Genomic DNA, 144179 nt, shown 5'->3' on the forward strand with positions numbered 1-144179 from the left:
TCTACTCTCTTTTGATATATCTATTTACTTGGATGTTGATTCTAATATCTCCTGACTTGATGTCAGGGTGTAAATAGATATATATATATATATATATATATATATATATATATTTTCCTTTTTGGATGTTTAATTTTGAAATACATATGAAGAACTTATTTATTCGTAGTTCATTGCTAGTAATAAATAATTTTAAATTGTATTTAAGATGTTAATAATTAATGAATAGGTCTGGAAAACCAATATTGGAGTACACTTGGATGAAAGAGATGAGCATGCAAATTGATGATGTATATAAATTACCAAGTATTACTTCCCTGGAAGACAAGACGCTATCTTTGGGAGTGTGAAGCAAAAGATCATAAATGAGCTAGTAACTACCTGCCACGTGTTGGTGAGATGGAGGTAGTCACCAACTACCAAAATGAGTGGTAGTTGGGTAAGGGTTTTTACTTTGGTCTTGTTGTTAGGCAGAACTCATGCAGGCTTAGAGAGTTGGTGAGGAGCAAGTGAAAGGGACAAAATAATAAATAAATTGCATGCATGTGATTAAGGATGGGAGGAGTTGAGTACTCTAATATTAATTTTCTAGACAATTATTTCAAGTCGGTGTCCTTACCTAGTTTCTTTCTCAGAAAAGTAAAAGAAATAGTTGTGTTTATGTTTATAAATTTTCTAGACAATTATTTCAAATCGATGTCCTTAGCTCGTTTCTTTCTCAAAAAAGTAAATAAATAGTTGTGTTTATGCTTATACTTTTGTGTAATTTATTTTAAAGATGGAATGTTAGAAATTATGATGGAAAGAGTAGTTTAAAATAATTGTTCTTCATTTTGTTAATGCCAAAGGACTATGAAAAAATAGAAGAAGAGAAATCAATAAAATGGAAATGAATTTGTTTACATTTGCAATACAAATTAGGTTATTATGTAATGTTGGTAGAAGTACCAAGACTATAAATTAAATAGAAATAAAGGAACTCAATTATAAAATGTGTCCTTTCTTTTGTAATTAAAGAAAGGACCTTGAAGTAAGTAGGAGCCTCTATAAATATTCAAATAACTATATACTATAAATTGAGTTCCAATTATGTAAATCGTTTTTTTTGTCGTTTTTATCTGTAAAGACAAAAAAAAAAAAAAGTAATAGTAGAGTATTGCATCTTTAATTCTTATATTAACAGACTAATTGAAATGGTATATATATATATATATATATAACACGCAGAAATATTATTGTTTGTACACAATATCAAAATTCAAGGAAAATAAATTACATATCAAGGATAATCATTTCAAGGCAAATTATTTCAAACTTTGAAGGAATGATTACATCTAGAAATTCTAAATAAATTTCGTGAAGTATTGAACCTTTAGATAGAACATACATAAAATATGATAGAGAACAATACAACTTAAAAGTTTGACATATAAACATTGTTCATATTTGTTGTTAAAGAAAAATAAATATCCATAGTAACAATGTAGGTCAACATGACCTTATCAAATTACAAAATTGATAGAATTCATGGGTTGAAATAACTCATAATTAAGTACAATAATAGGTTGATAAGCCTAACAATAAGAACCTTCCAGAAAGGAAGATAAACTTTAACAACTACAACATATATATATAACACGGAGGATAAGAAATCTTGGTGATTTGTCTCGATGTTCCATTCACAAACATGTAGAGAAAATTAGTCCAGGGTTTTGAGATCCTCCAACCTAGAATGACGAGTTCTACAAGCCTTCATGAGAAAAAAAGAAACATTGTGGTAGCACTCTGAAGGGAAAAGTTTCGAAATTCCATTTAAGAAATGCTTTGATACCTAAGACAGCAGAGGAAGCCCTAAGTTATTATTATTCACACTTCAAAATGTATAAATGAATTAAATCAGAATTAACTAAAAGAGACTGTATGCAACAAAGGGTATTTTACCTGGGAAGAGTTTCCTAAAAGATTATCAAACCTAGAAACTTGCTCATAACATGAAGATTATATTAGGATGTAATTGTAAATATGAACACAAATATAAACTGACATAACCAAACATAATATAGAGTGACAAAGTCGAAATTAATAGAGTGTTGTTGGATGTCTAGGCTTAGAGGAAAAACCCTACCCCCATAACACACCTTAACACAACATAAAAGTAAAAGATAAACCCTAACGTAGCATAAAATACTGAAAAAAAAAATATTCAATCCTTGAGATCAAAAGGACCAATTTGACCAGGGTGAAACCTTAGAAATATATTTAGAGAAAAAAATAACTATGGAATTTGGAATGTAAGTAAAAACGGGGTCAGAACATAAATTCATATAGGAGGGTTAGGGTTCCATATTCAACCCTAATTAAAATAAGGGAAGCAAATGTAACCTGAGATAAGAATTTTAAAGGAAAGAGGACAGGGATATATCTAAGAAATTACCAAAAAGTAAACAAAGATCATTTATATAGCAAAAAGGGTTCCAAAATAAACTTTAAACGTCAATTCCAGTTGCAAAAACCCGAGTTATAGACTTCAGGAACTCTGTAATAAAAGCCCATAAAGAAAAATAAATTGTCAGAGTTATCAAGGAAAATCCATTTCTAAGAAGGTATTAGGTGGAAGAAGAAAACTAAGAATTTACTTGTACCTGGAAAATAGGGATGAGACTCCTGAAGCACTCTCACATATGAAACGAAGGTCGATGGCTCTATTTGTTAAACTAATCTCGAAGAGTAATACCAAGAAAACCCTGGTCATATTCTCAAATTGCAATAACAAAAATGAGTAAGTGGTGTTCAAAAAGGAAGCATTTGAGTGTTGTAGGATCATAAAAAGAAAATAAAAATGATAGGATCAAAAAGGAATGTGTTATCTTCAACGAACCTAATTTACATTACAAAGACAAACAATTAAAGAAGAGATTAAAATTTTCATTGTGCACAGTCGACGAACCTAATTTACAAGACAAAGACAAACAATTTGAGGGTAAAGGAATACAATTGCATAGAAACGGAGCTCTGTTTGTAACAGTTCAAGGAATGAGGAAATATCCATTTTAAATGTCCATAGGAAAACCCTAATTCATTATCATCATAGATATTTAGCTATTTAATCTCCACGGTCGAGATTAAGTCTATGTGTCAATACTATATGAACACACATAAAATAAAAATGACATGTTCCATTGTATGGAAGACTCTACAATATAAAATCAAATGTTATACCACATGGAGTAGGAAAGCAAAGTTTAAATCATATAATAGCACATGTGAAGTACTCCTAAAGCATAACATGAAATAGTTGTATGACAAACAATATTAAACATTAAAGAATTGTGATGGTATGATGTATGGTATTATAAGCTTAGTAAGAGGAAGAGAGGGAAATTAATTATATATAAACCTAAGTTTGTTAGGAAGTGAAAACACACTTTTAGTTAATATTACTATTAATATAATAACACATTAAACTAATAAAATATGTATTAGAAGAATTCATATAACACATTAAACTAATAAAATATGTATTAGAAGAATTTATGGATTGACATTCAAACAAAATATATACAAGGTTTAGAGAATATAAGTAAAATATAACGGTAATATATAATATAATTAAAATATAATGGTAATATATCAAACAAGATGGTTTAGAGAATATAATTAAAATATAATGGTAATATATCAAACAAGAACAAGGGTTTAGAGAATATAAGTAAAATATAATGGTAATATATCAAACAAGAACAAGGTTAATAGTGCAAGGAGAAGATAGTGGGTTTAGAGAATATAGTAAAATATAATGGTAAAATAAGGTACACAAAAGGAGAACCAGAGAATATAGTAAAATATAAGGTGACAAGTTAATAGTGCAAGAACCAGAGAATATAGTAAAATATAAGGTGACAAGTTAATAGTGCAAACAAGGTTAATAGTGCAAGGAGAAGATAGTGGGTTTAGAGAATATAGTAAAATATAATGGTAAAATAAGGTACACAAAAGGAGAACCAGAAAATATAGTAAAATATAAGGTGACAAGTTAATAGTGCAAGAACCAGAGAATATAGTAAAATATAAGGTGACAAGTTAATAGTGCAAGGAGAAGATAGTATGTGACAAGTTAATAGTGCAAGGAGAAGATAGTATGTGACAAGTTAATAGTGCAAGGAGAAGATAGTATGTGACAAGTTAATAGTGCAAGGAGAAGAAAAAAAAATGTGTTAGAGGAGGTTCATGACAAGTGCAAGGAGAAGATAGTATGAACACGTGAACAGATAGTGCAAAACTTGTAGTACTTATCATGAGAAGAGAAATTATATAGTTTATCAAAGATAGTATGAACAGGTGACAAGTTAATAGTGCAAAACTTGTAGTAGAATAAGTAGAAGTGAATTATGTCTTCTAAAAAGTTAGTTATGTTAAAAAAAATCTGTTAGAGGAGGTTCATGACAAGTGGTATCAGAGTTGTAGGTTATAGCATTAGGCCTTTTATGGGTCTTAAACTCAAAGAGTCATTTTTTCTTTATTTGTGACATGATCAAATAATCAAAGCACTGTTAGGAACAGTTTGAAGTATGGCTATAGAATATAATGGGTAGACTTCCATGGGATCACCTAGAGATGGTGAAAAACTTGATATTGAAATAGGAATGATGGGAGGAGGAATTGGTAATACATAAAATCAAGACTCTGAAATTTTGCAAGTAACACATAGCTTGAAAGTAAATCTAGATAATATAAAGGAAAATCAAGAAAAAATGTCTAAAGCTAAGAAAGAATAGGAGAATATTAATGGCTATTTACTAAGGAAGCTTGAAGAAGATAGATCCAACAATAAAACAGGAGAAACTCATAAGAAGAGAACTAGGAGTGAATCAACTAATACAATTGATTCCATAACTTCTAGTGAAAGTAAGAACCATGAATTTGATGAAGGAGAGGAACAGAAATTTGAAAGTTGTATTTCTATGTCCAAAAATAAAAGGACCACATACCAATTGCAAGGATAGTTCAAAAAGATTAGGCCTCTAAATTTTGATGGAGAAACTGGAGAAGGATTAGAGGCATGGCTTCTAAATATGTAAAAGTATTTTGAGGTCTTCAACTATCCAAGTAATTTGAAGGATAGGTTGGCAACATACCAATTACTGGTAAAGCAACCTTATGGTGGGAGGAAAACAAAGCCATAAAAAGAATTAGAAGTAAAAATATGACCTGGAAACTTTATATATATATATATATATAATTGAAAGGTATTTTGATGAGAAGGCCAGAGAATTCCATGAGTTAAGATTGGGACAGTCCACCATGGATGAATTTGTAAATAATTTTGTGAGTTTGTTGAGATATGTACCATATTTGGAGGAAAAGTTAAAATACAAAGGTTCATTAGTTATTTGTATTTTTCATATACGGAGAGGATTGAGTTTGACAAACCAAAGACCATGGATGAGACTATAAGGAAGGAAAAATTATGTTTTAATCAAAACCAAAAGAAAGGTGACAATTCTAAGGGTTGGATAGCCAAGAAACATGAGAAGCTCGGTACTAATAAAAGAGGGTTTAAGAAACTTTTTTCCAAACAACTTTAATAGTAATCAAAGAGGGAATCATAGAAGAAGTTTGTACCAGCATAAAAATTTAAGACAGAAAGGTGCACAAGGGGTTGGAGCAGGAAATAGGAATCATGGGGAAACAGACAAATCACCAATCAAATGTTGGGGTTGTTGTAAGAACCATTTGTGGAGAGGCTATCCACAAAACCTAGTAAATAAAAGGACAACAATAAATAACTTGCAAGAATCCTCTACAGTCAATGATATTGTCTACATTATTCTAAGGATCAGTGCAACATTGGACAAAAGACAAGCAGACCATCATTCCATTATGGTGGAAGTCCAAGGTAAAATTTCTGAGAAAAATGTTTATGTATTAATAGAACCTAGATCTACTTTAAGCTATGTTTCCCCTGTTGCAATTGAAAAGTGTGGTTTTAAAAAAGAAAAACAGGGTAGGCCCTGGTTAGTACAACTAACCATAAGAGAGAAAAGGAAAGTTATAGAAATAAGAAAAGACTCTTTATTAAACTTGAATGGAATAGCCACTCATTTAAGTCTGAATGTTTTACCTTTGGGTCCATATGATGTTCTTATTGGGATGGATTCGTTAGAATCTCATAGAGTAATTATGAACAGACTGGAAAATAATTTCACTTGTGTTAATAATGAGGGAGAAGACTGTATAGTTAAAGGAGTGCTAAGAGTTATTTTTGTGAGGCATATTTCTTCCTTACAAGTAAATAAATTTGCTTGTAAAGGCTACCAAATATTTTTAGGTCGGGTTGAAGACCTATCTAAGAGAAACAAAAGTTATTTCTAAGGACTACCCCATTTTGAAGCAATATAAATATGTCTTTCCTAAAGAGATATTAGGACATCTATGAAGAAGAGATATAGACTTCACTATTGATCTCATTCTTGAGGAATTTTTGGTATCCAAAGCTCCATATAGAATGAGTATTCCTAACCTAATGGAGTTAAAAAATTATTTGTAAGAGATGCTAGATAAGAAAGTACATAAGGCCTAGTGTGTTTCCTTGGTGTGCACCCATTTTATTCGTTAAGAAGAAATATGGGACTCTTAGGCTTTGTATCAACTATAGACATCTCAACAAGTCCAAGGAAATTCCATCTTTTCACAAATTGATATAAGGTATATATATCATCACATTAGGATCAAGGATGGGGATATACATAAAACAACATTCAAAACAAGATGTGGACACTATCAGTCTGTGGTGTTTCCAATTGGACTCACTAATGTTCCAACAACCTTCATGTGCTTGATGAATAGTGTGTTGAGTCATTTTATTGACAAATTTTCATAGTATTCATAGATGATATCTTGGTTTACTCAAAAAATAAAGAAGAACATGATCAACACTTGCATATTGTTCTTTAAACACCTAGACAGAATGAGATATATGCTAAGTTTAACAAATGCTCATTTTACCATGAGCAGATCCAATATTGGGGACATGTAATCCAGAAAATATTTGAGCTATTAATAAATCGCCAATACCTAAAGATGTAGTTGATATTGGGTAATTTATGGGAATTACATATCATTAAAGCATGTTCATAAAAATTTTCCCTAAGTTGGTATATCCTATTACTTCCTTGCAAAAGAAGGGGACAAAATTTGAAGAGATTCATAACTGTCAGGATAGTTTTGAGAAACTAAAGCAACTATTAACCATTGTTCCAACCTTGAAACTAGTTGATCCCAATAAATATATTTTTTTATGCACATATGCTTATAAAGAGGGACTAGGAGGTATTTTAATGCAAGAGGCCATGTAATCAACTATGAGTCTAAGAAACAAAAGGATCATGAAACAAAGTATGCCACATGTGACCTAGAACTAATAGTTATCATACACACTCTAAAAATCTGGAGACGTTGTCTAATAGGAAGAAAAATTCAGTGAAAGACAAACAATGTGTTGACGGTGTTGGACCCGCCAACATTCAGGGTATCACCCCGGTATGAAGTCCCAACTAGACCTCACATCATTTGGTGTGGGAGTCCCATCCGGTATGATGGCCTTGTTTCCATTATCTTAAATATTTGCCTCAACTCTTGCTTGTCAACATAGGAGAGTGATCTGCTTTGTCTTCGAGAAGTGAGGTTCGCGTGCCTGGTGATTACTAGTGTCACTTGTGTTAATGGTTCTTTCACTGTAGAGAGAGAGGGGGGGAGTGAGTCCCAAGTCGGTTGGGAGGATGGCCCAACTCTGTTAAGAACACTCAACACAGCAGGACATGCACAGCTTCTGGAACAACCATCCACATGGATGCGGCAGTCACAACACACAAGGGAAGATAACACATACAACACTCAACGGATGAGTCCACGCGAGTGTAACAGTTGTTATCGCAAGTTTTATGTGAAAATTATGTTTGATGTCCAAGGAGGTAACCAACACGGGCAGGATAGCATTAACAACATATACAACACATTTTCATTAATAGATATGTATTACAACAAGTGAATGAGTTCAAGTGTTAAACACGGGTTAAAGAAACATGCATTTCAATTGTTCAAGATTAGTCTTACAACAATTACAATACATGTGTGAAAACATGTTGGCTTGTTAGCAGGCTTCTGAATTAAACAAAATTTCCAAGACACGTTGTTACACCATACATCACTCACCTCGTGGGTGAGGCATTGGAGCCACTACTTACTCCTCAAAGAAAATATTACAAACTATCAAGGCTATGTGGGAGGAGCTGAGGTGAAAATTACTTTCATGTACAAATGAAGGGGTATTTATAACCAAGGATGAAACTGACCCTTGGGGCTCTTCAACTATCCTCATGATTGTTTGAATTCCATGACTTTTTGACTTTACATGACTCTTCATACAACAAGTGGGTCTCTTAGACTTCCACGTTACATTACACTGATTGAAAGTATGACCCACAGTAGATATGTGGACAACATGATTCATGACAAGACTCAACATGACAGTGCTAGTGCATTCGTGATGTTGTTGGTGTGCATGTCGAGTTGCAGTGTTGTTGGGTGATGGATGTTCTCATGGTGTGTCACAGCTTCACCTCCACATGGCAACATGCACAGAGTCTTCGATGATCGTTGGGTTCATTTAATGTTGCATTCGCACGTTGCTCCTTGCTTGTATGTTGGTAACCTTGACAGGTTCATCCATTCGCGAAAAGTGCATGTTCGTTCATCCATCCATCTGTGAACACATCTTTCATGTTTTCTCGTTCGTCCGTCTGTGAACACATCTTTGCATGATCATCCTTTCGTGAGCACATCTCTTTGCATGCATCGTTCGTTCATAGCAAGCATTTCCTTCTGCATGTGCTCCCTTTTCTCATCCCATTCGTCATCGCGCCATGTTTTGTTTGTGTACCTGTATCTACATTCACTCATGACGAGATGACAGCAAAACCATAAACCTCCTAGTCTACCATGATTCATGATCATTTAGGATGCAGGTGACTAGGAGAGGAGACAAGGTTGTGGGCTAGGATGGAGGCTTTGGGCACTGCTAGTGAAAACTTCGCAGTAGTCACTAGCTGATGGAGATGGGCAATCCAGTTCGACAGTGACTTTCCGCGAGGTCTACCTCGGCTGGAGGACAAAAATGCGCAGTTTTTAGAGGAACAGTCTGGGCTGCAGGAAGGCTAGGCAGGGAAATTCTGCGCAATTTTCGAAAGGACCGAGCACTGGGAGCTTGGCAGCCAAAACTGCGCAATTCCTGGAGGGAACTAGCAACTGGTTGTTGGGTCATTGGCAACAAAAAATGTGCAATTCTTGAGGGGAACTGGCAGTCAACTACTGGGAGATGGGCAGCAAAAACTACGTAATTCCTGAACTAACAGTCAATTATTGGTGCTTGGCAGCAAAAATTGCGCAATTCCTGGGGGGAACTGGCAGTCGGCTGCTCGGAGCAGTTGGCAGGAAAAACTGCGCTGATGCTAGGAGGCTAGCCTGCTGATCACCTCTGCATAGTTTCTTAACTGAGCAAACTGCTGGGAAGTAGAAGGCTTACTCATGAAAACTGCACAGTTTTCTGGGTAAGTAGTTAGCCGACTGACTGGAGGGATGACTGGAAACACTGCGCAATTTTTTGAGGGAGACAAGGATGGGCACTAGATGTCTATCTAGCCTGTCTGCATAATTTTCTCAGTCAGCAAAACGGGCAAGGTTTGCAGCCTCTGCGCATTTTTTTAGGGGAGTCAATCCTGGGGTGGTTGTCTGGTCAAACTCTCCGGTTGACCAGCATGAAAGCTAATTGATCTTCTTGCGGGAAGTGAAACTTGAAATGGATTTCTTGGTTCTTATGCATTGTTCTAGGTGACAGTCGATCGAGTCGATGGTGGGGTGATGGTTCGGCTGTCAGAAGGGAATCTGGTCATCAGAACTTCAACAAAGCAACGAAGTGTGTGAACAAGTGAAAGATGCATACGTGATCTTACGAACACATGCTTACATGACTAAATGACGAGACGACTCAAACCATCCAGACACACATGCTCAACATGACTGACTGACGGTGTGAGTGACAAGCACGACACTTGTGATTGATCGTTGGTCGACCGTGACGATGCTTGCACGACAGTGTATGTGACTCTGTGTGTGAGTGTGACAGATGATTACATAGCGAACACAACATGTACACATGAAGCGAGGACCTTGAGTATGACCAGAACATGGTCGCAAGCATGACAGTGACATCAACATGCAAAAGCTTGGGTGGAATGATCAAGCAAGGTGGGTGTGAGGACTCACACAAGCTCACGGAGTGAACCCAAGTGCGTGCAATCATCAAGTAAAGTTCTCAAAGGAGGATCCGAAATTGGATGCAGGTCAAAATTTAGAGGGTGGTTGTAGCCGCTGCAACACAATGTTAGCCTCAAATACATTCCTGACCAACCAATTTTAAATGCTAGGAAAGTTAGACGATTATAATTCTTTAGTGAATATGATTTTGAAATCGTGCACATCAAAGGAAAATAAAATAAAAGTGTTGATGCTTTAGCAAAAAATTAGACCATATTTGCACAATTTCGACAATTAGTTGACAAACAAATTTGATAGAAAAGATTAAAAAATGAAAACATATTTTGATGAGGACTATAGGAAAATCAAAAGAAAAATGCATAAAATTGAATTGTTAGGTGAAGAGGAAACTTTTTTAATTAATAAATAGGAATTTTTATTATTCAAAGGCATAATTTACTTTCCTCATGATCCAGAATTGAAAACATTGGTTTTAGATGAAATGCATAAGAAACCAATAGTTGTCCATCTTGGGTATCAAAACTAATAACTATATCGAGAAATTATTTTTATTGGCCTAACATGAAAAAATGATAGCAGAATATATGGCTAAGTGCTTAGAGTGCCAACAAGTGAAGGCTTCCCGTCAACACCTAGCAGGATTGTTGCAACCCTTGTCCATTCCTGAATGGAAATGGGAAACCATATCCCGGGATTTCATTACTGGATTACCAAGGACTAGGAGGCAACAGGACTCTATCATGGTAGTGATGGATAAGCTTAGTAAAGTTCCACATTTTATTCCTGCTAAATATGCCTTTAAGGCTATTAATATAGCATAAATCTTCATGAAGGAGATATTTAGACTCCATGGTATGCCAAAAACTATGATTTCAAACCGGGATGCCAAATTCACATCAAAATTTTCGAAGGGATTATTTAAAGGTATGGGAACAAAGGTAAAATTGAGGACAACCTATCATCCTCAAACCAATGGTCAAATAGAAAGAAATAATCATATCTTAGAAGATATGTTAAGAATGTATGTATGGATAGACTAACTAAGTGGGAAGATTATCTTCACTTAGTTGAATTTTATTATAATAATGGGTACCAAACTTCTTTGAAGATGAGTCCTCTTGAGGTATTGTATGGTAGAAGGTGAAAATTACCTCTAAGTTGGGACCATCTTGAAGATCGATTAGTTTTTGTACTAGATATGTTAAAGGGTATGGAGGAAGTGGTTAAAAGGGTTAAGTAGCATTTAAAGACAACCCAAGATTGATAGAAGAGTTATGCAGATTTGAAAAGAGTTCAAAATGTATTCAATGTGGGAGATCGTGTATACTTAAAAGTGAAACCAAAGAAAATGACACTTAGACTTGGAGATTGTGCCAAGTTATCACCCAGATATTGTGGATCTTTCGAAGTTTTAGCTAGAATTGGATCAATAGCTTATTAGTTCACCCTTCCAACAAACATAAAAGTTCACAACATATTTCATGTATCTCTTTTGAAAAAATGTGTACATGACCCAACTCATATAATTAATTGGAATACATGTGGAACCAAAAGGAGAGTTCCTAGCAGAACCGCTACACATTCTAGACTGGAGGGTAGTCAAGCTCCGAAATAGAGGCATAGCTCAAGTAAAAGTTCAATGGAAACATTTCCATTTAGAATATGAAACTTGGGTGTTGGAGGATGCGTTTAAAGAAGCATATGCATCCCTGTTCAATACGTTAGAATGAATTCCAAAAAGTGAGATTAGACACCAAGATGTGTCAAATTCAAGCATGGGAGGATATGATATCTCCTGAATTGAAGTTTATGTATAGATCAATTGTATATATTTGTTTCTTTTTTAGATGTTTAATTTTGAAAGACATGAAGAACTTATTTATCATTATTTTGTTATTGATAATGAATTATTTCACTAGGGAATATGAGGCAAGTAGAGAACACAAACGCTTGCTTACCATACCTTGCAAGATACAAGAAAATGTTGTCATATCTATTAATTATCTTCTCCCTTAATTGTGTAGTAGTTTGGTGTCTTTTGACTTATATTTTTGTCTTACTTCTAGTTATGAACCTAAATGTACAAAGGTGGCAATAGTTGTTCTAGAAGGACATTATTTTGGACTAGAACAATGCTCCCCATTTCAAGATTTCCTTGTGAGGGTCATTTAGAAATGGGTCAATGTGTGTTATTTCAAATTGGCCAAATCAACTTATTTCAAATTGGTCTGATGATGTTGCTTTTAGATGGTCTGATGCAAGAATATATTGATGTTGTATGTATTATTTGACCCATGTAACAAATAACCATTGAAGAAGAATTAAGTACCTAATCTCCAAGTATTTAAGCTAGTGAAAATGGTAAATTTAGTGGATGAACTATTGGAGATTGTAGAAAATCAATTTTAAGGATAATTTTTAAAAATGGGGTTGCTACCTACCCCTTGGTCCCCATAGCATCACTTATGATGATTCATGAATTCTATGAAAAAAACATGGATTTCATATTTAAAAACATCAAAAAAATGGTTTACGATTCAATGATCATGGCGAGTAGATTCAAAAATATGAATAGAATTGATAGGATGGTGCTTTTATTATCATTATTGTCTAATAAAAGTATTCATATGCATGGTGCTTGAAGTCCAATATCAATATTAATGTTGCATTAACATGGGAAAACCATCAATCTCATAGGTTTACCTAGTGAAGTAATCCAATTATACCTTATTCCATTGAAAAATGGTCAACCGAATCTAGCTATGGCCTCACCACCATAATTTGGGTTTATGAGCTAAAGTAGAATGAAACTATAATTGAATATGAAAAATGGTAACTATTTTAATAACTAATCTCATTCCTACTAGGAGAAAATAAGAACTAATTTACATGAAATGTGATGAGAAATTTAAATAGTAGGGGGATAGTCCATGATTTATGCCTTTCACAAACTCTGATGTGGTTATAAGGAATCAAGTTTTGCCTCCAACCCTTTGAGAGAGAATTTACTTTATATGAATTTGATATCAACACAAAAGACAAGTAAGCATAAGTGTTGCTAGCACAAGAAATGTTTAGATCATTAGAGAAATTTTGAGGTCGAAAATGGACCTCCTAAGGAATATTATAAAATAATAGTGGAAATAATAAAATAAGGTTACATTACATCATCAAATATTAGAGGGAAAAAAAGGAAAAAAAAATATTTTTCAACTTGTATTTTTAACTTATCTTGCTACAATTTCACTCAAATTCCAAGTGGGAGCACTCATTGGATGCATAATTTAATTCCTCATCCAAGGAGTACCTGTGTTGCATACTTTCGATGGATCTTGCTACATGAGAAATGAGAAATACATGAAAAAATGTTATTGTAACCACGTTTTTCATGTATTTCTCATTTTTCTATGTAACAGGTCCATCAAAAGTATGTAACATGGAAACTCCTTAGATGAGGAATAAATTATGCATCCAACAAGTGCTCTTGCTTGAAATGTGAGTAAAACCTTAGGGAGATAAGTTGAAAATAGGAGTTTAAAAATAGTTTTTTTATTTTTTATTTTTTTAATCTTTTTAATTTTTTACTCCAAAAATGGTGAATCATCCCCCATGGTTGACATCATCATCTTGAATCATATTGGTTCTTCTAAAGTTGATTTTGGTTGTACATTTTTTTTTAGAGCCATTTTAGACCTTAAAATTTTTCTAATGATTACAACAACCATTTTTAAGGGCTTCCAAAAAAATATGAAAAGGAAGAATACTCTACAACCAAATTAAAAAATATCTAAATTAACATATCAATATATCTTCCAATGCAAACACATAACCTATTGCATAATTGCAATTATTATACTCATAAGACTTGTAAATGACTCTTCATCTTCTAGTTCATGACTCTTCACATTCTAATTTTGAAACTCTTTGCCTTCGCATCATGTATAGTTTTCTTATCTCAAATATCTTGCATCTCTTAGATAATCCATTGAATGATATAAGCCCCAAGGGTTAGCTAAGTTGGTCAAAAACCGTGCCTCGCCATCGGGAGGTCACAAGGTCGAATCCACTCGAAGCCCTTGGGGTCAGGTCTTGCCAGTAGACCGAGGGGCGATTTAGCCTAGCTATCGCCCAAATTTTTCCGTGGACGTAGCGATCACTCACTGACCAGGGTGCTTGTGAACCACATGCAAAAAAAAAAAATCCATTGAATGATATCATCCATTGTGAGTTTTAGGTGGCTCTACAAAATCAAGCATATAGTAGATGACAATGTTGAAAAGTTGAAAACAAGGTTTGTGGTAAGAGGGTTTTTCCAGATAGAGGAACTGGACCATGATGAAACATTTTTTGTAGTTTCCAAGTACACTTCAATTAGAGTTTTTATGTCAATTTCACACCAAAGAGCTTATCATTTCTTTATATTTCATGATCTAGTACAAAAAATGATGTAAAATAACACAATATTTACAAACTCAAAAATCATTTGTTTATATATTCACTAACCATATAGATATTGCATCTGTTTATTTACTCGTCACCAATAAAAATTACCTAAATCATTACAAGTTGTGGGAAACATAGTAGATTAATAGGTTGTTCTATAATGAAACAACCATGCCATGAGAGACCCAACAACAATCACAACAATAATGCATTCACTCAGTGGGGACCTATATCTATTTTCGTGAATGGCTTTTGTTGGAAAATATGGTGATACCAAATCATCTTTCACACCTCCACCTATAGTTGACATTGCTTCATACACTAGATCATTGAACATACTTTAAATCTTCGACAACTAATTTATGCTAAAAATTCATAATTAAGAAGCAATGTTTCTTCCTTCTCTATGAAGAGGTTTTAGATTGTTTTTTTGAACTTGATAAATTTCTTTGAATTAGTTAAATATCAATTTTGGGTTGGTAAAAACCATAATGTCATTAGCTACATATATTTTTGTTTTTTTATCCCTTCAACGAAGGCAATATAATATGCTTCATTGTTGGTAGTTCTTTCATGAACTTTTTTCTTTTTTTGAAGAACTTGATTTAGTGACCTATTATGAAGAATACATTTGATAACTACTCAACCTATGTTTGGATAGAAATACATTTCAATGCATAGAGTCCACTTTTTTACCATCTTTATCTTTATTCTTGAAGGGTTTGAAGAACAAGAAAATAACAATTTTTATTAAAAAATAGACATTTATAATACCTAGCCTCGTATTTGAGTATCAATGTGATCATGTTCAGCTAAAAATAAAAGGAAAACAATGGAATTGAAAGAAGGGTAAGGGTGGAGAGACAAACTTACTAGATAAAAGGTAGAGTTTTTGCTACTTGAATAACTGTGTAAATTAAAATTTGGTCTTAATTTCTTTTGTGACTGGAAATATCTAGAGGTTGAAAATATGAGGAAAATAGTAATGAGCTTAGAGCCTATGTATAAGATTAATTATCACTTGATAGTCTGCGAGAAGTGGAGCATCACATGATAAACTCTAAGTAGAATTAGTATAAATTTATTTCCCAATAGAGCATCAGTTTCCATTAGGAGATAATTATAGAACCTATTTGAGAAGAATGGTGGATCCCTTCTAGACTATTGAGGAAGCATCATCAAGATTATCCCCTCATACATCCTCAACAATTGAGCATTTACAGAAGCAATGTTTAGGGACATTTATTTGTATGTAACATTGGTTGAATTGGGTATTACATAAATCTACCATATTAAATATCAAGAAAACAAAACATTGATTGAATTTGGTAATTTCAAGTACAAAACTCCTAGTCTTCAATAGATTCTAGATTTTGCTCCTCACAGGTTGCTAATCCATATATTTATTAAGTACCAAAAAAGTTCCACAATGTTGATCCATTTTTAATATATCCTATGTTTTTCTTTTCATCTTGTAATAATAGTTCATCCATATGAATGAGTCTAAATATTTCATCTTTTTTATTTTTAAGCAATTTATTTCTGGCATTGGGTTATATAATTGTTTGCATTGTTTGAGCAACCATCATTGTTATCTCAGTATAGACTTGTTGGTGAAATTCCAATTTTTTGTTACTTAAATTGCATTTTTGAAAATATAAATGGATTAGGAACCCTGAAAAAACCTAGGACACTCAAATTATACAATCTCGAGTATTGAACTCTATAATTCCAACAATTTCTACACAGATTTATGGCTTCACAATTGATGGTGAAATCACAACATTTCATTATTTAAATTTCATTTTTAATTTACAAATGAATTCTTAGCTCTTAGAAATCCTAGAACACTCATAGTATACCATTTCAATAACTTAAATTTACAATTAGAACAATCTTGGACCAATTTTTTATCTAAATGATTCAAAAAAATATACGAAAAGCAATCCAAAAATAAAAATTGTTAAACTACGACACTCATCAAAACATTGTTCTAGTGCACTTGAAGTAGCCATTGCTATAGAGGTGGCACAGAATTCTACATGGGTGCCTATCTTCACAAGAGCTTAGTTGCTTTGAAATAATAATCAATAAAACCATAAACCAAATGTAGCCTGGAAGGTAATTTATTCCCAAAATCTAATGAGGTGTGAATCTTGAAGATGATGCATCTATGACTATTGACTAAGACATTTTGTTAGCAACAACACATCGTTGAGTTGCTGCAACAATGGCATCAAGTTATATAACTATTTGCATTGTTCCAACAATCATCATTGGAATCTAGCTATAGAATTGTTGGTAAATCTTAATCTTTTGTTACTTAAATTTCATATTTGAATATAGAAATTGATTCAAAACCCTGAAACAAAAAAAAAAAAAAAAAAAACAAACAAACAAACAAAACAGAACAAAAACAAAAAACAAAAAACAAAAAACAAAAACAAAAAACAAAACAAAAAAAAGGTAAAATCACAATTTTGTTATATGAATTGCACTTTTGAACTTACAAGTGAATTTCTGGCTTTTAAAAAAACTCAGAACACTTATATTGTACCATCTCAATAACTGAAATTTGCAATTTAAACAAATTTTAGAAAAATGATTAAAAAAATATATCAAAAGCATTCCAAAAAATAAATGTTGTTAAAATACTACACCCAAAAAAGCATGGCCGTAGTGAGTTTAAAGTAGCCATTGCTACCAAGGTGGCATAGCATTCTTCATGGGTTCACATATTTGAAAAGATTAATGACCTTGAAATAATAATCAATAAAACTACAAACTAAAAGCACTAGCCTTGAAGGAAATTTATTACCAAATCCAATTAGATGTGCATCTGGGTGATGCTAAATCTATAACTAATGGCCGAGAAATTGTGTCAGCAACAACACATCAATGAGTAGTTGCAATAATGAACCAACTAGTTGATGCAACAATGACCCCGCGAGTTGATACAATGGTGAACCTATGTAACAATGACCCAACAAATTGCCACAAAGGTAATCCAACGAGTGGCCAAAAGGATGACCCAGCAAGTTGGTGCAATGGGTGGGCCTACAAAAAATTACTAGTGAATAATTATGAGGTTGGATTTATGTTAAACTTGTATGAAATGTTTTCATCAAAACTAAAGTGAAGAATATAAGAGAGCTGCAGGATTTGGATTTAGGTTCAATTTCTATTTCTATGAAATGCTTGACTTCAAAAATAAGTCCAGAATTCAAAATAACTACAAAATTTGGATTTATGTTCAACTTCTATGACATGTTTTGGTAAATGTAGGTTGAAAATTGTGAATAGAATATTTGAGGAACAAATCTGTTGAAATAGAAGATGAAAGATATTCATGTAAATTTGTTGTAAAATGCTTTTACCAAACTTAAATGTGAAATGTAAGTAGCAGGTTGGTGTGAAACTGAGCCACAGAAAGGAAAGGAAAGGAAAGTGTTTACAGAAGGAGAAAGTAAAGCGGGATATTTTCTCTCTACTCAAATTATCTGGCAATCACATTCACATTTACAGTCACAAACAATTCAAAAAACAAAACTTGTGGTTGCTCGCAGCTGTGTTGGCGTCTACTCCTCATGTCTGGTTGTAGGATAGGATAGGATAGGATAGGATAGGAGTTGGAGTTGTGTGCATTCATTATTAATGAGGGAATAAGTTGAGGAGGAAAATGGAGAATGTGAAGAGTAGTCCGTCCCATCACAATGAGACGGAGATGGAGATAAGGGCAGAGGCAGTGGGAGCTGGAAGATGGTCATCGCCAAAGGGAGGGCGGGCTCAAAAAACAAGGTCAAAATAATTTTATAATTAATTTTTTATTAATATGTTAGAAATTAATTTCTTTTATATAAAATATTATTAAATAAAACTTAAACAAATTGGTTAATTATGAAGAAATATCTATATGTCTCATAATAATGGATGTAAAAAATAATTGATGTCTAAATTTCTGGAAATCCATAATTTATTTTGACATTAATAGAGTTTATGTTAAAAAGGAGTGGTTTTGAAATTAACGATAATGTGGGATGAGAAGAAAGGATGTTGAAATTAATGGTAAGGTATATTAAAAGAAATGATATTGATGATTTGATATAAATTTAATGTTGATGATATTATTTGTTTTTTTAATTTGTATTATTGAAAATTATGTTTAATTTATTAAATTAAATTTATATATATATATATATATATCTATATATATATATAATTTTGTTTTAGTCATGTCGAAGATAATGAGTGTAGGAGGGTGTAGTATTAGAGTTGATTTGGTGATTATAGCTAAATTTCGTGCAGTGAGTGGAACAATCTGATTTTTGAGTCGATAAATGATGTCGATTTAGGAGGAGCGGAGCGAAGCCACCGCCTGCATCGTGTCGTTCTCATGAATCATACAGATTCCATGCGTCCCCGCCAACCAATACCGATCTGCGACGAGTAATCTTTCCTCAGCGCCATCTTTTGTTCGTCTTCGCGAGAGCCAGACACGTAATAGGATCATGCGGTAAGTGGGAGAAAGGCTACACAAGCTTATAATCCCATTTTTTGCCTGTGTTATGCTTTTGGGCTGGTTTTTCGCTCTTCGCTCTTGTTGTTTGCTCATGGTCTGAGCTGTGAGCCCAGTAATTCTCGCCACCTTTTCCTTGCGATAGCCAGCCGTTAATCCTGCTATCTTTCCCCTCCTCCTGCAATATTGGTTCCCCAGCACTCGCTGTGCCTTTCATCGCCTCCATTTCCTGATCAGAAAGCTTCTATTATCCTTTGTTTGGCCGGTTGGATGATGGAAGTATGGTTTTTATGGAGTGAATGTGCTGGGCATTGTGGCTTCGACTCCAGGTTAGTATATTTACAGCCTCAGCTCAACTCTGTTGTTTTTTAATGCCAAGCACGTATCTTCTTCTTAGCAGCATATTCTGGTTTCTGGAATTCAAGGATGTATGTTTATATTATCAGCTTTGAAGTTTTAATCTATTATTAAAATCAATGGATTCCGAATAGAGTAGCAAATGCCACTGCTTTAGCATGTCCTGTTCACATGTCCAAATTATAGTGTCCTCAGGATGATAAAATATTTTTTTCACAAACTCAAGAATATAATTGTCATTTACAAACCTTGCAATGATGTAAGGTTTAAGATAGGTTACTTGTGGTGCATTGTTAAAGTTTACTGTTGTTGTCTGCTATGTGATGAACCTTCTGCACAACCCTAGAGTCTTCCTCAGAGGTCCTGATTTCAAATTCCGGTAAGTTCGGGGTTTCCGTTCTCTGGCCTGAGTTACGACATATTCCGATTGTTCAAATTTCATCAGGCATTAACGAGGATGTGAAATTGGCCTAAATTTCGGTACGTGTCCTTACATCCAGTTCCTAGAACATATCTGTTTTGGGATTTTGGTAGGTATGGATGCTGCCATTTAAGCTCTTTTGCAGAAGCTTCTATCATAATTTGTACTTGCTTCGTCGTCCTTCGTCCTTTATCCTATCCTCATATGCTTTGACCATTTATATCCTAGCAGATATCCCTGATATGATTGATCTCGATTTCTACTTCCTATGTCCTTTGTTATCTCTTCATATGCTTTCCATTTATATCCCATAGGGTGATCAGTAAAGGTGGTAGGTCAAGTTAGATATTTGGACCGTATCTGTGTCTTGGATCTTTCTGGAATTCTATCTTTTCTCGAGATCTCCTTCTTTGGCGGTGCATGGAAGGGGTCTACGACTCCATTGCATCAGAAGACCTTGTCAGCACTGTCGTGGATGCTGAACATGCTTGGTCAGCTGCCACCCTGGCCACACTGGAGGATTTGGTAATCAAACCATCCACGTCAAAGGACGGCTCCACCAAAATGGATAAGGACCATAAATATAACAAACAGCATAAGCCGGCCAAAATATCCCACCCTCCTCAGGCATTAAGAATTGACATTGCACAACTTGATGAAAGAATAGACAGTCTTCAGCACAAGGCTCTTATCGGGAAATGGCATTTCCCATAAATTTCTGATAGCGACATGAGGAAATGGTTAGCTAACTTTTGGAAACCAGTTATTGGTTATGTTCTGGTAATCTCCAGCCTCATGAAAGACTGGTACTGCTTCAATTTCTTAGACGCCGCAGATGCAGAAGCCATCCAGAGTCAACCTTGGGTATTCAAGAGGAGTTTTCTTGCCCTGTATAGATGGTACATAGGCTTCAACCCGCTGAAAAACACTCCAGTAAACAATCTAATTTGGGTGAAATGCCCAAATCTGCCCTTGGAACTTTGGTCTAATGAATCTTTGGAGATGATTGGTAGTGCTATTGGTCGTTTTGTCTACGTTGATCACTGGTGTCTGGGTGAAAGAGACAAACGAATAGCTTGGATTCTTATCCAAAGGCCTTTCAGGGGAGGTTATCCTGACCATATTGAAATCAGCTGGAAGAATCAGATCATTAACCAAAGGCTGCATTTTTGGGGTATACCTTTTAGGTGTGCTGCTTGCAGGAGAACTGGTCATCTGGTTAAAAATTGTCCTAGTGCAAAATTATTTGCAAACAGACGGCTAATCAAAAAATCATTCATCAATGGCAGTCAATCCTCTCCAATATCGTCGTCTTTACCGCTCCACAGTCCTCGTAGTCCAGGGCCACGTCAAGATCATCGTATCCACATGGATGACCCTTCTGAGCGCTTGCAATCAGTCCCTGGTCGCCCATTATCCACCAATAGCCCTATCTCCTACATGAAGTCTGGGCTCCATAGCTCTCCCTTTACAGAGCCCAGGGAGGACAGCCCTGTTCCACCCCTGCCTCCCATGCAACAAGAGGATTTCATTCCGGACTCTCTTCCTGGGCCGTCGAAGGGGGCAAACTTTTCTGTGGGTTCTATTCCCATATCCATTTCCTCCTCATCTCCGGAACATGCTGGTCGGCTCGATCATAAGGGGAAAAATAAATGCGGAGGCCCGACTCCTTTAAATTCCCCGACATCGTCTCCTGTAAATCTATTTGATAGTGACTTGGACCATATGCTAAACATGGATTCTCTTGAATTAGAACCGCTCACGATCCATAAACCTGATCCTAGCTTCATGCCAATCATAAGCCCGGACTCGACTAGAAACATTACGGTCCGGAAGAAATGTAATGGTGGAAGCAGACATTTTAGAGGTAGACCTTTAGTTTCAAATGAAGGTATTAGAAACTTGTCTCTGGTCGAGGTACCTATCCTCGAAGTCTCTGAATCACAACCCCTTAGAGCGAGCTTGGCTGCTGAATCATCCAAATGATCCCAATCATTTCATTCAATATTCGGGGTCTTGGCGTTGACCCCAAATACATAGCGCTAAAAGACTTCTTTTTTCATTCCACGGCTGCTATCATCCTTATTTAGGAAACAATGCACAAGAAGGAGGACACATTATCATATTTCAGGAAAATGCTTCCCAATTGGTTCATGGTCGCCACAGAGGCAAATGGATTGTCTGGCGGTATGGCTACCCTATGGGATCCTTCTCGAGTAAAATCAAAGGCATATAAATGCTATGCTGGGATAATAATTTCGGCTTCAATCAGAGGGTGTGACATTCCAGTTAATGTTCTTAATCTTTATGCTCCATACAAATTCCGCATATCATTCTGGAATAGATTATTTGATTCAGAGCTGCTTGATATCAATAATCTCCTTATTGCTGGTGATATGAACGTGGTCTTGAAATCAAATGAGGTATGGGGACAGGAGAAGATAAACAAAGGCCTCGCAGATTTCATTAACTCTGAGGTGCTCAATAGGAACATGATCGACATAATCCTAGTTGTTATGAAATCGACATGGTAAAATGGCAGGGTGGGCGAGGCTTACATAGCTAAAAGACTTGATCGGGTTTTTGTTCATTTTGGCCTCATCAATAAGATTGGTATGCCTTGGCTATCTGTGGAAAATGTCTTGATTTCAAATCATAATCCTATTCTCCTATCCTAGCCTCCTAAGCTCTTTAGAAGAGGTTATTCCTTCAAGTTTGACCGAGGCCTCCTTCAGGATTCTGCCTTCAATGAATATATTCAGAATGCATGGAACAGGATAAAAGACAGAGATAAAGATTTTATTTTCTCCTCCTTCAGAGATAAATTGGTAGAGATAAGGGGTCTGGTGAAAAAATGGCAATTTCAAAAACATCAAAAGGAAAAAAAAGACCTTCAAAGGATCCAACAGGAATTGGACCGGGCACTGGCATCTACAGACTACTCCACATGCTCTTTTGAGATGAAATGTCACATTAGGAATCTGGAAAAGGAGAAATATTGTTTGTTGAAACAGGAGGAAGCCAAATGGAGGCTCAAAAGCAGAGCACTATGGATGAAGGATGGAGATAAAAACACGAAATTTTTCATAAATATGCAAATGCAAGGAGAGCAAGGAACTTCATATGGAAAATAAAGGACGACCAGGGCAATTTAGCTGTCTCACAGGAGGATATTACTAAGCAGGCAGTGGGCTTCTTCAAAAAACAGTACGGCAGGAATGGTGAGATTGCCTTCAGCGACATAAGATGGGGCATAGATTTGATGCCAGAGATGTTTGACCAAGCGAAAAATGAAGCCCTGTTCTGCCCAGTTTCTGAAAAGGAACTCCTTGATGTTATGAAATCATTTAAGAAGGATAAATGCCCTGGCCCTGACAGATGGTTAATTGACTTCTTTATTCATTTCTTTGACCTATTCAAAAAGGACCTGCTCAGCATGGTGGAAGCATCCAGACTCTCGGGCAGCATTTATCCGCACACCTCATCCACTTACATCGCTCTTATTCCTAAGAAGGAAGAGCCTGAATCTTTTCTGGACTTTAGGCCCATATCCCTTTGCAACATAACTTTCAAGATCATTTCTAAGATTATTGCAGAGAGAATTAAAGGGACTCTGGCATCTTCTCTCTCTCCTAACCAACATGCTTTTTTAAAGGGCCGTAATATTCTTGATGCAGTTGCCAACACGCAAGAATGTATACATTCTATGTCTGTGCACAAAACAAATGCAGCTATCATGAAAATTGACCTTCAGGAAGCATTCGATGTTCTGGACTAGGGATATCTGCAAAGTCTCCTTACAAAAATCGGCTTGGAGCAGGGCCCGATTCGATGGATTATGGCTTGTTTTGAAAATGTTAACTATGCTGTTTTGGTTAACGGTTTTCCCTCTCCTTTCTTTCGGGCGGAAAGGGGCCTGCGACAGGGGTGCCCATTGTCGCCTCTTCTTTTCATTTTGGCCATCAATCCTCTGAGCTTGCATATCAACCGCGCAGTGGAGGCAAAAGATTATGTTCCGGTCAGAATCTGCAAGCATATACATATATCTCATAATCTCTTCGTAGACGACGTTCTGCTATTTGTCATGCTTTCAAAAGTCTCTTGGATATGCATCAAGTCTATTCTTGACCGGTTTCAAAAGGCCTCTGGGCTTGCCATCAACAAGTCAAAATCGGTCCTCTTCCACAATGATACAGATGAGGTCTTCATAAATTGGATTTCCCAGCTCTTTGGGATTATCTCCAGGCCGTTGTCTGATGGAATCAAGTATCTGGGTTTTCGCCTTAAACCTAAGGCATATTCAAAGGATGATTGGAGGTGGCTTATTGAACGTTTTCATAGCAAGATATCGTTATGGGAATTCAGATCCTTATCTCTGGTTGGAAGGGTAGTTCTTGCCCAAGCAGTATTGATGCAGCTGTCGGTCTACTGGGCCCACCTCTTTCTTCTTCCGGCTAGCATTATTCAGGCCATGAACAGAATCTCTGCCAATTTTATCTGGGGGGCAAAAGCGGAAAGAGGCAAAATCCATCTTTCAAAATTGGACTTCTTATCTCTGCCAAAAAAATTGGGTGGTTGGGGTCTGAAGGATATAAGGATTTTTGGAAAAGCCCTTGTCTGCAAATCCTTATGGAGGGGCATTTTTGACACAAATCCATGGAGTGAAATTATCCGCCATAAATATCAAAAAGGAAGGAGCTTGGAGTTCTGGTTCAGGTTTGGCTCTATTGGTATCAAACAGGGGTCTGCTATTTGGCTTAGTTTCAGGAGAATTGAGCATTACTTTCTTGACAATCTTAAATGGAGAATTTTTTCTGGTAGGAAGATCTTCATTGGTCTCGACTCTTTTGCTGGTTTCAAAGGAAATCTACAGGTTCCAGATCCTCTTCTTTTTCATCTCCACAGGTCTGGTATTTTCACTTGGAACAGGATTATTGATAAATGGAGAGGACCCTATCCTCTGCTTAAGAATGCTGTTGATCTTGGTATCCCTCAGGCATTGTCTTTCCTCTGGGATAACCTCAAATTATCCATTGATCAAGCAGGTCTGAAGCGGGCCGGGATTGATGACCATATGGTATGGTCGTTATCTCTCTCAAACTCACAAGCAACTGTCAAGGACATCTACTTGGATCTCATTTCCAAGAAAATTAAGCCGGCTAGAAAGATTTTCCCAGTGTTATGGTGGAAGCTCACTTGCCCCCTCAAAGTGATCATTTTCTCTTGGCTTGTTTTTTACAACAAGAATTTAACTTGGGAAAACTTGAGGAAGTGATCTTGGCATGGTCCCAGCAGATGTGTGTTTTGCAAAATGGAGGAGGAAACGAACTTCCATATGTTCTTCAATTGCATGGCCTCCCAACAAATCTGGTATGATCTTGCTTCGTATTTTTCTTTTCAGCACCCTAACTTCACTTCTGTTGATGCAGCTTTTGCCTGGTGGGGAAGACAAGATGCTATCAAACGTCCAATCCTCCCCACAACAATCTGGTGCCTCTGGAAATGGAGGAATTTAAAAAATTTTGAGGATTCAAACATTTCCTTCAGATATGTGTTGTCTTCTGTCACAGCACTCTATCCTCCTATCTCATGACTGCAGCACGTCCCTTGGAGGGTATAGAGCTTATATTTTTGATCCTGAAGGTTGTAATCAGAAATGTTGTGGGTTTCTTTTCCCATTCCTGAAGTACAGTGAGTCAATGGTGGTGATGACTTTTTTATCAAGTTTTCATTATGTTCCTATGTGATGCTACAACTCTTACTTTTCTAGATGCTATGTTGTTTTCTCCTAAAATATTTGACCTCAGTAGGCGGTCTTGTTTCATGAGACCCATCAAACTTATGATGTATATATTGTCTTAATATAAATATAATGCTTTTAGTAATAATTGATTTTTTTTTTTTTTTAATTTATATTTTATAATTAAAAAAATGTTTTGAGTGGATAGGTGTTCTAATTTAATAATATTTAAAAAAAAAAATTTAGTAAAAATAAAATAAAATAGAAAACTTAAAATTAATTATTATATTGGTAATTATAACTATAATTGATAATTAAATTAATTTAGATTTATTAATTTTATTTTTGGATCTAACAAAGGTCGAAATTTTTGAGATACAATTTTTTTTAGCTTAAAAAGTATTTGATCTCTCTTGATGCATGGTAGCTGTAATATATACATCTATTACATATTGTATATATCAAAAAGGGAACTCAACATAGATATAAAGTTGTAAATTTATGCAATCATATAGAGTAGTTTTCCCACTTATACTTAAAAGTATAAATTAATTAATTTATCTATTATTTATAATAATTTTATATTTTATTAATTTACAAATGGTTTACAAATCATTTTTTTATTCTTAATAATTTTATTTCAAATTTAACTAGATTATTTTTTAAATATTATAAAATTTATAATAAATTACTTCAAAGCGATTATTGAAATTATGTTTTTTATCTTTTTATTTAAATTTTTCACAAAACAATGATAATTACAAAATATATATATATATATATTTACAAGTTTTAGAGCCAAACTTCCTATGCTTGTAAAAAAATGAATATTATAACAAAGTAGAAAACAAAACACATTAACATTGTTTAAGAAAGGTTAGTTTTCAAAGGTGGATTTCAACATTAACATTGTTTAAGAATGGTTTTTCAAAGGTGGAGTTCAAATCCATATTGACAAAGATAGGGGGAGTTTCCCCTCTTTGAGTGGTGTTTGATTGATCTTCATTGCACTTTCTCATCCCTTTTTTGGCTTTTCACTTCCAAACTTAGACCACCATATGCCATTGATTAAATTTTCATATTTCTAATATTGCTAGTCTAGTATGTTGGATATTTTTGTGTCCTATGTCTCTTTTATTTTCACAATCAAAGCAATCAAACACTTAACACAATAATATGAATAAATTGTCGTTAGAGATTTAAACTTTTTTTTTCTTGAAAATCTTGTGTTTGGAATCTATGTAATCAATTCTCTAGCAATTTTGTCATTGGACATTTGGCCTCTTTTCTCTTGTACAATGTCTACAATTTCCTCCAATCCCCTCCAATTTCGTCCTCCTTTCGTAGAGATCCTACTATCATATGTTTTGGTTACTACAACCGTAGAGAGTATCTTAGGCATATCCCTCATGCATCATATGTCAGGGTTTAAAGTTTCCCTACATTTCCTTTATCTACTCCTACACAACCCTTGGCTAGTTTTCTCGCCCAAAACTCTTAGTTACATATCATCCTAGGATGCCCTACTAACAAATAGAAAATGTGTGGGCCAGAACACAATGTTGACTACTTTATACCAAAATTGACCCCATTTCTTACTAGAAAAATTACTATGAAACAAAAAGAAAGCCTTCATTTCAAATAGCCATAGCCTTATTAAGTTAATGAAACCTACCTCAATCTTTAAGTGCTCATTTTAAAAAATACCGGCGATAATTACTTTCATATAAAATCTCATACCCCATATTGAGTTAGTTTTATGCTCATCCTTTGATGGGATGACAAAATTCTAAGTTATAGAGGAAAGGCCAAGCTATGATAGGAAAATCTTGGAGTAAGAAAATTAATTCATATGGATTAAATAGTTCCATTTACTTCTATCTCATAAGTTTATTTCATCTTCCTTGTAACAAGTGCCCCCTTTTGGAAAAGCTCGGATAAATATGAAAGTAAAAGTGCAGATAACTTTATAAATTTTTAAACAAAAAAATGGATATACTTTATTACTTTAAATTGAAATTTTTTATTATCGGTGGTTACACTAATCAACTAAGCTAGGATTGGCCTTATGCCAAATTCGAAAGTTAATAAATTAGAATTAATTATTTAATCACTTATAAGAAAAATCCATCCATATCATTCACTTAAATTTAAATTTGTAAATTATAACATAATGTTGAATACTTTAACAATAGACTAAAATTGATCCATTTCCTGTTTAAGAGAATTACTATCAAACAAATACAAATCCTTCATTTCAAATACCGTACCTTTTTTAAGTTGATGAAACCTACCTCCTCCTTTAAATGCTGATTTAAAAGAAAAAAAAAAAAACTGTCATAATTACTTCCCTATCAAATCTCCTACACCCATATTAATTAGTTTGATTCTCGTCTTTTGATGCTATGACAAAATCCTAGGTTATAAAAAAATCCAAGTTATGATAGAAAAATTCCAGACTACGTAAATTAATCTATATGGATAAAATAATTCCAATTACTTAACCTTATTTCATCTTCGTAACAAGTGCCCCCTTTGGAAAAAAATAAGATAAAGATGAGAATAGAAATGCAAAAAAATATTATAAATATGTTAAACAAGAAAATGGATGTACTTCATTACTTTAATTTCGAATTCTTAATCGTGGGTTGTTATACTAATCCACTAAGGCCGGCCTTGATACCAGATTTGTAAGATAGTAAGTTTGGAATTAAATATTTAATCGCTTATAAGAAAAGTGCGTGCATATTAGTTTGGATTTAAGTTCATAGTAGCATTCATAATTTCTCTCTCGTTGGGAGCATATGTCCTTAGCTATAATAAATGCCCCTTCTGAAGAAGTTGTTTGGGATTAAATATTCAAAGATTTGTAATATTCAAGTAACACATAATTTTATCTAAATAATATGTAAATATATTGTATTAATTTCTAATGGATATATGGATATGCATTTTTTATTAATATTATTGTGATATACCATGAGTATAAGTTACGATGATATTCTCCAGAAATGTTAATTATTTCAAAAATTAATATAAAGTTCTAAGGTGAGTTGTGGAAGAGCACCAGAGAATTTATGAAGTTACAAGAAGATTAAGAAGAAATGGGATTGAAAGGGCTAACAAATACTTTTAATTTTTCGAAATTGTCTAACTCTCTTAAGTTTCAACTTTTAACCATGTATTTTTTTTAAAACTCTAACCATTAATCATTAAACTGTAGGTGATTGTTGGTGGGGATGCCCATCTTCCATAGTAATGAGAAAATAGAGGTTGAGCTTGATTCTAGAGGAGGGTAACAAAGTCCATCTCATTAGAAATATAAACCATCCCTTTTCTTATGCAGTCTATAATGTATGCAATTAAAATGGACCATTCTATTGATCTCATTTTGTTCATCTCAACATCCATTTGGTTGATGTGTTCTCATGCTAGAAGTCGTACTTCAAACATGTGAATTTGACCAGGAAGAGCTATGAAGAGAAAATTGTGAACTTGAGAAATAAGAGACATGGAAAGTTGCAAAGCAGCATAGAGGTTGAACTATAGGAATTATTTCAAATCCTTATATATTGATGCGCATCCATTCATGAGTGCTCAAGATTTAAGAGATGACTCTATTGGGTTGATCTTGAATTAGGAAAACATCATATTGGACTCCTCATGAGCACCTCGAGAATAATAAAAAGTGAATGGGTTTCCTAAGGCACTATTGAGAATAGAAAGGAAATGTCTTCTAGTAGACCTCAAGGGTTGTTTAGAATAGAAAAGGTATGTTCTCAATATATTCTAGGGCAATGGAATGGAGTTTCATGACTATGATAGCTAGAACGTTTCCTAAAGTGTTATGTATTAAATATTTTATGTTAATCCTAAAAGCAATTAGGTGGGGTGAGTGTCTTGATCATGTTGAGCCTATTGCCCTTACCTAAATGGCCTCATAGCCTAGCTTGTGGGTGGAATCAAAAGGATTGTTTATGGTTTGGTGGACAATGGCTTGCCAATAACAAGTATCCTTGGACTAGCTTGGTAATAGATAAGTGTTTCATCTTGATGATGAATTCATGTGAATAATTTTATTATTAAGTTCTATTTTTTTTTATGTATGAATTGTGCAATGGCATTCATAGATGTATGATGTTTTGCATGTTGAAAGTTGCATGTTTACACTACATGCTTTTGTAATTTGAAATGGCTTACAATTTAGTTGCTTGAAATTTGCTTCATGCATTCAACAACATGGATTTATTAACATGAGTGGAAATGGCCATAATTTTCTAGAATTATCCTTGTAGGTTGGCATGGCCATATGCCAAATGACAACTTAACATTGGGTGGGAGTTATGTGGATCTTACATCTTGATATGCCCTTTGTCAAAGTCAATGTGATAGCGTTGGCATCCAATATCACCTTTACTTATTTTGTATTTCAAAGGGTTCCCTCAAAATAGGATGATCATCCCCTATTTGGTTCGAAGTGTTCTTTGAATGGACCAAAAGGCGCTTTCTCTATGAACTAGATAAATTGACCTCTTATTGCAAAGAATCCTAATGGCCTTATATTTTGAATCAAGCACATAATTGAAAGAGGCTCGATGGCCTATCAAGTTTATTTTTTTAAGTGCTTAATAGCATCTTTTGAAACATGGTCGATGGCTAATCAATCCCATCTTTTAAAATTTCCTGACGAATTAGCCCTTTTGTTTAAATTTTAAGTGTTACCTTTGAATGTGACATTTGGAATTTTCTTTGATGTTTTTTAGAGTCAAGATGAATTTTGGGAAATGCCAAATGGTGTTTTCCTGGATTGTCCCACTATTTCTAGAGAGTCTTTCCCATATATTTTCGCACTAATATGTGAAGCTTATCAACTTACTTGCCCCTAATGTCCTAGACACATGCACTTAGCAAAATAAAAAGAGATGAGAGTAGGGACACACCTTATCCCTAAAGATTGGTCCTAGCTTGTCTTACCATGATAAGTTTGTAGACATATTTTTATATCATCTACTTCTAGAAATTAATCATAATGAAAAATTATTAAATGTTATTATAGATTTTATTTTTATTTTATTTTTCATTTTGGGTTGCCTTTAGATCTGGTCTAGAGCTAGCCCCAATGTTAAATGGAAGAATGATCATCCCAACTCTAAGATGTTGCTACCAAGATTAGACCTCACTTGATCAAGCCTAAATGTTCTATGGGATAATTTTAATCCTCCCGGATTGACTCCCACACTCAGCGCCTCTCCAAAAAATTTAAACCAAAAACATAATAAAGACCAAACTCCACACAAAATAACTAATATACACCTCATCAAATTACTTGTTATATGAGTTTGAAATTAAACTACGTTACATAAAAATACCAAAAACGATCATTTTAAGACCATGTCTTAGTAACTATAGAAAAGTGGAAAAGTTAACGAGGCATTTTTTTAGATTACCCACGAATTATAGTTTGAGCAAGTTTATGTTCTTCGTAGGTTAATATTCATCACTTTCCTATTAGCTTATTTTATGAATTCGATTGTGAAATGTGTTTTTTTATAAAGGTGAAAAAACTTTTGTGACATATATGGGAGAATATGGTAGAATTTAAGTGCCTTTGCTCATAAAATTACTCTAATTTTATTTTCTATTTATTTATTTCAAAATTAAGAACTTATATTTTATCAATTAATTTGAATCTATATCTATATTTATATCTATATATAATATTATTTTTTAAGTCAATTTCAATTTATTTTAAATTTAAATTTATTATTTTTTAAGATATAAATTTTTGAATGGTTTATTTAAATTTTATTAAAAATTAAATAATCAATTTATTTTTTAAGAAGTAAGTGTTTTTATCATTTAGTTCCCTATTATATATATTTTTTTCATATTAAATAATAAAAATCACACTTTAATAAATTTAATTTCTCTCATTCAAATTTAAGATAGATTTAAGTTAATTTAAGTTTTTTAATGGTTTAAGATCGATCTCTATATACTTGTTTGTTTGTTTGTTTGTTTATATGTGTGTGTATATATGTATGTATGGTTTCCAAAAATTTAATTTGATTATCAAAAATTATTAGGAGAATGGTAGAGATTTAATCTCCATGCAATATTCATGTTGATAGATATCTCTGTTTTGGAGTTGAGTTTCCAAGATTTTAATTTGGTTATCAATAATTGTTACATAAGTGTAAGTTCAAGCGTAACATCTAAACTTCATTTCTATTATAAACTTCAGGAAAAACCATAAAAATAAAATTAAAAAAAAATTATTATGGCATGTAACTATGGACTCGCAACTATTAAACGATATATACAATGTCAATAAAGGAGATTGTATCCACGACAATGTACAATACCATGATACAATGTACAAAACTTAAATGTGTTTAAATGTTAAATTTATTTGACAGGTAGGGAGATCTGATCGGGGATCCTCTTGGTTAACTAAGCACACAAATCCATGGTTTTCTCTGTTGTATGGGCCCTCATCCGTAGCTCCACATGGCAGCCATCTATGTTGTGGGTTGTTCACTCCATCTGACCTTGCCATCTATCGTGGTTGTCTATCGTTGATTCTCCATTGGCCATTAGACGATAGAGATGAGCAAGGGTTTAACCTAACTAACTCTTGGTGCAAAAACCCTAAGGTCTCATTATTGTCACTCCTCTACGTCGCGCTGCTCTAGCCTTTGTTCTTTGTGAGAGGTGATGACAGAGGAGGTCGATACACTCATCAGAGCAGGTATACCTTTCAGCTCTGCAACCTGAAACTTTTATTGCTAGGGTTGGAAATCTGTTATGAGTTTAGGTATATGCTTTACGCCCGTCCTAAAGCTGTCTCGTCATTATTCAGGGGAGACTTATACAGTTCTGGACATGGAGGAAGACAGAATGAGTACAGGGCCATCAACAACAGGTATTTTAACATCATAAGGCAAATTTTCTTGTTGCAAGTCTGAACCCAGTCATGCTTCAAGAGGGTTTACCATTCTAGCTTGGTCTTATATTTAAATTGGCTATGATGTTGAATGTTCGTCCTACCTTTACAGGTTGGTGACTTGCCAAGGCAACGTTCTTAAATCAGGTAAGAACCCATTTCGATTTCAGTTGAGTCTATGTGTGTAATAGCAAATTTATTACCTCTGCCAGTAGTGACTAATTCATTTTCTTTGAACATAGGTATGCCATCTGCCAGAGGGTTTATTATTCAGGACCGTGACCCTTGAATTCGTAAATTAATCTATATGGATAAAATACAAGAGTAACTACGTAAATTAATCTATATGGATAAAATACAAGACTACGTAAATTCCAGACTACGTAAATTAATCTATATGGATAAAATACAAGAGTAACTATATAATTGACCATCAAGGACAAAAGAATTCTTTTCTTTGACTGAAAACGACACTTGCGACACTTTCAAATCAAATTTAGACGACAGTTCGACTATGCTACTACTTCGTAAAAGAGAACTGAAAATGACGGAAAATACATAAAAACATTCACAGTTCTTTGCAAAATGGAGGTAGAATGATGGAAAGGAAGGGGGTTTCCACAGTGGTATACTGATCACAGACAGCAAAAATCCATAATAGAGCTAAAAGAGTGAAGAAAAACCAAAACCTGGAGGCAAACTTAGCCTTTTCTGATCATCGCACATGTAACACAGGGAAACAGGGATTCATCCCCCCTACTGCACACGGGAAGTGTGATGCATCTAGATTTCCTTGAAGAGAGGGTGCGACGGTACTAGGACAAGACTTTACTTGGCTCTTGGTCACAGTTTGTAGCTCAGTTCAGGGATTTAGGCTGAGCAAATGATGTACAGTAAATAGAAATCACAGGGGCTGATCTAATGAGGTTACTAGAGCCACCACCAAGGCAATTAGAAGGTTTGAAAATCAATTGTTCAGTTTATAAACAAAACCCGGAGATAGATTGAAGCGGCATTGATCTACTTTGCACTTGCATATAAAATGTAGTTCGAAGGCTAGCTGGCTTGACTTCAGGCTTCGTCTGTAAGTTTATAAAACAAACAAATATAGACAAACAAACAATCTATTTGCTCCCCAGTGGAGTCGCCATTTTGTTATCGGGAAATCTAGTGTCCACTCAGATCTGCTAGTCCCACTAAGACTGGTAGCTATCTTAGAAACAAACAAACTAAAACCACTTTCGTTTTCCTTTATGAAAAGTAGATAAGAGTGGAATGAAGGACACCAACCTCAGTCTTGCACTTGGTTCCTTGCTTGATTCCTCTCCTTTCTGACAGATCCTTGCCGCTTCTCCTTCGTCTACCCAGCTTCAAAGAGTACTTGTGGAATCAAAGCAGCATAATACTATTGAAGAACAGAGATATACAATCATAAACAATATAGGACCAGATATATATTGTCACACAAATGCATATATCATCAAACATACAAGAATGTGGAGGAAAACTTGAATAGCTTTATTAATAATCAAGAATAGAAAAGAGGATTACAACCAATTGTTCTAACCCAGCGTCATCCTCCAGCATGAAAGCCCTTCTTTCACCTCATGAAAAGCTTAGATCACCCAACACTATGATATTCCAACAAGAAACCAACAGCACTTCCTTATCTTAGCGCTTGAAATTTCACCTCAGGCTGAGAAAGGTAAACCTCAAGGCAACATCAAACCACTTAGCCTCGTAGCTAGCCCTACGGGGCAGGAGGGGGCTCTCTCCGGTCTATCTCGATAAAGGTCTTCAATGGGCGAGATAACCAATAGGGTAACAATGATTTTAGGCTAGTAAACTGATCAAAAGGGTTGATTTGGGATTTTTAGGGTTTTTGGTGGAAAATTGGGGAAATGGCAATTTTAGGTGCGGGGATTGGACACAGTTTTTGCAGGGGGCTCTTTGGGGCGAGGTAGGAAACAGTATTGATGCCTTTAATAGAGATGGATGGATGAGAATGACCGGTGAGGAGTTAAAGAGAGCAAGCAATAACCTTGAATTCCCTTTAAACAGTCGAAAACATTGATATTAAGCAAACTTAAAAGCAGAGCATGACAGTCATGAGTTCTACTTTAACACTTCATTTGCCTAATGTGCAGAAGGAAAAGTAAGGAAATGATTCACATAACACACTTACAAGTACAAAGAGAAACACACCATCAATACATGTGACCACAAGAATCCCAAAAAGAACTGCAAAACCCTGGTCTTCCTTTGCCAAAAATTGCAGAGATACAGTGAGTAATACAATAAGAGCTTCTCCCTCAAGAGTCCAACCATGAAAATGAGCAAGAGAGTACATAATATAGATCATCTAACATCTTTCCCTGCCTCTAGGGGTCGAGCTCACTATCCTAGGAGCTGTTTCAACCAATTCTAAACTAAGCACTGAAAAACTAGGCAGTCAAAACAACTTGCCTCTATAAACTAGGAAACCAATTCATTCATTTAATTTTCACCTATCTCATGAATGAATCTTCCAGAAGAGATACATAAGTGTAAAAGTATCATAAATTTACATCATTTACAACAAGAAGGATAAAAATCAACTCCAAAAAGTCAAACACAGTCAAAACTGCGTTTTGCTGAGTTGTAGGCTGAAATCCTGAGCAATTTGCCTGACGGGTCGCGTGCCTTTGAGAGCACTTTTGGGGCACTTTCAGGTGTCCAAATGAGGCAAGAGTAGGCTTGTTGGAAAGGTCTGTGAGTCTACTTTCCAACCCAACTGGAATTTCTGAATTTGGTTGTCATTTGCCCCTCCAAAATTGCAATCTCCCAAGACTGCTTTCTGTGTGTCAAAAATGTGGCAGAAAGTCATTTTTTGCTTGTTTTTTGACTTTCAGGAGGCCCAAAACTTCATAAAATCTCTTGGAAATGGGTGAGCATGTGTAACTTTTCATGCCAAATCCAGAAATTCTGAGTTTTTTGAAAATAGAGTTGCCAAGTGAAAGGGTCGCGCGGGGGGTGAGACCCGTCAAGCGGAAAAACCTGTTTTTTGCCTTAAAAACCAAAAATCACCCAAAATGCTCAAAATTTCTTGGAATTTGTGCTGGGGCTGAGATATTTAGTTCCATGCTCCTTCAAGGAAGCCTCGGCCAAGATGTGGAGGGGATCGGGCCTTTTTCTCCGTTTTTGTGCTTTGACCAACCGCCTTTGGAGCACCTTCATCTTTGCCTTGCACACGTGCATCTGTGCCCAATAATGATTCTTCATGTTTCTCAGCAATTTCTTATCTTGGTTGGCCTTAGCCAACAGCCTCTCTAAATGAGCATTGAGCCGGATAAGCATAGCCTCTCGCTCAACTGGCACTAAATCACCGGGTCTTCTTCGATTCAAGTTGCGGTCACTACGAATCCTCCACAACTCATCAAGAGTTTGCTCATCCTCCAACTGCTTGTTGCGTTGTTCTAGATATGAGATTGTCCATTGTGCCCCTTCTAATCTCTTCTGTAATGCATCATTTTCAGCTCTAAGGTGCTGAATGATCTCCTTTGACTCTAGGCTAGGAGAACTGACATCAAGATCAACAAGCTCTATATCTGGAACACCTGATGGCCCCTCATCAATCCTGGGCTGTTTGCCCCTCTCTGATACCTATGCTGCTGTCGGAGACGAGGCCCCTTCCACTTGGTGTGGAGATAACACTCGTGGTGCTGATGAAGAAGGCGAGACCCCTTCCACCTGGTGTGGAGAAAATACTCGCCTAACTGCTACAAATAAGGCCCTGTGGCCTCTCTGATAAGTGACCAATGGAGAAGAGCTGACATGGCTAGTCCCAGGGATATCATGCTGCTGTGATGGTCCTCCCTCCTCATGAACAATCTCCGGATGTGGTGGTGGTGCTGTAAAGAACTCACGAGAGATGAACTCCTCCCATGTGATGCCCTGCTGAGCCAACTGATGTCTGACCACAAGCTGAATCAACCATAATGATAGAGGCTCCTATACTGCTGTGCTGGGCTCTTCCTCTACATCAAGGGCACCATCCTCTCAATGTTCTAGCACATGAAAACAGGGATGTTCATCATCCGTACCCGTGTGAAATGCATCATCAGGCGAATATGGTACGAATATATCTGTGAAAATCTGCCCTCACAGGTGAAAAAGAGCATGATAAGCCTCATCATGGGAGCATACTCACTCCTCAAAAATCTAAAGGGAAATACACCCGTCAAATGTCTCATGAATTCAGGTCTAATGAAAGGCTCAAACTGAACACTGTCCAACATCCTGCGCTTGTTCCACACCTCTCCGGCATTAGGTATCCCTGTGGCTTGAGCAATCATCTCGGGTGTCAATGTAAAATCCACCCCGGCAAGGTTCACATGTCCATCATGCAAATGCAAAACAAATAAGCGAGCCAACTCCCTGTGATGCTGAATCCGAGAGATCCTCTCGCAAAACTCATAGCAAGACATATAACAAAAGCATGATACTGCCATTGGACAAGCCTGCAAATCTGTCAAAGAGGTGGGCTCCTCTCTCCTATGATGACTGCCCTTTCCACCCTTGTGAGGCCTCCTCTGTACCTCAAACTCTGAAGCTGACGCATGGTCATCACTTTGCGCATAATTGGTTTCGGTTTCTGACATTGTTTTAGGAGCAAAGTGGCTGAAATATACTGTTGTTTCTGCTTTGTAAACTGTTGATTAGAATGCTTGCAAAATTTGGCAATTTGTGGTTCCTTGGCAAGTTTGCTGGCGATTTTGGCAGACAGAGTGCTGATGGGTCGCGCGCCTCACCCAACGGGTCACGCGCCTTCAACGGGTCGCGCGCGTTATAACTTAACACTGGCACAGGGCGCCTGACGGGTCGCGCGCCTGGTTCAACGGGTCGCGCGCCTTCCCAACTCACACAATTCGCTCAAACTCTCTTGGAAACAATTGCTCTATCACTTGAATGCACAATGAGGCTTGATGGAGGGAGATTAGGGATTTTATAGCCTTGTTTGAATTAATTTCATGTCATAACCCACTTTATAATGTTTTTCCATGACACTTTATAAACTTGACTTTTTTGGTTTCCTTTTGTCCTGAAATTAATTAATTTGATGCTTTTCTTTGATAATTTTTGCAAGGATAGCATCTGAGGGATCTTGACAAGGGAGCCAGGGTTACATGTTGTCCTTTGAATCATTTTGAATTTTTACAATTTTTACAAAATTTTGAGAAATGACCTTGGCTTTAAAAACAGGGTTTTTAAATCCAAGGTGAAAATTAGCTACACAAGATAGAATCTTTCGAAGAAACACTTTGAAAATAATCCCTCTAGCTTGTTGGGCACTTATTGACCTTCAGAGACATGACCTTGAAGACAAATTTGACCTAAACCCTAGACCTAGAAATTTTGACCTCAAGACAAGACAAGTAACCTTGAAAAAGTTTAATGACTGAAACAACTTGATCCAGCAGTTCCAAGAGGGGAATAAAGACACCAGCTCCTCCATCAGGGTTATGGCATGCCTAGTGGAATGCAATAAGATGACACTGATGAGACACCTACTTATGCAAATGCAAAGAGCTTTGATCGCTGATGGAGGGCTACTAGACCGACTCTAACACCTTACAAGATACAAAATTCCAGCCTCTGGATCTCTGGGATGAGGGATCCATATATAGATGATTGCAAGGGGGTAAGATTCTGTGATTCTGATTAGTGTCCTCTCTCTGATAGTTCTTGATTCCACTTGGATATTGATGATCTCTTACTCATCCCTGGGCGAATTCAGAGAGGCAAGTGTCACAGGAGAAGTTTCTGGAAGATTCCATGATCATCCACCTCACAAACTACCTCTGCCATTTGTCCACTCTCGCCCATCGCACCCCATAGAAGGGATTTCCAGTATGCATCGCACCTCCCGTGTGCATTAGGTGGGATGCATCGCAATTTGACCATGGAGAAGGTGAGATGGTCCAGTTTTGACCAATTCTGAGCAGTTTTTCATGGAGAACTTCTGGGAGATGATGTAATCAGCTGACCTTGTTCCTTTACGGTATGGAACAACACTTTTAGGGACTTAGGAGCCCTTGGTTTATGGACATGTTTGATTGGGGTTGCAGTGCCCAAAAATGTCTATAACACCTCCATCTCCAACTGTAAATATACTAATTGTTGGACAGTTTCTTTTCTATATATGGTGAAGGTGTTGGGAGGTGTTTTGACCCACTCTTTCAGAGCTACTTTGGTTGCTTTTATATTTTGCTCCCAAACATAACTAGGTGACCCAGTGACCATGGTAGACCAAGCCTTATCAACGACTTCCATGAACCCTTCCTGCTCTATCCACAAGGGGCTGAAGCGAAACGATATGGGCCCTAGGTTTTCTTCCTCGTCCAGTTGTAAGAGGATGGGTTTATGGTCCGAGGTGAGCTTTGGTAGGATTCTCGTTGATATTATTCTCTTATCCATCAAAAGAGTGCTCTGCACTAGGAATATATCAAGGCTGGCTAAGATGTGAGTTGCTCCTATTCTGTTGTTGGTCCAAGTGTATCTCCCCTTTTTGGGTTTAAGATCCAAAAGATCAGATTGCTAAATTATGTCCTCCATGAGGGGTAGCAATGGATCTCTGCTATTGTTACCCCCTCTTTTTTATTTTGGGTCGAGAACGATGTTTACATCTCCTGCTATTACAATGTTCATGGGAGAATAGCATTCTACAAATTCGATAATTGTTTGTCAACACTCTTTTTTCTCAAGGTAAAGCACAAGAACATAAAGATTAAACAGGGCGAGAGTGAGCTTACTTGTTTTATGTCTTATTTTGGTGTAAATCTAATGTTGAGTCTCGAAGGAATTCTCCAGCTGGAACAGATCCTCCATCCAGACTGTGGCTAGTCCTCTGGAGGTTCCCCTTGCGCTTACTGCCATCCCAGCTTTGGTCGTCTAGATCGTTCTGCTTAACTCAAGAAGGGCTTCCCCTTCTATTTTTGTCTCTTGGAGCATGAGGATCTCTGAGGTTTCTATTTTCATGAGATCTTTAATAGTTGCAGCCTTCATGTGGTTCCCCAAGCCTCTACAGTTCCAAGAGACTATAGGAATTATTTATTTGGGGTGATGGAGGAGAGGCCTCCCTTTGGTGGCCATGCTGTGGTGTTTCGACTTATGGAAATTTATAGAGTGGCCTGACTTCCTTGCATTTTTTGCCTCTCTGCTTCTTCTTCTCTTTCTTCCTTGAGGGATTTTCTCCCTGCCCGCTTCGAGGGTCTTTCAATTGTCTCCTCTTCTGATGAGCCTGTTAGTTCCAAAGGCTTCTTTCTTATCATGTCTGCATAGGAGGATGGCAGGGATCCTCTTTCTGGGGAGTCATTTTGGGTCAGGGAGGCCCCTGCATTTCCTTCCTCAGTTAATGAGGGGTTTGCCAGTTGTTCTGCATCGCTTTCCGTAGCAGGGGTTTCTTCCTGTGTGTTGAGAGCTGCGAAGCAATTTGAGAGGAGATCTGTTCTTAGGGGTGTTTCCCCTTCTGGCTGTAGTTCTGTGGATGGCACACTATTTCCCACTTGTGCCCCTTTTCCTCTCTGTTTGTTTTGTTGTTTTGATGAGGATGTTTTCTGCACCGTTGTCCATTGGTCTCCTTTCATTTTCTCTGCTTCTTCTTCAGTTTTCTTTTTACAGTTTCTTGCAAAGTGCCCGTATCCGTGGCAGTGCCTGCACTTGAAGGGTAGTTGTTCATAATCCATTTCTTGCACATGTGACCATTCTGCCACTGTTAGTTTTATAGCTTCTGTAACCCCAAATTCCAGATCTACCTCGACACAGATTTTGGCACAAGAGTATTGTCCCTTCCTGTCTGCTCTATCAATGTATTTTCCAAGGGTGTTTCCAATGGTTTCTAAAGTCTTCGAGCTCCAACAATGCAAAGGCAAATGGGGGAGGCGCACCCAGACAGGAACAGCCGAGGGCACATCTTGGGTTGGATCAAAGTCCGTAGTCCATTTGTTCAGGTACAGGCCTTGGAATCCCATGAAGTATGGCCCGTTTCTAAAAATGAGGTTCCTATCTTCAGTGCAATCAAAGATGAAAACGAAGTAACCCTTACCGACGAAATGACATTTTATTCCTTCTTAGACCAGCGGTCTCCAGTTGCACTGCACCCACGATTCGATGGCTCTTGGTGATGGCCATAACCTAGTGAACTGGCCGATGAGTCCTCTTTCTGCAATATTCAGGGCAGCACGACAGGGCTCTTCTGCTGGGAGAGCGCCGGTCGGGATTGTTTCCATCTTCTTGACAAACTTCTGTTGGGAGGCTAAAATTGGGCACTTGCTTCATTCGCCCACCAGCTGCTTGAAGGCCAGGAGCTCGGGGGGAGGGAGGAAGGAGGCTTAGAGCCTCCCTCTAGAGCCATGGCTAAGAGGAGGGTTTGCAGGGGGACGCTCGCAGAGGAATTAATCAAAATCCTTTAAGTGTTAATAAACTACTTAAAAAAAATTCACAAAACATATAAAAATTCACTCTTAATTGCATGAATTTGGTAGTATTTTTCTTTTAAAGAAAGAATCAAACATAAATGAGAATGTAAATAATTCAAGCCTAAAAGAAAAATCAATTCAAATACTATTTTTTTTTTCCTTTTTTCAAATCAAATATTTTATGGAAAGAAATATGAAAGATATTTTCACAAAACACTCAAAAAATAGATCTTTGATATAATAACTTAATTTGTAGAAAGAAAATGATCAATATCTGAATATTCAATGCTTGAAATTACAAACTTTTCAATCAACAAATACAAAAGTAACTAGATCAAAGTGACAAAAAAGGAGATTTTCACACAAACTCAACAAATTTGAAAAACACACAAAAGGATTAAATCTGAAAAATTCAATCGTTAAATAGGAAGTAAACAAACTCAAACATTCAAACAAAAACAAATCCAAAATAAATTCAGGCAAACCCTAAGAAAATCTTGGATTTCAAACAGTGTTACAAGTTATAGATCAAAACAATGCGACATACATGGAATGTCATGGCTTTAGAAAGTAAAAAAGGGTGACAATATTGCATTATATCCCAAATTCAAGGTGCGATATGTGCAAAACTCCAAATAAAATAAAATAAAAAAATCCAAAGGTCATGAAAGATCTACGATTTAAAAGTTGAATTTATTTTTCCCAGTGAGTTAGAAAGCAATATATCTTTAAAAAGGAAAGGATTCAATAAAAAACAGAAACCGAAGAACAAACCCAAAGATCATTTCCCGGTATGGTCACCAATTTTGTTAACAGATGAATCCCTCTTACAGACAATAGTGATCTCCCTAGATCTAGAAACCAGATCTAAAACAAAACGTTCAAAATAATACAAATTTCTTCGGATTTAATTATCATTGAACCATAAATATAAAGTGAAAGATGGATAGACCTTACCTTGTTTACTGAAGTTTGTCCTTGTTGTTTCTTGTTGCCTTTGATCTTATCCTCAATGTTCCGACAAAAGGATCTGCAAGTGAAACAAATAGACAAAACATCAAGTATATCATACTAATATGATTAAATTAAAGCTATATGAATGATCAAGGAAACTCATAACAAATAAGATGTAAATTTGAACAAAGGGATGTAAGAAGGAATATATGCAATTGTATTCAAAAATAGGAAGTGAGTTACAACCAAAGCCTTGATGTTCTAACCTCCTTCCAACTGCCTTTGTTCCAAAAACCTTTCCTTCAAAAGAATATAGACCATATGTTGAAAACGTTGAGCAATGAGAGTATAAAATCTTATGAGTATTTATAAATCAAAAATACAACCCCTTCCTCATGAAAAACCATTGTATTTATAGGCCAAGGAAGGGTGAGTTGACAATAAGAAATGGGAGTTAAGATTCATTAAGGTGGGGATGAGATCCATTAAAGTAGGAATGAGATCCAAGGTAGGAGGGATGCAAGCCAAATCCCCACTGTTTGGAGTAAATACCATTACAAGGCTTGTAGAATGGAAGCTTCTTATGATTTTATAACTTTTTACCCACTTTAAAACAGTGACACGCCCTATAATGGAGAAAAGGGAGATAATATAGCATGTTATTAGTTGTGCAAAATGCAATATTGATATTTATTGTAGGGTATCTATAGTTGAACATGTGACATCCTTCAAAAATAGGTTTTAAGGTATTCAAGCAAGATTTGTATCTTTCACATAAAAAAAAATCTTCCATCCTCTTTAGTGATTGACAGAAATAATGCTTTGGATAGTAAAGGATAGGGGTATGACATCATTTTTCATGACTGCGACAAAATAATGTGTAACAATAACTCTCTAGGAAACCTTCTAGCTATACTAGCCATGGAACTCCATTCCACCACCCCACAAAATATTGGGATTATACCCTTTCTATTCTAAACAAATCTTGAGGTGTACTAGAAGGCATTTCCTTTCTCTTATCAATAGTTCCTTAGGAGACAAAATCGCTATTTAATGATCTCAAAGTGTGCATGAGGAGTCCAATATGATGTTTCCCTAGTTTAGGATCAACCCAATAGATTCATATCTTGACTCTCGAGCACTCGTGGAGAATAGGAATCAATTTATAAGAATTTGAAATCATTTCCATTAACTAACCTCTATGTTTATTTGCATTTGTCCATGTCTCTTATTTCTCAACCTCACAATTTTCTCTTTCATAGCCCTACCTAGTCACATTACATGTTTGAATTACAATCTCTAACATGAGAACACACCAACCGAATGGAATGGTATGAATAAAATGAAATAAATAGAATGGTCCATTTTAATTGTATGAAGAGAGTGCATGAAAAAACAGATGGCTTAAATTCCTATTTAGACAAAGTTTGTTACCCTCCGCCATAATTGTACTCAACATCCATTTTCTCATAATTATGGAAGATGGACTTCCCCACCAACTGTCGCCTACATTTTGATGATAGATTGTGAAAGGATGAAGCTTAGGAGAATTAGGAAATTTAGAGAACTTAGGATTATTTGTTGGCACTTTGGATCTCATTTCCTCTTACCCTCTAGTGTACTGATAACATGTCTAGTGCTCTTCCACAACCCACCATAGACCTTTATATTAACTTTTGAAATAATTAGATTTCTGAGAATATTATGGTAATTTTATCTCATGGTATATTTGAAATATTATTTATCAAAAATGCATGCCTAGACATTCATTACTTATGCCTTGATTTCAACATTCATTACTTATGCCTTGACCTTGAAATCAATGCTAGAAATTAATACACAATATTTAAGTCATGTGCACACAAGAAATTTATACACGATATTTAAGTCATGTGCACACAAGATTATCTATATTACTTGACTCTCATCATTATATTTACTTATTTCATTTATTTCAAAAGACCAAAAAAATGATTACAACAATCAATTTGAAATAAATATTTATTTTATTCATTGTAGAAAATAAAAAAACATATGAAACCCAATTCACTACCAACAACCTCTTCAAAAGGGACATTTAGTGTAGCTAACGGCATAATATCTAATAAATTAGGAATGTTAGTATGAAATTAAATCCAAATTCAAGTGAGTAATATGAATGAACTTATAAGTGATTAAATATTCAACTCCAAAATTATTATCTTTCAAATTTTCCATCGAGGTTCGGCATGGTTGATTAGTGTAACACCATTGATTAAGAGCTCCAAATTAAAGTAATGAAGCATTTCCATTTTTGTGTTTAACATATTTATGCAGTTTTTTTGCATTCTTTTTTTCATATTTATCCTAGATTTTCCAAAGGGTGCACTTTTTAGAAGGAAGATAACATAAGGTTATGAGATAGAAGCAATTGGAATTACTTTATCCATGTGAGTTAATTTACTTATTTCAGTATTTTTCTATCATATCTTGGCATTGTTATTATAAGAAAATGGTACACTCATTTATACACAGCATAAAACACTTGGAGTTAGTGAACAGTGTCTACATTGGATACATTTTCAGCTAGAAGCATTATGGAAGGAAAAAATCAAAAGACTTTCCTAAGGTTGAATTAAAAAATCAACCCTCGCGGGTGCTCCAAAGACAAAAATTCACTACATTGTGGTTTTTCCTTCGATAGTCATGAAGGTCACTAGAAGCACAGTCAGCACCTCAGGACATGAACTCTATTTGAAAAACACTCAATCCCTTGACATGATGGGTCGATAATTTGAGCCTTGATACCCAAGAAGATTTAATGGCAAGAGGATGGTAGCTCTCCTCTCATTTATGAGGCAAACAACCTCATTCATGAGCCAAAGGAATGAAGGAGTGTTCAAAATTTCTATAAATGCAAGAGCATGGAAAGCCAAAAACAAGAATAAGTTGTACATTGTTATGCTTCCAAAATTGCTCCAAAGAAATATAGCATACCATTGTAAGATAATTCTATCATTAGAAAGAGTTTTATTTGCTTCTTTGAGAGAGAAAGAGCTTGCAAAAGAGATTGAGAAGGGTAAATCCTTGTTGAGAATTATTGAGAACCATTGCTCAAACAAATCTACTCAAGTGTCTTTGATATTCATTTGTAACTCTTCCACTACCAGAAATAAATAAGGAGGATCCTTTTCCTACTCCTTTGTTGATTTGTTTTGCTTCACAAGCTTGTTTTATGTTGGTTTAGTTTAGTTTAGTTTAGTTTGTTCATTCAATGTTTCCATTCAATCCAATGCTTTGTTAGTCCATGTTTAATCACTAACACCACTCATGGTTTGTATATTTCCTTGTAGGAAGCACCAGCTACAAGGAAGGTGGATTTGGGACTCATATGCAACCAAACACACCATACAAAATCGTGACTCCACGTGCTTGCCTTTTTTGATCTACTTGGTTGTTTTGCAGGTATTTACTCACTGTGTTTACATTTGGTTTTCATCAGATTATTTTTCCTAACCTTTGCATGTCTCCATTGGACCTGTTTGCGGCCTGAAAGTATCCATTTTTATTATTTTGGGTCGGCCTCACAATTGGAGAGACAATCGATCAACTCTCAGGATTGTGCAGAGCATAATCTGCGAGACACACATAGAACCAAAAATTTCATTGTAATTTCCTTTTCCTGAGTGTTGTGGCAACGTTTAGTGACCTGTCTCCACTCCTAAAATCTTTTTACAGTTAAGATAAGCTTTAAATTTGATTTGCTAACCATTATAAGTATAGTAATTGTTTATCTTTTAATTTTAAATTTTGCATGTTGGGACTAGGTATTGTGTGATTAAGAACGTGAGTATGCCCTCCCTCCCTTGTAGCCTTCTATCGAACCTATGGGGGAATCCGAAATGTTTCTAAAATCCTACCTATCATCTCTCTTTTAATTAGAACATTACACACGTAGCTTAACTAGGAATGAAGTAAGGTGCCCTAGTCCACACACATTTTACTTGTTTTGCTCAAATCAACTCATATCACATAGCTTAACTAAGAGAGAAGTAAGTGGCCATACTCCACATCTTTTTTACTTGTTTAAAGAAAATCATTATTTCATTTATTTTGGGACTAGGAGTTGGTGTTAATAAATAGAGTAGGTCCTCCCTCCCTTGCACCCTTGTGGTGAATTTGTGGTGGGATCTGAAATGTTTCTCAAAGTACTAATTTTCCATCTCCCTATATGCTCACATAGCATAATTATGAAAGAGTAAGTGGCCCATTATCCACACGTCTTTTCTTTTTATTGCAAGGAACAACACAATATTGTGTAATTAATGGGATTGTACAAGATCATTGCATATCCACATCATTGCAATTCACACTTCGTATGTTCACTGTTTCACTTGCACACACCATCACCCCACACTAAATTCACTTAAACTTTGTGCTAAGGGTATCCTCTTTTGAAATCTTTATACTTAGTTTATTTTTAATTTACATTTTGGCACACCCTTTAGTTTATTTTTAATTTACATTTTGGCACACCCTAAGCAAAGTCAACGCTCTCTAAAAACAACCTTAACTTGAACACACTAAATTTCCCACAAGGGCCCCAAAATAATTTATAGTTTAGGTTAGGCCCATGGGGGTAGGAAACACATAAGTTTTCGTGGTTGTTTTTCATATTGATACATAGAATTTTCCTTTTAGGGACTTAAAATCCTATATCATCTAGTGCCAAAACCAATAATGAGTTGAAACCCGTCAAGGGGAAAGACTTAGACAACAAATTATCATGAACCTTCGTGTTGTCTCCCGACACTTGGTAGGGGTTCTGGGTTCAAAGTTGACAACCAGAAATTGAGATTCACTCATTCCCACTGGATGTAGGTAACTTAGTGGCCAAATCATTGGGCCTCTTTCGATATAGCTAGCAGGTGCGGGAGCACTCCACATGAGGTGATTTTGATCAAGCTACTAGAATCATTTCCAACTCTTTGGGTACATAGCCCTAGTATCCCCCACTATAATCGTCTCCATACCTTGGTTGGTTTTTTGCTACTGGAAGTGTCGCCAATACTTTTGGGATGTGGCCCCAACACCCTACTGTAAAATATTCTCAAGGTCCAACTACTATTTGACTGGAAGGGCGTTAGGTGTTTTTAGTATTTTTATCATACACAAAACCTTTTTTAATGATTGTTCCAAAAATTAAAAAGTTAAAGGGAAAATTAACTATTTATTTTTCATTATCTTATACATGTGATTCATTTGGTTTTCTAAAAAAACCCCTCACAGTATCTTTCCACACACTTACTAGTGCACCATAGGGAACCCAAGGGTTACCCGTCACTCTCTACACCTTCAATACCTCACCCCATTACTGGGAGGTGTGTCTGGTCTCTCATCATTTCGACGTAGGAGACAACATCCATCTACCTTGATTTTCACAACCATTCTCGGTGCAATATTGTTAGATTCTACTCCCCCTCAAAGTAATCCTTTCACCACCCCTCAAGGGAGCCCAAACACTACCCAACTTAATACCCCTACCCACACTTCCCTGCAAGTGACCCCTTTTAACACCCTATTTCAAGGTCATTCTAACATGGAAAATACCAATAGAATCGCATGTGTAGCTTCCTTAAATATCTCATATCTTACGAAGCTTACAAATGATAATCCCATCACACATAATCAATAATGACCCCCTATGCCCACAAAGTTAACTTCAGATATACCTAAATTTGAAGAAAAATAAGGGGAATATACATCCAACCATATTATGACCTTCCATTTATGGTGTTCCTCCAATAGTATCATTCAGGACTCAGTTCATCTGAGACTATTTCCATGCACCCTCATCGGTCCTGTTGTGAAATGGTATGTAAGTGAAACCGCAGGTTCCCATAGAAACTTTGAGTGTTTTGCATGATCCTTCCTCACATTTTTCTAGCTCCTAGTTCACCATGACACAGGGTTGGAATTGTTAACTCACTTTCGAAAAACTACCTCGACCCACATTTCAGACCATGTTCATGAATGGAAAAAGCATTGTATTTTATCTAAAGTGAACATAACAAAACCCCTTTGTCTCAACTTCTTATAGAAATATTTTTTTCCTACGATTGCTAAAGACGTTTCCATAGTTATGTCACGAACAGAAGAAGAGGTCATCAGTAAAGATCAACAATTTTAGCTCATCTAGACACAATCAAGGTACCTATACCCTGTAATCCCAAATTTTCTTCACTTATAGTCTTTTGTTCAAGATAAATCAGAAGCATCAAATGTTGCGGACAGATGGATTGGGAACATCATCCAAAATAAACTAAGGAATACTTCCAATATCCCATAAATATGTATGGTACACAACCTCATTTTCAACAATTTGGTGGGCCACCTATAACACCAACACCATCCAATGCTAGATACTACCCCACCAACTTGTACCTCCTCAGAACCCTCCCCTATAGGGTTATCAATGCCCATCACACGCCTCGGAGACAGTTTCAACCTCCCAATCCAACTACACAAACCCTAGTCAAGGAAATCCTTATTTTTCATTTCCTAGTACCAAAGCAAAATAACCCTCCACCTCAGTGTAATGCAAGGGTTAATTTTGTTCAACCTTCATTCCCTTAGAAACAATAGTCATTTAAACAACTCAACACTGTGAACCCACCAAATGCTAACAGAAAGAAAGGGAATAATAAACCAAAAGGAGACCATGGACAGGGGTAAACCAACAACAACTGAGGGTGTTGACTAGGGGAAATCCCCCTAATCAAAACCCAAACCAAAATCACGATACAAATAAACCCCAAAAGAAAAACAAGAATGTTGGTCTCCGAACAAACCATTACTGCGTTATTTTTGAAGAGTATGGACACTACACCCATCACTACCTTCAAATCCTAGAGTTGAAATGCATGAGAGAGGATAGGGAATGGGGGGTGGGGGAGGGAATTAGTAGCCTACAATAATGAAAAATCTATTTTGCCATCAAGGAGAAATAGCTACTTAGCACAAGGTTGGCCCTCGCCCAATATCAAAACTAAAAAAAGGGTAGTTCTAATGACACCACAAGTCATGACATCTATATGCGAGGAACAAATGTTGTACTCCAAACCTGTATTCATGATTATGGTATCCCTCCGGGACATATTCCTACAACAATACCCATCACCAATATAATTATGCCACCTTTGAGTATACAACTACCTCCCATTGAACTCATCCCCAAGACGGTCAAGGGACCATTACGTCATACATCCCATAGTTCAAAAGAAGCTTATAGCTATAGTATCATTAATGACCTTATGTATTCACCATCATCCATGTCGGAATTAGAGGTGCTACATACATGTTCAACTCAACAGAAAGAACTACTTTCCTCGCTAGGTGCAATCGACCCTTCTGATTCACGATTGATCACCTTTGATTTAGACAACTCAGAACCACGTCTACCATCTATAGTCACCTTTCATATATCAACTACCATTTGAAATTTCACTATTCATAGGTGCATTATTGATGAGGGGGCATCCACCTATATTATCTCAAATTTCGTTTGGAAAAAAATCGGATCCCCTGAGTTCACTACTTCCTCCATTACTCTAAGGGCCTACGATGTGTGCCCATCTTCACCAATTGGACTTTTCAAAAATATTCATGTTGAACTCACAAGAAAGACAGTCCTCATAGACATCAAATTCCTTGATGCCCCCTTAGATTACAACATTTTATTTGGATGAAGTTACATGTATGTCATGAAGGCAGTGGCACCATCTGTATTCAATACCATGATGTTCCCCCATAATGGGAAAATCATCACCATCTACCAGAACTTAACATGCTATGAAACAAGGACATCTTCCTCACCAAATAGTGTGTTACCATTTGATGGGTCCCAAAATAAATTGGTCCCTTCCTTGACTGATCAGGTGATCAAATTTTAGCTAAAAAATGAAAGTGCCCAGAAATTCTTGAAATTGACGACAATTCGAAGTGCTCGTCAGTTTGAATCCAATGAAATTTGTTTCACCTCAATTCGACACCGTATGCTCAAGTTATTGTGTTCTGGTCATTTGGCCCAACTGTTGGAAATAATGCTGAGAGGGGGGGGTGAATCAGTATTAGCAAATCAATAAATTTTTCATTTTCATAATCAGATTCATATACGCTACTTCAGTTAAGGGAAACCGCATGTACATGCAACTGTGTTTAATGCAACTAGCATATATCCAGTAAACTTATGATTCAGTTAATTCATCATATGTTGATCTTTAATCAGTGCATCAGAACTTCATTAACCATATAAATAGTAACTAGGTGCAATAAAACAGAATAGATCATCACACATAAGAAACACACATGAACACCATGGACCAATACCACGGATCAAAATACCTTGGACCAAAACTTAGTTTTCCAAGATATACGCGCTTTTCATTCTGTGAAAGTACGTGTACGATATACACCCCTTTTGGTTTGTTAACCCGCGTGTATACGCTACTCTGTCATGGTGAACCTGCATATACCTCTCTTTCTTCATTCTCTGTAGTCTAATCTGTAATTCTTTGCTACTGCACTGAGAACTGTCATTTGAGTGAGTTTCCATCAAGGACAACACCTGTATCATAATGCCAACAATCTCCCCTTTTGACTTGATGGCAACAACCACACCAAGTCACTCTCCCCCTTTGACATCAAGGGAAAAGGGCGGACCAAGATATTCTCTCCCTTTAATATACATTATGTTGTCCATACTCCACCTGAGTACATGTTGAACTCTCTGATTGAGCTCCCCCTTTGTACATGCTAAGATGCACTAATCCATCCATGCTCCCCCTGAGCACATGTTGAATTCTCTGATCGAACTCCCCCTTTGTACATGCTAAGATGTACCAATCATCCTTTCTCCCCCTGAGCACATGCAAAGTCTACAAGAATAACATGACTCTACAACTCAAATAAGTGAGTTTGACCTTCCTATCACCAATGACTCATACATACATCAATCTCCCAACCAAGTGGGGATACACCATTTTTTACTCATCCACCCAACCAGGTGGGGATATACCAAATGTTTATACATGACTGAAATAGACATTATTACATCATCCTTCCCATGCAAAGTGCGGTTACAAATTAGGTCTTTTCATGACCTTTACATCAAATTATATACATGACTTTTATAACAAGGACCAGCAATCTAAACAAGACCATGATAGTCATCAGCAACTATCATACACCATATATGATTTGCACCATAGGCATCTGTCAGCAACATCAGCAACCTGTAACCTGCAACACCATTCTCTTGACCAACCAACAATAAGTAGCAAGATGTATCATTTAGCCACTTAAGCATCATCACCAAAGACTTCTAACCATAATGCCAACAATGCATTATTTGAAGCATATGCTCCCCTTGAACCTGTTCCATCTGTTCACTATCAGATCTGATCATGCATATATCAGCAAGAATTATCAAGGCATCATCATCAATCATATATACATCAAGTTAGGATCACAATTACTTCTAAACAGCATCTTATGAATACCAAGCCATTTCCACACATCATCAGTCTGTTCCACTGCTTTTCCTCAACCCATCATATACGCGACTGTGTAGCTTCGAACTCGCGTATAAATGCGACTTGTCTTCATGAAACCTGCGTATGAGATTTAGAACACTAAAGTTTCACACTTTCAGCTCCTTCTGAGTCTGTCATGTCTGTATACTCTGCTATGCCACATCTTTCTAACTGTACTTCCTTCTTCTTCCATATCTTCGACTGTGATGATGTTTTCTCCTTTTGGTATGGTGCCTGTACTTTGTTCCTACATTCCTTTGCTATATGTCCAAACTTGTTACATGCACAACATCTTACATGTTTCATATTCCTTCTGTAGCAGTCAATGGCTGTGTGACCAAACATATTGCAAGCAAAACAATATCCCTTAAAGTACCTGGAACATGATGATATTTCTGTGTGATGGTCTTGCATCATTCTACTTCTACATCTCGTTGCAACATGTCCAAGATTATGACATACATAACACTCAACATTATTCATCTGATAAAATAACCGACTATCACTTCCATAGTTTGGAGTAAAATATTTTCTTTGATGGATTTCTTTCCTTGGTTGTTGATGTGGTTGACCTCTTATCTCCTTGTTGAGCATTTCAGGTTTTGCATTAGAGTTCCTTGCCTCACCCTGAGAGCTAGATTCACCTTCAACAGATTCATGAAAACCAAGAACAGTTTTGGTAGCAGGGGATCTTTGACTACTAAGAATATCATCCAAAATCTTAGTACTATCTTGAAATCGTAATAGTTTATCGTTTTCTTCTAATTTACCTTTTAAGATATTTAGTATTTACCTCAACCTGATGTTGCTCTTCCTTTTCCAGATGTTGTTTCTTCAAGATTTCTACAGCCTTTCTTCCTTCTTTCACTTGTTGCCTTAATTTGAGAATCTCGTTTTCTTGTTCTTTATCTGCTCGAGGTAGTTCTTCATTCTACTTATTTTTCAATGATATCACTTCATCTTGCAGCATTTGACGTACTTTGAAGGCACACTCCAGCTGAGATTTTAATCTGGAAACTTCTTCTTGGAGGGCACTCTCTCTTTTGTTAAATAGATCTTGTTGATCTGATGCTACATTTGCTTGTTCATCTTCAATCTGAGGTGATTCAGAATCTGAATACTTACTTCCACCTGACGGCAAGTTGTCGCTATTCCTTTTAGCTGTCTTTTTCTTCTAACGAGCTTTCTTTCCCATTTTTCTACGGATCTCCTTCAAGCGATCAAGCTTCTACCAAAGGACCTGCTCTGATACCAATTGTTGGAAATAATACTGAGGGGGGGGGGGGGGTGAATCAGTATTAGCAAATCAATAACTTTTTCATTTTCATAATCAGATTCATATACGCTACTTCAGTTAAGGGAACCCGCGTGTACACGCAACTGTGTTTAATGCAACTAGCGTCTATCCAATAAACTTATGATTCAGTTAATTCATCATATGTTGATATTTAATCAATGCATCAGAACTTCATTAACCATATAAACAGTAACCAGGTGCAGTAAAACAGAACCGATCATCACATATAAGAAACACACATGAACACCATGGACCAATACCATGGATCAAAATACCATGGACCAAATACCTTGGACCAAAACTTAGTTTTCCAAGATATACGCGCTTTTCATTCTGTGAAAGTGCGTGTGTACGATATACGCCCCTTTTGGTCTGTTAACCCGCATGTATACGCTACTCTATCATGGTGAACCTACGTATACCTCTATTTCTTGATTCTCTATAGTCTGATCTGTAATTCTTTGCTATTGTACTGAGAACTGTCATCTGAGTGAGTTGCCATCAAGGACAACACCTGTATCATAATTCCAACACCAACAGCTAAAAAAGGAGCAGGTATGGTGACTAGACAGCTGACTGGGTGACTGTACAGTTGAGTCAGCAGGGTGACCATGCAAGTACAGACCAACTGGGTGCTGACACTTGGCAAGTTATGGTTCGTCAATTTTTTGTTGTTTGTGATTGATTTTTGAAGTGAACCAATAGGATGGTGCCACGTGGCCTATTCACAGGCTACCACGTGGCACCTCCAGGGCGTATTAAAATTTTAGCAACAGTCGGACAGAGATCTGGGCGGATCAAACCCCCGACCTCTAACTTAGCAATACAATTCCTTACAATTAGGCTCGTGGTGGTTCTTATTATACATAAAATAAAAACTATTATTTAAAGTTTCATTTGGTGTTATTTGGGAGAAGGGGTCAGGCTGCCAGCCCCGACCCCTGGTCACTCGATCTCCACAAGACCATAGGCCCCGACTGGAAGACGCTAGTGTGGAGGGTGCATGTTAAGCCCCGGACCAAGGTCATATGCCACCACAATGTGACCATAGCGCATGGAGTTAAGGGGCCTAGCGGGAAGGGTGGCCAACCATTTAACCATATCTCGAAATTTTAGGGGCTAGGCTGGCGGGGGCAGGCATTAAGGCCCATCCTACGGCCTTATGGGCCAATGTGGCCTGATTTTTCACCCTTAAGGGTTATTGGGAAATTTAATTTTCCAACAAATTGCACTAGCGAAGGGTGGATTTGTCACCTCATTAGCAAAAAACATGGTAGAGTTGTAGGAAGGTTAGTCTATTGGTCCGATTTGTAGGACAATTAACAACAAAACTCAAGGGAGAGCTTGGGGAGCCATATCTTTTGGAGTTTTCAGTGTTTTGGAGCTCAATAAGAGTCTACCTAGGGGTTTTTGGACATTCTGGATCTCATGACGACCTTTATTTTCTAATTTGAGCACATCTAAGGAGACTTTTTGCAGGGTCAATCCCAAGGGTGTATGGATCAATCAGGTTTTTGGAGCAGTTCTTGAAGGTGTTTGAGCATGGAGAATACCTTGTAGGGGTTTTCTTACCTTCAGAAGTATATTGCAATAGTTGTTACTTGCAGGGTTCAACTCATGTTTACTTTTCTCACTATGTCATGTTAAGGAAGGCTTTGTTTTTTCTCTTCAATGTGGAATTTAAGTGCTCATATGCTCATGTAAGCTCATTTCAGTTGCAGTATAGGGTGTTTGTAGGAGATGCCTTGTTTTGTTGTTTTATGTGAGAGTTATTTGCAGGAGAACATTTTCTTGAAGGGGAAATAACTACATGTTTTCATCAGCAAAATTTTATGTACTCCTTATTACACTAAATATATGGAGCGGTCTAGCTATGTTGGCAGGCATGGAGATGTAGCCCAAGAGGGGTGAACTCCGTCAACAAATCCTTTGTTCTACTCTTCATGTATGCATGTATGAGTTATGTGATGTTTTGTTTCTTATGCTTAAGTTTACATGTGAATACTAACTCATAACTTGAAGATAAATTTGGAAAACTTGTTTTATGTTAAGACCCATTTTTCCTTGCAAAGCATCGGAATGGTCCTTGTTTGAATTTTTTAGAAGAGGAAATTGGCTACCTCCTCCATTTTCAGATCAATTGGTATCAGAGCCTCATCTGACCAAGTTGCAAGAATGGGAAAGAAGAGTCTCCAAGAGCTAGAGGAGTTGAATTTGGCTCTTCATATGGAGAACATTGAGTTGAGAAGAATGCTAGAGATCGTTGAAGAGGAGAAGAGGCATATGCGCCTTCATTTGCAGCATGTGCTTGAAGAACAAGTTGTTGAAAGTCCCACTCCTGTGACAGCAAAATAAACTACCATAATGAAACCAATATGTGGTCATGGTTCAAACAGTGGTTATGGACCATATGAGGAAGATGATGCATGTGCATTTTGCAAGAATCTCCAAGATTCTCACCATATGCCAGTTGGTAAGAGTGGGTGGCTAGATTCATCTGCAATATCATCATCATCATCAGAAGTTGAAAAGATGAATGGCAAGTTTAAGAAGGTAATAAGAATTTCAAGTACAATTTCTTCGATTTATGTGCATAACACCTCTTTTGCAGCATTTGAGCAACATACCAAATGCATTGGTATGAAGTTGTTTTCTAAAATGGATTATGAAGGAGGAGGCCTAAGCATCAATGGCTAAGGGATTACCAATCTAATCATGGTTGAGGAGAGACCAAAGTATCATGGATTGGGATATGGTCAAAGGGAGTTTGGAGAATGCTCTAAACGGTTTGAGGCACATCAACCATCTGAGGATGAGATGTCACACCAAGATGGTGGTGACAATGTTCATTTTTCTCCCAAGCAAGATGAATGCTTGAAGGGACCTTTCATGTCATCATCCACTCCACTTCGTCAAAGATGCAGCCCAAGAGACAGGTATAAATCTCATGGGTGTTTTCCAATGCATGGTAATTTTGACTACTTGTGGAATATGTACCCTTGTACTTTCTATGATGCATTTGACCATTGTGTGGTTGTCTGTGAGCAATGCATGGTAATGGTTAAAAGAATGGATCAGATTATAGGCAGCAAGCATAATGGATCTCATTCGCATGAGAGGACTTATTTGTCAATAAGCAAGAGAAAGTTCTTTTGTACCCATTTCAAGATGCATGGGCATGGCAATGAACGATGTTGGAAATTATAGCCAAAGCTTCGTTCAAAGAAGGGAAAATAGATTGTGCAACCTAATGTAATGGAAGCAAGAGGTGGCAAAGAGGACTCGCACCAAATCCTAAATCAACATTCAAGGAAAAGTTGATGTAAAAGAAAACCCATAAGCCTAGGAGAAGCGAAGATTGGGTACACTGTTGGTAAAGTTACTTTGAAAAATTGTAATTACTACTTGTTATTTATTGGTTTGGGTACTTTTGTAAAGTGAACAATAATATTCATTATGTGCAACAAGTATGTGCTTTTCATTGATGTCATGTATTGACTTGTTTATAAGTCCACATGTTCAAGGACTTTTGGAATGTACAAGTTTGTCATTCAAGTTTGTCTACAAGTTTGTCATGTACTCATTGATGCAAGTATTCGATATGAAACATGTCATGAATAGAATCTTTTATTTTAAGATTGTACAAGATGACTATGATTTTGTAGGAAAAACCAATTATATCATTGAAATTTTGTAGTAGTGTACTTTTGTGTACAAGCTCAATTTGAGGACAGTGAAGCAAGTTTTATGTTGCTTCTAATTTCAAAGATGGAATCAAGTTTGTCTTCAACAGTCGAACTTCAAGATGAAGTTGTTTTGAACCATGCAAGATGAGATTAAAGAGAATGTTTAGATTCCACTCATCAGTTTTTTTTCCTGCATCGGCAATAAGAATTTTTGGCTCAATTATTAACAGGACAGTAGGTCTTCACGAAGAAGATAGGTGAAGTGCCTTGATTAGGGCTTGAAGGACACCAATTAAAAGTAAGCATTTTGGATTGGTTTTTTGGGTTATTTTGAGTTTCAACCTAATTTTATTTACTAGGAGAAGTAAACTTTTGGAGTCTAAAAGTTCCTAGTGGGGAGGTGTGATCAGGTGATCAAATTTTAGCTCAAAAATGAAAGTGCCCAGAAAGTCTTGAAATTGGCGTCAAGTTGAAGTGCTCATCATTCTGAATCCAACAATGTTCATTTCACCTCAATCTGACACCGTATGCTCAATTTATTATGTTTTGATTGTTTGGCCCAACAGCTAAAAAAGGAGCAGGTCTGCTGACTGGGTGACCATACAATTGAGTCAACAGGGTGACTGTGTAGGTATGGACCAACTGGGTTCTGACACTTGTCAGGTTCTGGTTCATCGATTTTTTGTTGTTTGTGATAAATTTTTGAAGTGGACCAATAAGATGGTGCCACGTGGCCAAATCATGCGCTGCCACGTGGCACCTCCAAGGTGTATTAAATTTTTGGCAATGGTCAGACAGAGGTTCGGGCGGATCGAACCCCCAACCTCTGACTTAGAAATACAATTCCTTACCAATGGGCTCACGGCGGTTCTTATTATACATAGAACAAAAAATATTATTTAAAGTTTCATTTGGCGCTATTTGGGAGGAAGGGTCCCCAGTGATGGCACCATTATATGACCCTCGACACATAAGGTATAAGGCCTAGGGCCTAGCCCCTGCCCTTGGTCACCCGATCACTAGGGGAATTTTGAGGTCTAAAATGGGTCTCCTAAGGAAATTATAAAATAATAGTGGAAATAATAAAATAAGATTAGACTACGTCATCAAATTTTGAAGGAAAAAATAAATAAATAATAAAATAAAATAAAACAATTAAAAATAAAAATAAAAATAATATATATATATATATTCAACTCGTATTTTCAATTTATCTCCCAATGGGTTTACTCAAATTTCAAGCAGAAACACTCGTTGGATGCAAAATTTGATTCATCGTCCAAGAAGTATCCGTGTTGCATACTTTCGATGGACCCTACTACATGAAAAACGTGATTGCAATCACGTTTTTTCATGTATTTCTCATTTTTTGTGTAGCAGGGTCCATCAAAAGTATGCAACATGGGTACTCCTTGGATGAGGAATTAAATTTTACATCCAACGAGTACTCCCGCTCGAAATTTGAGTAAAACCTTAGGGAGATAAGTTGAAAATACGAGTTGAAAAAGTAGTTTTATTATTTTATTATTTTTTAATCTTTTTACTTTTTTTACTCCAAAAATGTTGAATCATCCCCCATGGTTGACATCATCATCTTGAATCCTGTTGGTTCTTATAGAGTTTATTTGGTTGTACATTTTTCTTAGGAGGCCCATTTTAGACCTCAAAATTCCCCTGATGCTCCATGAGACCATAGGCTCCAATGGGAAGACGCTAGTGTGGAGGGTGCATGTTAAGCCTCGGCCCAAGGCCATATGCCACCACAATTTGACCACAGCACATGGAGTTAAGGGCCCAGCTTGCTGCTAGGTTGGCTGGGGCGAGCGTTAAGGCCCATCGCGTGGCCTTATGGGCCCATGTACCCTGATTTTTCACCCTTAAGGGTTATTGGGAAATTTAATTGTCCACAAATTGCACCAATAGAGGGTGGATTTGTTGCCTTGTTAGCGAAAAACAGGGCGAAATTGTAGGACAGTTAGTTTGTTGGTCTGATTTATATGACAGTTAAAAGAAAAACTCAACGGAGAGCTTGGGGAGCCATACCTTTTGGAGTTTCCATTGTTTTGGAGCTCAAGAAGAGTATACCTAGGGGTTTTTGGACATTCTGGATCCAATGGTGACCTCTATTTTTTTATTCAATCACATCTAAGGAGACTTTTGCAGGTTCAATTCCAAGGGTGTATGGATCAATCAGGTTTTGGGAGCAATTCTTGAAGGTGTTTAAGCATGGAGAAGGCCTTGTAGGGGTTTTCTTACCTTCATAAGTCTACTATAGCAGTTGTTGCTTGCAGGATTCAACTCGGTTTACTTTTCTCACTATGTCGTGTTGAGGAAGGCTTTGTTTTTTCTCTTCAATGTGGAATTGAAGTGTTCATATGCTCATGTAAGCTCATTTCAGTTGGAGTATAGGGTCTTTGTAGGAGATGCATTGTGTTGTTGTTTTATGTGAGAGTTCTTTGTAGGAGAAAATTTCTTGAAGGGGAAAAAGACACATGTTTTCATCAGAAAACTTTTATGTGCTCCTTATTCCACTGAATATATGGAGCGATTTAGCTATGTTCGCAGGCCCGGAGATGTAGCCCAGGAGGGGTGAACTCTGTTAGCAAATCCTTTGTTCTACTCTTCATGTATGTATGAGTTATGTGATGTTGTGTTTCTTATGCTTAAGTTTACATGTGAAGAATAACTCATATCTTGTAGAGAACTTTTGGAAAACTTGTTTTATGTTAAGACCCATTTTTCCTTGCAAAGCATCGAAACGGTCCGTGTTTTTTTTGGAGAAGAGGAAATTGGCTACCTCCTCCATTTTCATATCATTGACCAACGTTAGTTCGGGCATGTTTAAAACTTATTCTCTCCTTGGTACGTACACAGGAAGCTGCTATTTATCCCACCAATATCCATATCCCCCATATGTATGATGACCACGTTAGATGGTAATCAAACTCAAGCCTCTCAAACACCTAGCTCAGAAACACCTAACGTTGGGACAATTGATACTCCCTTCCTACCTTACGTCATCACTTTGACCTCTTTTCTATACCCTCCACTTGGTTTCATTTCGCACCAAGTCATGGAAACCCTTACGTTTCCTAATATGGCTCTCGTGATACCTGTATGGCATTTGGCTCCACAAGCCAAATCCATAATCTCTAATCTCACTTATACTGGAGTGATTCCCTTGAACCCCCTTCAAGAATCCATACCTCCAGTAATCACACCTGCATCGACACCAGCAAGTGCCACCAAGAAGAATAATAAGAAAGGAAAGAAGAACGATACCCTAGATACCTCTTCTCATAGGGTACCTCCGCCATGTGCATTATGTAATGTATCAAAGGCACCCTACCATCCAATGCCCAACATTAGAAGAGTCGAAAGTCCTTCTTCATGCCCCAAAGGCACCAATGCCTTCACCCCCCCCCCTCTAGGAGAAAATGATACCTCATTTTGCAATAAGGGATTATGCACTAACCACCCATGCGCTATTTACACATAGCATGGTCATTACACTCATCATTTCCCTAATCTCCCTAGGTATCAGGACACATTGGTGGCCCTGCATCAAGCCAGTACTATTGCACCATCACTTCTCGCTACTCTAATAGCAGATAATTCATCTCATACCATACACTATGTATTTGACGAAGAAGCCCCATGAGCAGTTCACCCATGTGATTTTTACCATCATACCTCCCATCCACATAAGTCTCCACCAGGTAAAAAAAACAAAAAAATGAAAATGAAACCAAATCCTCCAAAACAATCCCCTTCATGCGCTTTATGCAATGAATCTTCACATTTGATCAATCATTGTCTAGATTTGAAATAGCTTAGGAGTTTCTTCCATTCTTCTATTCTGGCCCCTCGACTTACTCACAAAGGTAATTCTAGGTGCAATCATAATAATTGTCACATCTTCACACAAGGGTACCACACACGGCATTACCCAAGTCTCCCTAGATTTAGAGAACTATGGACCACCTTATGACAAACTAACGTTGGGCCCTCAGTTTTTCTCCCTATTGTTTCTAAAGCTAAGATTGATGGGTGGCATGCACCCACTACAAGCACGCCACCCCAGGATATTACTCCCAACTCATTGTGGGGAACTATGAGAGACGCTAGCATATAGAATATCTACTACATATCCTTAGAAGCTGCACTAGGTGCTTTTTATCCATGTGATATCTACACCAACACTTCGCACGTCTCATCCACATGTCCACTTCTATAGATGTTTGGATAGCTTAGTGTAGTGTGGCATCCCCTGCATGAAAATAAAGAAAATCTTCCTCTCAAAGAAGAAAACTCTTTGGCTCCGAGGACGTTTGCACCTTCCCAGAAACCCTCTCCCATTCACCATTAGGAAACCATCAGAGAGATACTCCCACCCCCTGGTGCTAATGACACATAACATCACATCCAATCCATTTCTTCCTCTGTAGGAACAATGATTAAATTTGTCTTTTCATCATTCCATGGTGTCGAGATCGCTTTGCACATAGTGAATATTGCACCACTGACAACTACATGGACCCATCCTGTCTATGTGTTGTCAACAATACTTGGTTCTACAGTAGCAACAACATAATTGTTTCCTTGCTTTTCAACCAGCACTTCCAGATTCCAATCCTGGCCTCATGACCCCTTATCACCTCCATCACCATTTGAAAAACCTCTTTCATTATGATGAGGATATTTTGGAGGCCATGAAGGAACGTGAATGTCCATGGGACGCCATGCATCATCACTCTTTCTTCCTACCAGAAAAAACGTTTACAGCTACCGACGCACCAAGTAGCACCATTTATGCAATAGATACAAAGGATTTTCTACCAGCGTGTCACGTAGATTGGTTCAAAAACCCCATTCCAGTGTTTGATGTGTTTGAGAAGGGAAATATGTCCAACATCTCACTTGCAATCAAGGTAGAAATCTCCACCAAGTCGGGCACCGTATAAGAAAGCTCGTTGGGGAAATCTTGTTCTCTTGAAGAAGTTGCCTCCTACAAAGCATTATTCCGAGAGTTTAAGGACATCTTTGCATGGTCATTTTCTAGAATGTCTGGCATTAGCCATAATTGCATAGAATCATATTGACACATGGCCTTATGCCTGCCTTTTTAGGCAAAAGAAACACTAAAACCACTGATCCAAGGTAGTGGCGATTAGACAGTAGATCGACAAGCTTCATAAAGCTAGTTTCATCTACCCTATTGCCTACACACTGTGAGTTTCCAACCCTGTACCCATCATGAAAAAACAAGGCACTATAAAGGTTTGTACTAATGAAAAAGCATGCCCTAAGGACAATTATCCCGCACCCTTCATCAATCAAGTTATTGACACTTGCGCAGGGCATGAAGCTTTGTCCTTCATGGACGGCTTCTCAGGGTACAATTAGATTTAGATCCACATTACGAATCAGTACAAAATATGGGTAATTTCACCTACCGTATTATTCCCTTTGGCCTTAAAAATGCTCGCCACTTTCCAGCAAGCCATGAACTACATCTTTTGTGATTTATCTCATCTTATCCTCACCTATTTGGATGACCTTACAGTCCAATCCAAAAAGAGCCCAGATCATTTAGAGAATCTTCACCTTAGATTTCAACGATGTCAACATTATAACCTACAGTTGAACCCTATCAAGTGTGTCTTCTATGTAAATGCAAGAAGGTTGTGGGGGTTCATAGTCTCCCATCAAGGTATCCAAGTCGACCTATTGAAATTCCAAGCCATTCGCGAGATACCACCACTTAAGACATTGAAGCAGTTACAAAGCTTGCAAGGTAAGGCCAACTTCTTACGACGCTTTATTTCCAATTACGACACTTATGTGCATGGTTTTCTATGCCTTCTCCATCAAGACGTCCCATTTCATTTGGATGAGAAAGCCCAATAATCATTTGAGGATTTGAAAGACACACTATCACAAGAAGCATTGATAGTCCAAGAAGGTACTTGCCCTCTACCTCTCATCTTCAAAAGTAGCCATCGTACATGTGTTAGTCCAAGAAGGTACTAATAATAGAGAGCATGTCATCTATTATATCAACAAAAAACTTTTAGGACTTGCTTTAAATTATGACCTCGAATAAAAAATTGCCTTAGCCCTCGTACACTCCATAGAGAAGCTTTGACATTACATCATCCTACATAACACCATTGTCATCACAAGTATAAACCCTATGTGATACTTTCTTACGTGTTGCATGATGAACCAAAAATATGCCCAATGGGTCGTTATTTTGAAAGAATTTGATCTCAAATTTTCTTCCCCAAAAAGTAAAAAATATCTCATTTTGGCAGAATTCATTGTAGATCTCCCCTCAAAATCCCAAGGATCCCTTGCCAATGATTATTTCCCTAACGAAACACCTATTTGTCATATATATAGATCACCCCTCGTACGGTGACATTCTCCTCTATCTACGAACTCAGAAGTTCAACCCTCATCTCACTTGCGATGATCGACAACATATTCACCACCAAGTGCATCGTTATCTCCTTATAAGAGACGTTCTCTATCATCGTAGTACAAAACTGATTCTACACTAATGCCTTGCACATGATGAAGTTGAGCAAGTCATAAATCCATGACCCAAAAGATCCTTTGTGCCGGTTATTTTTTTCCAACTCTCTTTCATGACCCTATTGTAGTAGTCAAACGTTGTAAACGTTGCCATCAATATGCTCACAAAGCTAATGCACCTCTAACTCCTTTACACCTGGTCAATACCACTAGTCCCTTCTACAAGTGGGGCATTGATTTCATGACTTGCAACCCACAATCCCAGAATGGCCATAAGTACATAGTAGTCATCATTGACTACTTTACCAAGTGGGTTGAAGCTATGCCCACATTCAATATTATTACCGATACCGCTACTCAATTTTTCTTCAACCATGTCATTACACAATTCGATGTTCCCAAGGAATTAATCTTAGACCAGGAAAACATTTGAGAATGAGATTTTCCAATAATTATATCAGCGCCTTGGATTTTCCCACGAGTTTGATTCTCCATACTACCCCCAGCCCAATGGTAAAGTAGAAGTTATAAACAAGGTACTCAAAACCATGTTGCAGTGTATGGTGAACAAACACAAAACAAACTAGCACCACATGTTTTTCTCAGCCATGTGGGCGTATTGTACCTCAGTCAAAGCATCCATAGGCTTTACGCCTTTTCACCTAGTTTATGTGGTCAAGGTTGTACTCCATATCAAGTGTGAGACCCCTACCATTGGCAAGGCCATCAAGCTTCTCCCAGACACTTCACTTTTAGAGAAAAGGCTCATCCAATTGGAACACATTGACGAAAGTCAACGAGAATCCCTCCAGCATAACGAAGCCCATAAAAAGCGGACCAAAGTGTCATCTGATCGCCATGTTACCCCTTGCTCATTTAACGAGGATCTAGTACTCCAGTTCGACATCGCCAAGGAAGCACTAGGACTTAGCAAGTTCAAAACCCTATGGAAATGACCCTACATTTTTAAACATTACCTTTTTCAAGTTTTCTAGTGATTGCCAGCCGATGTACATAGAACTCTAATTTTTGATGATATATATATGATATATACCATTTTTTGTGGTTCTTATGATGTTTCTTTATATATATGATGTGTGTATACATGTGATGTATTTGCATTTTATTAATGTGATGGTTCATTTCTATGTGCTTGATATGTCTCGTGATGACTTTTATGTAATGCTTGCCAGTCTAGGATTTAATTAGCTACAGTCAACAACATGATTTTGACTTCTTGGTATATGCGAAAATGTGATATGATCAAAACCATGTGCTAACTTCTATGCATGCAGGTATTTCTGAAATAGACAAGGGTCACAAAAATTGAAAGTTCTATTCAACTGTGATATGAAAAGTTGGGAATCAACGAACACATGCAGATGACTAATACCTAACCAGGAGGCATCAACCAAAAGGCCTATGTGTCATATTTAGCTTGATTGCTAATTGCTAACCCAATACAGATGTCATTCTGATGGAGAATCGTCTAATCGAGAGAGTATATGGCCCAGGTTGTCGCAACAAGATTTTGCAACCATCGAGAAGCATCATAAGTGAACCCATGGTGGTAAGCTATCGGATGATCCATCTGTGACACTGGATGAGAGTATAGTTTAGAGTACATTGATGATGAGGTGATCATAAAAATAAATCATGGTACATAGCTACATCATAAGGCCAAACATATGGTTATGGATGGAATTTTTTGAGATATAGCTCGTTGACGAGGTCTTTGGGACACCATCAGGCTCTGCTAACATGTAGGTGCCTTTCTCAGTTTATCCCTTAAGTGATTTTAGATCCGTATTTGATGGATCTTGTAGTCTCCTTAAAAATCTTATAGATCCTCATTTTGTGGATTTGGTCTTCTTGGATTGTTGAGTCGATTCTCAAATGGAGAATTATTAAAACTCCTTATGTGAGAGCTTTTGGAGAGCTTTTTGGACTGGATATGAATTATTGTAATGTTGTTAAAGAGTGTGATATAAACTCTTTGAATAAGGAGGAGTAAAAAGGCCTTACTTATAGCCCTTTTGGTGTTGGAAAACGGCCACTTATGTGAGAGCCTTAAGTCTTTTGTAGATGAAAAGGTCGCCCTTTTGGGACCATGAGCCACATGTTGTGAGAAGGTTTCAACCCTTATAAAGGAGAGTGCCTCTTTTAAAAGAGAGATAATAAAGTGATTATTACATTACGTGAATCCAAAGATGCGCACGGGGAGGTTTTGTGAACTCCATTATCAGGATGAGTTTGTAAATTGTCTTCATGTGATTGTTTTTCTTCACTTTGTTTTCTTGAAGTGGAACTATGTTATCAAATTGCATGATTAACACTGTGAATTTGTAGACTATATAAAATATCTTTGAGTAATGACAAACTGAGCAATTTTATAATAGTGTAATTTCATAATCATTAGTTCATCATCTAGCTCTTGATTTTTTCATATCCTTTTGCCAAAATTGTGCGATACAACATAAGATTATTTATTTCCATACATAACCTTTTGTCTTCACAATAAATTTTACTATTTTACTTGCGGATATTTTTAATTAAAAAAATTCAAATCATATATTGATATCTAATAAATTGTGAGGTGGAGTTTAATGGTAAGGATTGCTTAAAAAAAAAATATTAGGTGTGAGATAATACAATTACATTTTGGTATCAAGTCCATTACGTTGGAGGGTATTGGTTTCGAATGATCAACGGCTAGACTTTAATACGGGTGAAATGGTGCTCAAGCTTTAAAACCAATGTATGAGTCTGATAAAACAAAGGGTTAATATAAACCTTAATGTACGATGCTTATTGATATCGTGTTAGAAACTTGCATGCATTAACCTTTTTCTTTGACCCAATGGGATTTGCATTGAGGGTGTGTTTTATGAAGTGGACTTTTCATGTGCATTTAAATAATATTTATAAAGTATGATTTTTAAACTTTATGGAATACATGTTTTTTCAATAAAACAAAATCATGTATATTGGAAAGTGAAGAGTGAGAAAATTGATTTTGAAAATGTCATCCGATGGGATCCAACGGCGAGAGATGATTAAGATCAACAATATATCTTTACATTAGGTAAAAAACTTATTTCTGTTTTAACCTTTGTTTTGACCCAATATGATTTAAATTGCACTCATACCTAATATCGGGCTAGGGATAAAGGTAAGTTAATAATTTTACATGATTTGATCTATGTTTATTTTTGTAAAACTATGTTTTTATCTGTAACATATGATATAAAGAATATTATGTTATTAAAAGTAACTCATTAAAAAAACATGTGCAACCTGAAGTTTATAAAACGTATTTATTTAATAAATATCCCTTTTAAATAAATTCTAGAGTAAATTATAATTTTTGAATTCTTTAGTATGGATTATAAAATAAATGAAATTAATGTTAGCCTAATTTGAATTTGATTATAATCTATAGTGTATGTAATTATTATGAATAAAATAATAATAACACTATAAAACTTTATGTTTTAATTAAGAATTTATGCTATATGCGAATACACCTAAAGTTGTGTGTATAAGAATGAAGTTAATAAGGTTAAATGTTAGAACCTTAAAATAATCAAATTCTTATATGATAAAAACTCACTTTGTAAAATTGATATAATAAAAGACTAAAGTTTATGTTTGACAGGATGTGATTCTGATTAGACTAAAAATGATTGAGGTATGGGTCAACTATGACAATTAGCATGGTGAAGATGTGTTATAAAAAAAAAAATAAGACTAGCACTTACAAGATGAGGGTTCACATGAGCTAGAATTTGTAGAGATAGCCCAATTTAAAGAGGGTCAAATTAGGCTACAATAGAGTTCATTTAAGAAATTAAAATATAAGAATTGTTTGACATATGTGCATTCAGAAGATATGTACATTTTTTTTCCAGAAAAGAAAGATCATCATTTTCATTAAGTAAAAAAGGGTACAGTTGCTGCAAAGGCTCAAAGTATATACCAGGCACACAGATTGTAACCAAAAAGTTACATAATTTACATGGATAGGCAAAGCTAGAAAGCAGTAAACATGAGAATTACATAAGGATCTGACATTGACAAAGCTACAGGAAGTAAATATATCTACATAACAAGAAGAACAAAGTGATAGTTGTCCAAAAAGTCATTCCGAAATAATCAGCAAGCAACAACCAAAGACTACCAAGCATGAAGAGACAACAAAAAGCAATATTGTACTCAAAGAAACTGAATGTGCAGAAGTTGTTGACCAGAGGGAAGTTGTAGTCTCCCACTTCTCAGAAGTTGTGCACCCTGTCATTTTTCAAAGAAAATGAAACCTTCCTCCACTTTAAGCCCTCTCTTTGAAAGTGTATCCGCTCAGTTCCCTGTAAATACGCCGAAAGGAAAGTGTTCGGAAGTGGTCCTATAATGCAATAATTCTATCCATCCAACACTATAAGATAAGTGCTTGAAGGTGATGTTTACCAATCAATAACACACTTCGAGTCCCCATAGACCTGCAAGGAGGCAATATTAATTAATATTGCAACATAGAGAAGGGCCCAACATGCGATGATCTCAACTTTCGTATTGGTACCAGCCCCGAGATTCATCCAAATATGGAAAGAGATGTTTCCAGGAAGGCGAATAAGAGTTCCACCTCTGCATATGCCATCTTGTTAAGCCCCATCAAAGAAACCAACATTTTCCAACTGGGGAACCAATGGGTATGTAATGCTACAAAACTTCCTAGACTTCAAAGGACAAATGTAATCATAGAAAAAACCCAGCATCTGTGGCAGAATCCAAGGGATATTAATAGGAAAGCCCTCAAAAATAAGCTTGTTATGGACCTTCCAAATGCCCCAAGCAACGAAAATGGGCAGAGCTTTAAACTTCCCCATCTTAAGATCCCACCAATAAATACAAGATTCCAGAAAGTTGGTTGGACCACCATCCAGAATATTGAGGGCAAATAGAACATCCTGCCGCAGAGCTTTGAAAAAATCACAAATGAAGAAAAGATGGTCAATCGATTCCAGGCCTCACAAGTAGAGAGCACAAACATTGGGACCAATGAAACCATGACGATTTACAAGCTATACCTATCTATCTAGACTTGGAAATTCTAGATAGACTATAGCCTTCAACCTTTTTTCTTGTATTATAATTCCAACTGGACTGGCCAGAATCATTTCTAATGCAAATTTACCCATTATTGTTAAAATAAAAAAAAGATAAGATTCCATGTTCTTTGCGCCTGCAAAAAATGTGTTCATGTATACAAGCTATATCTATCTATTTTCATCGCAATTTATTTGGGAGAGAACTAAAGCACCGGAACCCTTGATATAAGTTAAGGCTATGTAATTTAAAGCATTAACAAAGATGATGCTGAATAGTTTTATGCCTGTAAGCTGTATTCAGAATAGGCACTGCTGAGCCAACTAACCATCAAATTTCAAGCATTCCAAATATAAGTTTAAAAGTAGCCCTTTGTATGGAAGATTCAAGTGTCAAGAATTTTGAAAGGATACTCTTTCTAGAGATGAATGCTCGAAGTGTCTTTCATGCATAAGACAAAATCTCATCTTCTAAAATTAAATTTCATCTATCAATGTGTAATCCAATTGCAAACATAAATGACTTGAACTCAGAAGCAACAAGAATCATGTAATATAAGCATCATATCTTGTAGAGATAATCTAGTATGTGAAGTTGCAATACGCTCACCAGCTTAAAACCAAATTGAAAAAGGAAAATAGTTTAATGAATGGCAAGAGTGCTCGTGCTCCGATTGAGACATTAACTTGAACAGCTATATTGTAATTCCATTTTGCATTGCATATTTCACGAAAATCACATTCTATATCCCATATCCAACTCCTAAAGATGAAATGCATATTTCATGACGATCATACTATATAACCCACATCCAACATATTTCACGAAAATCACATTCTATATCCCATATCCAACTCCTAAGATGAAATGCATATTTCATGACAATCACACTATATATCCCACATCCAACTCTTAACACAGAGTGTATTTCATGACAAACATATTTTATATCACATGTCCAACTCAGACAAATTTTGCATTTATTAAGATATGTATCATCTACTTTACTCCCTTAAATCTTATATGCTTGTTCCCTGAATTTCATATTGCCATGTCCCTATATACTTTCAGTTCCATTTGCCATGTTTTTTTCACAAACATGTTTCCACTCAGTTCCACTGGTAAATGGCTTGGAATCAACACACAAGGAAAATCTGGAGCTCTATTGACATTGCTAATAGGGGGGGCTAGTTGTTACTTCTGGCTGTCATATGTGCCCACAATTTAAGAGTGAAATGTTTACCTCTGACATCACTTGTTTATATGGTATTGCGGAAGAGATCAGTTCCAAGAACATATTTGATACTCCCACTGTGTTATTGATAAATGGAACTTAAAAATGTACATGAACCTTTTACACATCAGAATTATCTGAAGATTGCAAGAATGTAATATACAAGACAATATAGACAATTTCATATTGCCATGTCCCTATATACTTTCAGTTCCATTTGCCATGTTTTTTAAACAAACATGTTTCCACTCAGTTCCCCTGGTAAATGGCTTGGAACCAACACACAAGGAAAATCTGGAGCTCTATTGACATTACTAATAGGGGGATAATTGTTATTTCTGGCTGTCATATGCGCCCACAATTTAAGAGTGAAATGTTCACCTCCGACATCACTTGTTTATATGGTATTGCGGAAGAGATCAGTTCCAAGAATATAATTGATACTCCCACCGTGTTATTGATAAATAGAACTTAGAAATATACATGAACTTCTTACGCATCAGAATTATCTGAAGATTGCAAGAATGTAATATATAAGACAATATAGGCAAATAGTACAATCCATCTGTAGAAAAAAGTCTATATTCAGAACCAAAATTATGAAACCACAATCAACTGGCTTAGCTCGGATAAAAAAACCACTCGTTCAAATAATATTACCCAAAAATGTGCTTGGATGAGTCGTCAATAGACAATATTCAAAATTTCCATGGCAACAGACAAATGTTAGCTGCCAATCGAGACCTCAAAGTCCCTGCAGGGCACCCAAGGTGGGAATTAAAAAGACCTTGACTCAAGAAACATAAGCAAATTTGTCGTTGCCCCATAACACTATTTGGAGGCTACAATAACTTGAAGGCATGTCTATATATTAAATATCTGCACAGGCCATACCCTAACCTGATCACCAGCACCAACTGCCATAGTCTCAACTGATATGTCAATACTGCGATGTCTGAAGCTCCGTGCAATACTAAGACGACCTTTTATACCATAAGCGGGTGAGGATGCTGTACCTATCTCCTGCATGGAGCTGCTTACCTTGGTAGAAGTACACGATGACAGAGCAATTGGCTCTTTGAAAGTAAGAAGTGTCTGTGCCCAATGTGTTTTGGGGTTATAAGGAGATGTTGAGAGCACAGTAGGCATCTCCTTGCAAAACCTGCTTGTAAAACCCGTTTCAAACCATAAAACAAGTCCATGACACCAATGAATGCTAGATAAAGATATATCTTCAAAATCATTGCAGATTGCTGTTTGTATGCATTCTTCTTTAAGCACCTCTTCTTGTGAGTCAGACATCGCATTTTCTCTCCCAAGCTTTGGTTTCAATTCAAATGTCGTTGTAAAATCCATGTCCTCTGATTTTACTGTCATAATATCTAATGTCTGAAACATATCAACATTCAACATTATATTCAACATTATTCACAATTTTGGCTTAAGAAAGCTTCTGGAATAGCATGTTTGACATACAGGGTCATTTATACAAAGCTAAGTTGCACGAAACGGGGAAACGGGTACGAGTTTCCGAAACGGGCACGGGTACGAAACGTGACCCCCCCAAATTTTGGAAACAGGGAAACGCAATATATATATATATGTGTGTGTGTGTGTGTCTGGACATTTAAGAAATATGTGCAATCATAAAGCATATATGATACATTCTAATTTATTACATTATGATTAAATTGTCAATTGTCAATGCATAAACTATAAGTCTCTAAATTTACATCACATTTACTCATGAATGATCACATAATGAAAATAGAAATATCCAAAATCAGCCACAAGAAATTTCTAATTTCTTGTCTCGTGCTTGATTGGAAGTCTCCTCCTACATAGTCGAACGACCTTAGTGCTCTTGACTAAATACAAGTTTCATACCCTAGTACCCTACATGCTCTTGATTATTGGGAGTCTCCCATGGATAGAGGGCTTGGTTCTCTTAATTAAATACAAGTTCCATACCCTAGTACATGACAAAATCCAATGGAAACATTGCAATCCCCCCAATCCTGAAATCCTGAAAAACAGATAAGTCCGCTGGATTTTGAGTGAGATCTAAAATTCTACTCTCCATATGAAATCCAATGAGGGCGAAACCACTCTCAAACATCCTGAGTCATTTCATGGTAATGTTAAAAATTTAAGTAAAAGGAAGAAAATGGAAAATAAAGGAGAATATCACTTTTAGTAAGAAATTCTCCTTTATTTTTCATTTTCATCCTTTTACTTTAAGAATTTAACATTCCCATACATTACCATGAACTGCATATCAACACTAGGGCCATAGGCTTGAACATTTGGCTGCCCCACTCAAAAAAATCCTTTTTTTATAACTTGAGAGACATCTAGAAGCATCTAGAGGATATTTGAGTCGCTCAATAAAAAATTAGAAGCGAAGAAATAAAAAAAATAAAAAAATACAAGAAAAGTCAAGTTACAAGAGGAAACTCCGACGTATGGCCGAGAAACTCATTTCCGGCCATACTGGCCACGTTTCCTCCTCAAGAAACGTGCCAAGTACGGCCGGAAACGAGTTTCCAGGCCGTACCGTACGGATTTCCCCGTTTCCGTTTCATTTCCGTATGGAAACAGACCCTGGACCCACGTTTCCTGCAACTTAGATACAAAGGGAACCAAACAAGTGGGAAAGAACCCTTTACACATGGAATAGAAAAACCTTACATGTAAGACAAATGTCTCTGTCACTATATCCCTGCTATCCACAACATCAACTATTGGCTGTTGAGCAGCATCTTCAACCACTTCCTTACCAATACAAGACATGTTGAAGCCATATACATTTTCCCAAAACGATAGACTAGTTCCACCTTTCCCAACACCAGCCACATACTGTTGAGCAATTTACAAATCATCAATTAGTCCACACAAAACAGAGTAGGCAATTCCTATGTGCTCATTAACAATAAGACTTACCATCTTAGCTATGTCCGGAAGGATTGCTCCACCAGGTTTCAACCAATGATCACGAGCATAAATAACTGAGCTGAGCATTGATTCATAAAGCAGGCAGTATCCCATCCACTCGCTCACTATCACATCTACACTTTCACTTTCAATTGCCATGCATTTATCAATATCTTCTATCATGCTGTGGACTACTGTAATAACTCCACGTGAGTTCTGATTTTTGGCATTCTCACTTTCTTCTTTGAGCATGTTATTTGCTTTTACAACCTATGCATTGGAGAAATAACTTTTATTATAGAGGACTTGTTCAGATTGCTCAGAACACTTAGAAAACGCTATATACAACAGCAATATATAAAAAGCATAGATGAAAAGAAATACCATGCAGAAACCTCTCACAGCAACCAAAACAAAAAAAAAAAAAAACAAAAAATCAACCAGAAATATTTTACCTGACAAGCTACAGATGCCATCTTCTCACTTGCTTCGACTGCAATTACTTTTGCAGCTCCTGCCTGAGCTGCAAATAAACTGCCAAGAAAGAAATAAGATAAAGGACAAGATTTTACAAACATAATTATTTGTACAAAGTATCTTCAGTTTAAATCTGATCTGAACTAATTAAAGTATAAAATTGATGACGAAAATGACTGAACGACCCACTAAATTATGTCAAAGATTCATGTATCACTCACTGTTTCATGACCAGAATCTTCGAAATTGCTGTTTCATTTAATCAATAGGGCAGAAGAAAACATAAGTGCATCTCCGGTTATGAGTTAATTGGTTAAATCTGAAAACAGCTAGCAACCTAACTTTACATATGTCATATAAGTGACCTAATACATAAATATTAAAGACACATACATTTGGTGTAATGGTTCATTTTCATAAAGGCCAATTCTAATGACAATCTGGAATTAACTTGCAATCACATAGCATCTGCTGGTTATGACTTAAAGGAATTTGAACTAAGTTGTCACAGAAATGCTATTTGAAGAGCAATATTTGATTTCTTTACAGCATTCACTTCACTGATGTTCTGAATGTCACAGTGGCTCAGTTTGAAACTAATAGCTCTCATATTTTGCTGAAGGATCTGGTTAATACTTCGTAGTAGCACTTTAGTAATCCATGTTTTGAGAATGAAATCAGCACGCAATCCTGGCATAACCTTGTTATAAAAGCTTATCTTTACCTCAACACTTTTGGTTTATGTGAATAACACTGTCTTAAAGATATTTTGTCTCTAATGGTTTGGAATCTTAAATAATGTTTTTTCTTTTATAAATAATTATTTTATGTTTTTTTTTTAAAACCGGTTCACTGAGTCTGAGTCGATCCAAGTCCGAGTCGAGATCTAGTTTGATAGGTAGCTGAGTCAAAGACCAGTTCCAAGTTTTAAAATGGTTATAACTTATTATGTATAAGATTTAAATTATTTATGTTTCAGTTTTCTTATATTTTAATTTTAATTTTGTAGTATTTCAGATGGGGTCCCCAATGACGTTCCATAGATTTTTGGCAAGTTCTTCCCCACATCCCTCGGATGTGTTTCCCCACTCCTGCATCCCCGTGTCTGGGAAACTTGGTGGAACATTGTAAATATGAAATGATACTGTTTGCAATGATTTTATTAATTAATATTTCAGTTTCCTTCCCTTGCGTTGCAACTCACTTTGAAATTTGAATCAAGCAACTCAGTTTGTCCCTCACAGTTACCTGAATTCCAATATGCTTCCTGTATGTTGTGTGTTTCTGATACATTGATAGAGTCAGAGCGTCACAGTATAGTGTTTGAGGCATTAATGTCTGTTGCCCCTTGATTGCAACAATGTTATCAGAACCAGACAGGAACCGGTGGAACCAGCCAGTCCGGTTGTTTTTGACCCAAAACCGGTACGAAACAGGCCTCTGAACTGGCCGCTTCGCGACTGGTTCCATGCGGTTTGTACCTCCCTGGGTCAGCGTAAAAATTTGCCTATTTTTTATTTTTTGAATTTTTCATTTGGTTGGCCCACTTCTAATTCTCCCCTAGGCCAGCCTAATATTCAAGCCTATGGTCTAATTATTGCTATGCAATTCATGGTAATGTTAAATTCTTAAAGTAAAAGTGACTTTCATCCTGAGCCATTTCATGGTAATGTTAAAAATTTAAGTAAAAGGATGGAAATGAAAAATTAAAGAGAATGTTACTTTACTTAATTTTTCATTTCCATCATTTTACTTAAATTTTTAACATTACCATGAAATGATTCAGGATGTTTGAGTGGTTCCAAGTTCCAACCTCATTGGATTTCATATAGAGAAAGGCGAATTTTAGATTTTGCTAACAATCCAGCAGACTTAACAATTTTTCAGGATTTCAGGATTGTGGGGTTGCAACATTTCCACTGGATTTTGTCATGTACAAGGGTAAGGAACTAGTATTTAATAAAGAGCACCAATCCCTCCATGTATTTTGATGTTACTGGCATTGGTTGTCGAACTCCTCTATCATGACTCTACTAAAAATGTACCCATCACTCAAACAAAATCTTGACTTGACATGCTACTTTTTTTCTATCTTATTTTAATGCTTAGAGGGTTATATTGATGACAAAGATCCCAATATAGGCAATGATTTTGATGATATGTAGGTATTTGTTGTAGCATGATTTTTTTTGGATGCTAGAGGTCATCTAGAGCCTATTTGTTGATGTATTTTCGGTTCAGGGATCGATTGCACTCAATGCTATTTTGGTTATGTGCACCCTTACATGCTATATAAATGATAACTTTTGCTTATTTGTGTATAAATGGTTTGGATTCATATCAATGCACATGTATATGTACGTTTTTCTTTAAAATCTGAATATTTTATGTGTTTTTGGTCAACCGGTTTTTTGGTCTGGTTTTTTTACCAGTTCTGGTCCCGGTTCCGACCGGTTCCCAGTCCACAAGGTTTTTCAGTTCGATCACCGGTTCGGTCCTGATAACATTGGATTGCAATGGACTTTCAAAGAGAAATAATTTGTGAAAGCAAGCACTGAAAAGTTGAATTCATCAAGAAAACTTCCTTCTGAATATTTTGAAGGAATGCACTGTTGCTCCCCAGAAAGATAATAGGAAACCTTAATTTAAGATTACTACCCTAAACTGGAAGATTCCAATAAATCAGGCTTTGAAGTATAGTATATATAATATATGTTTGCAAAATATCTTTGTTCAATGCATTCATAATTTGTCTTCCATTTTTTGTTTCTGCTTAACCTAGAGTCAAAGTGCTCCTGTGAGGTCATATTATCTATCCACCTACCTAACTCTACCCATGTATGTATATCTGTGTTTCTCTAGCTATCTACCTACCAATCTATCTTTCTAACTACCTATCTATCTATTCCATCTATATGACTTTCCGTCTATTTATATAGCATATACCTATCTATTTAGCCATATATCTAGACTCTATCCACCTACTTGTCTCCTGTATAGCTATCTATCTATAAATAACCATTATTGTAAGCTTCCGATCATCCTTGCAAAGAAAACATTTCACAAAAAAAATACAGGTAAATAATTAAACCATCATCCGACTTTAATACAGACAGAGGCTCAAGTATACTTCAATACTTTATCTCGGGGATTAATGTCTTGATAAAATTAACATGTATTGCAAATATCAACTATAGCTCCACATCTTTATATGAGCAACTTCTCTTTTCTGCATGCACTCAAATTAAAAGAAGAACCAGAAAAAAAATGAAGGGCATAAAGTTTTCAAAGCTAAAAAATTAATATGGTGTGACAAGAGACAAGTTTTTCTTCAAAAATAAATTTCTGATTCTTGCAAATCCTATTCATTATTTCTTATTCCCTGGTTCTTTTATGGAACTTATCCATCCCCATCAGCACTTCCAAGTATTTTTTCTCATGTCAAAAGGCCCTATCCTACATAGCATACTGATTTATGTTTGTGCATAGTACAATGGGGAATGTAGCTCATGTCAAAAGACCCTATCCTACATAGCATGCTGATTTATTGTTGTGCATGGTACAATGAGGGATGTAGAGGAGAAAAATGACATGATTTCCAGAACATATATACCACCTTAAAATCCCTGTTCCACATCCAACATCCATAACCACAGCTCGCTTAAAAAGAGAAGGATTGTTCAAAATAGCTCCCTTGTATGCATCCATCCGTACCTGAAAAAGCAACAGAGGTTTGGCAATCAAACATTTCTCTTACTATAAAACCATGGCGCTGAGTCGTGTAATGACAACTAAAAGACAGACTACAAATGAATTTTTTTAACTTTCTAACCAGGTTCCTTCAACTAGATTCAATTGCTTGACATAAAGTTTGAAACCAATGATGACTAAAACATGCCAACATGCCTCGAGTATCAGATATTGAAGGTTAATCTCCTGTGGAGTCTTTTTTCTATAGGCAGTTTCCATGTGCTGAAATTCTAATAGGATTTGCCTTTTTTCTGTTTCTATTTGTGGTTAACACTGTTGCTTATAGGAAGAAAAGGATTCAAAATAACAGAAATGGAAGTGAAAACCAAAGCATTACAAACATCTTTTCACTTCTAAGCGTTACAAAATTCTAGAAAACAGTGAACATTGACATCAAAAAAGAAATATATACTGTACCTGATCACTAAGCATTTCCCTGTGAATTGCAAAACGACTATAAGCACCAAAGTAACTCTCATTGATGCTCTTAATTTCCTTTTCTGCCACATTTGCAAAAGTTACTTTGGATCTTTTATCCTTTGTCTTCACGAGAGAAGATTGTTGAGAAGTTTCCTCTGCTGTGATGACACCATTGGACTTATTATTATTTGAATTGAGATCATACACATCTTTTCTGTTATTAGCTGCACCAGCACCTATAGCTTTACCAGCTGACTCTGTGGTGCTAAGATTAGTAAGAGCTAAATCTGAGAGTTCAACATCATCATCGTCACTCAAACTGTCAACCAAACTTTGTATGTCTTTTAAGCAATCACCTCCAAGTTCTCTGAATAATTCCTCTTTGTCAACCACATCAACACCATTGAAGCTCTCCATGATGTCTTCCCCTTCCTCTTCAAAGCTGTACAACATGGCATCATCTTGCAAGAAGGGAGCAAGATACCTGTCGTCCTGCCAGATAAATCCACTCTCTCTGCTATGGTGTGAATCTAAGGTGAAGCTAGAATGATTGGATGTTGATATGTGCTTAAGAAGAGCTTCATTGGATTCTTGGACTGAGCCACAACTCCAACATCTATTTGCTGCCACCTGAGAAGGGAAAAAAGGCTTATATAGGAAATTTGATCTCAGTTCAAAATCAGGCCATCTGTTCATTTATTTCAATAATGTAAAATACAGAATGCAGCTAAATAACTACTTGCACAATGAGCATGACAAAACATAAGAAAGGAATGAAAGCCTGTGCTGCAGTGTTACTGGGGAGCAGGAGCGAAAGCGGGGAGCGGGAGCGACATTTTCAGAAGCTCCCAGTTTGGGAGCGAATCCCGGAGCATTTTGTATATAATATATATATTTTATATATTTTGATACATATATGTCAACAAAAACATGTAGAATAATGAATTAGATATAAAAAAACATAAAAAAAACATAGATTGAACCATATAACAACAATCATCTAGAAGTTATAATCTTCATCAACCACGTCCACAACTTAGTAACATAGCAACATACAACATATTGAGTCTCATGATTCATCAATCTTAAAGTTTCAAGCTTTCAAAATTCAATATATAACATTTATCATCATTGATCACCAAAGTTGTACTTGTAAGCTAAGTGTAACCATTACAACAAATAATATCTAACATGAAATGAAATGAAATGAAACAACTTTCAACTTTCATGAAGCATCATATTCATAATTCATTACTAATGAGTTATAACTGCCAACTTCAAACTTAAATTGTCATATATTGTTTAAAAAAATATCATAATAAATATGAAAGAGTCAATAGTTATAAAAGCTACTAGAAACTAGGAAAGAGAAGTAAATCTATTATCTATTTCTTATGCTTGAGCCTCTTGCCACCACGAGAAAGTCTAATTTTTTATTCTTGTTGGAAAATCAAGATCTTTGTCATTAATATTACCCTCTAAGCATTAATATCCAGAGGTATCTTTGTCATTACCTCTATATCTATATAGGGATCTTTGTCATTAATATCACCCTCTAAGCATTAACATATGATAGAAAAAGCATAGCATGTCAAGTCAAGAATTTGTTTGAGTGATGCGTACATTTTTAGGAGGGTCATGATAGAGGAGTTCAACAACCAATGTCACTAACATCAAGGTACATAGAGGGATTGGTGCTCTTGATTAAATACAAGTTCCATACCCTAATACATGACAAAATTCAATGGAAACATTGCAATCCTGAAATCCTGAAAAACTGATAAGTCTGCTGGATTTTGAATGAAATCTAAAATTCTACTTTCTCCATATGAAATCCAATGAGACCGGAACCACTCTCAAACATCCTGAGTCATTTCATGGTAATGTTAAAAATTTAAGTAAAAAGAAAATGAAGATTAAGGAGAATGTCACTTTTACTACCATGAATGGCATATCAATACTAGGGCCTAGACTTGATCATTAAGCTGCCCCACTCAAAAATTATTTGTTTCTTTCAAAAAAAATTGCATTTCGAACATTACTACAAAAAAAAAATTGCAAAAAAGGCAAAACGCTCCCGAAAAGGTAGGGAGCGAAAAAAAATTTAGGGAGCGCGCTCCCGACCCGCTCCCGCCCGGAGCGCAGATTGGGAGCGGGATCTGGAGGGCGCTCCCCCGCAACACTGCTGTGCTGGTATCAAATAACACAGAACAATGTTGCACGAAGCGGAAGTGAAACAGAATCGTTTTTAAGAAGCGAAGCATAGGAAGCAGCACTTTCCAAAAATCCTAGGGAAGAGATGCTTCACTTCCCTAGGATTTTTGGAAAATGCTGCTTCCTATGCTTCGCTTCCTAAAAACGATTATGTTTCACTTATGCTTCGTGCAACATTGTTCTGTGTTATTTGATCACAACAGTGTTGCGGGGGAGCGCCCCATTTTTATTTCAAAAAAAAACATTCAAAATGCCAAATTAGTTGCAGAATATATGAAAACATGCATATTTGTACAGAAATCAAGATAGAAATGGCATCCATAGTACATTGATGATTATTTATTCAAGCATCAATCATATAGATTCTAGCAATTAGAAACATTTAACAAACATCATTTTTTTAAGCATATAATAGAAAGTAGACTATAGACCATTAAAACAATGAAAAAGTTTATGATTGGTCTAGCAACTGCCAATATAACAAAAGTTCCAAATTTCAAACGGTAATGTTTACAAAATAGGCCATCAAACCATCTACACACTGAAGCAGGAAAACTGATAAGTTCAAATTCAAAACACTAAATTTTAATCTATCATCTATAGACTATGACAAATAAAATAGAGAATATATCTACTATTCTCTCCTCCTTATGTTTCCAAAACTGTTGTGTGAGCCTCCATGTGGTGAGAGTGAAGCAGCTAGTAGTAGTGTAACAGAAGAGGAAGCCCCTACTGCGGCCGAAATCATGGAGATGGGAACTATGGCATTGGATGGAGGCGGCATCTCAACACAATCATCATCATCCTGGACAAGAGCATCCTCCAATTGCTCTAAATACAACACCCCAAAGTGCATGTGTGACCAGCAGAAGTAGCCATGAAGCTTTCTAGAGGTGTGCTCGAAGCGGCGTGGAACTGCACTTCGCAGATTCGAAAGCTTCCCACTTCCGATTTTCCAGGAAAAGTATTTTTGCAGTCGGAAGCATGCTTCAGAAAACCAACTCGTGCTTCAAGGGTGAGCTTCCAAGAGTCAAGACGCTTCACTTTGAAGCGCAGTTCTTGATCCTGCCCTGAACTAGGGGGAGGGGGGCACTTTCTGCAACATTGACACAGAATGTGTTGATTTGTGTCGCTTAGAAGGTACTCCCACAACCCTAGGGTACTGGTTTTGTGAGGAGTTGACCCACAAAAGAGGCTTTGTTGGCAGTGTACCCACGCAATGCATTTTGCACCCAAAGTCATGGGCATGAAACCAAGTGGAGAATTTGATTGGTTATTCATTGAGAGCAAGCAGGGCACCCTTGAAAAGCTAAGGGGCACCTAAGGCTTCGATGATGTGGCGATGAACCACAACCTCAACCTGCTGCCTAAGCCTAGAGCTAGAGTCAGCCATACCCAGATTCAGAGTTGTAGCCAGAGACAGAGCAATGCCCAATGAGCATGCTTAAGAAGAGCTTGTCAACAACAAGAACAGAACCAATCTTGAATATGACAAGGATGTGTCCATTCATATTCTAAACTATTCAAAGCCCATAAAATTTCAGCGCACTTGATTTCTTCAGGACAACTCATCTTCACCTGCTCCTCATCCACAACCACAAATTGTCAAATGCCAACATTGTGACAGAGTTGGCCATGTGAAAGATCATTGTTTTGATCTTCATCAGTGTGAGCATTGTGGTAAAAATACTCATCAGTCATATAGATGCTTCAGAAACAAGCCTCTTGCAAGAATGAAGATTCACCTTGGATGGATCACTTCTTGGCAATGGGCTTCAACAACCACGAAGATATTTCGCTCATCGAGTATTGAAAAGTCTTGTAGTTCAGTTTTCTTCATCTTCTCACCTTGTATCTGATAAGGGGGGAATTGATGGGCCACAAGCTTCAAAGATAAATCAAGCAAGCCTGAACCACCACCTCAACCTGCTGCCTAAGCCTAGAGCTAGAGTCAACCATACCCAGATTCAGAGTTGTATCCAGAGACAAAAAAATGCCCCATGAGCATGCTTGTGGTTGGTGGTCTTCCTTAAACCACCACAGGTTGAGACCTCAATGGTCTCCTTTTCAAAACACTTCCTCTAGCAAAAGACTTCAGCTTCCAGCCAGATTTGGAAGAGTTCCAGGTTGAGACCTCAATGGTATCCCTTTTTAGAACACTTCCTCTAGCAAAAGACTTCAGCTTCGAGCCAAATTTGGAAGAGTTCCAGGAACCGCATCAAGCGTTCCAGGTTGAGACCTCAATGGTCTCCTTTTCTTTTTCAAAGCATTAGGGAGCACTTCCTCTAGCAAAAGACTTCAGCTTCTAGCCAGATTTGGAAGAGTCCTAGGAACTGCACTAAGCGTTCCAGTGTTGGTGGTCATCCTTAAACCACCGCCAGTTGAGACCTCGAGTTCTCCCACCTTATACATTCATTTGAGAGAGCACATTCAGCCATTTGTTGTCACGCATTTTTGAATTTTTGGATTACAACTCTCTTCTTGGGCTCATATATACCCCTTCATATTAAGAGGGGGAATGATGGACACCTAATCTGCTAAGGGTTATGGTGTGGAATATGAAGAGTCATTGGAGTCAAAGAGACCACCTGGAATATGAAACCAAGGGTCATAAGACATTGTATTTATATGTATATCTTTGTGAATAGAATGTAACTCATGATTTATCCTATCTATTGTCCATTATTTTGTGTTGTTTAATAGACTCAAACCTGATTCTGAAGTGTCATGGAAAATTCAACATGGTATCAAAGCCAAGTTTGAAGGGACAATGGATCAGAGTGTGCATAGCGAAGTAGCTCTAGAATTAGAATTGGATTTTGAATTGTCTAGAATATGGAGCAGAAGATTCAGCTGAGGACATGGGAGTGTGGTCTCGACTGGCTTGGTGGCAAGATGGGCTGGTGTTGAAATGTGTAACTAGGTCCGGTCTTCATGATGTCTATTGTAATCATGATTTTATATATTTGATATTAAAGAGAAAAGAAATTTATTATTGTCATTATTGATGCATGGGTTTCATGCTCAAGGTAAATTTATTATAGTTCAAGCACCCATTGAGTGCTTCTAGGTTTGTTGTAGTATTATGAAGTCAAAAGAGTCATTGGCATACATGTAAGACCCCTTTAGGCATGTTGTATCTTGCAAATAAATATTTTTATAGTCAAAGTGTCATAAAGACCCTCCAAGACCTTGTCAAACACGCAGCAACAAGTCGGCCATCATAAGATGACAAGTCGGCCTCATGTAGGGCTATTCGACCTAGAAGAGAAGCCTATATATAAGAGACATCAACCTCACTTGAAGAGGACCCAATAATCACGCAAGAAGTTCGATCAAGGAAGAGAAAGAGACCTAAAAGAGCGAAGAAGAAGAGGACTAGAAGGAAAGGAACGAAGTCTTTGAGTATTGTTTTTGGGCTATCATCTCCTCATGCATGTGAAGGTTAGGGCAACATTACTACAACAAGACCGAATTGCAGAAAGAAGCTGAGATAGGGCACCAAAAGGTCTACCTTGCAAGTTGAGTTCCCAAGAAGGAAGAACCAATTCAAGTGAAGGAATAAGAGGAAAGAAATCACCATCTTTTCCCACACGTGCAAGATCTAGAGTTTCTTCAATAGTCGAAGTTGCAATAGCAGTGTTGCGGGGGAGCGGCCCCCCTCCCCCGATCCCGCTCCCAATCTGCGCTCCAGGCAGGAGCGACTCGAGAGCGGGTCGGGAACGCACTCCCTAAAAAAAATTTGCGCTCCCTGCCTATTTCCGAATTGATTTAGGGAGTGTCGCTCTTGTCGCTCCGGGAGCGGTCAGGGAGCGATCACTCCTGGGTGATATAAATCGCTCCCGGCAGCATGAGCAACGCCCAAGACCAAATAAAACATTAAAATAAAATAAATAAATAAATAAAGCAACACTAGGAAAATAAAGAGAGGGAGGGAGGGAGGGAGAGAATATAAATAAACCCTCCCTCAAATGAATTTCATTATTTGAGAAATTGAGAGAGTGAGAGTGAGAGTGAGAGCAAGAGAGAGCAAGAGAGAGTGAAGAGCAAGGAAGAGTGAGGGGCAAGAGAGGCGAGAGTGAGATCAAGAGAGAGCAAGGAGCAAGAGAAAGCAAGGAGCAAGGGGAGATTGAAGAGCTTGCAAGGGGAGATTGGAGGCCAAAGAGGTAGGCTCTACACTCTATTCTAGCAAAAAAAATTTAATGTTCATTCCTAATTAAATAAATAAATATTTTTTTCTCTATTTCCCATTCCCATTCCCATTCCATTTTTTTGCAGATTCAAAACTTCAAATTCAAACATCGTGGTTATATTGCTTGGCATTTCCTTCTTCTTGGTTCCTTTTTTGGTTATTATGGTGTTGGAGAGTAGAAAAATGAGGGTTGAAAACGAAGAAGGGGATGAAGAAGTGGGTCATAGTGGATTTGATGAAAACCCTGGAGAGGAGTACCTTGGTGAGAAGGAGCTGGAGGAGAGTGAACATGAGTAAGCTCAAAAAACTAAACAAGACCAAACCCCATTGTGGAAATATGTTAATAGGCCTGAAGCAGGGAAAGGGGGTGGAACCACTAAATTTCATTGCCCCCATTGCAACAATAATTACAAAGGTTCATACACCTGTGCCAAAAAGCACCTCTACGGGAAAAGGCCATGGGATGGAGATAAACAAATAGGAATCAAAACTTGTACAGGTGTGTCAGCAACAAATAGAGCCAAAAATACATAAGGGAAGAGGAGGAAGCCCAATACAAATCTAAAAAATCAAACGGTTTCTTTGAACCAAGCTCACAATCACATGCACAAAAAACTCCTTCAGCATCCTCCCATGGCGATGGATATGGAGGCACAAGGTCACCAAGTTTAAGGCGTAGAAGCATATCAGATTTCCTTGATGAAGGGTGTAGGAATGATGTGGATTCAAAAGTTTACAGGTTTCTCTATGCATGTGGGATACCATTCAATGTTATTCACTCACCTTATTAGCACGAAATGGTTTCTGCCATAAATGATGCCCCTAAAGAATACAAGAGCCTTGGATATGACAAGGCTAGATCCGTTGGACTTGATCATGAAAAAGCAAAAATATCGCATTCTTTAAGTAGAATGACAAGTTCTTGGACTGACCATGGGGTGTCCATTGTATCTGATGGATAGACAAATGTAAAAGGCAAGCCATTGATAAGCGTTCTTGCTGTGTCTGTTAGTGGTGCCATCTTTCTTTCAGCAGATGATTACTCAGACAAGTTCAAGACCAGCATCAACATTGTAGAACCATTACTCGAAACAATTGATCGTATTGGGTCATACAATGTCATCCAAGTCATCATTGATAATGCTCCTAATTGTAAGGCAGCGGGAGCAATTATTAAGGATAAATACCCCAACATATTTTGGTCGGGGTGTTTGGTTCACACAATGAACCTTTTGATGCATGATATTGTTAAGAACAAAAACCAACAATACAAATGGATTGGTGATTTGTACAAGAGAGGCAAAGAAATGATAAAATTTATTACAAACCATAGCAATACCCATGGCCTTTTCCGCAGTCACTCAAGATTGGAGTTGTTGAAGATTGCGAGGACTAGATTTGGTAGCTATTACCTCACCTTCAGATGCCTTTTGAAGGTAAGAGAGTCATTGGCTAGCATGGTATTAAGTCCACACTGGCAAGTATTAAAGGAAAGGGCTACAAATGCAGTTGACGGGGAAGATTTTGAACAGGTGGAGGAGACCGCTCTTGATGGTATGTTTTGGGCACGTGTGAGGCAAGTATTGGATTTCACCAAGCCCATTTATCACATGATTCGGTTTGCAGATACAAATAAACCAGTGATTGGGGAGGTGTATGAGCAGATGGATACCATGTTGGGGCAAATAAAAGATATTGTTCATAAAAATGATCCCAACTTGTATACATTGATTCACAATTGTGTGTGTACATGGTGGGATAAACTTAATGTTCCACTACATGCCTTGGCGTATATCCTTATGCCAAAATACTACTCTGCATCTTGGTTGGACCAACCTGCACTAGGGGGTGGGGTTAGGGTCAAACCCCATATAGATGAAGAGGTATCTATAGGAGATTTGCAAGCATTAGACAAGTTGATACCTGACAGGGAGGAATGTGCTAGTCTGCGTCATGAATTAGGCAGATACTTCAGTTGCACTAGTTTGTTTGGTACCTTCCATGCAATGGAAGATAGAGACAAATTTGATGCTCTCACATGGTGGGAAGCATATGGCGGCTAGAGACTTTTGCCAAAATTGGCAAAAAAAGTTCTCTCACAAGTTGTAAATACTTCTTCTGAAGAGAGGTGTTGGAGCAACTACAGCTTCATACATAATGTGAAAAGAAACAGACTCAATGAAAACCGGGCAGAAAGCTTGGTTTATGTGCACTACAACTTGAGGTTGTTGAGTCATTACTGTGATCGGGCTTATGAGGATCCAACATATAAAATTTGGGACAACCACCCAGAGTATGATAATTTGGAGGATGGCACTATACATCTTGAAGAACTGGAGGCAAAACTTATGAGAGAGGAAGATGAAGCAACAACCATGCCACCTCCACCATCCAGTAGTAGTGCTCGAGTTCTGAGTCTTGTTCATTTGCTGTCACCAGCTCCATCTACACCCTCACGTGGAGGGCATGTGCCTTCTAGTTCTGATCGTCAATCTCCTAGAAGACCACCACGACCTGCTCATACATCAGATATTTCTCGTGGCAAGGGCCACATGAAGTAGTAGATAATAGATTTACTTGTCTTTTCTAGTTTCTAGTAGTTTTCATAATTGTTGACAGTTGACTATTTCATATTTATTATGATATTTTTTGTAAACAATATATGACAATTTAAGTTTGAAGTTGGCAATTATAACTCACTGCTAATGAATTATGAATATGATGCTTCGTGAAAGTTGTTTCATTTCATTTCATTTTATAACATTTCATTTCATGTTAGATATTATTTGTTGTAATGGTTAAACTTAGCTTACAAGTACAACTTTGGTGATCAATGATGATAAATGTTATATATTGAAATTTTCAATTTTGAAAGCTTGAAGTTGAAACTTTAAGATTGATGAATCATGATTCATAAGACTCAATATGTTGTATGTTACTAACTTGTGGACATGGTTGATGAAGATTATAACTTCTAGATGATTGTTGTTATATGGTTCAATGATCAATCTATGTTTTTTTATGTTTTTTATATCTAATTCATCATTCTACATGTTTTTGTTGATATATATGTATCAAAATATAAAAAGTATATAAATTATATAAAAAACGCTCCGGGATTCACTCCCAAACCGGGAGCTTTTGAAAATGTTGCTCTCGCACCTGTTTTCGCTCCCGCTCCCCGCTTTCGCTCCCACTCCCAAGTAACACTAGTTAGAGACATATCAAATCAATGCATCATAAAGACTTTATCATGACGCTCTCCCTCTTACCGAGAGAACTCTTTTGAAACTTTCCTTCATATAACCAAGACTTTTCAACTAGTCTTATCCAACATAGAAATCTTTCATAACCATTTCTCATTCTTTCATAACATCCTATGCAAAAATCATATAAACAAGAAAGTACCCAAAACATCAATAGATATAAACAATACATGGTACTTATCTCTTCAAGAGAAGCTTCCACCCTTTTGCTCTTGGACTTCATGCAAAATTACCTGCAACTTCGAAACCCTGTTATTTATATTATTCCAAGAGTTAGGGTTACCAAATATCATTAGTCCATTTCTTGCCCAAACCCATTCTAGGGTTTCCATGTCACCACTCTAACTATGGCTAGACAAAAACTCTCTTTTGCCTTCAACTTCCTAGGGCTCGACCTAGATTTTCAAAAGATTTTCTCTCGTGATTTCTTTGTGCTTTGCTAGGACACATCCTAGCCTTTCAAAGCCATCCTCTTTCTTCTTTGCTAGCTAGAACAGATTCTAGCCAAATCAATTCTATAGGTTTTCATTATCTAGAGAACAGATTCATATTCGTTAGAATATCTCAGTGTCTCAAAGTAGACACAAACCTTTATCAACCTTCAAATACTCCATAATACCACGGTCTTTCTACTAGACCTGATAGAGGTTGATACATGTCATATGCATCCAACGTAGTAAAGGTCTTTATGATTATCTTACTTTACCTTCTTTTCAAAGATCTTGTTCTTTTTTGGGTGTCAAGTTCAGTCATCCTTTGGCAAATGTTTAACACAGGTGCTTCAGTTCTACGTCCTTCAAACTAGGGTATGATCCATAGATATTTTAGCAAAGTCCTCTGTCACTTTTGATATTCAAAATCTTGACCTTCATTATAGTTTTCAAACAAGATGATTTAAATTTTTCTGCTTGCACTCATTTATTTCAAGTCGGCTTCATAGTGAAATCCATCGTAAAAAAAACTTCACAATCCATCACAGGAGTAAGCCAGTGTGTAATAATATGCATTACCTCATGTAATGCCACTGCAGAGTCACTATTATTTTTTATCACAACCATGTCTCTAAGTCATAGTCATATGGAACTGTCGTGATAAGGTCGCTGCTACATATCAGAGACATTGTCATCCTAGTCACCATTACATTTCATTGTCATAAGGAGTTGTAATACTTAATTGTCATATCAAGCAAAAACATACTATCAAAGTTTGTTGTCTTGAGGTCACTATCATATTAGGTTACTCTACACATATTACCAATACAACCATAGATAGTATTTTCCTAGACTTGTTTCTCTATTATAGTCTCAACAATATAAGAAACACTACCAAACATCTTATCGTCATCAAGAGTGTGTTATCTCTGTCGTAATGGATTTTCAAGGTCATTACCAAGTTTATTAACATATCATTGTTACACCGTAAAACTGTTATACTTAGCAGCCAAAATATATGCATGCTAAGGATAGTAGACGCGAGCCATCAGGCCACTGTAATGAGCTATTGAAATAGACAAGCCATAGAGTTGGGTATACCAATGTAATGCCATCGTAAGATGCCACAGAGGATTAGAACCTTGATCCATAGAGACCATGGAATTATAGCGAAACTCAGAGAGAATAATGTGATCCATATAATATAGGAGCGAGCCACAAAATTACTATTGTGCGACCCTATAGAGTCTTTGTGTGCCACAGGGAATTTATTCGAAACACGAGCCAATGCGATGCCACAAGAGCGAGTGAGCTACAGGAGCAAGCCTCTGAGTAAACCAATCGAGACACTGATTTTATTGCAATGCCACAGGGATAAATGAACCAAAATATCGTTGCCACTATCATAGAAGAACAATTCCATTGAAATAAAAAATGTGGGCCCACAGATAGCAAGCAATGCAGACCATAACTAAATGTGAGTCATGAGAAATAGCGAACCACCAAATATCTGAGCCCTAAAGTACAATGCCTTCAAAATTAATCGAGCCACAATTACGAGTCTCAGACGTGAGCGAGTCATTATAAACAATATATAAACACTGCGATCTACAGCGTGTGAGCGAAAGCCCATATTTTCATATGAAATTACTCGTAGAGATGTGCCATACGAAATTATATGAAATATATTCATGCTATTGTAAATCACTATAATTATATGTGCCTCCACAATGAGCTATACTTCGAACCAGAGAACCATCGAATTTTAACATTAGCGCAGTCTTCACACAATTGGATTTTTTATTAGGGTTACCTAGGAGAATTGTTGCTACAAATCTTTGTACTTTTTTCGATATGTCGCACAACATTTTGATGTTGCCAACAATAATGTGATCTTCAAAACGCCATCCATAGCTCTGATGCCATGTTAGAAAATCAAGGGTGTTGATAATGGTAACTTGATTTTCTTCTTCTTGATAATTACTTGTGAATTATATGTGACTTCTTATTAATTCTTAGATGTTCTTCTTATTCATCAAGCAATTATACAACAGTTTCAATATGCAGGAAAGTAAAGATCACAAATACACGATACACAAGACACAAGAAATTAGACTCCAAGTTAGGGCAAAACCCCACCAAAGGGGAAACCCATAAATCCTTCCTTATACAAATGAGCAATATCAAAATCGATCCCGCCAACCAAGATCTAGTCAAACCCTCCTCAAGTCAAGCCTCCCAAGTCCAAATCAAATCTGGTCAAAACCTCTCTAAGCAAACCCTAGCCAAGCAACTTCGGATTCTGTCAAAATGTTGTAATTTGATCCTGCAATAGATAGAGCGAAATTCGGATTTGCAGTAGACTTCAAAAACTCAGCCCCCAACAACGGAAACAACTTTCCACACATGTGAGCAGCAAAAGAGAGAAACTACGTCAAAAACAAAAATTTCTTATTTCACAAGAACATAAAATATTTCTTCTGGCAATTTGTCTTCTCCACTTCATCCTCTTTCTCATCTTCGCACAACTATAGTATATGATACCATACAAGTGATTCGAATGAGCCAAGGAGGTCAAAATGTCTCTCATATATATTGTTGCCCATGGGGTCCAAAGTGGTGCCACTTGGGGTCTTGAGCCTACATGATAGAGGGGGCCCGACTTGATCTTCGTCAGGACTTCTATCTTAAACAAAAAAAAAAAAAAAAAAAAAAAAACCATTTTTCTTTTCTTTTGGCAATCTCAATGGAACTTGTCTCAAATACATATTCTTTTGAATCAAATACAAATTCTTCTTCAATATAGCATGAAGAACATGCTTTACAAAACAAGTATAACAAATGTTATTATGAAGACCGAACCTAGTTACATTTTCTGACAGATGTGAGGGTTGGTTGATGAAGTCCTTATGAGTATGTTTGAAGAGTCAAACTATTGATAGAAGGCAGATTTCAGTGATGCCCTAGTTCAGGGATTTGATGGTGCAAATCACTGAGAAGAGGACAGATCTGGAAGTCCCTAAAAGCAGTGATATTGGAGGATCCTTATCAATGTTAGAGGGTAGTTGTGTTTGAAGACCTAAGATCAATCATCCTTGGAGTAGCAGGAATGATTGATAGAGGCAGATTAGCAGCTGAAGATGCAAGCATTTTGAAGTTGCAAAAGACTTGAATAGCATAAGAGGTGGCAAAGGACCTGCCAAATGTGTTCAAGGTATGTGGACCAAAAAGGCTGAGTAGAGCGCTCCTACAGCAAGTCAGGTGTTCTTTGTTCAAGGAAAGATCGGTAGTCATAAGTTGTTGACTCCAAGCCCTAGTTATTCGTGTATGAAGGTTGATTGTAAGGGCCATGATCCCTGGTATGAGAGCCTTACATTTGTTGTATTAAAGTTTGTAATATAACAAGTTTTGAGTTAAAATTGTCTTGTGCACTGAGTTGATTCACTGTTGTATGTTATTCCACTATGCAAAGTGATAGTGTTGTGGTATTTCAGTGTGTTTGTGATCATGATCTTAGAGTCAAACCTAATTCTGAAGTGTCATAGAAAATTCAACAGAATGAACCCTTAAAATTGTTTTTTTGCTACACAATTGATTCACTTTTAAAGGAATGGATTTGGTTGCCTAGTTTGGCATTAGTGTATGTATACAGCACATGTTCGCTATAACAAAAATAACATTCAAACATCCATAAGTTATGATAGAAGCTTTTGCACCAAGAAAATTTAAAATTTTATATTATCATAAAACATGTGCAATTTCTCCTTCGGCGAGCATTTTGGCTTCTAGAGACTAGGAGGAATGATCAAATTACACACTTCAATTGATTTCTTTTCCTTTGCCCTATGCAACACAATTTGCCTCTGATTTTGAACTCATTGTCTCTCTAGAGTTAGATCACCTTAATACAAGATATCTTGAATGGTAATGACAATTTCATAATTGTCTGCCCATCTATGAAGATCTGCTCACCTTATTTGTCTCCTTGCTACTTACACATGTTTGCTCCCCACATTCGACCCTTGACTTCAACAAAGTCAATTTATGATTCCACAATGTTTCCTTCCTTGCAAGCCTCCCAAGTTCCTTAATGTTGTTCACCAATTGCAAGTCCCCATGGCCCACAACATTGGACTCACTGATGACAAAGACTTGGTGTTACCGCTCATTTTCGCAGGGGATAATCCTAGTGAACTATTTCACTAGCCCTTGTATTATTTAGTTGTGGCAGCGGAGTTACATACTTGTTTTCATGGACATTAATGGAAGATTTGATGGCAAATTTGTTGATCATGCATAGTCTCTTTGCTAAAGCCCCCTAGGGTTTGAACATAACACTTGCTTCATTCATACTTTTGGCTATTTTCACATTTCCCAAGGCAATCTCATGAATCTCGAGGCAATTCACATATATCAAGGCACTAGTCAGAACCTCCAAGGCATAGTTGGGGTATTTTCACTTGCATGAGTCCCATCTTAACATGCCACGTTGAGTATCTTGAAGCAATCACCTATTTTGTCACCTATTGAGCTACTCTATATTGTAATTTGAGGGCCAACCTCACTCATTTAGATGTCACTCTAGCCATTAGGGGATCTTATGACCCATTTTTGCACTTGGAGGGTCACTTCCATGCTTCATGGAGGTGTCTTGACATGAGATATGGGTATGGTCATGCCTTGGAGACAAATTATGAGGGTTTATGAGCATTATTTGAGGAACCACCCCTTTCTAGGGTTTTAATTCATGATTTTGAGGACGTTTTTGCCTTAGAGGTCCATACGTCCACCTTGGAGGAAGCTTAAAGGGGTCGACTTGCACAACTAGAGGAGGTGATTGAGCATCCACACACTTGGGGGGTCTTTGAAGCCTAACATGGCATCTTGGACACTCATTCTTCCTCCTTCAAAGGGTACAGCACTCCCTTGGGGTGATATTTCATCTTGATCATTGTACATGTGACTTGACCACCTTATTTTATTGTTGTTTTAGAGTAATAAGTAGTGGAAGAATCATATTTTACTTTTCATAGGCTAGCTCCAAGGATATCACTTGAGATTATATTATTTTATTGTAGTTATCATTCCTAGGAGCTTATCGACATATCTTTCTTGGAGCATCTGTTTGTGTAAAGGATTCTTTCTTTGTGGATGTTTGTTGTCAATTCTTGAAGCTTCTCTATCTTGGTTTTTCGTTTGGTGCATAAAGATTAATGGTGAACCGTGAAATGCTCAATTCTTCTACATGCCTTTAAGATTGATCCTTTTGAGGGGTAAGTCTACCACTTGGAAGGAAGATGTTCTAAAATTTCTCTTGTTTGGTGATTATTCGGTGCCTTGCTTTGCTTTTCCTCTTGGTTCCATTGCAAGAATAATTAAGTAAATTCATCAAGTTTTCCTATTGATGTTCCCTTCTTGTCAAATTTGATGTTCATTGCTAATCTTGATTGGGTGAGGTATTACTCTTCCTCTTGGTTCTAATCTCAAATCCCAACTCCTTCAGGGAAATAAGTCAATTCTTTAAAGGGTTTCTTCTTGACCTCATAGGCCATTTGATACACCTTGACTCCATTGCCCTGGTTGGATTTGGCACTGACCTCTATCTCCTTCCACCGCCTATTCTAAAACCCAAAAACTACGTTTTACTCCAGCCACTCTCAACATCACCTCATGCCTTATTGCTTGACTTGGTAATCCTACTAGGGATACCGCCCTTGAGCCAGAGAAGAACCGGCCTAAAGTGAGGAGGATAGGTTACTGAGGTGATAGTGGTGATCATCTTAACAGTTTCCCTTGAGTTGTAGGTTGTGGATTAGGGCTTTTTATCATTGAGCACAATTTGAGCAGTAACACTTGGCAAAAATTCGGCAGTTGAACTTCGGGACAAATCAACTCAATGAAGTACCCCCAACTCGCTGGCTATGACTCAGACTCGCTGATGACAAAAAGTTGATAAACAGTTCAACTCGGACTGGGGAATAACTGGCGAGTTTTTCAGACTAGGAGAGCAAAACTTTTGAGATGAAATTTTGTGTAGTTTTTATTTTTTCTTTTTGCGTGGTGAATTTTTTTCCCGAAGTGCGCATTGTATTCTCATTCTCAGACATAGCACGGTTGTTCGCCAAGCTGAGTCTGGCTACGTTTATCAACTAGACAACAAGGAGTACAGGGAAAGAGGCTAAAATAATATGTTATTGCTACTTCTACAGGTAAACCTCATAAGATATTATGAAAATAAGCAACTCTAGGTGCAGTCACGGATTTCCAACAAAGAGGTCAACAGTTCAATTATCATGGATTCATTAATATGACCACCCACAAGCTGGAATACCCACGTCAGTCGTGGTATCAAATTGCAATCTTCTCGTGGGCTTTCGGCTCTGTTTGGGACTGTCAGGACTTTGAACTGTCTTACCCTTTTCCCCAATTCGTTAAAGGACATTGACCAAAAGCAGACATCTAGACTTGTATTTGAGAGGCATCTAATTAGGGGAAAATGAAATAACGTTACCTCGGAACGCAAATAATTGATGAGTTTGAAGGAACCATAGAAGTCAAGAGCAAGAGATCTTTTAATATTGGGGAAATCAAATGCATGGTCGGAGGTGCAATGGCTGAAGACGGCATCGGATGAAGCAAAACGCCGATTGCAGAACAGACAGAGATATTCTTGAGAACAGCCGTCACTACCATCATCGTCATTCCAATCCCCCCACCCACCTGTGTCGTCATTTACTACTTCGTCTTCGTCGTCGTCGTCGTCATGGAACCTGGGATCCCTTCGAGTCACAGCCATATCCAACATCGGCCTTAAACCCTAAACCCTAGAGCCCTTGCTCTTGTAGCCAAACCTTGTATAAGTCGCAGGAATTTCTGCTTTCTCATCGTGTTGTTTTTGACTTTGTTACCGAAGCCTAATTTTGAATCCTAGTTTGAAGTGAGTAAATCTACAGCACTTTTCAAAAGCTACAAGTCCAACGCTGTATGTCGATTATGGAAATAATTTAATAGAACACCATTCAAAATTTATGCAAACATTACCCATATTTTTCATATGTTATTTATATTCTTTGCATTTTTCCCAGGGTAATGAAGAATAACTTAATTTTCATGAAAAAAGAAAATTACAAACCTATCAAAAATTTGGTAAATTTTTTTAATAAATATTAATATAACTTTATTATATAAAATTTTACCTAATTTTAATAGTTGACTCGCGCTCCTGAGACCTAGCCGCCCCCTGTTGCTGGTCCTGGCCGTCGGTCAGCTTCGGCTCTCTGGTTCTTTTTCAGAGGGCTCAGCCTCTTATCTATGCGTCTAACGAGCAGCTTTTTCATCTTGGGTGACTGCCTGCGTGGCCCTGCGGCTGCTGCGCCCCATCATTCAGCGTTGCAGTGCCTTCCTCATGGAGTCCAGCGGGGGCTTTGCCCCCCCCACCCCCCCCCCCACACCCTTCCTCCGGAGGTCTCTGCAATTCCTATTTGGGTGCGACTTCCCCATTTGCCTCTACACTGCTGCAACCAAAAAACTCTTCAGATCATAGGCAATGCGTTAGGAAAGTACATAAACCAAGCTGTAAGGAAAGATCAGTACTCATGCCTGAATCTGCGTAGAAGTCGATCTTGAAGAGGGTTTGCCTGAAGCAATAAAGCTCTCGGTGGCGAGGTGGACCCACGTTCAGGAACTGGATTACGAACAGCTCCCTTTCAAATGCAGATACTGTCATGAACATGGTCACTTCGCAAAGAACTACAAGAAAAAGATCGAGGAGCAGGCAGACAAAACAAATGAGGATCAGTGGACTGTAGTCCAAAAAACTGCCCGACAAAAAAAAGGAAATGGCAAAGGTAGCTTGTCCGGAGCTCCAAGCAGCTTCAAGCCCGATCAAGAAAAGGAAGTAACCCCAAAAGGCGCAGAAAAAACCCAGACTATCCCTGCAAGCTCGACACAGGAAAATCTGGAACAGATAGCAGTCCCATCCCCCATCAAAGAGGGAGAAGAAGTTACACAGGTTGAGCTCATGCAAGGAATCCCCTCCAACCCCACATATGCTTATGTAACAAGGAAAAAGTCAAAAGAAAGCTCAGGTTCTTCAGAGGACGAAACCTTTGAGCGACCTTCCAAAAGAGCGGGCAGGAAATCTCGCAAAGAGCTAAGGGAAGAGGAGGCCGAGCGACTCAAAGTTCAAGAAAGCCAGGCCACCATAGAACTGACCATGGGAAGAAACACCAGACCTAGGCCTTCTAAGGGAGGCCAAACCCCCTCCCTCTAGTAAAATATGAAGCTCGCCTCTTGGAATTGCAGAGGACTGGGGAATGCATCTAAAGCCGAAGCAGTCATGGACCTTCTGAAAATAGAACCTTTAGATATCCTCATGCTCCAAGAGACGAAGATAGAAGGGCGTGTTCTTCTAGACATCAGCAAAACAAAATGGAAGAAAAGCGCAGGTAAAGCAATAAGTTCAAGGGGATCCTTTGGAGGGTTGGCAACTCTCTGGACTGAAGACCTATTTCAGCTAAAAAAATCACATGAAACCCAACACTGGATTTTCACAGAGTTGACTCACTGTACAGGTAAGTTGTCCATCTCTCTGTTTAATCTCTATGTCCCTGTCATATACTCTGAAAAACGTGATTGCTGGAACTCCCTCTCAGCCTTCCTAGAACAACATAATCCAAACAATATTATCATAGTAGGTGACCTCAATATAGTCCTGAAAACCAAGGAGAAAAGGGGTGACTCCAACAACAGAGACCCTATGCTGGCCTTTGTCGAAGAGCTCTCGCAGCAATGGGATTTAATAGACTTCACTCCAGTGCGTGGCCTATTCACTTGATCCAACAATAGATCTGGGCCGGATCACATTGCTGCCCGCCTGGATAAATTCCTGGTTCAAAGCTCTCTTATGATGAACAAAAAAATTATCAAGACCAAAATTCTGCCCAAGCTCACCTCTGATCACAAGCCGATCCAGCTTCTCCTAGAAGATGAAGAAAATCTTGGCCCTCTTCCTTTTCGCTTTAATCCTCTATGGATCGAGAGAGAAGGCTTCATTGATATTGTGAAAGAAGCCTGGGCCAAACCTATCTCTGGGTCTTCAAGTTTTGTCTGGGAGCAAAAACTCAAGGCCACAAAGCATGCGTTGAAGGATTGGATAAGGAAACCAACCCCCAATCCAACCAACACAAGAAAAGAAGCAGTGCACACTTTGGAGAACATGCAAGCAGATATGGAAAGTAACGAGATCACAGCAGAGCTGCTGGAGCAAGAAACAAAGGCCCAATGCTCAACCTATCGATCCTTAAGAAAAGAAGAAGAATACTGGAGAATCAAATCCAGAAGTTTGTGGTTAAAAGCAGGGGATCGGAACACCTCCTTCTTCCACAGACAATATAGAGCTCGGCTGTCCAGGAACCACATCTCATAAATAAAAACAGCAGATGGCCAAGTCAGAAAGGGCTTCACCCAAGTAAAAGAAGCTGCTGACAATCATTTCAGGAGATTATATAGCGAGGAACCCCAGGATTGTGAGGAGGAGACAACAGGATTTCTCTCTAACATTCCTCAACTGCTCAGACCTGAAGACAATGCCGCTCTCACCAACGAAGTTACCAAGGAGGAAATAATCAAAGTCATCTGGTCCATGGAATTTGATAAGGCTCCTGGCCCAGATGGTTTCACAATACATTTCTATAAAGTATGTTGGAACATCATCAAAGCTGACCTCCAAAAAATGATAAAAGGATTCATGAGAAAAGCTAAGATTGGCGGAGGCACCAACTCCACTTATCTAGCCTTAATCCCTAAAGACTCCAATCCGGAAACTTTCACAAGATTCAGACCTATATCGCTTTGCAATGCATCTTATAAAATTCTGGCTAAACTTCTTGCAAATAGGATCAAGCCTCTGCTAAAAAGGCTGATCTCCAGTCCCCAGGGCGGATTTGTGGAAGGCAAGCACATCCTTGATAATGTTATCCAGGTTCAGGAGACAATCCACTCCAGCAAACAGCGAAATGAGAAAGGCATGTTGATAAAATTAGATATGGCGAATGCGTTTGACAGAGTAAACCGCTCCTTACTCATTAAAGTTCTCCTCACCTTTGGCTTCTCTCCCCACTTTGTCCATCTCATAAAATCCTGTATCGACAACCCGTGGATTGCCCCTCTTGTCAATGGTCGCCCATCCAATTTTTTTCAAGCCCAGAGAGGCATCAGGAAGGGATGCCCTCTCTCCCCCTTCCTGTACATTTTAATGGTTGACTGCCTTAGCAGAAAACTCTCAGCTGAAAGAATTGTTGCCTCCCTTCCTAGACTCAAACCCTCCCCTGGTGTCGATCCCCTGAACCATGCACTTTTCGCAGATGATTCACTTCTACTCGGAGGTGCTTCTTCCAAAATCGCCAAAGTTTTTGACTCAGTTCTCAAAAGCTATTGTAGAGTCTCTGGAGCGCAGGTCAACAAAAGTAAGAGTGAAATTTACACCTGGAACATTGATCACCAAGAGCTAATAGGCATCTCGAATGCCCTGGGGTTCAGAGGTCATACCCGCTGGGATCGATTTAAATATCTTGGTCTCCCCATCACAAATGGGCCTAACAGGAGGTCTCTCTCGTCAGACATCATCTACAAAATCAAGACAAAAATAGCAGCATGGGGCGACTTCTGGCTATCTAAAGGAGGCAAAGTCATTTTAATCAAGTCTTTGTTATCTGCGCTCCCAATTATCACGCAACATTCTTATTAGCCCCCAGAAACGTTATGGATCAGATCTCCAAACTCTTAAGGGACTTCGTATGGCAAGGAGGGAAAGGCAATGAAAGGAAAATGCATTTAGTCAACTGGGATTTGGTAAAAAGGCCAATAGCAGAGGGTGGCCTTCAGATTCGTGATCCATCCCTTGTCAACCTTGCGCTGGGAGGTAAACTCCTGTGGAAATTGGTTCATGAGCCCAAGCACCCGACGAGCGCTATTCTGTTGTCTAAATACACTCAGAACTCATCCTTCAGTAATTTGCAATTCGAACCTCCTGTCAACAATTCGCAGGTATGGGCTCTTTGTTGCAAAAGCAGTTCATTCTTCAAAAAATCTTTGTATAAAGTCCCGGGCAACGGCAAGCGAATCAATCTGTAGAAGGATCGAATTATGAGGCGCGATCCTTTGGAGGAGATCGAGGAAATAACAGAGCTCAGAGAATGGTTGATAAGCGCAGGCATCAACAGGTTACGTGATCTCTCTGTTTGGGATCACCGAGGAGATTGGGCCAGGTGGGATCTCCACGACGCTCCTGGTTGGTTATTCGCCCAAAAAAACCAGCTAATCGAACTGTTGGAAGAATCGACGCCTGAAAATCGGCATATAAAAGACAGTTGGGCCTGGGGTCAGACAGGTGTTTACTCCACTGCAACAGGTTACAAAACCCTTCAGGAAGCAAGGAACAACAATCACAATCTAGCCTTTTGGAAGCGAGTATGGGACAATCTTGCCCTCCCAAAAGTGAATTTTTTCTTCTGGACATTGGTCCATAACAAAATTTTAACTGGCGATAATCTGGAGAAGAGGAACATAGCTGGGCCTCATAGGTGCGCGCTATGTAGAAGTAACCAAGAAATAACCCAACACTTATTCTTGGACTGCCACTACGCTAAGGAAGTGTGGGGCCTCACTCTATTGGGTTTACAGATTCCCCCCTTCCCCCAGAGTACTGTAGCTGACCTTTTTGCCTCTTGGAGCAAGCTCTACCTGCAAAGCATTCTCGTCAAATCCTTCTGGAACAAGGTTTGGACAGCTATTCCCAAATTTGTCTGCTGGCAGCTTTGGTTGGCCCGCAATGATCAGATCTTCAATGGACATCGACTCTGCCCTCTCCAAGTTGCAACTAAATCCAAAGCCTTCCTCTTGGAAGCAGCCCAACATCAGTTTTATAAAGATGATCCTCTCCTCCTCCCTGAATAAAGGAGATGGCTAAGCCCCCTTGAGCCTTCTCCCTGAAAGTCACTCGTCACTTCTCAAACAGTAAATCCGGAATGGCGTAGAAGAGACTCAGAGGATTCTTTCTCAAACTGGTGGAGATCCGAAAAGCTAACCACAATCTTCTTTGATGGGGCCTCTAAAGGAAATCCCGGGACTGCCGGTGCAGGAGGGGTCATTTATTCAACGGATGGGATGTTAAGAGACTGTTTTTGCTGGGGTTTAGGCCAGAAATCCAACAACCAAGCAGAAATTTTTGGCCTTCTCAAAGCTTGCCAAATAGCAAGAGATCAGGGTGTCAAAGACCTGCAAGTTTTTGGAGATTCCAAGATCCTAATAAAAAAATTAAATACGGAAGATCTATTCAGCAATGCTGCCTTAAACAAAATCTTGGGCAGATTGAAAAGAGTTCTTCAAGAATTCAACACCTATAAGTTCTACCATATTCTCAGAAATTTGAACGGTGAAGCTGATCAAATGGTGAATAAAGGATGCTCTCTCCCGAAAGGGCAGCTGATTGTAAATGACAACAACTCCTTCCAAATACCATGAAATTGATGTAATCTAAAATCTAAAGCTGAAGGATGCTCTCTTTGCAACCGGGGCTGCCAAGGCAAAGGCCCCTCTTATCTCTTCCAATAAATAAAATTCATAACCGTTTCAGTTAAAAAAAAAAAAAAAAAAAAAACAAAACAAAACAAAACAAAACAAACAAAAAAACAAAACAAAACAAAAAAACAAAACAAAACAAAAACAAAAAACAAAAAAACCTAATTTTAATATGATTTATACTCTCCAAAATTCAATAAAAATAAGAATGCAGATTGTTTGTATTCTTAGATTTTGATAATTTTAAAAAATATATATTACAAGATTAAATGAATTGAAATAAAGATTAATTGAAATTTACATGAATATAATATATGATGATGATGGTGGTTAACATTCATTGAAACCAAATTTTGGTCCATAGACCTAAAGAAAACGAATTAATTAGTTTGATTTAAGATTTTATTCCTGTGTTCAAAAAGTTTGGAGAGAAGCCTCCCGAGCTCACTATAATTTTGACATTGTAAAAGGCTAGGAAGGTCAGTGTTGCAACAAACATTATGAAACTGAGATCTAATGTGGTTGTATGCAGAGCACTCTAAGAGGAAGTGATTTTCATCCTCGACGTTCATATTCTCACACAAATGGCAGATTCTTTCCATCCATGGTGTTTTAGGAACTGCCCAACGACCCGTTTCACTATGGAGCTCATGAGAGTTCGTTCTAATCTTGGCTATATTAATTTTCTTCTTTGAGCTAGTTAAAACCGAGAGATACTTTTTATCTTCTAGGGTGGGGTTGATGACCTCCTTATAATATCTTAATTTTCTTTTAGCTGCTAAATCTTTCTCACACCACATTTTTTTTTTGAACTTAGAAGTAACAATATTTTTAATGTTGTTAATGTTTTGCAATGCAACATTCTCGTCGATCTCCCAATGGTTTAACCAGGACCTGGTGTCTTTATACCAACCTCGTTTGAGCCTTAGGTGGTTTTGGCTGGAATTTAAAGCTAGCTTAGGAAGTCTATGGTCTCCTATGTTATTGAGTTTGTGCCTGTACAACAGAAGCCTAGTCATAACTAGGCTTTCAATAGGGGAAAGACCCACTTCTATAAGGAGAATGGGATAGGGTGTATTGCTTTTAATTTTGAGGTTATACGTTATAAAACGCTTCTGGATTTGCTCAATCTTTCTCCAAGATTCTTTAGAGATGCTGCAACCCCAAACCTCACATCCATATAAGATAACATGAGTGACTAAAGTTTCAAAGAGGAACTTCTTTCTATCCCACATTACGAGGTTTGTCGTTTTACAATTATTTTTAAGACCAAAATAAGCTTTCCACCCCCCATTAATCCTTTTCTCAATGCTATAGTTCTAGTTGAGCTTGTGATGAATATTAATTCCTAGGTACTTGTACGACGACACTTCCTCCAAGTTACTATTGTCATACATAAAATTAGCGTAAGTGTCCTTCTTGGATTTGATAATCATAACTTTTGTTTTGCCAGTGTTAAAAGTCATACCCATGGTAGAGCAAAAATCTTTAAGAATATAATATATGTTGTAAATTTGTAAATAAAATAATTTTATTTAGTTATTTAAAATAATATATTTATTTTAAAATGATGTTAACCTAATATATAATATATGTTGTAAATTTGTAAATAAAATAATTTTAATTGGTTATTTAAAATAATATATTTATTTTAAAATGATGTTAATCGTGATTTAAAAATAGCATAATCTAATTTTTTAAGTTGTTTTTCATTAAATGTGTTGATAAATTTTTTGGTAAGATGGTAATTTTTCATCATTTAAAATGTGTTTTTAGATGCATAAATAGATTTAGTATTGTGAATTTAGATTGTGCAAACTCCATAATTCAATCATCATTGCCACACATCCCTATTAGACCCAACATAAAACCTTTAAACTATGCTTTTAAAAAGTAGTATAATGTTCATATTTTTTATTGGAGACAACTCATTCAAATGCAAATGGATTCTTCGGGTCATAGGTTCAAACCTCATGGGGAGAATTTGAGTATGGAAGCCACTTTAAGGGAATTGAACTCCCCAAGGGGCATTCATGTTTGATTGAGCCTCACACAATCCTAGTGATAAGCATCCCATTGTGGGTGATTAATACTTATTCCATCCAATATAGGGGTTGGCCCCGACCTAGGCTCAACCTAAACAAAAACAAAAAAGAATAAAAAATAAAAAATAAAATAAAATAAAATTGATATGCAAGTTCTAGGAATTGTCAATTTTAGGGTCATGACGTGGGAATGAGTGATAAACTTTTAAAGGATCATATCATTAATTTGGGAATGAAAACAATAACATTTAAGAGGATTGTTCTGTATTTTTACCAACACATAATGGAGAAAGCCTAAATATTATTTCAAAGGTTTCATGTAGCTACTTAGTAGTTAAAGACTTGTTTATTTTAACAAGTTTATTTGATTTTATTTGAAAATAAATCAAGTTTATTAAAGATTTAAATACTCAATCAACTCTAATTAAGCTTCACTTGAGTCATTCAATTCACTTGAAAATGTATTGGAATTAATTCAAAATGTAAATGCTCAATCAACTTTACTAAAACATAAAAAGATTCAATGAGTTTGGTAAAGACTAATAAACTTGACTAAACTCACTAACTACTTAGCAAATTTGTCAAAAGACCCCACTAACGTCTTTACACTAACTCTTATACCATAAGTTTTTAAAATTTATTTTGCCTAGGCTCAACAATGTTTTGATACCACCTTTGTACTACCTCTTGGTCACCCAACTAGGTTTGACTTTGTCATTAGGGTAGCCATGATACCTTAATTAGGTTATGTCATGAATACCTAATGCCATGGTACCTTAATTAGGTTATGTCATGATTACCTATTGCACATTACATGTCATGTAACCTATAATATAACCATAACAACAATATAACATGCAATAGACATATAAATATATGAATAGCATATACACATCAGGGTATACACAATATTAAACACACATAAAGCATTAATTAAAACAAATATTTTAATAAATCACCAACTACTTGTAGACCTTAGACATTCCACTCAATTATAGACCACACTACTCTAATACCCTCAGTAATGGGTCACCTTCGAGCTAGGGCTATAACTCCATCATGGCAAGAAGCTTTTGAAAGTCAACTATGATCGATAGTCATCACAAAACAAGGTCAAGCTAAGGTACTAAACTCTAGCAACACTCCAATCTACAATCGCTCATTCCCCATCAACCTACACAACCCAAGGTAGTGCACCCTCTTATTTTCCTATGTTGTCCCTTAAGATGTGCCACTAGCCTTCCATGAATCCAAGACATCAACCAAGAAGTCATAGAGCCCTATGGCTTTAAGAGTTCCAACAACCCTCAAGAGTCTCCAAGCACCCTCCAAGCCTCACATTAGAGAACATAGCCCCACACTTCTCCCTCTGAGGCTTCAACCTTCCCCAAGGCAACCCAAGGACAAGTGTACACACACTCATATCCACCTAGGATCCATGGGGTAACTTAGAATCCCAAGGTGACACATCTCTCAAAGCAAGTATCATAGTAAAAACAATGGAATGGAATGGAAAAATGATGAACATTACACTAAAGTCTCACTTTATTATGCATGTGCCAAACATGACAAGCGGCACCTCAAGAACTCACTTCCCCGACACTTGGAGATTTGTTCCTCCTCCTTGGGAGCTCAAGAAAAAAACATGTTCACATTTCACTTTAGGTTCAGTTTAATAATTGGCTTAGCCCTTTAGGCATAAGCCCCTTCTCACTTAGCCCTTCGCCCCTGTTACACAAAAATATCGTCACCATGATTATTTGCAGTCAGTATAGGTCTATCATCACTTGTACTGTCCTCCTAAGTAAGTCTCAGACCTCAGCTCTTCAAGTCAAGCTTTGGAAATGAGAGAAAGACATTAAAAACCAATGTAACTCTGGTTCCGCACTTTCTCTCACTGTCACCTGCGGTCCCGCACCTTCTGTGTACAAAAGCTACGAACCTGCCCACTCTGTCCCTAACGGTGTAGGTGCGGACCCCTATGAAAGTCAAAAGGCGCAAGTTTTATCTTAAAAAAACTCACTTTGGGTTAATTCTAGAGGTTTCTAGAAGGAATTTTGACGTGGATTGTTTGCTCTGAGGTGGTTCATGCATCCCAAAAGAGAAGGAGCTAATCCCTTGATGAGAGGAGCTATCCCTTTGAAGGAGGGCTTTATCCCTTTGAAGGAGGACCTAGTAACCTCCCTCCATTGCACTATAAATACAGGTATTGGGCTGGTTGCTAGGGAGGTTAGAAGCTGAACATTTTTTAGGGTAAATGCTGGTGAAATCAAGACTTCCTAGTTGAGCTTAAGAGGAGAGATCACATACCTTTCTGGCTTCATTGGGGAGTGAGTTAAACTTGTCAAAGTAGAGGAGACTTCTTGCTGGACCCTGGGAGGAGCTTGTACAGCGTCAAGGCAAAGGTTGTAAAGTTCTTCTTCTTTTGAATTAATACAATCAAACTCATTTTTCTCAACAAGTATCTCATGTTATTTGTTTCATGGACTCCTTGACTTTCATGTTAAATATGTTTTATGCAATTGACTTTTCAGTTGCTATTTAATTTGTTTGCCTTGTTTGTGTTTGCAGATTCGCGACAAAGGAGCTCATTTGGATCGAAGGAGCGAGGGCATCCACAAACTTGCGTTGGACCTAAGGTAGACCCTAAAAACACTTGTTTGCCATTGTTTATCAAAGCATATTTAGAGAAAGATAGTGTCTGGTTGGTTTGCTTGTCATTAGGTCTTCTTTAGATTCTAGGAAGGTCTATCTTGTCCGCAAGATCGACTTATTCCGTGTGACAAAATGGCGACTCCGCTGGGGACTTGATTGTTTTCCTTGTTTTTACTTTGACCTGAGAAACTGTGTTTTTGTTTCTGTTTTTGGCTTGCTGTGTGTAAAATTGGGTAGAGTTTGTAGATCCAGGGTTATTTTTTGTTTTTCATAGCTTTGGGAGAGGACCGCACCCTAGCCATTTGACACAGTGCGTACCTACCCGCAACTTGGCTTTTAGCACAGAGCGGGACCGCACCTGTGTCAACTGTGGGCCTGCGGATCCTGTCAAAATTTTGAAAAACCCTAAGATTTCCTCTGTTAGTCAGCTTAGTGTTTGTTTAGAAATTGTTATCCATTGCCCAGACCTGCATATAACTTGTCATAAGCTTTCCTTAGGTTGATTTCGTTAGTGTTAGGGTTTTAAGTGAAATTCCTAGGAGTTTTGCTTGTTGGGTTTGTTTTTCATTTTGGTTGTGTAGTGGCTCTGAGCTTAGAAGCTGTAGGGACTTCAAATCACCTTAGTGTCTATCAACCTTCTTATGAGTCTGACCATTTATGAAATCTCCCCTTGTTGAGGAATCCGCTTTGAGTTTTCTCTTTACAAAACTTCGAAAAGCTTGTGTTTGAGAGTTTGGATTTTCATTTTCAAAAAGAAAACAAAATCGGTTGTTCTTGACTTATTTGTGATTCTGCATAAATTGGTCCTTAGCTTACATCTAGCTAAGTAAAACATCCTTAAAAAAGACTTTTAGTAGGCTTTGACTTCAAATAGGTTTTTATAATTTGTAGATCTCAAAGTTAGTCATTTTCATAGTTTTGAGTGTTTTATTTAAAAATATAAAAAACTCTTTTGGAAAAAGTTGGTTTGTAGTGATTGAGTGCTTTGAAACGAAAAAGGAAATTTTTGTGAAATAACTAGTTGTCTCGTTTTGAGTGCATTGGAAAAGGACAAAAGCTCTTCTTTTAATTTGTTTTATTGAGAAAAATTTGTGTTTACAAAGTATTTGCATTCTCAAACTCTTTCTTAGTTTAGAAGTTCATCAAAGAGAAATAGATTGTTTAGATCATCTTAGGTGCAATTTTAGTGATTTTGAGTCGAGTCTTCATACCACGAGTTTCATCTCCGCACCTTTTGTCTTAAACAAAAACCAATAAAAATTAACACTTAAAGTAAAATTCACCTAGTAACATTTTTATTTCTATGGCTCTGATACACCAACTTAGCTTAGGCTAGTGTCTTGGAGTAGGAGAGTAATTAACTCTCCAAGACAGTAAAAACAAACAAGTAGTTGTATCTTGTGGTAGGGAAGAAATACAATTGTTGCATTTATGCTATGGGAAAGCTCCTCTTAAAGGAGAAGCACAAGATCTTGTCCGAACCAGTGTGGGAATCAATCCTTCCTCATTGGGAACGACGCCAGATATTCATGTATTAAAAACGGTAAACCTCGGATTAACCATTGTCGAGGAGCCTGGGGTCACTTGTTGGTAAACCTTGGATTATGTCAAGGAGCCTTCAAGGGGATTGAGCTTGCTACTCTACCCTTGCGTGCGTATCGGATCGTAGACTGTTCCCCTAGGTATATTTGTCTCAGTTGGTAACCTTAGTGGCCATATTCTTTAGGACTCTTCCTGAGGTGACAGTGGTGGGAAGATCCCACTGTACCTGGAGCAGATGTCGTCTAGACTCACTTGGATTTTCTGGGGGGTTCTCTTCACTCGAGACGGTTAAGTGGAGGAACTTGTGCCAGTCTATTCATTAAGCAGGTTGCCGAGGTAACTGTTCCAACCACCATTTCTGTATTGAACTCTACGACGTTGGATTTCATCACCAACTAGTGTTTTCAGTATGGAAAGTTACTGTTTGTGTGTGTTTGATCTCCTAGATTCTTTAGGCGTGTGATTCAAATTTGTTTGGTTCTTTAGAGACTTTAGGTGCTTTTCATTGAGATTTTACTTTGTTTGCGTGTGAAGTAGTTAAAAGTTTTCAACTGTGGCTGAATTACCCAGTCTCCTGAGTTTGTAAACGTGGCTGAGTTACTGAGGAAGTCCCGTAGACTTTGGGGCCAACCTCCTGAGGAAGTACCGAGCCAGCTTGAAGGCTTGAAAGTTCTCGTAACTCCTAGAGACAATAGAGTTGGGTCACCTGAGGAAGGAGAATCTTCTTTGATAGTACATCCTGATTTTCAACCGTTAGTAGCAGATTATAATCCACAGTCAGTGTCTGTTTCCGAAATTGCTGGTAGCTTTTCATCTACTAGTGATATAGGTGAGGAACCTGAAATATCCGAGCCTGAAAGTGAGTTTGCTGCTACTCCGACATCGGGGTTTGTTTCTCCAACTTCTAGTGGTCCTGGTTCACCTAGGGTAGAAAGAGTAATCACCCAAGATCTTCCTTCTGGACTTATTGCTATTGAAGAACTTGCTCCGGAAGAAGAAGTAGGCATCCCTATCCCTGAAAATCAACCTGTGATTGAGCTAAGGGAGCGTGAATCAATTTTTTACAATCCACCTAGGAGCAGTTCTTGGTATCTTTCTTTGACTAATTTCTTAGAAAACTCAGGGTTAAGTTTTTCACCACCTCGTGCTTCTTATCACCCAACACCTAGAGGTTTTTATTCTCCCGTAAATATGTCAGGACAGTCATCCATGTTTACTCAATCGCCTGAATCCTTTTTGTACGACGGTCCTTTTGTTCCCTCCGGGTATCAGTCACTTTCTGGTAATTTTCGGGAGCATCTCCTCAACCCATTGAGCAAGGGTTATTAACTGGAAATAATGGTACCAAGCCGTTGAGCGTAGAAGACATTCTTATGATGTCAGGTTCTATTCCCAATCCTCAACCTCAAGGTGGCCAGTTACCGCCTGGGGGCAACCTCAATTAACGCCTGGGGGGCAACCTCAAGGATAGTACATACCTATGGGACAGTACGTTCCTCAAGGTCAACCCTAGACTCAATATGTACCCCAAGGTCAACCCCAGTATCAATTTATACCTCAAGGTCAAACCCAGTATCAGTATGTGCCTCAAGGGTATCAACCCCAAGGTCAATACTCGAACCAAGGTTTCCAACCACCCTCCGGTCAAACGTATGTTCAAGGAACGGGAAATGTACCTTTCAATTATCAATCCTACCCTCAACCCGGTTATGGTCCTCAGTATTCTCAACCAGTTATGGGTCAGTACCCCGGAATGAATATAGTGTGGGATCCATCGCAAGCTCAACAGGTATTGCAGCCAAGTGTACAGTTGTCATCTCAAACTGGACAACCCTTAGTTTCTGGTTCACCCCAGCAACCAGTCCAGTCTAACATTCAAACTTCTGTACCTTCGGTAGTTTCTCAGCCTGGGCCTAGTACACCTCGTACTCCACCTCAAACGACTGCTACAACTACCGCAACATCTGTTCAATCTACCCCACCTACTTCTGGAGTATCAACAGCTCCGGTTTCTACTGTTCCTGTATCTACTCCTCAGACATCTTTACCACCGTCTGGATCTACGATTCAAACTTCTGTTCAGATGCCTGTAGGACAACCTGGTTTAAGTACAGTTGTCACAAGTCAACCACGATTTACTTATCAACCGTACCAGGGACAGTACCAATTCGGTCCTGTTGTGCAGCAGCCAGTCTATCAGTATCAACCATACCCTGGGTACACTTATCAACAACCTCAACAACCCCAGTACGGTCCGGTTAATCCTGGTTTTCCAGGAGGATTCAATATCCCGAACGCGATTCCTATTCCTAGTTATCCTGGATATCCTCCTCCTGGGGCTGGTCTCATGACCCAGAGTTTTAGGGATCCTAATCGGTAGTTACCGTTTATCGCAACTTTGGACTTACCTGACTTGTCGCGCCTAACGAACGATCCCATTAATTATCTTCCGTTTTGGCCGCCAATGTCGAATAAGTTTCCCAGTGACATTCCCAAGTTCGAAGGTAAATCGGGAGAGGACCCGTCGAACCATGTGATGACTTACCACCTCTGGTGTGCGTCTAACTCCATTTCAGATGATTCAATCCGTCTTAGACTTTTCCAGCGCACCCTAATTGGTCTCACGGCCAAGTGGTACATTGAGTTACCGCGAGGCACTTTTTATAATTTTAGTCAGTTAGCTACCTCGTTTTTAACTCATTTTCAGTTGCCAGTCTGATATGACAATGGCACAGAATTGTTAACTTCGCTAAAACAATCGACATCCACTTACATTTCAGATCATATTCATGAGTGGAGACGTCGACAACGTTTAGTGAAGGTATTTATTCCAGATCAGATCTTGGCCGAGTGGTTTGTAAAATCTTTGTTGCCAAAGATCACTGAAGATGTAGCTAAAGCCGGAGTTGTTACTGAGGAGCAAGTGATTGCTCAAGCACAGTACCTTGACTTGGTCTATACTCAGTCAGGTACGTTACATGAAAAAATCCCCGATCTTCCCAAGCAAAATCAAATCACTGAAGCTCCTTCGGTATCTCATGCCGCCGATGGTATGATTGGCAGGGTTAACACTAAAAGTAAGAAGAAGTCTTCCAAGAATTCTTCCCCTATCATAACCTTGCCTGATTCCCCAACATGAGATTCTTCTGCAGAGATTTCCGCCGATATTCACGTTTTAGAGTCATCTACAGCCAAATCAAAATCCGGTGGGAAGAAGAAAGGAAAAAAGAAGAATAAAACGGACAAAAGTTCAAAGGAGAAACCTGAAAAGGCGGAATCCAATGATGAAAAGCACAAACCTCGTTATCCTTGTCTCATTTGTGACGATGAACATTTTACAAGAGACTGCCCTCATCGTGCAGAGGTTGCGAAGATTGTCAAGGGTTCCCAAACTCCTGCTGTTTTGAAGGATCCTTTGCTGGCTCAAGACAATAAGATGATAGGTTCATCCTCGAATGCCAATGAAGAACCCATACTGATGATGTCCCATGTTAGGATTGCGACTCGATCGCAAGATTATGGTAGTAAAAGTCCTGTTGATGGTAAAGAAGCAGAATCTTCTCATTCTAATCCATCAACCTCAGCTCCCAGTTCCGATCCACTACAGATCGAGAAACCTAATCCAGACTTGGTAATCAAACCGCCTGCCAAGGGTATACTTCGAAAGTCAGCTTTCAATCCACATGCGAGAGCGGCTCAAAATTATAACATTGTTGAGGATTTAACTGTTTCACCCTCAGCAATGTCGGCTTTGGAAGTGCTGCAATCATGTCCAGCACAACACAAATTACTTTTGTCGGCTATAGGAGCTGTTGATGTTCAGGACTCGAACCTAATGATTTTCGATCTAGAAAATAGTACACCGCGTTTGCCTCATCAAATGGCTTTCTAGATTCCAGTGATAGTAAAAAACATGCCTATTCATCGGACTGTAATTGATGAGGGAGCCTCAACGTGTATTATGTCGATACAGTGTTGGAGATCGCTTGGTTCTCCTTCGCTAAATCAATCCCCGACGATTCTAAAGGCCTTTGATGGCCGTGGGTTTCATCCTTTTGGCATTCTGCAGGATTTGCCTATAGGGGTTGAAGGAAAAACCGTTAGTCTAGATGTGGAGGTGGTTTATGCCCCTCTAGATTACAACCTTCTCTTGGGTCGAAGTTAGTCTTATGCTATGACAGCGGTCGTTTCATCGGTCTTTCGAGTAATAAAGTTTCCACACAATGGAAAGATCGTAACAATAGACCAGCTGGCTTACTTTTCATTCGACCTAGCCTCTTCGGAGAGTATTCAGCATGTCGGTAAAATGACTATCCCGTATAAGGATGTTGGAGTAGGGGCTAGTTAAAGATGCCAGTTTACTGGGAACTTTTCCTTTTCCTCTAATCAACACATCATCTTCATTTGCAACCATTCATATGATTACATCAGACACCATTGTTTATGATGATCCTTGGACTGTTCCTTTTGAATCTGAGATAGACTCATTTGGTAATGCCATGCCTTTGAGTCCATATGAAATTGCCTATGAAGCCGTGCAGTCGTTTGCCGACCCATGTTCAACCGAAAATGACTTAATGAATGTGGTCCGTGAGGAATCACTTTTCACATCAACCTCGGATTTAACCACGTTTTCTGAACTTGTTCACTCTGATGAGCAAATTCGTGAAATCCTATGTGTAGATGATTTACCATGGGAAGATCTCCATCACAGATCTTTGTTTTTACCTGAGGATGATCATTTTGAAAATGATTTCTCATCAATTTTTACAATTGAATATGTCAAGGAACCTCAGAATCCAATGAAACATCCCGATTCAGAGTTAAATTTGGGAAACATCTCTCGAACTATTCCTATTGACATTTCGGTTAAGCCCGGAATTGTTGAGAACATTCATATAGGTGCCTCGTGTACAGATAACGAAATTCAAATATATAAGGCCCTATTTCAAGAATTCAGCGACGTGTTTGCCTGGTCCTATGAGGAAATGCCAGGAATTGATCCTGCGATTGTTGCTCATGAGATCAAGACTTACCCGGACGCTAAACCCGTACGACAACGTTTGCGTCAGATTCACCCACGAAAAGTTGCTGCAATTAAAGCGGAAGTTGAAAAATTGTTGAAAGCAGGTTTCATTTATCCGATCCCGTTAACGGATTGGGTATCGAATATTGTTCCGGTTAACAAAAAACAGGGAACAATAAGAATATGCATCGACTATAGGGACATTAATCGAGCCTGTCCAAAGGACAATTGCCCAACTCCCTATATCGATCAAATCATTGATGATTGTGCCGACAGTGAAATATTCTCCTTCATGGACGGTTTTTCCGGATACAATCAAATCAATATTCTACCTGCCGATCAACCAAAAACGACTTTCATTTGTCCATGGGGGACATTTGCTTATTACAAATTACCTTTTGGGCTTAAGAATGCCGGAGCAACTTTTCAAAGGGCGATGTCTTATGCGTTTCATGACATCAAGCACATTGTGCAACCCTATCTCTATGACTTGCCTGCTCATTCATTACATCGAGCTGATCACCTCGTCCATTTACGAGCAATCTTTATGAGGTGTAGGCATTATCGTATTCGGTTGAACCCACACAAATGTGTCTTCTGTATAGAAACGGGTCGATTGCTGGGGTTTGTAGTTTCGAAAGCCGACATTCGCGTTGATCCCTCGAAGGTCAAAGCTATCATCAAATTGCCTCCTCCTTCGAGTCTTTGCCAACTCCAAAGTTTGCAGGGGAAAGCAAACTTTTTACGACGATTCATTCCTAACTACACCGAGGTTACAAAGGGTTTCACCCGGTTGTTGAAGCAAAATACTCCATTCTATTGGGATGAGATAGCTCAGAAATCTTTTGATGCACTCAAACATGCGTTGACCCATGCACCGTTGTTGCATCCTCCCAACTACAACCAGGATTACTTTTTGTATCTCATCGCCTCTCATTCCACCATTGCAATGGTCTTAGTTCCTGTTCAAGCTGTCCAACGTTTTCGTCACTACATTTTACTACGTAAAACTACAGTAATTTTGGATTGCAACCCTATGATCTACATTTTGACCAATCAATTGCTAGGGGGCAAGTACTCTAAATGGATCGTTATCCTGCAGGAGTTCGACTTGGAATTTGAGAAATCTAAGTCTAAGAAATCTTTAGTTTTTGCGGAGTTAATGTGTGACTTCCTGCGTGCTGACACGGAAACTGTGGCGGAGGAGCCCATTGCGGACGAATCCTTGTTTCTAATCAGCACTTTAGATCCGTGTTATGGGGATATCATCGTTTATCTCCAGACCCAATCCTTTTGGCCAGAAATTTCAAGGTCAGAACGTCGAAAAATTCGATTCCAGTCCCAACAATTCAGGATTATTGGAGATACGCTTTATCGCCGTGGGGCGGACTCTGTTTTTCGACGTTGCTTAACTCATGAGGAAGCTGAAAGGGTTATAAATGACTGTCACTCTGGAGCGTGTGGCGGTCATATGTCTGGGTTTGCCACAACCCAAAAGATATTGCGTGCTGGCTACTTCTGGCCGTCTTTATTTAAAGATTGTATTACGGCGGTCTGAAAACGCCACAACTGCCAAATTTTTTATCGTAAGATGCACGCTCCACCTGCTCCTCTCCACCCTATAATTGTCGTTGGTCCTTTTGCCAAATGGGGTATCGATTTTATTACATGTAACCCTCACTTGGTCGGGGGGGCATGCGTATATCATCCTTGCGGTAGATTATTTTACCAAGTGGGCCGAGGAGATGCCTACATTTGAGGCAGACGGCAAGACAGCTGCAATTTTCGTGTTCAATCATATAATTTCTAGGTTTGGTGTCCCACAAGCGATCACTGATCATGGCCGTCATTTTCGAAACGTTATGATGACCGAACTTACAGGCCAGCTTGGTTTACGTCACAATAGTTCAACCCCTTATTATCCACAAGCAAATGGTCTGGTTGAATCCATCAACAAAGTTTTAGTTACCATGATCCGACGAATCATTGGGATTCAACGGTCGAATTGGCACAACATGCTATTTTCAGCGCTTTGGGCATACCGAACTTCAGTAAAAACATCAACAGGGTTCACTCCTTTCCAACTAGTCTATGGTTTGGAAGCTGTGTTACCCATTGAATGCGAAATCCCGTCACTGCAAATGGCCATCGAGTTACTTCCAGCCACTTCCGAAGAGGAAAAGCGTTTGTTATACTTGGCTCAATTAGATGAGAATCGACGTGATGCTGCATTGGCGATCGAAACTCACGCAAAACGAATGAAAGCTCAGTATGATCGAAATGTGACCCCTCGAAATTTTTCGAAAGGAGATCTAGTCTTAGTTTATGATCAAGCTAATGATAAATTAGGTGCTGGAAAATTCGTTCCTATGTGGCATGGTCCCTATGTTGTCAAGCGAAAGCTAGCCAAAGCAGCCTATGAATTGGTAGACTTTGACGGGGACTCTTTGGGTAAACCCAGAAATGGCCTTTACTTGAAGAGGTATTATGCTTAAACGAATGGGTATGGAGATTTTTAGTTAGGATAGTTTTTCTTTCTAGCTGGTGTGTTTTAGTTTAAACAGTGTGCTTAGCTTAGAGAGTGTTTTTCGTCATTATTCCTGCTTATCTTGGTTTTACTCTTGATATTGCAGATGTCGATGCCTCTCCAAACATACATTGGTTTCGTTGATGGTGCTTGTCGTAATACACGGAACATCTCTTCCGCAGCTTGGGTTATCTATTCGCCCTCTGACGAGTTAGTATCTATGCATGGGGTAAACCTCGCTCAAACAACGAACAACATTGCCGAGTATAGTGCAGTGATTGAGTTATTATCTGAATCTATTTCATTTGGGATTCAGAGTTTGATAGTGAGGTTAGATTCTGAACTCGTTGTATTACAGCTTAATAGAGTGTATGCCATTAGAAATCCAATGTTATTAAGATTATTTTTGAGAGTGCGTCTCTTGGAACGTGAATTTGATTACATTGAATATCAGCATATTCCAAGATCTTTAAATACATTAGTAGATGCAATTGCTTCTCGAATGTTAAATAGACATTTGCAATAATCATACATGTAAATTTAAAACCATTCCATAACATGAATTACAAGATAAGCCGGTAATAGTGATATATATATATATATATATATATATATATATATAGGAGTGTGTCAAAAAATACATCGTCCTCGATCATAGGTTGAAAAACACCTTATGATCAGCAAAAATGATAAGTACAAAAAACAAAAATGTCACATGTGCCCACAATAGGCGATCATCCTATCATTGGTGATGATCTCTATAAGAAACCACTGCACGGGCCACCTTGCAAAGGAACCTCCTAAAAGGTCCCGGGACCCCAATCACATAGCGCTGAAGTCGACGAGGAATGTCATCTATAGTGGTCTCAGGAATATCTCCTGTCAAGCGCTCGAGATGACCCTCCAACTCGGCCAAAACCTCTGTTGATTCGTCCTGTGGGGCTGGCGCGGGTGCAACTGGTTGCTTCCTCTCGTAAGGCCGGAGAGCGGCTGGTCACTGTGGACCCACATCTGCATTTGAAATTTTTTACTATCAGTTTTGAGACGATGGAAAAATAACCAAAAAAATTAAAATAGGAAAAATGTTGAAAAGGATTTTACCTGACTCATCCCACTGCTCTCCTGGTGGAAGAACCATGTCTGAGTCACCACGAAAATCTATCCCAGCGTAAGGGAAGTCCTGAATAGAAAAGACCTGGTTTTCCAGCCATTGGAAATACTCAGGTTTGAATCGAGTAACCTCTGTCCTCTCGTCCGGGTGACGGGCCATAACTGCGACCCATCGCATCAGTTTGGGCTCTCGAGGAAGCGCAGCTCCAACAGTAAGGTGTTGTGGGATCAGCATAGGAACCCTCTCCAGGCCAAAACTCATGACCAAAGCCCCATAACCAAAGGTCTTTAATCGTCCTTTCTTGGCCCTGGTCAGTTGGCCTTTCACATTGGCCAACACGGCATCGCACCAGTTGAAGATGGTACCTCGAAAGCAATCAACTACCATACGCATCTGGGATCCAGTGGCAATATGTAATGCGGCAGCTTCGCAAAGTCTGGTGATAGTGAACGCAATCACCATGAGCTCAGCACGGGATATGGTCTTTATGTCTATCCCTTTGTCTCTAGCCTGGCTGTTGCAGTACTCTAGCCTGAGGTTATCGACAAACTGGCCACCTGCCCTAGCCCCAAACACAGTCAAGTCTTTGCCTCTCTTAGGAAAACCAGTCAAGAAATATATGTCCGCCAGCTCGATTTCGAGCTAGTGGCCGCCAATGAAGAAGCACTGGTCTTGTATGCTCCATCTGTCAACCATCCAATGTAAGAAATCCACCTGAGCCCTCATGCCAGGAATGGCCCAGAATTTGTACAAGCCGCACGCCCTCAAAGCATCAAGTGAAGGCTGATGATTCCATGCGGCAGCATCCACGTCCTCATGCTCTCGTTCACGCCAATCTAGCATGATGTACTCTCTGCATCAAGTATAAGGATAAATTAAATTGCTAGAAATTATTTTGATTGGTCCATTTTTTAGAATTTTTGGGTTAAAAACCCTTGCGACGGGGACCGCACCCTCCAGGTTAGAAACAGTGCGTGGGACTGCACTTTGTCTACATGGAAGGTGCGGACCCCGAGCTTTTTCCCAATGAAGAAAAAGTCGGGGTCCGCAGGCCAGCAGTGGTAAACCTGCGGGCCCCCGCGCGCGGGTTTTATGCCTAAAAACCCTCCCAAAAATGAAATAAATGACTAAAACAAAAAATGAAACGGTTAAAAATGAAGAGTGGGATGATGTGGATTACCTGGAGAAGAGGGCATTCGATTCCGACGGTTGGATTTTCTGCAATCTTCACGGGAAGTTTTCTGAGCAAAAGCACTATTTTCTCACCCAAACTCAAACGGTAAAAATGAATTGACAAAGGCCCTTTTTATAAGTTTTTTGAGTAAATAAATTGCAAATTTGTTTATGTTTCACTTTGAAAAGGTATTTTTGCGACAATTTTATCTATTTCAAATAGGTATGAGTAATGTTTGTGTTTTTGTGCAGGATAACAAATTATTCAGGCGAAATCTATCATTTTCAACGAAAAAACATTTAGAGTCACCTTTAAGCTCTTTTCTGACTCCTGAAATATGAAAAGATTGCCGAGTGTTTCTTTTAAACTCGTTAAAATGGAATTAAAAGACGGTCCACTTATAGCTCTTTTCCGACCGTAAAAACATGAAAAGATTGCCGGATTTTTGTTGTTTCAAATTCGATATCGGTTATAAAACGACGTGTCATTGATCGTTTTTTTACTTTTTCGGATCAAGGGCACTAATGACGAAAAGTACTCCTTGGTCGTAAAAGATAAAGTGGTTCTCTCAAGTATTATTTTATACTTTTTCGGGCTTGGGAGACACAAACTTACGAAAAAGGTCAACCCTGGAGTCTCCTTAAGTTTTTTCAGACTCTCTGAAATTGAAAAACGCCGAGTTTCTCCTATACTGGACTCGTTAAAATTTCACAGTAAAGGACCTGTTCAATTACAAACAGGAACAAACCACTCCTTCTTAGGGTTCGAATTTAAACTAAGTTGGACTCATCCGAAGGATGAGATTATAATCAAGAAAATGTTATCCTCCTTAAGCTTGTCAAAAATAAAGAGGTACTTGCCAGAAATGGTGGGGGAAAAGAGAGAAAAATGAGTCTGTTTGTCATACTTTGTAACCACTCTTGAACACGACACTTTTATTCACCTGGGTTGGGAAATCCTTTGCCTAACAGTTGATCAAACCACATTGAAAGTCTTCAGCCGGTTTCTAGGTATTAACTTTGGGTCAATCGTCACCAAGCCATTTGTCGTGTCGTTATGTGTTCAAGAGGTCACTGCCAATAAGCCATTCATCTGCAAAATATCTGTCATCCATCTTGACCATCCCTGAGTCAGTCCTTGCAACTAAATTTCTTCAACTTGATCTATGATTTCGTGTTGTGAGCTTCCCTACGACGGATCGGTTTCTATCGACATCAACTCATTATCTAGAAAGATGATCTAGAAATCGTCAATACCTTGAGATCTGCATGCCTCAATGGCAGGTTTCTCGCCTTTGACGACAGTTTACATCATTGACTTTCGATCAAAGGATTTCGTGACATGTTCGACATCAACACATTTATTCGCATCTCATGGATTGTACTGGGTACTTTGAGAGCCATTGACATCACTGGTGGTTTCTCTCACACTTGTTAACAGTTTACATCATTGACTGGTAATCAAGTGGTTTCTACCATGTTCGACATCAACACATTCATTCGCATGGATAGAATCGTACTGTTTTGGGAAGTAGAAATGAAGACCCTGGATCTAGTTTCTACAATCCAGGCTGCGAGGAATTTTTTATTCATTATATAATGGACGATTCATAAACAGATGGTTGCGTCCATAATATGTCCACCTGAGTCTACACTTGTGATGTTTTACAAGATCATTCATGTATCAGAGCAGTAGTTAGTTTTTCTAGTCAGTTTTGATCTGAGTATGGGAATGCCTACCTCAGCGATGATATGATCTCATATATATATCTTGCATTGAATGTTTTTACAGGTTCCAACCGGGCTCTCCACAAGATGATCCTCGAAATGATAAAGTACTTCACTCTTCCTAAATGATCAATGAAATCCTCATCTACTACAGACTTCGCACTTTAGGGGGTAATCTGTTACACAAAAATATCGTCACCATGATTATTTGCAGTCAGTATAGGTCTATCATCACTTGTACTGTCCTCCTAAGTAAGTCTCAGACCTCAGCTCTTCAAGTCAAGCTTTGGAAATGAGAGAAAGACATTAAAAACCAATGTAACTCTGGTTCCGCACTTTCTCTCACTGTCACCTGCGGTCCCGCACCTTCTGTGTACAAAAGCTACGAACCTGCCCACTCTGTCCCTAACGGTGTAGGTGCGGACCCCTATGAAAGTCAAAAGGCGCAAGTTTTATCTTAAAAAAACTCACTTTGGGTTAATTCTAGAGGTTTCTAGAAGGAATTTTGACGTGGATTGTTTGCTCTGAGGTGGTTCATGCATCCCAAAAGAGAAGGAGCTAATCCCTTGATGAGAGGAGCTATCCCTTTGAAGGAGGGCTTTATCCCTTTGAAGGAGGACCTAGTAACCTCCCTCCATTGCACTATAAATACAGGTATTGGGCTGGTTGCTAGGGAGGTTAGAAGCTGAACATTTTTTAGGGTAAATGCTGGTGAAATCAAGACTTCCTAGTTGAGCTTAAGAGGAGAGATCACATACCTTTTTGGCTTCATTGGGGAGTGAGTGAAACTTGTCAAAGTAGAGGAGACTTCTTGCTGGATCCTGGGAGGAGCTTGTACAACGTCAAGGCAAAGGTTGTAAAGTTCTTCTTCTTTTGAATTAATACAATCAAACTCATTTTTCTCAACAAGTATCTCATGTTATTTGTTTCATGGACTCCTTGAATTTCATGTTAAATATGTTTTATGCAATTGACTTTTCAGGTGCTATTTAATTTGTTTGCCTTTTTTGTGTTTGCAGATTCACGACAAAGGAGCTCATTTGGATCGAAGGAGCGAGGGCATCCACAAACTTGCGTTGGACCTAAGGTAGGCCCTAAAAACACTTGTTTGCCATTGTTTATCAAAGCATATTTAGAGAAAGATAGTGTCTGGTTGGTTTGCTTGTCATTAGGTCTTCTTTAGATTCTAGGAAGGTCTATCTTGTCCGCAAGATCGACTTATTCCGTGTGACAGCCCCCTTTCCACTTATGGAGTCCTAGCCCCTTATCTTTCTTGTCTGCCTTGGTCTACAGTATTGGTGTAATTTTATTAAATATGATTATGACTCCATTTAAAAAGCTAGGTTCACTAGCCTTTTCAGCTCGTAGGCTCTGTGATCTAAAATCACATGGGCATTATCACCTCAAAGCATATATGCATAAGCATGCAATCCCTAAAACACATATGAACATGTCCACATAGGCCCAACACATCCTATCTCACTAGCTTAATAGAAATATGAACAATACAATTAGGGGTCGTCCTGAGGGTGTTACATTCCCCTCACCCTAATTTATCCATTATTCTCAATGTATTATTTACACGTGTATAATCAAGACTACTAAAAAGGATGGCAGTACTACTATCTCATGGAGTCATGCTCCCATGGAGCATTTTTAGGACCATAGTATGTCCATTACACCTTTACAAGCTTGATTGCTCAATTTTGGAGCAACTTGATCTCCTTGTCCAAAATTCACATTAGCTATACATGGAAGTCTCCCTTGTGCTCTACTTGGATTACAATCTAAACAATTACATGGTTAGCATTAGGCACATAAATTTAAGAAAAGATACATGAAACACATTATAGATATCATGGATGTAGGAAATACAAGCCTATGTGCAACTAGACCAATTACTTCAATGATCCCAAATGGCTCACAAAATCTAGTTCCCAATTTTATGAAGCTTCCCAATTTCAATAAACTCTTCCTAGCCATTACTTTTAGGAAGACATGATCACCAACTCTAAATTCCTTATTTAATCTTCTCCTATCTGTATAGCTCTTCCACCTATCTTGGGAAACCTTCAAGTTCTACTTAAATTTCTTAGTTCCTCTCTTATTTCCATGAGTAAATTTAGCTCAATAATGGCCATATCAATTGGGTTGTCCCAACTCACAAGTGTGTTGCACTTCTTGCCATGCAAGGCCTCAATTGGTCTCATGTTTTAAGATTTGTACACCCATTATTGTACACAAACTCGAACAAGTGCCCGTACTCTTCCCATTTTGATGGTTTGTTCATCACATACATCATTAGCATGTCTTAATCAATTAATTAATTCTCTCTAATTGCTCGTAGTTTCCTTAGACACTCCATGTATTGTAGCAATTTCCTTTATATATACCTCTCCAATATTGGTTTCCTTGTGTCTTGACTTTACTAGAATAAGATGTGTATCTTTAGCGAGCTTATCCACCACCACCACCATGAAATCATGTTGTTTCACAGTCCTAGGAAATTTGTTGATAAAATCAATTGAAACAATTTCCCACTTCCACTCAATAATGGGTATTTGAAACGTAGCAATCCAATTATATATTGGTGCTCAACCTTTTCATTTTAGCACTTTCAACACTTAAAATGTAATCGGTGACTTCTCTTTTCATACTTGGCCAAAAATATTGGCTTATGATAGTTGAAATGGTCTTTTGGTACCTTAGATGTCCAACAAAGTGTATAATGTGCATCTCACTCAGCACCATTTTTTTCAACTCATGAAAAAACGATACAAAAAGTATGCCCTTATACATAAGGAATACATCCTCTTTAAACTCATAATCTTTGTACTTGGTTTATAAATTACCTTATTGTAGGTTTTCCTTTACTTGAATGTATTTCTGATAAGAAATTTCAACCTCTAAAATTTTGTTTTTTAAATCAAATTTGCATGCACTTATGCTTGTAGCATGCATTCTTCTGATGAGTGCATCAACCACCTTATTTTTCTTTTCCTTTGATGTGCTTGATTTCAAAGTTATGCTTAGCCAAAAATTCCAACCATCTAACTTGCATGGCATTCAAGGTTAGTTATCCAAACAAATGCTTCAGACCACTATGGTATATTCTCAACTCAAATCCCTTTCACAAGAGATAATGCCTCCAGTTTTTTAAGGCATGAATTTTGGTTGTCAATTCCAAATCATGAATGGCATAATTCCTCTCACGATCCTTTAATTTTATGGGTTCAAAGCATATCACATGCTCATTTTGCATAAGGACTCCCTCATACCCTTCTTTGCATGCATCAATTCACAGAATCAATTCTTCACTTGGATAAGTTATCTTAAGAGTTGGTGCACACAAGAATAAAAGATGTAATCGAATATAAACTCAATGTTTCTTCTATTCTAAAAAGATCATTTGATACTATATTGTCCTTCCCCTTTTGCAAATTTTCAAAATCAAACCCATTGTATTTTTGCTACCCATTTTTGTTGCTCTTTTGGTGACAATCTTTTGTCCAAAAAATACTTTAGGCCATCATGGCCTATCTTAACTTTAAGTGCCTTCAAATGAGATATTGTCATCATTTTTTCATTGCATGTAAAATTGCTTCCATTTGCAAATTTCACCAAATCTTTTCTCTTGAATTGTTTGTTTTCAAAAGCCAGTGGTCTCCCTTCTTGTATCAATATTGCTCCAACTCCTTGTCCTGATGCATCACATTCTACTATAAATGTTTTACCAAAAGTAGGTGTTTCCAATGTCGGTGTAGAATGTCATAAGAGAGAATGCCAAAGTAGCCTCACCATTTCATACAAATGAATTTTTCTTCAAGAGAGATGTGAGTGGCCTGTAATGCATGCATAATTCTTAACAATTTTTTGATAATATAATGTAAGTCCCAAAAATCCTCTAAGACTCTCAATATTGTTAGGAATAGGCCATTTTGTAATAACTTGGATCTTTTAAGGGTCCACCTTAACTCCTTCCTTTAGAAATAATGTGACCCAAAGACTCCACTTCTTGTTTTCCAAAAGCACAATTGGACCTTTTCACATATAATTAGTTATTCTCAAGAATGTGTAGAACTTTATCCACATGTTTATTGTGTTCTTTCCATGATTTTTTGTAGATAACTATATCGTCAAAGAAAACCAACACAAAATTTCTAAGACAAGGTCAAAAACTTTTGTTCATAAGCCTTTCAAAAGTAGAAGGAGCATTAGTCAACCCAAAAGAAATAATTAAGAACTCATAATAACCTTCTTGTATTGGGAATGTCTTATTTTCTCAATATGATTTGGTGATATCTTGATTTAAAATGAAGCTTTGTAAAATAAGCCACTCCATGAAGCTCATCTAATATCTCATCAATACTTGAGATAGGTAATCTATCCTTAATGGTGATTTTATTAGTTGTCGAGCTTGATTATCTTCAAGATTCAAAGGTCTTATTTTAGTTGTGTTTGTGTCACATCTGCTAATAGGAGTTGCCCTCCCCACTACTATTGCCAAGGGGCCAAGAGGGGTTAGCAACAACCTTTTGGAGTCTCCTAATGGGGGTTGAGGGGAAGTGACCATGAAGAGAAACTTTTTGAAAATTTCCTTATAAAATATTGTAATTTCATTGTCAATCCGGAACGTTCATCATTAAGTCACAAATGTAATTGTAAAATATATGTTAGGGTTTTTTCCTATAAGGGAACCCTCTTATTTATGAAATCCTTGTGTTTATGACTATGTATTATTAAAAGCATTGGAACTAAGAGAGGAGATTATGAGAGAGTGAAAGGGAGGTTTCAACGGATGTGCTACAATTTGAATCCTTTCATTTTGCTAGACAAAATAAAAGGAAGGATTGGTTGTTCCTTCGTGGATGTAGCCCAAATTGGGTGAAGCATATATATTGGTGTCTCCTGTGTATTGTTTTATTTCGTGTTTTATCTCTAGATACATTTTGATTATTTATTGTTCTGTGATCTTATTCCTAACATTTTAGTATTAAAGACAAGGGTTTATTCGGTTGATAAAACTCGCAATAAAGGAGGGTTCCTGGTTTGAGTGGAAGCAATGGCGAAAGAAGGTTTTAGGGTTAACAAGTTTAATTGTCAAAACTACTAGCTATGGAAGATGCAATAGAGGACTATCTAATTCAAAAAATATTTTCTATGATTGGGTGGAATAACAAAGAAATTGATGACTATGAAGGATGGGAGATTCGTGACAGAAAGGCACTAGGAATAATACAGTTGTCCCTGGCAGCATCAATTTCTTTCAACATTTCAAAAGAAACAATAATGCGAGGTTTGTTGGAGGTATTGGCTAAATTGTATGAAAAACCCTCAGCTTCCAAAGAGGTATTTCTTATGAAGCATTTATTTTAATATGAATATGTTAGAAGGTGGGTATGTTGTTGATCGTTTAAATGAATTTCACACAATCACCAGTCAATTAAATTATATACAAGTAAAATTTTATGATGAGGTTAGGGCTCTTTTGATTTTGTGCTCATTGTTAGAAAAATGGAATGGCTTGGTAATAGTTGTGAATAATCCAGTCATTAGCTCAAGCACTTTAAAGTTTGAAGATGTTGTTGGTGTTATCCTTAGTGAGGAAATGTGATGGAAAATCATAGGCAAGATATCAAGTAACACTTTGACTATAGAGAAGAGGGGAAGATAAATGGAGAGAGGAAAGTGCCTGAGGAATTGTGGAAAGTATAAGAAGCAAAGATTCAAATCCATAGTGAGGTTGGAATGTTGGCATTGAGAGAAGAAAGGACACAAGAAGAAATAATGTTGTTATCTAAAAGGAAAACAAGGAGATGGACAACAAGAGAACAATAAGGAAGCAAATGTAGAAAGTGAAGTGTTACAAGATGCTTTGATCCTTTAAATAGATGATATTGTTGTTCTTCATGTGATAGAATCAAGGGTTTCATTTGATGCCACATCACATTGGGAATATTTTAAACATTATGTTCAAGGTGATTTTTGATAGATTTATTTGGGTGATGATAAACCATGTAAAATTATTGGAAAGATAAATGTATTGATAAAATTATAGAATGAAAACCAATGGTAACTAAAAGAGGCAAGGCACATTCTTGATTTAAGAAGAAATCTAAGTTTAATAGGGTAGTTGGGAAGTGAAGGTTGTACAATTACATTTATAGAAAAATCATGGAAGGTCACTCGAGGATCACTGATAATAACAAAAGGACAAAAGGTAGGTACATTATATTTATGTACTAGTGGTGTTAACCTTAATATGGTTTTAGCTCCTATATGAGTAGATACAACATTGTGGCATCATAGGCTTGGGCACATGAGTGAGAAGGGAATGTAGATTCTCTAACCAAGGGAATTATTACCATATTTGATGTAGGTTCATATTGATTTTTGTGAGCATTATGTTTATGGAAAATATAAAATAGTTGGATTTCTTAGAGTTGGGAAGGAAAATAAGAGTAAAAAGTTGGACCTTGTACATATAGATATATGGGGACGAACTCAAATACCATCACTTGTTGGCTCTTATTATTATGCTACTTTTATTGTTGATGAGACTAGGAAAAATTGGGCTTATTACATTCAAAAAATTATGATGTCTTTGATACTTTTAAGAAATGGAAAGCTTTGGTTGAGAATGAGGCTATAAATCAGTTAAAGTGTCTTAGTTCAGATAATAAGGGCAAGTATCGCAACAAGGAATTTGATAATTACAATTCATAAAATGGGATTCATAGAGAGAATATACTTCCAATAACACCACAACGAAAAGGTGTGTGAAAAAGGATGATGATCTGTAAACTATTGTGAATATTCCACTGGATAGTTCGTCACAACAAATCGAATAAAACTATATTTAAAAATCTGACATCTACACTATTAGGGTTTTATTTTTCTTTGTATTTTTGGATATGTAGATTACAGTTAATTGTGTATGAATGCAAATTAATATTATGCATAAAATAGAGAACAATGGAATAAAACTTACAAACCATGATTGAAACAAGATATAACCTGGAAAACCCTTTCAAGAGAAAACCTAGCTAGAAGGTGAGGTTCTTGCTCTATTTATCTGAATATAAAATGTTTGTGAGTACAAAGAAGTAAATCTTGTGGCCAATGGGCTGCTACAGTGCACAAATCCTATTTGTGCTCTCTATCTCCTATCACTGTCGGTTATTTTTGCTCATATATGGAACAAATTCCCTTGAAAGAATGGAACCTATTTTCCTCATGGTAGCTCGGTTATAACACAGCCTGATAACCTACTAGTGGTTAGGTTTGACTACCTCAACTCTTAACCAAAGTTACAATATGGAATCTTCTAGAGTCTCCTTCATCATAATCATGTGGCTAGCCCCTTTTCCATGAAGAATGGGGGATGGCATGACATCCTCTCGAATTATGGTGATGAAAATAGGAAGGTTAACTTTTGAGTGGCATAACTTTTGCATATGGACTTTGATTGGTGCGATTTTGCATACAAATTTTGATTGGCACAATTCTCACATCGTTGGAAAGGTCTTTGTGTGTAGAATGTGAAAAAAAAAGTGAGGCTAAAGTGGCAAATTTTTACCCCTAAAAAAGTCATTTGATGCCTCAAAATGCTACTGGAAGGTTTCAGAACCCAATTTGTCAAATTGGGTCCCGTTGGTAAAAATGGTCTTATGAGCTATTTCCTTTAATTCTTCCACTCTCAAAGCATTGAGATGGATGGAAAACATTATAATGATCCAATCAAGATCACAAGTCCCCATTTTCGGAGGCTTTTGGTCCCAAAAAGCTTCTATTGAATGAGGTGAGGAATTTTTTCCTCCGCCTTGTCTCAGGTGTACCATTTAGCTTTGCTTGGAAGTCAACCTTTCAACCCATTCTTCTAAAGGTCACGTTGCCCTTGTCTCATAGTTTTTGACCTCTTTTGCAAAAATGTATCTTTTTTCAACTTTGTTTGAGTATTTGGTGTTGAATCCTCCACAAAAGGTAGGACCTATTCCTCTTACTGATCTAGCCTAGAAGGCTCATAGAGTTTTAGTTTCTCTACATTCACAACTAATAAATTGTGCATGTAACATAGGTACCGATCAAACAAGAAAATTACCTACTACCCATTTTTTTGAGGTAGCAAAAAATCGCTCGATTTTGAAAAGTGGTGATTTAGAATACACCTTTTTTTTGGAGCATATTTTTGGCACTTGAATATCAAGTATGAAGATTGTTTTTAAAATGTTAGTGATTTTCATGCTAATTTTGAAAAGTGTTCATGCAACATCAACACATTTTTTTAGGGCTTATTTTTTACACTTTAAATTTTTTTATGTATCAAGTAGGCTTATTTTTAACACTTTAAATTTTCTAATCTATTAAGTGTGGATATTTTTTTTAAATGTTGTTGATTTTCATGTTGGTAATAAAACATAAAAATAAATAAATAAAACATGACAAAAAAATAAAATATAAAAAATATATATATAGAAAAGGGAAAAAAAAACCATAAAAATGTAAAAAAAAACAAAATTAACATGTAAAAGGAAAAATTTAAACAAAAATAAAATAAAAACTAAAAAATTCAAGAAATAAATTTAAAAAATGGGGTACTAATTTTAAAAAACACATAATTTAAAAGAAAAATAAATAAAAATTAGCTAAAAAAAAACATTGAAATATTTTTTTAAGTTGAAAATAAAAATTAAAAAACAACTTAATTTTAAAAAAAAGTATTATAATATATATTTTTAAATAATTATATTTTTTTTGTTTGTTAAGCTTGGCAAGACCCTTCATTTTCTATTTATAATCGGCAAATTTACACCACATAGGTTGGCTAGGTGGCCTCAACTTGCCCAGTGGGAAACCAAGTCTGTTGGCCACCTATTCTCATTGTAGGCCATTCGAAAATAATAAAGTTTCAATATTTCTAACCAAGCTAAGTATGTCTATGTTTCATGACAAGACTCTATATGTCTATCTATCCATAAGCATGCATAATGTAAAGTAAATGCTAATTGCATATACAAACAAAAAGAAACCAGGTAAACTGACTATCCTTGCTGCTCTTCTGATGCCGATTCCACGGGTATCAGATCCTTGATAGTTTCTCTAGGCATCTTAGTCAATTCGATGATGCATGTGATGTGCCTTTGATTTCTGTCCAATCAAATGTCCTGCTTGTGGAGTTGGCACTGGATTCATTGCAAATCTTGTTTGTAGTTAGGCAACACAACAAACAAACAAAACCATTAAAAAAAATACACACTAAAAATAAAAACTTTAAAAGAAATAATTAAAAAAATGAAACATTAAAAAAAAAAACATTAAAAAAATGGAAGAAAAAAGATTAAAAAAATGAAAATTATATATATATATATATATATATATATATATATATATATATATATATATATATATATATATTTTTTTTTTTTTCTAAAAATATAAATATATATATATTTTATTTTTTTTTTCTTCCCTCCATATATTTCGCCTCTGTTTATCAACCAAGACCAACACATATCTCCGTGGAAATATGATCCAGGCAATAATTAACCACTTAATACGAGCTTCAAAGAATATTACTCCCACATTATTACCCTCAACACATATCTAGGAGAACAGTGACACATACATGCAAGAAAATGGCAACATGTAAGCTCAAAAAGACACTCGTGAACTGAGAGGAGATGACAGTGACTTCAAAATAGGAAAAATATGCCCTTCAACAAAGGTATCCTTGCCTTTATTGTTCAGAAATTAGTTCCCATCAATGTACACAAGTCCAACAATTGAAAGAAATGGTCCACGACCTGAGTCAAATTAAGGAATACGACCTCTGTAATTTTCTGAACGCATCCTTGCTAAAGAGACTCGACCAACAATTAGAATATGTGTACAACCACCAAGGAAAATTAAACTGACTCCTTTCTTTTTGCCTTCAAGAAGGTTCGACCTAGCTAGTAATTCCCAATGGGAAATGTGTTGCCTTGAAGCACTCAATATTAGTCATATAATTTTATGCTTTTGTTTCTTGGAGAAATATTTGGTGTGGCCCCACCATAAAATATACAACCTTATTTCAATAATTTGTGGGCGCTAGGAAGCAAACATATTAAATGTTCTGCACTCAAACTTGCTTTACTGATTTATATTTATGTTTGGTCCTTCATTCTCCATGAGAATCTTCAGCATGTAATAAAAAAAGAAAAATATTATGTAATTATGCAAAACCAATAGATATAACCTGAATACCTCAATATTTCTTAGAAATTTCATTCTCCATTGAAGCTCAACGATGAAATATGGGTGATTTCACTCTCAAACCCAAACTAGGGTGTCTCGTTTCAACACCGAAGTCTATTATGGCAGCTAGGGTTCCAAAACCCTAAGCTTCTCCTTCAACTCTCTCCAAGAGATCCTTCTCCAAACTCACAATTGCATGAATAAGGAGAGACTCCTCATTTTCCTTCTTTAATGAGTTTAAGATTGTCTTTTCACCTTCACCTTCCTTTTTTTGATTAAATTCACCTTTAAAAAGTCATTTGATGATATTTCACTTTATGAAGTTAAAGTGACTTTTAACTTGCCTATTAAATATCACTCTTTCTCCTTTTTGAACTTTATAAAGTTTCCTTAGGCAATTTAAGTCCCCTTATTAAATATTTATGCGCTTTAGCATATGGGAACCACTTTAGGCTAGCAGACTTCGTCCTAAGCTTCCTATGGGGATGGGGACATTACAATCCTCCCCGCCCAATATTGTTTGTCCTCAAGAAATATCAGGTCAAGATGTTTGAGCACTTGCTTTTCCCTCCTAAGTAGCATCTTCCACTGACAAATCCTTCCATTTTACTAGGTAATCGCTGATCGTCCTGCTCCGTAGCTTCCTTTCTCTTACACCTAGGATATTCTTGGGAACTAAGACCAATTCTCCTTCCTCATCCAATGGTGGAATCTCTATGGAAACAATAACGTGTTTCCCCAAGGCCTTTTTGAGGCATAAGACATGAAAGATGTTGTGAATTTTACATCCCTCTGGAAGCTCGAGTTCATAGGCCACTTCTCCTACTCTTCTCAAGATCTTGAATGGCCCATAGAACCTGGGTTTGAATTTTTCTGCCCCTTTAGTTTTCAATGAAGACTGTCTATGGGGCTGAAGACGATGCTATACCATATTTTCCACTTCAAAGTTGTGCCCATCTAGTGTCTATCTACATACAATTTCTATTGGTTCTGAGCCGTATGTAGATTGTCCTTAAGGAATTTTAAAATGTACTGGCTCTGGTAGATCCAATCTTTGGCCAATGGTGCCTGAATGTCCCCAAATATCCTGTCTACAAAATTTGGGGCGTCATATCCATATAATGCTTTAAAGGGAGTCATGCTAATGGACATGTGGAAAGTGGTATTATAGCAATGTTCCCCGAGATGCAACCACTTCACCCATGTCTTTTGTTGATCGACCATGTAATTCTTGAGATATCCTTCCTGCCATTTGTTGACTATCTCTATATGCCCATGATTTTTTGGGTGGTAGCTAGTGCTCGGAGTTAGCTCAGTACCCACAAGTCTGAAAATCTCCTGCCAAAAGTTTCCCATGAACCTACTATCTCTATCACTGACAAGGTTTTTCAACAATCCATGCAATCTAAAAATTTCTCTAAAAAATAGCTTGGACACCTGTGAAGCTTAAAATTTTGATGATATGGCAAAGAAATGGGAAAATTTTGTGAGTCGATCTACCACCACAAATATGAAATCTTTACCCTACACTGGTGGTAAGCCCATGATAAAATCCATGGAAACACTCCCTTACTTATGTTCCCGGATGGGGAGGGGTTGCAACAAGCCTACTAGATGGGTATGCTCTATCTTGTTTTGCTGGAAAGTGTTGTACTCCCTCAAAAATATCAACACATCTGACTTGAGGCCTTTCCAGCTGAATCTCTCCCTGACCTTCCTCTAGGTCTTTAGATATCCTAGATATCCAACTAAGGGTGAGTTGTGAGCTACCTGCAGGATTCTCTCTTTGAGTTTTGATTCTGTTACAAGATATATCCGATCTTTATAGTAGATAATGTCATTCATAACCCGATATATGTCATCACAGATCAATCCATCTAGAATCTCATAAGCGAATTTATTCTTTGAATACTCCACCAGTAGCAACGACTTCCAATATTCCGTTATCTCTATGAGAGAGAAAGTGGTTGGTGTAGCACCCTCCTCCCACATCTACCCAAGTAACCGGCCAACCGGGGTAAACATGTGATGAAAAGTTACTATGATATGATTTGACCTCCTAAGTCACGTTAAGGAAGTGGAATCAACATAAACACACCATACAGACCTTCAACTTCAGCCATAGGATCACTAGGAACCATCCCAACCTTTCTACTAACCAGCCACTAGGTCCCACTGAGTCTTTAAACTATTAAACCTCTGGACGCTCCCATTCTATGGGCATGCCAACGTCCAAATAGCTCTGGACGCTCCCACAAACCTGCGTTCAGGGGCTATTTCCAGCAGACCTGTGCCAAAGTCCGAGCAATTTAAGGCACTTTTCAAGCCTAAAATTCCGACCACTGCCCAGAACTTTTTGTAACTTCCCGAATCCATTAAACACATGATGACAAGGAAAATAAACAAAAAATGAACTCCAGGCCTAGGCCTAACCATCCCCAACCGAGACTGACATTTTGTCAAACACTTGGCATCAACGCAATCTACAGGGGTAAATGACATATCTAAGCATAGGGTTCTTGTACTTATCTGAGATTCGATATGAGGCATTGCTTCCTTGTTAGTTTAGCTGCAGTTTCATCCATTAAAACATGAGGGGAGCCATACATAAACACTATCATAATACATATTCATAACTAACATAATAACAACAAAAATTCTAAGGAAACAACAACCATATAATCCACATATAAACCAATATAATACTCATGAGATAACAAGGAGAAATAACCTCATATTAATGATGCAAAAGCCAACCTGTTATGGGACTACCATGTTCCACCTAACCGTAGAATAACTTAGCCAAATATCTCTTCAACCTTTCACCCCCATTCCATATTCCAAGCATGCATGTGGGATCTCATAAAACACATCAATCAAAAACCATACAGGGATTCCAGAGGCCATCCACCTCAACCCATCAAACAGTGATTCCACCTCACGGTCGGTCATCTCAAAACCATCACCGAATTGGTCTCTACCTAAGCCTTCCATAGCTCTAATGCGTTTGTTCCAACCCAGCTTCCAGGACTAGTAACTCAACCTACAGTTGTCGTCGGGCTTCTAGAGCATTTGTCCAACCAAGACTTCCAGGACTAGTAACTCAAACCACAACTATCACCAGGCTTCCAGAGCATTTTTTCAACCAAGGCTCCCGGGACTAGTAACTCAACCCACTAAGGGCTTCCAGAGCGTTTGTCTAACTAAGGCTTCCATGACTAGTAACTCAACCCAAGTTGTTACAGGGCTTCCAGAGCATTTGTCCAACCAAGGCTTCCAAGACTAGTAACTCAACCCAAGTTGTTAAAGGGCTTCTAGAGCTTTTGTCCAACCAAGGCTCGAGGAACTAATAACTCAACCCAAGCTAAAGGAAACATGAGAACCAACCAAAAAACAAAGAAATAAACCCACAACACCATGGTTATCTAGGAAATGGCAAGGCTTGGCAAATCCATTGTCAATCCAGGCAATCCTCCATGCCAATGAAAGATCATGACAAGAAACCACATGCATGCTAAAACTAGTGAGGAAAACATACATGCAACTCAGCACCTACAGTCAAAACCCATTGTAGCTGCTGATCTCGATGTCCTCTTGTGCTTTCCTGCTCTTCCTTTGCCTTCTTGCTCCAAAACTCCAAGTATGCTACACTCCTCCAAGAGTGCTCCAAGAAACTCTAAGTGTCTAAGAGTATGAGAGAGAGAATAGAATAGAGCTCCACCAAAACCTATCTTAAAAGCTCCTTAACTGGTCCTTAGAAGCCTTTTTATCAACGAGGCCTCTATTTTCTTCATTTTCCATTATTTTCCTTAATTTTCCTCCTCACATGCAACCTGTGACCTTTCACCTTCCTTTTCTCCTAATTTCCATTATTTTCATAAATAAATGTGCCAAAATGCCATTTTGCCTTTCCAAATCCTTTGCCATTGTCTTTGCCAATTTCCTTAGCCATAATAATCGAAATGAACACCCACTAGGATGTTTTGCCCAGCATTCAGCTTGGAATACATGTCCCATGACTGTGGTCTTATATAAATTTTTACATGGATTTTTAACCAGGGTTGTTACAGAACCACCCTCCTTGGGGGAACATCGTCCTCGATGTTCGATGACACCTATAACCAACAAGACTATTGAAAACAAAACATACTTCCCATGGAGATTTATAACATAGCTCGTTGTAGTATTTACAATGACCACTGCTAAAACATGACAATCATACCATTTACTAGAGCTTTATAACACAACTCGTTACGATATTTACAATAATAACCACATATACACATTTGCTTCACCCAACAAATAATCATACTACCTATGGAGCTTTATAAATCCAGTTCAATACCGTATTTACAATAATACACACATACACATATGCACATTTTCTCAACCAACAAATAAAAGGATATGATGCCTGCATCCACAACAAGGGAATCCAGAGGCTCACACATCCACTCTCAAAGTAATACCAAGATTCACCTCCTTCCCAGGAAGTCTAGAATCCACTTCATGGTCAAATCTACATCCAATGTCTAGCACTATAATCCTAATCCACTTGTCCTCTCAGTGAATAGTTACCGGTTCATTATTCCAGGGCACACTTCCAGTGTTCTTCTGATTCCATCTGGTAATGCTAATGACCAAAACAAACATATCCCCGACCTTCCCTTCTCTGGTACATAGTCCCTCGAGCAATTCGGTCACCCCCTTCCATGCAATCACACACCTTCCAAGTTCCTCCAGCACCCTCATCCCAGGCATTCCATCCCTTGGCAAGGATTCCTCACATCGAAAGGTACAAAAACCAAGGCATATTCCTGCCTCAAAACCATCATATCAGTCATAGCATGCTCATGAAAATCAATGAACACTATTGGGTACCAGTGTCCCACAATGGCCCTGCTCCTAAAGTGCTTTACGAGCATATTGTTGCATGTTTATATTCATCTCACTAACACTGCTAATTCTTGTAGTCGGTTTCAACCACCCCATCGGGCCTTTCATGTTTTCATATACCAAGCACATGATTTCCATTAGATTCAAAATAAATTGAAATAACTTCAAATCATACCTCATTGGTGGTCTGTCAATAAGTTATACTTGCAATTATGTTCGTTTCCTGTCACAACAAGTCAATCTAGCATCTTTGACCAAATCATCATGTATAAACATACCACATCAGGTTAGCTCAAAACACAACCATCATAGATCAATTTCATAAATCACATGTAACCATCATAAACCATAATCATATATCACATGCATAATAAAACTGGAATAAAATACTAATACTTATCATTTAATAAATCCTTAGCTTCTACCTTTGTCCTTATTTTGTATGCACCCCAGATCGGTTGCCGCACGCGACAAACACCCAGTGCCTTCTCCTCAATCATGTGCACATACATATAGTGTGCTTCACACACATACAACCACACACGACATACAACACCATGCAATACATGCACCTACACCTGACATACCACACATACACCTACACCCAATGTACAACACAACGCATACATACACCTACACCCAGTGTACACCACCACACAATACATACACGTACACCTAATGTTCAACACAATACATACATCTATACTTGATGTACAACACTACACATTACATGTACCTACACCTAGCGTACAATACAACACAATACATGTACTACACAGAGTACAACATAATGAGTACACATGTCACGATACCACAACTACACAATGCACATACATAGTACCACATGTACACAACACCACTTGTACAACATGTACACAATGCCACATGTATATTGTACCACATGTATAACATGTACAAGATTCCAGACGTACACAACGCCACATGCAAAACATGTACACAACACCACATGCACACAACACCATATGCACGACATGTACATAACACCCTATGTACACAACACTGCATATCCAACATGCGTACAACACCATAGGCACACAACACCTCATATCCATCATGCGCACAACATAATATGTACACAACACCGCATATCCAACATGTACATAGCACCATCTATACCCAGCACTGCATATGCAATATTCACACAACACTATATGTACCACCCTGTACATAACATTGCATAAACAACATGTACACACACTATATAGACACAACACCGCATGCACACAACATCCCATATGCAATATATGCACAACAATAGTACCCCACATCCAAAACCACACTGTCTCTACCAAGCAACCTTGCTTCCAATATCTTATCCATGCTTTTCCCAGCATGTCGCAGACCATACCACTTTCATTTTGCTGATGTATCCCTCAGTATAGATTACCCATAATATAGACATAATATAATCACATAATATCAACTCATAACCACATGATACTGACCTCATATATTTGTCAGGGTTACTCCTCCCAGTTGATTCCTCGTAAGACCAAGAACCTCTTCATGCCTTTCACCTACATAAGCAATCATTCTTGCACAAGAATCATCCCTGATGACCCTGCCGGACAGTGACATAGATACATTGATACATATGTACATATAAACATTAACATAAAATAATCATGATCCATGATGACCCTGTCGGGACATGACATACATACATACACGTATACGCATATAGACATCAACATAATCATTATCACAACATAATTACTAGATATCATAAGTTCAAGGTTAAGAGAACTCTCTTTATGCATGCAACACATGTACAACATCGAGAACAACAGTTCCCAACATAGCCAAGCCATATGATGCCTTAAGTCCATTCACCTTACCTTTCTTGATTACCTTTCCCATGACTATCATGTCATTGTCTATTTACACCAATGGACCCAACCAGTCTAGCTGGATGTCATACTCTTGCCTTCAATTTCCTTTATACATGCACTAACTTCATTTGAGTCTTGCATTGCCTACTGGATTTCATTCAACTCTTTCCAAGCTCCACTAACTTTCATCTTTCCCAACCGATTCCCAAGGCTCAAAACTTGGAAGGAAAGCACAAGAAACAAACAAGAAGAAAACCATGAAAACCAATAACAATATGACACCACAAACAAAGTGGCATGATCATGCACTAAACATAACAAAACTATAATTCAAGTGTAAGCAAATCACAAAATACCAAAAGCACAAGACTAACAACGGACACCATGACTTAATCCCGATGGTTCCCAGTGCTTCCAAAAGAAATCTCAACTTGATCCTTCTTCGAGATTTCATGGCAGTCTCTTTGCCATGCAATACCCTGCATCATATTGGCATGAACACATAATTTTCAGTGCATAAATAAACATAACAACATACTAGTTACCTTACCTTGTAACTGAACACGTCCATGCCATATCTCAAGGGGCTCAAATTCCCTTGACGAATCCATCCATAACTGAAAACTAGTTGATATACCTGTCAAATACATGTTTATGACTATAACACATACCCGCATAATGTCAGACAAAATCAAGGTTAAGAATACTTCTTCTATGCAAAGCACTCATTCGATTGGAATTAGGGTTTCCAAACATAACCAAAGGAATTCTTGCCCAATTCCTTTCTTCTACCTTTTTACTTTGTTAGAATCGAGGCTTACCATGTGTTGTCACATCACCCAACTGTTAGTTATATAAACACATCAACTATTATATTGTCATTCTAATACCAAGCATGTTTCTTGCAACTCTTCACACATGTCAACCACACATTTCAAATATCAAGACAATCATATCTATCAATTTGAAATCAACCTTTACCAAGACTAACAATCATGTCATAATCCATAGTCAACTCATAGTCATTAGACATAATGCTACAACTATCACCTACTACACTCGAGTACATATCAATTGTCTCAAGACATATGTATTAGTACAATCATCTTAAAACAATATCAATGGAACACATACTCATATTATGAAATCATCAAACATTCAACCAACTTGCAAACATACCATGTTAAATAATCAACTAGACAACATAATCAAATAGTCAAGCACCAAATATACGACACAAGCAAACTCATACCTTAATGTATCTCAAGCTAGATTAACACGATATAACTTCACAACATATCAACTCAAACATAAATAAGGTCATGATATCCATAATAGTAACTAGCTAACATGTTCACATCATGAACTCATAAACAATTATCACTCATACATAATAATCACATATACACAGTCAGTTTAGATTAGTATGACATAATATCACAACATATTAACTCATACTTGAAGGTCATAACCCTAACCATTTGCATAGACCAATCCAAGTTATTATGATACATATAACATCAAGATCTTAATGTAATAACCTTAATCATCAAGTTACTAGCATATAACAACAAGAAGTTATATATATCATGCTCATCAACAACATATAACCCAATCATCAAGCTAACTATCATATAACAACAACAAGTTAATCTATCACATACTCATCAACAACATATAACATAATCATCAAGTTATCTAACATAAGACACCAACAACAATGCATATAACCACAAGTTACTATCATTCATGACTATCTGACACGTGTATATGACTACACTGATCAACTAGCATTTATCATACATGTAACAATAATAATAATAGAATGGCAAACATGTATATAACCCTAATGCATATAACAATCCATTAACTAACATACCTACAAGCCAAACATACAATATTTGTATGACGATCTTCTCTTGCCTCGAGGTCCAATGTTGCAACTTCACTTTGATGACCCAACACATTAGCATCATAACAACCAACAACATCATGATGACCCAAAATGCACACAATGACCTCACAATGCATATCTAACCTATTATGCATGCATAAACATAACCATAACAATGCATGCACAACAACCTGTAGACACTGACATGCATAACAAATGCATATACAACCATACACTCATGACAACACGCTCGACAACAACACCGTCAACCTTCACATGGCGACATTACTATAACCATGATCAACACCATGCAAATGCAACAAGCACATGGACTACAAGCATAAGCAATGCATATGCAACTAACATGAATGCATGACCAACACACAACCCATCCAATCCGAGGGGTGAACCATGTTATGATACCACTCTATAACACCCTCCTCCCACATCTACCCAAGTAATTGACCAACCAGGGTAAACATGTGACGAGAAGTTACTATAATATGATTCGACCTCCTAAGTCACGTTAAGGAAGTGGAACCGACAGAAACACACCATACAACCTTCAACATCGGTAATAGGACCAGTAGGAACCATCCTAACCTTTCTACTAACTAGCCCCTAGGTCCCACTGAGTCTTTAAACTATTAAACCTCTGGAATCTCCCATGCTATGGGCATGCCAGTGTCCAGAGAGCTCTGGACGCTCCCACAAGCCCACATACCTGCGTCTAGGGACTATTTCCAGTAGACCTATGCCAGAGTCCGGGGAATTTAAGGCACTTTTCAAGCCTAGAATTCTGACCATTGCCCAAAACTTGATGTAACTTTCAGAATCCATTAAACACATGATTACAAGACTAATAAACCAAAAACGAACTCTAGGACTAGGCTTGACCATCCCCATCCAGGATTGATATTTTGTCAAACACTTGACATCAATGTAATCTGTAGGTGTAAATGATAGATCTAAGCATAGGGGTCTCACATTTATTTGCTATTTTCTATGAGGCATTGCTTCCTTATCACTTTAGCTACAGTTTCATCCATCAAGCCATAGATACATTGTTCATTCATATACTAGTAAAACATGATGGGAGCAATACATAGTCACTGTCATAATACATATTCATAACTAACATAATAACAATAGAAATACCAAGGAAACAACAACCATATAATCAACATATAAACTAGTATAATACTCACGAGATAATAAGGAGAAATAATCTCATATTAATGATGCAAAAGCCAACCCGGTATGTGACTACCACGTTCCACCCCACCGTAGAATGGTTGAGCCAAATATCTCTTAATCCATTCACCCCCATGCCATATTCCAATCATGAATGTGGGATCTCATAAAACACATCAATAAAAAACCATACAGGGCTACCAGAGGCCATCCACCTCAACCCATCAAATAGTGATTCCAACTCACGGTCGGACATCTCAAAACTATCATCGGATTGGTCTCTACCAAAGCCTTCCAAGGTTGCATATCGTTTGTTCCAACTCAGCTTCCATGACTAGTAACTCAACCCACAACTATCATTGGGCTTCCAGAGCATTTGTCCAACCAAGGCTTCTAGGACTAGTAACTCAACCCACAATTGTTGTCGAGCTTCCAGAGCGTTTGTCCAACCAGGGCTTCCAGGACTAGTAACTCAACCCAAGCTCTTACAGGGCTTCTAGAGCGCTTTTTGCAACCAAGGATTCTAGGACTAGTAACTCAACCCAAGCTGTTACAGGGATTCCAGAGCGTTTGTCCAACCAAGACTTCCAGGACCAGTAACTCAACCTAAGCTGTTACGGGGCTTCTAGAGTGTTTGTCCAACCAAGGCTCCAAGAACTAATAGCTCAACCCAAGCTAAAGGAAACATGAGAACCAACCAAAAACAAAGAAATAAACCCACAACACCATGGATGTCCAGGAAATGGCAAGGCTAGGCAAATCCATTGTCAATCTAGACAATCCTCCATGGCAATGAAAAATCATGACCAAGAAACCACATGCATTTTCCATGCATGCTAAAACTAGAGAGGAAAACATACATGCAACTCGGTATCTACAGTCAAAACCCGTTGTAGCTACTAATCCTCATGTCCTCTTGTGCTTTCCTGCTCTTCCTTTTCCTTCTTGCTCCAAAACTCCAAGTATGCCACACTCCTCCAAGAGTGCTCCAAGAAACTCTAAGTGTCCAAGAGTATGAGAGAGAGAATAAAACAGAGCTCCACCAAAACCTGTCCAAAAAGCTCCCTAACTGATCCTCAGAAGCCTTTTTATCAATGAGGCCTCTATTTTCTTCATTTTCCATTTTTTCCTTCATTTTCCTCCTCACATGAAACCTGTGACCTTTCACCTTCCTTTTCTGCTAATTTCCATTATTTTTAAGATGTCATTTTTCCTTTCCAAAGCCTTTGCCATTGTCTTTGCCAATTTCCTTAGCCATAATAACCGAAATGAACACCAACTAGGATGTTTTTCCCACCATTCATCTTGGAATACGTGTCCCATGACCGTGGGCATATATATACTTTTACATGGATTTTTAACCAGGGTTGTTACAGGTGGCATCCTCGATAGAGCATCAGCCACTATGTTGTTCTTGCCCTTGACATATTCTATCTCAAAGTCGTAGGACTGCAACTTACTTATCCACTTTTGTTGCCTCTCACTTAATTCTTTCAGCCCCACGATGGTTATTATGGTCCTTTCTTACCTTAAATTTGTATCCTACCAAATATTGCTTGAAGTTGGCCAATGCATGTATTATGCCCAACGTCTCCTTATAAAATATCGAATACTACAACTCATAATCTCTAAGCTTGTGACTTTCTAATGTTATGGGGTGTTGATTCTGCATAAGGATTGCTCTTATTCCTGTCCCAAAGCATCGCATTCTAGCATGAATGGCTGGGTGAAATCAGGTAGAGCAAGCACAGGGCAAGTGCTCATCACCTCCTTCATCCTTTCAAATGTTTTTTGTACTTTCTCTGAATAGAAAATTGTTGCAAGTACAAAGAAGTAAGGTATGTGACCTATGGGCTACTACAACACGAAAGTCCTTTCTATGTTCTCTATCTCCTATCCCTCTCAAATATTGTTTTCTCATCCATGAAGCGAATGCCTTTGAAAGAATGGAACCTCTTTTCCTCCTAGTGGCATGATTATAACACAACCCAATAAACTACTAGTGGTTAGGTTTAACTACCTCAACTCTTAACCACAATTACAATATGGAATATTCTAGAGTCTTCTTCATCATAATGACATGGCTAGCCCCTTTTCCATGAATAATGGGGTTTGACGTGGCATCCTCTCGAATTATGGTGGTGAAGACAGGAAGGTCAACTTTTGAGTGGCATAAATTTTACATATGGACTCTGATTGAAGCGATTCTTGCACCGTTGGAAAGGTCTCTATGTTTAGAATATGAAGAACAGGTGTGACGCTAATGCAACACATTTTTATCCCCAAAAAAGTCATTTGCTGCCTCAAAATGCTCCCGGAAGTTTTACAACCCTAATTTTCCAAATTGGTCCTTCTGGTACAAATGGTCCTCTGAGTTGATTCCTCCACTTTTGCCACTTTGAAAGCATCGAGGTGGATGACAAACAATATAATGATCTAATCCATATCAAATGAACAGGATAATCATGGAGCATGTAAGGAGTACGAGATTACATGCAAGATTTCCCTTACAATTTTGGGAAGGTGATGTGGATATTGTTTTTATTAATATATAAATGACCTTAAAGTTCTTTATATAGTGGCATTGTAGAGGAGGAATGGACAAGTAAAATGGTAAACTACTCATTTATGATGACTTTTAGTTTTGAAGCATTTATCGATATTGATAGAGAAAATAAAAGAAAGTCGAGGTAAAATCTAAGAAGTGAACTTTAATTGGATATGGAGTTAATGATTTTGGCTCTCGCTTATGGGATTATGAAAATCACAAAAATCATTAGAAGTAGTGATGTGGTATTGAATGATAAGGTTAAGTAAAAATATTAGTTGCAAGGAAAGAAGTAGGAAAAGGCAAACATATAATACATAGTGCTTGATGAAATCATAGAAAATGAAATTTCAAAGGTGCCAGAAAATCAAATTGTTCAACACAACGACAATATATACCGCAAACTCCTGCAAGTGTTGTTAGATGATCTACTAAGTTGAGTATACCCCTTGAACAATACTCTCCTTCAGTGTTTATGCATTGTACCAAAAAAACATGAAGAAACAATGTATATAGAAACTAGAAAGAATGGGAGCAAGTCACAAGAGAGGATATGGATTCTTTGGTACATAATCAGACTTGGGACTTGGTTTGGTTTCTTGTAGGTAAAAGATAATTACATAATAAATGGATTCACATGTTGAAGGAAGAATAAATATGAGAAAATAGATATAATGCTAGACTTGTTGTCAATGGGTTTACATAGAAGAAAAACATGGATTTTGATGAGATATTTTTTCTTGCTGCTAAATGACATAAATTATAAATATTTTAAGTCTGTGGTAGTAGAAGATTTTGATCTTGAATAGTTAGATGTAAAGACAACTTTTCTCTATCGAGATTTGGAGGATGTAATTCCCATATTATTGAATTAATAATAATAATAAATAAATAAAAGAAATACACGATGAATAAAATAATAAAGTAAAGATAAATATAAATAAAAAAAAGAAACTAGTTTATTAATAAAAAGTAAAGGAGTATAATAAATAAGTAAATTATGGAAAAATCCAAGTCAAGGAACAACTTAAAATAAAAATGAAATTTGCATAATAACACATGGATTATGTGCTTGAAGATTTTCCTTCCATTTTTTGAACAAGTTATTCTATTTAATGGATGAGAAGGAGGATGTGAGACATTCCTTTCACGAGAGAGAGTTTTGGGATAACAAGGATTCACTGGCATAAGTAGTTAATTAAAGGCTTGGAGATGGCCAACTATAAAAAGATAATGCAGTTGAGCCTATGGTTGGGTGTAGAGTTGTCCCCAACATGTTGGTTGCAATCAACTAGATCAAAATAGAGTGATGTTTATGAAATTACAAGTATGCTAGTTCTTCATTATATCGTTAAGATTCTCACCTCATCACTCTTGTGAATTATGTACTAGTTAATTGAAATATTCCTTATGTTTGATGATTAATGGCCTTTAATTTTGTAAGTAACTTAATTTTAGTTATTTTTTAAGTTTGGTCCATTACATATGGTATCAGAGCTCCAATTCAAACACTCTCGACCTTAATATTATTGAAAATTATTATAGTATACGAAATTTTATTCGATAATAAGTGGATTTTCTAATCAAAACTAGTTTGCTATCAAGTGCTACCGAGGAATCCATCCATTTATAATTAGTTTAGGTCAATCTATTTCAAGAGTTAGAGTATGAGCCCATTTCTATATAGGCTTCAGGTTCTAATCCCACCATGATCCATGCATGGGACAACATCAACAATTCCCCCCCATCCAAAGATCACTAGCTCAATTAACCCTTTGAACCCCATAGAAAACCTTCAAAATGTAGAAATTTATGATCTGCACCCTTAAACCAGTTTACAAGTTTGCATGTGTTTGTTTAGGCCCAACCCACATGTTTTGACATGTTGATATAAATTTCAGTATGCATTCATTGCAAACATTAAAAGAGTACTTCTATTATTTTTCACTTTCTTATCAGATGTTGATTAAGACAAAATTTAGTCAAGCATTCACACAATGAGAAACTTATTTTTGGTCAAGTTGACCCCGGAAAAACCCAACAACCTCTTGGGGAAAACCGGTCTTCAAGGGAGGATTTTATTATTGAAGAAATTATAAAATAAGTACAGAAATTTCATTGTACTTATCTCCCTTTTCTATTGTAGCATTAATTGCAATTTCTGGAAATTTGTGCCCAATGACCTATTCAGATTTTCAACAAATTTAGTGCTCAAAATTTTTGCATTTTTCTACAACTCAACTCCTTGGAATTTGTGCCCAAATTCAGCCTCGAAATTGGTGCAAAACCCAACATTGATTTCTGTGCATGAAGGTGAATTTTCTGCGTTAAAAACCGTGCCAAATAATAGCTAAATGCCTCCTCAATTTTCGCCGCCCAAACTCAGCCTCGAAATTGGTGCAAAACCCAACATCGATTTCTGTGCATGAAGGCGATTTTTTGCGTTAAAAATCGTGCTAAATAATAGCTAAATCCATCCTCAATTTTCACGTTGTCTGAGTTTGTTGTCACAAAATTCATGCCTCGAATTTCAAGTCTGTTAGCAACACCTTGTCCTCAAAATTCAAGCCTAACTGATCCTTGAATTTCGTGTAGCCTGCTCCTTGAAATTTGTGCCTCTCTGCCTCACATTTTGTCTGTTGTACCTGCCTTTCTCCTCGATTTTCATGTTATGTGGTTGTCTCCTTTTCCTTGGAATTCGAGCCCTCCTCCAGCTGCAAGTTCTCTCCTCCTTCATGGAGTTTTCTTCTCCTCTCTTCTCCTCATCTCTCTCTCTCTCAAGTGTGAAGTGAAGAATGAGATCCCTTTTCCCTCTTTTGTCTCCTTGGAAAATATTGGATCCCTAACCTAGGATCCAATGGTTGAGATTTAATCCCCAAATCTCAAGATGCGTGGTTGAGATAAATTCTCCCAAATGACCCCCCTCATACATTGGCCCCATCACATAAAAGTCTCCTAGCACCTTTTTCAAGTTGTGTACCTTTTCTATTTTTTTCTCATAAAGAGATTCTTCAACTCACTTTAATATTAGAAACACATAAAGTCACTTTATAAAGTAGAAGTGACTTTAATATTGTGCTCACTAGGCTAAAAGGAATAAAAGCCTAGTAACACATCTCCTTGGTACTATTTTCAACACTCCTTATTCCCTAGGAAGGTGTTGCTCACCACTCCCATCTTGTCTCTGAAGAAAACATGCTTTCCTCTTGGCAAAGACTTGGTGAGAATGTCTTCTACCTACTCATCAGTGGATATATACTCAAGCTTCACTCCCCCTCGTTGAATCCAGTCTTTGATGAAGTCGTATATTATCTCTATATGCTTTTACCGATCGTGAAATACTAGATTCTCATAGAGTTTAATACAACTCTGATTATCATAGTAAATCGTAGTTGGTCTCAACATCTGACCAAATAAACCATGAAGCATCTTGCGAAGCCATAATGCCTCGCACCTTGCCTACCTAGTTATCGTATAGTATACCTTTGCGCTGCTCAATGCCAATGAATTTTGTTTCCTGTTGAACCATGACACAACTGCCGAGCCCAATGAGAAACAACATCCGAAAGTACTCTTCCAGTCACTGACACTACCAACCCAATATGAGTTTGTGCAACCATTGAATCTAACTCCATCACATATGACATAGTCCAAACCATAATCCACTGTGCCCTGTAAGTTCCTCAACACATGTTTTGTAGCCACCCAATGTACTCTCTTGGGCTCCATCATAAACTTACTCAATACGTTGTCTGCAAAACAAATATTTGGTCTAATGTTTACCAGATACATCAATGAACCGATCAATTAATGATATAAAGTGGGATCCTCCAACTCAGAATCAACATCATGCAACTTCTTCCAGTTGGTGATCATAGGAGTAGCCATAGG

General features: G+C 37.5%; 2 protein-coding genes across 3 annotated transcripts; one reads left to right on the forward strand and one right to left on the reverse strand.

Moving 5' to 3' along the window:
- Positions 1-70227: 70227 nt before the first annotated feature.
- Positions 70228-94248, reverse strand: PRMT3 (protein arginine methyltransferase 3). Of its 2 annotated transcripts, XM_089425099.1 has the most exons (7): positions 93793-94244; positions 77176-77808; positions 76625-76722; positions 72987-73065; positions 72541-72801; positions 72289-72456; positions 70228-70986 (listed from the first exon to the last, which is right to left on the reverse strand). In XM_089425099.1, the coding sequence occupies exons 1-7, from the start codon at positions 94084-94086 to the stop codon at positions 70462-70464; spliced, it is 2058 nt and encodes a 685-aa protein (XP_089281225.1). In that variant the 5' UTR covers positions 94087-94244; the 3' UTR covers positions 70228-70461. The 2 variants fall into 2 exon arrangements, with proteins under 2 accessions (XP_089281225.1, XP_089281226.1); XM_089425100.1 differs by lacking the exon at positions 72289-72456 and having other exon boundaries at positions 93793-94248.
- Positions 94249-98426: 4178 nt separating this feature from the next.
- Positions 98427-99236, forward strand: LOC149262716 (uncharacterized). The gene has a single exon (XM_089381567.1). It carries the CDS (start codon positions 98427-98429, stop codon positions 99234-99236), a length of 810 nt encoding a protein of 269 aa, XP_089237693.1.
- The last annotated feature ends 44943 nt before the right edge of the window (positions 99237-144179 follow it).

Source organism: Pinus tabuliformis, chromosome 6 (assembly GCF_031772625.1).
Source record: "Pinus tabuliformis cultivar Carrire ecotype Pingquan chromosome 6, CPIR1, whole genome shotgun sequence".
Taxonomy (NCBI): domain Eukaryota; kingdom Viridiplantae; phylum Streptophyta; class Pinopsida; order Pinales; family Pinaceae; genus Pinus; species Pinus tabuliformis.

Bases quoted from the DNA above. Each gene is read 5' to 3' on its own strand.
- LOC149262716 (XM_089381567.1), top strand. From the start codon at position 98,427: ATGAGGCGCGATCCTTTGGAGGAGATCGAGGAAATAACAGAGCTCAGA.
- PRMT3 (XM_089425099.1), bottom strand. From the start codon at position 94,086: ATGTTGGATATGGCTGTGACTCGAAGGGATCCCAGGTTCCATGACGAC. The intron at 77,809-93,792 runs GTAACGTTATTT...TTCCCTTCTCAG, and splicing joins TCAATTATTTGCGTTCCGAG to GTGGCAGCAAATAGATGTTG. The intron at 72,802-72,986 runs GTAAAATATTTC...TCCAATGCATAG, and splicing joins TGGCATCTGTAGCTTGTCAG to GTTGTAAAAGCAAATAACAT.